The 142,202-nt window shown below is 43.6% G+C and overlaps 2 protein-coding genes and 1 long non-coding RNA gene across 5 annotated transcripts; 2 read left to right on the top strand and 1 right to left on the bottom strand.

The window, feature by feature from the left end:
- Positions 1-47,323: 47,323 nt before the first annotated feature.
- Positions 47,324-95,887, bottom strand: fhl3a (four and a half LIM domains 3a). 2 transcript variants are annotated; one of them, XM_055904015.1, is made up of 6 exons: positions 95,638-95,887; positions 55,093-55,277; positions 53,641-53,815; positions 48,499-48,668; positions 48,086-48,272; positions 47,324-47,739 (listed from the first exon to the last, which is right to left on the bottom strand). In XM_055904015.1, exons 1-6 carry the CDS (start codon positions 95,714-95,716, stop codon positions 47,582-47,584), a joined length of 954 nt encoding a protein of 317 aa, XP_055759990.1. In that variant the 5' UTR covers positions 95,717-95,887; the 3' UTR covers positions 47,324-47,581. The 2 variants fall into 2 exon arrangements, with proteins under 2 accessions (XP_055759990.1, XP_055759991.1); XM_055904016.1 differs by lacking the exon at positions 95,638-95,887 and adding an exon at positions 59,119-59,757.
- A 9,426-nt stretch (positions 95,888-105,313) lies between these two features.
- LOC129837796 (uncharacterized) lies at positions 105,314-106,524 on the top strand. 2 transcript variants are annotated; one of them, XR_008756758.1, is made up of 3 exons: positions 105,314-105,468; positions 105,992-106,060; positions 106,461-106,524. It is a non-coding gene; the product is annotated as an uncharacterized LOC129837796 (long non-coding RNA). The 2 variants fall into 2 exon arrangements; XR_008756757.1 differs by lacking the exon at positions 106,461-106,524 and having other exon boundaries at positions 105,992-106,440.
- Positions 106,525-106,536: 12 nt separating this feature from the next.
- On the top strand, positions 106,537-108,170 carry LOC129837570 (probable U3 small nucleolar RNA-associated protein 11). Its single transcript, XM_055903851.1, has 4 exons — positions 106,537-106,584; positions 106,897-106,991; positions 107,491-107,650; positions 107,860-108,170. The coding sequence occupies exons 1-4, from the start codon at positions 106,537-106,539 to the stop codon at positions 107,983-107,985; spliced, it is 429 nt and encodes a 142-aa protein (XP_055759826.1). The 3' UTR covers positions 107,986-108,170.
- Positions 108,171-142,202: the final 34,032 nt, after the last annotated feature.

Raw genomic sequence — 142,202 nt, 5'->3', positions numbered from 1 at the left:
GCAGTAAACATGGCAGACACACTAGCATGATCATTGTATATTTTACAGTAGTCAGTCTCTTCCTGTGTAATCAAATATTATTGTAGTCTTTCCGTTTCCATGTTTCCATTCCCTTTTTGTTCTCCCGTGGTCTCTCAGTGGTTTTTACTTGTCACACATACAGTAGTTGGCCTGTATATGCCATAGATATACAGTACGGTAGCCTACATTTATACCAATGATCTGTATTTGTGTACTAATAATTGACACACATATTAAGACTGCCTTTCACAGGCTCTTTAAATGTATAATGACAGCACCTGAGGAACTCAACATTCACGGCATATGTTTGTCATTGCTGTAGGAAGTGCACAAATCTCATGTGATGTCTCCATAAAAACTGAACCACAATGCACAAGCCCAAATTAAAATGACATAAATCTGACAACATTGCGCAGTCCCCTCAGTCAATCTCTCCGACCGCTCTATGATGTCTCCATTATGTCTCCATTATAATGTTGATCTCATTCAGTATCACAATAAGAGTAGAGCAACGGCAGGGATGGGCAACTGGCAGCCCACGGCCTGAGGATCAATTTCCCAGAATGTTTTACGGGAAATCAAGTCGAGTCTCAATTTACTGTTGAGAGTTAGAATAGTAAAATACACAAGGTGCAATTCCAAAATGTGGTTGTGCATCAGCAGTTTTTCTCTTATGTCAGTCACTGACAGTCACTCAATTAGTCTATGTCAGCTAAAATGTTTTAGATTTGTAAGTTACTCTAGACAGCTATCTAAACTTGTAATAATCATGGTGGAATTACCGATCGGGGGCCCCCACTGATTTTCTTAGTCACTTTCACTCAGATATATTAAAGACTGCAAACATTTCTCGCCGCCCCATGGCAAAATGAGTAGAATTGCATGAAATTGGTTGTAAAATTGCTAAATCTTTTCCGCATTATGGCTACATTTGTAGCATTGCAGCAAACTTGCTTAAAAACTGCAACATTTTCTCTACGGCCCAGGCAAAATGTGTAGAATTGCAGGAAAAAAAGTTCTGCTGTCAAGAGGGAGACCCCTAACAAAATTTCACTTTGGGCCCCCAAAAGGCTAGGACCAGCTCTGACTGCATGTGTGGATATGGATGTGGGTATGCAGCCCCTCATGATGATTTCAGATATTTTTTGTGGCCCCCACCCCCATCAAAGTTGCCCAAAACTGATATAAAGTATAATCATGCTGGGCTGTGTTGGTGGTACATTCAGTGCTGGGCCGTTAACATGGGCTGTATAAAATGGCTGTGAATGGCCAAATGGATACAATACTGTATTTCTTCCATTGAAGCATGGGAAAACTGCTTGAAATGTGGGGCAGGTTGGGGAATTTCGGTTAATCCAGGTGATGGCGGTTTGGAGCAACAGTATGGGAAGTCAGCTTCCGCGCTGCATGCCGCTGGGAGCGACGGGAGGCCATCTTGGGAGGTGGAACGGGAATGGCCCAGCTGGCGCAAGTGGGGCGGCAGTCTCCGAGCGCTGGGCCAAATGCTGGCGCCTGGGCAGGGGCTGTAAAAGCAGGGACAGAAATAAAAACTAATGATGTGTCATAGCCAGGGGGATGGGTCTACTCTGGTCTAATCTACCAGGACTTCGCCCTGTGCAACAAAAACAGCCGTTTCTCATTACAAGAGGGGAGGGCAGGGGAACGGTAGAGTTTAGACTGTAAATTACACTTTCATCCCTCTTCCTGACCATAAATTCTCAACTCCGGCTCCATGGGACTGAGCTCTCTATCACATTCAAGCTCCAACTCTCTTTTTTCATTCTCCCTCCCTCCGTCCTTTCCAGGGAGAGAAATTGATGGTAAGTCTCAAGAGCATATAGGTGCACTCGCTTTTCCAGGATCATAAACACTTGATCTCATTACTTTTGCTTAGCTTTTATGACACAGTCTCTGTGTGTGAAACCTCATCGCCACGTCTGTGCTTGCTCACTTTCCCTTGTTTGTACTGTACCTGTCACCCCTATTAGGCCCTGCTTGCCAAACCAATCCCCTGCAAATAATAGAGATGGGAATCCTTCCTGTTGTCATTTTCATCATTCACTGAAAAAATAGGCCCCGGAGCCATGGTTAGTTCCCATAGACTGAAGCAAGAGACCGGGGGCTTTTCTGAGCCACTGCCGCCCCCATCCCCCTGTCAGTGGGGGTGATCGGGGGGTTGGGGCCACATGAGGCCACTGCACTGCTAGAGTCACAGGCTCAGTCACAGCAGCAACTCCAACAGCGGTGCACTACATTAGGGTTTACACTGTTTTTACGAATTACCCATTGCTATTCTCCATTCAAAGCCTCTCCCAAAATCCAGTGGAGCTCACGGCTTCCATCCAGCTCTCCTAAGATGAACCCACTGAGACTTCCCCCCAGAGACTACACTGATCCATGGTTTCCATCTCTGGAGCACAGCAGTCTCTCTCTCTCATGGCTACAGATCTGAGAGGTAGACCAGTAGGGGCCAGTGGGAACATTCAAAGGGAGGCCTCGATTACTCCAAAAGATATAGTGGGAAATGTGTCAAGCCAGAAAGTGACTGACAGGCCACACTTTTGATCTTGAGATGGCCATCCATTGATAGGGAATCCACGCTATTGGAGCTGAGGGACAGTATCACAGAGAGAGCATAATGTCTGTGATCATTAAAGGCCATCAATGCCAATGCCTTAGCCCTACTCACAGCGCGTACTCTCATTGATTGAAGAAACTGACTGACAACATTACATAGTACACATATGTATCTGACGACAATTACAATTGAGACTGTAAGGCCAGTTGGCCTGTATTGTTGATGAGTCACTTATGCTAAGGGTTGAAGACTGAAAACCCCAAAGTCTTGAATACATCCTCGTTGCTTTATGTACTATACTGCCCCCCTTTGGGGTAAACCAATATCGCATCAATATTGATACAGTAACTACAGTAACTACAGGTAACTGCTAAAATAAAGGAAACACCAACATAAAGTGTCTTAATAGGGCCTTGAGCCATCATGGGCCAGAACAGCTCCAGTGCGCCTTGGCATAGGTTCTACAAGTGTCTGGAACTCTTTTGGAGGGATGCGACACCATTCTTCCATATGAAATTCCATAATTTGATGTTTTGGTGATGGTGGTGGAAAACGCTGCTTCAGAATCTCCCATAAATGTTCAATTTGCTTGAGATCTGACAACTGAGACACACACACACACTTTAAACCCTCTATGCCCCTTTGAGAGCCCCCTTTCAAAGTAATTGAGATCTCTTCTTCTACCCATGGTAGCCAAAAATAATGGCCAACTCCGCATTTTTATACATTAAACTATAGATGGTGGGCCAAAGCCTTAAAACGTGAAGTTGATCGTTCCCCATCGAGGGAGTAGCTGATTTTTTTGTATATGACAGTAAAACATTCTTACTATAAAATGTGTTGGCACCATCAATTCTTGCACATTTTTAAAATAAAAAGTGCATTTCAACACACGGCTGTTCAGGCAAATTTGCCGAACTACTAAACTTCAAACCAATCAAACTCCCGTACATACCCCTCGTGGGTATGATGAAGGCAGCCTATGGCCTGCTTCTATGTGCGATGTAAACACAGCCTCATGAAAACACCCAGCTGCAGTCTGATGAAGAGGAACAGATACAGCTGGCTAGATCCCAGCCTGAAATTAGATAAATATCTGTTTTCGAGTCCACTATAAATGTGCATCATGCAATACGAATTGTCTTGATCACATGAAGAGGTAACTCCATTGGCCATTTACCCAATTTATTGAAAGCTAGCCAATGTCACAGACTAGCCTAGCCAGCTACTGTAAATATCAGTTTGTGTTTCGTTAGCTACCTCTGTCAGTTAATTCAATTGTTGAATCATGTTTTGGCATGATTATATGTCTCATTTAAAGTAACTAGCTGCAGGCTTAAAGAAACATTCAATCATATACTTTACATGGAAACCCAATAAAGGCATGCAGATAGAAGGATGTGTGTGTGTCATGTGTGCAAGAATGAAGGTTTAAAAACAACAGCTGCAAATGCCTATTAGCCAATACATAGCCCACACATAAAACATAATACAATATTTTTCTAAAAACAGTTGTATAATGTGCTCTGCAATAAGATAACTAATCTGGTTTAGAAATCAAACTCTGGTTATCAAATAACAGCTGCCCAATACCATGGTGGACATGCATAATGTTGGATGCATTGGAAAATAAGGTATGGAGAATTATATAAACAGCAGTTGGGAAATAAATGTTTGAGCTTCAAATCCTAAATGTTCAGTGAGTGTGAGTATATTTAGGTGGTTTAAATGATTCACCTTCCTACAAACCTTCTAAAAGTTAGGTGCCAAAATCTCGCCAATGCATTCATTATTCTACAAACTATGACAGTGTGAGACATTTTTGTCCAGAATGTACGTTTAATGCATGTACTGTACATACGAATAAAAAACACCATCACAAATAGTTTCACCATTTATTGAGTACAGAGACAAATAGCAAAGGTGTTTCAGGCAATATTTGGAGTATCTACAGTACATTACATTTGTCATTTAGCAGACACTCTTATCCAGAGCGACTTACAGAAGAAACTAGGGTTGAAGAACTAGCGTTAAGTGCCTTGCTCGAGGACACGTCAACAGGTTTTTTTAACTAGTCGGCTCGGGATTCAAACAAGCAAACTTTAAGTTACTGGCCCAAAGCTCTTCAAAAAAAGATAAAGACAACAGATAAATGCATTTGTGGTCTCAATGTCCAAATAGAACGGCAGGGCTAGTTCAAACTGCAGGACTTGGTGAATAGATCATGGGAGACAATGCTCAAACAAGCACATGTATCTGTAGTGGGTGTTCTTCAACTATAAAATGCACTAGACTGTAAGACAAAATCCAGAAAAGACAACAGGCAAATGCGTACAATATGCGGTCCCAATGTCTAAATTATGATGGCAGGGCCAATTCAAACTGCAGTAGGATGGTTCTCCTCACAGGTGAGTGAATCAGTCCATGCTTGGTGAATTGAGTATCACAGTATGAGTCATAATACTCATGAAACCTAGCGGTAAAATCCGGAAATTGTTCCAACCGTTTTCCACCATTCATTTTTCCGTAGGGGATTTTAGAACTACTTCATATAAGGTCTGTGTTTCGTGTAGGCTTACCCTGGCGTGACATTTTGATAATTGCGCGAATCTCTCTCGGACAAGGTAACTTTCATCAATATTTGCCTGTAATTATCCCCTAAAAATGAAATGCTAATTCGCCGCCAATGTGGCTATAATACAGAACTACACATCCTGTCACAAGCTTTGACGTCGTCACTCAAAGCGCAGGGTGGGGAAAAACACATTTCTCCATGCAAACTCTCGACAAGTAGTTTATTAAAGCACTATATATATAAAGGCGGGACGAAGCCCAAAGCGCAAAATAATAAAGAACTCAGGAAATAGTAGGAGATTCTCTCTCATGACTACAGATCTGAGAGGTAGACCAGTAGGGGCCAGTGGGAACATTCAAAGGGAGGCCTCGATTACTCCGACCACGTACACAGCACCTAAAGTACAATAAATAACCGACAAATCCAAATGACAGAGGGAGTATATATACAGTGATAGAGTGGGGATTGGAACCAGGTGTGTGTAATGATGACGAGATAGTCCGGGGTTGATGAGGGAAGGGTGTTTGCCAGTATCAGGTTCGGCAGCAGCTACATAGAAGGCCGACGACGCCGGACGCCAGGGATGGACTGTTATAGGTCAATTTCTATTTTGCCCTGTTCATCAAAAGTGTTGGAAAAACTTGGCAATAATCAACTGACTGGCTTTCTTGGTGTCTATAGTATTCTATGGTATGCAATCTGGTTTACCCTCAGGTTATGGATGTCACTGCAACCTTAAAGGTCCTAAATAATGCCACCATTGCCCTTGATTCTAAGCAATGTTGTGCTGCTCTTTTTATTGACTTGGCCAAAGCTTTTGATACGGTAGACCATTTCATTCTTGTGGCCCTGCTAAGGAGTATTGGTGTCTCTGAGGGGCCTTTGGCCTGGTTTGCTAACTACCTCTCTCAAAGACTGCAGTGTATAAAGTGAGAACATCTGCTGTCTCAGCCGCTGCCTGTCACCAAGGGAGTACCCCAAGGCTCGATCCTAGGTTCCACGCTTTTCTCAATTTACATCAACAACATAGCTCAGGCAGTAGGAAGCTCTCTCATCAATTCATATGCAGATGATAAAGTCATACTCAGCTGGCCCCTCCCGGATTTTGTGTTAAATCAGTGTTGCTTCCTAAGTGGACAGTTTGATTTCACAGAAGTGTGATTGACTTGGAGTTACATTGTGTTGTTTAAGTGTTCCCTTTATTTTTTTGAGCAGTGTATATATATAGTACCAGTTAAAAGTTTGGATAGACCTACTCATTCAAGGGTTTTTCTTTATTTGTACTATTTTCTACATTGTAGAATAATAGTGGGACATCAAAACTATGAAATAGCACATATGGAATCATTTTAGTCAGCAAAAAAGTGTTAAACAAATCAAAATACATGTTATATTTTAGATTATTCAAGGTAGCCACCCTTTGTCTTGATGACAGCTTTGCACACTCTTGGCATTCTCTCAACCAGCTTCACCTGGAATGCTTTTCCAACAGTCTTGCAGGACTTCCCACATATGTTGAGCACTTGTTGGAAGCTTTTCCTTCACTCTGCGGTCCAACTCATCCCAAACCATCTCAATTGGGTTGAGGTCGGGTGATTGTGGAGGCCAGGTCATCTGATCCAGCACGCCATCACTCTCCTTCTTGGTCAAATAGCCCTTACACAGCCTGGAGGTGTGTTGGGTCATTGTCCTGTTGAAAAACAAATGATAGTCCCACTAAGCGCAAACCAGATGGGATGGTGTATTACTACAGAATGCTGTGGTAGCCATGCTGGTTAAGTGTGCCTTGAATTCTAAATAAATCACAGACAGTGTCACCAGCAAAGTACAACATACCATCACACCTCCTCCACCATGCTTCATGGTGATAACCACACATGCGGAGATCATCTGTTCACCTACTCTGCGTCTCACAAAGACACGGCGGTTGTAACCAAAAATCTCACATTTGGACTCATCAGACCAAAGGGCAGATTTCCACCGTTCTAATGTCCATTTCTCGTGTTTCTTGGCCCAAACAAGTCTCTTCTTATTATTGGTATCCTTTAGTAGAGGTTTCTTTGCAGCAATTCGACCATGAAGGCCTGATTCACACAGTCTCCTCTGAACAGATGATGTTGAGATGCGTCTGTTACTTGAACTCTGTAAAGCCTTTATTTGGGCTGCAATTTCTGAGGCTGGTAACTCTAATGAACTTATCGTCTGCAGCAGAGGTAACTCTGGGTCTTCCTTTCCTGTGGCGGTCCTCGTCATAGGTCTTGATGGTTTTTGCGACTACACTTGAAGAAACTTTCAAAGTTCTTGAAATGTTCTGTATTGAATGACCTTCATGTCTTAAAGTAATGATGGACTGTCATTTCTCTTTGCTTATTTGAGCTGTTCTTGCCATAATATGGACCTGGTCTTTTACCAAATAGGGCTATCTTCTGTATACCACTCCTACCTTGTCACAACACAACTAAAACACATTAAGAAGGAAAGTAATTTCACAAATTAACTTTTAACAAGGCACACTTGTTAATTGAAATGCATTTCAGGTGACTACCTCATGAAGCTGGTTGAGAGAATGCCAAGAGTGTGCAAAGCTGTCATCAAGGCAAAGGGTGGCTACTTTGAAGTGTCTCAAATATCAAATATATTTTGATTTGTTTAACACTTTTGTGGTTACTACATGATTCCATGTGTTATTTCATAGTTTTGTTGATTTCACTATTCTTCTACAATGTAGAAAATTGTAAAAATAAATAATAACCCTGGAATGAGTAGGTGTGTCCAAACTTTTGACTGGTATTGTGTGTATATATATATATATATGTGTGTGTGTATAGATGATGATGTGCAAGTAGAAATACTGTTGTGCAAAAGAGCAGAAAAGTAAATAAAAACAATATGGGGGATGAGGTAGGTAGATTGGGTGGGCTATTTACAGATGGGCTATGTACAGCTGCAGCGATCGGTAGCTGTTCAGATAGCTGATGTTTAAAGTTAGTTAGAGAAATATAAGTCTCCAGCTTCAGCGATTTTTGAAATTCGTTCCAGTCATTGGCAGCAGAGAACTGGAAGGAAAGGCGGCCAAAGGAGGTGTTGGCTTTGGGGATGACCAGTGAGATATACCTGCTGGAGCGCGTGCTATGGGTGGGTGTTGTTATCGTGACCAGTGAGCTGAGATAAGGCAGAGCTTTACCTAGCATAGACTTATAGATGACCTGGAGCCAGTGGGTCTGGCGACGAATATGTAGCGAAGGCCAGCCGACTAGAGCATACAGGTCGCAGTGGTGGGTGGTATAAGGGGCTTTGGTGACAAAACGGATGGCCCTGTGATAAACTGCATCCAGTTTGCTGAGTAGAGTGTTGGAAGCTATTTTGTAAATTACATCTCCGAAGTCGAGGATCGGTAGGATAGTCAGTTTTACGAGGGTATGTTTAGCGGCGTGAGTGAAGGAGGCTTTGTTGTGAAATAGGAAGCCGATTCTAGATTTAATTTTGGATTGGAGATGTTTAATATGAGTCTGGAAGGAGAGTTTACAGTCTAGCCAGACACCTAGGTATTTGTAGTTGTCCACATATTCTAAGTCAGATCTGTCCAGAGTAGTGATGCTAGTCGGGCGTGCGGGTGCGGTCAGCGAACGGTTGAAAAGCATGCATTTGGTTTTACTAGCATTTAAGAGCAGTTGCAGACCACGGGTGGCGTGTTGTATGGCATTGAAGCTCGTTTGGAGGTTAGTTAACACAGTGTCCAAAGAAGGGCCAGATGTATACAGAATGGTGTTGTCTGCGTAGAGGTGGATCAGGGAATCACCCGGAGCAAGAGCGACATCGTTGATATATACAGAGAAAAGAGTCGGCCCGAGAATTGAACCCTGTGGTACCCCCATAGAGACTGCCAGAGGTCCGGACAACAGGCCCTCCGATTTGACACACTGAACTCTGTCTGAGAAGTAGTTGGTGAACCAGGCGAGGCAGTCATTTGAGAATCCAAGGCTGTTGAGTCTGCCGAAAAGAATACGGTGATTGACAGAGGTTATGATATCATTTAGTTACTTGAGCGTGGCTGAGGTGCACCAGTGACCAGCTCGGAAACCGGATTGCACAGCGGAGAAGGTACGGTGGGATTCAAAATGGTCAGTGATCTGTTTATTAACTTGGCTTTTGAAGACTTTAGAAAGGCATGGCAGGATGGATATAGGTCTATAACAGTTTGGGTCTAGAGTGTCACCCCCTTTGAAGAGGGGGTTGACCGCGGCAGCTTTCCAATCTTTAGGGATCTTGGACGAAACGAAAGAGAGGTTGAACAGACTGCTAATAGGGGTTGCAACAATGGTGGCGGATAATTTTAGAAGGAGAGGGTCCAGATAGTCTAGCCCAGCTGATTTGTACGGGTCCTGGTTTTGCTGCAGCTCTTTCAGAACATCAGCTATCTGGATTTGGGTGAAGGAGAAGCTGGGGAGGCTTGGGCAAGTAGCTACGGGAGGTGCAGAGCTGTTGGCCGGGGTTGGGGTCTATGATCGTTATTCATTGTTCACTTATTTTTCAACATTGTCAGGTACGGGAAGGGATGACTGGGGCCTTCAGCAAGTAAGACATAGGATGTAATAAATAATTTGATCATCACAGATATACCTTCCCACTGTACACATGATAAAGTTAACTACGTTACTTAGTTGGCTGCTTTGAGCAAAACCTGTATGTAATATAACCTATTCTGGGAGCCTAGTGTGTGTGTGTATGAACTATGTGGAATATTTTTGGACCATTGGCTTCACTGAAAACAGGTACTGACAGGAGGAGCAATAGAAGTCTGTCGGAGGTCATCACACTGGATTGGGATAGTGATGGAAGCTTTGGTGGTCCACACAATGAAGAAGCAGGTGTCCCTCCCAGTGATGTGGAGCTGATCTTGGACCTGATGCCAGTAAGGATGGTAAGACCTTCAAGACCCTCCCTCCTTGATATAGAAATCCTTTGATTTCACTGCCTCTTCAGTGGTAAGGTCCCTTGCACCATATGGTCACTTGACCTCCACTGCTGCTATGGTGCCACCAGACCCAGGAACCCAGACTCCGTGACTCAAAGCTCTGACTCCTGCACATGTCTCACCCTGATCTGTTTCACCATCACACTGTGTATGGCTCACCTGCTTGTCTCTACCCCCCCCCCCCCCCCCCCCCCCCCTCCAGGTGTCGCCCATTTTCCCCTTTAGCTCCTGTGCATTTATACCTGTGTTTTCGGTTTGTCTGTTGCTAGTTTGTCTTGTCTCGTTCAAGCCTACCAGCATTTTCCCCGTGCTCCTTTCTCGTTAGTTCCTGTTTTCTAGTTCTCCCGGTTTTTGACCATTCTGCCTGCCCTGACCCCGAGCCTGCCTGCCGTTCTGTACCTTCGGACTCTGCCCTGGATTACTGACCTCTGCCTGCCTTTGACCTGTCGTTTGCCTGTCCCCTGTTATTTCGAACTGTTTGCATCTGGGTCTTATCCTGAAGTCTGATAGCACGTCCATCCCTTTAGCAATTTTGAATGCTTTGATGCCCTCCTCTTCATTATATATGCCCCACTTTACTGACAACACCCCATCCAATGACTGATCTGAGGACCCTTTTTGGCAGAGATGAAGTAATGCACTTGGCCCTAATCACTTCTCCAAAATTGCTGGCCGTCAGCCTCCCTCTGTGCTCTGTCCAACTGTTGCCTGCCATATAGCCTCCTGCTGTGCCAGGATGCCTGCATGCCCCAGGTGCCCTTGTTTTTTAACAATGTCCGGTACAGACAGGGATGGTAGCAGTTGTTCTGGCTCAGGTTCAAGGAGACATGCCATTCCACTGAACCTGCTCCGGAGATGGTTCCTTGGCCACTGAAGATCCTTCTCTGTGGGCTCTCGGGACAGAGGGTTGTAGTTGGCTTCCTCTACTCGCATTCCATATCCGTATGGCCAATATTGTGAACCACAGAAGTAGGCTGTATGGGTCCACGGAGTCATTTGCATGTGGAGGAGAGAATCCCCTGGTCACTTATAGAGAGACCTGCCAAGAGGAAGGATGTTAAGTGACACATGCCTTTCAATGCATGAAATTTTGAACACCTTGAAATGTATTTGTTGTAAGAAATGTGCTTTAGAAATCATGTTTGATTTGATTGCTGAAATTTCAGCTGTATGATATTTAATAAACTGTAATTTTCACACGAGGACAAAGTGCGGCGTTTCCATAAACTTTTTATTGATAATTTGGGATTTTATCACTTGACTTGACATATTAATCATATAGTGGGAAGGATCCTATAAATTAAGATTGTGTGAATGCATGTACCACTCCGAATAAATGAATACTGTGCCTTTGAAGACGTGTTTCTGATCATGTAACTACCATACAGGATGTCTAAACAAAGTCAATTGATTTTTAGATTCATTGTCATCATTGACAACATTCTAGAACTGAGTTATCGCTCATTCAGTGGCAATTTTAGGATGTAAATCTTGGTTCGGCAAACAAAAAAAAACACAGATTCCTTCCACTCATTGTTGAATTTGCGATTTCCAACTTGTGTAATGTTTATGTCCAATGAGCACCGATAAGTTTGATCTATAATTTATCTTCATTATTTCTCATCATATGACAAGGATCAAAAAGCATTTGCCAGTAGATTGTCGACTTCATTCATGAGGATGACTGCTAGCTTGCTGGATAAGATCAGTCCAATCAAAGCTACTGTAGATATAACGTGATTTGACGTCATTTTATCTGTGGCCAATGACCTTGAGCCTTCTTGGATGGGCACTTCTAATGTAACTCTCTGTCAGCACCCAAGAACCATGAATTTTCGAGCTCTACCCTTAGATTTGGCAGTGGCGTAATGCCCCCATGAGTGATAGAACACTGAACCAATCAGGGCGCAACTAGAGAACATTACCCAATCACGGCGCAACTAGAGAACATTACCAAACTCTACGCTCCTTATTTTCCGCTGGCTGCCCCACCACCACAGAAAGCACTAAGCTAGGCTGAAACACCTGCATTTTGGAGCTGCCTTAAGAAAGCAAATAAGAGACCAAGTTTGTAAGCGGCTTTATTAACTCAATTATTATTTATTTTTTACACAGTTTGCAAACTGATATGTGACACGCATTAATGTCAAAATAATATGCAAAAAAGGGCCTGCCCTGAATGACGAGCCGCCACTGCTCATCTAGGTCTGGTGTGTGGGGTAATCTGCTTAATGATTATGTAATTCATTCAGTGTCTCTTTCCTTGTAGAATGTTGACAGCGGTGTAGAACACATTTTATTGCTGAGAAATTCAAACTTAACTTAGTAGCTACAATTACTGACACGGGATAAACTATCCCTCATGCTGGCCCTGACCAACCCAGTAAATTGCCCCTCACTATAGCTGCATGAACAGACTTATAGTGGTCTCCCCTTTCAATGCTCTTATGCTCATCCTTGAAAAATGCCATTAGGTCTGAAATAGGCACCAATGTCGACATACTGTGCAAACAATTATCTAGGCTAAGTAATAACCTTATTTATTTTTTTATTTATTTTTGGGGGGGGGGGGGGGGGGGATCTACTGCTCTGCTAAGTAGCTAACTAAAGAGGAGCCAGTGGGTAGCTAAGACTGGGAAAGGGGACGAAAGAAGTTTATTCAGTTCATTTCAATACAGCACATGGATTCATCATGGATTGGACACAGGTCTCTGATCGCGCTGGTGAACGGTAGCTGACAGTGTCGGCTAGAGGTGACGTGCCGGAGCTTCCTACATGAATTTGTAGTCTTGCTGAGGTCTTCTCTGTTGCTAATTAGCATTTAGAATTATATTGAGTACATTGTTCAAATCAAATGTTATTTGTCACATGCGCCGAATACAGTGAAATGCTTACTTACAAGCCCTTAACCAACAATGCAGTTAAGAAAAAAAAGTAAGTAGAAAAATAGATAAGTAAAAATTAAAGAGCAGCAGTAAAATGACAGTAGCTAGGCTATAAACAGGGGGTACCGGTACAGAGTCATTGTTTGTGGGCACAGGTGGGTTGAGGTAATTGAGGTAATTTGTACATAGATAGAGTTAAAGTGACTATGCATAGATTACCAGAGAGTAGCAGCAGTGTAAAAGAGGGGTTGGGGGGATGCAAGTAGTCTGGATAGCCATTTGATTAGCTGTTCAGGATTCTTATGAGTTGAGGGTAGAAGCTGTTAAGAAGCCTTTTGGACCTAGACTTGGCACTCCGGTACCGCTTGCCATGCGGTAGCTGAGAGAACAATCTATAACTAGGGTGGCTGGAGTCTTGTACAATTTTCAGGGCCTTCCTCTGCCACTGCCTGGTATAGAGGTCCTGAATGGCAGGAAGCTTGGCCCCAGTGATGTACTAGGCCATACGCACTACCCTCTGTAGTGCCTTGAGGTCGGAGGCCGAGCAGTTGCCATACCAGGCAGTGATGCAACCAGTCAGGATGCTCTCAATGGTGCAGCTGTAGAACTTTTTGAGGATTTGAGGACCCATGATAAATCTTTTCAATCTCCTGTGGGGGAATAGGCTTTGTCACGCTCTCTTCACGACTGTGATGGTGTGTTTGGACCATGATAGTTTGTTGGTGATGTGGACACCAAGGAACTTGAAGCTCTCAACCTGCTCCACTACAGCACCATTGATGAGAATGAGGGTGTGCTCGGTCCTCCTTTTCCTGTAGTCCACAATTATCTCATTTGTCTTGATCACATTGAGGCAGAGGTTGTATATGTTACGTTATCAAGGGAAATATATTGATTAAAACTCACATTGTCCGAGAGAGAATAACATGGTTATCTAAGCCTTGCTATTGACATTGCCAACAAACTGAAATGTGTTCAGAATAAATATACACAAGATGTAAAAACCAGCTGCTCCCGCAACAGAGATCGATTATGGAATGGATGGAATGATGGAATGTTAATTGCTTAATTAACTCAGGAACCACACCTGTGTGGAAGCACCAGCTTTCAATATACTTCGTATCCCTCGTTTACTCGTTTTCTTTATTTTGGCAGTTACCTGTATATTGAAGAAGTAATGTTTGCCTCTGAATTAGGCATAGGAAACCCTATTATAGTAACAATATGATAGATAAATAATCTGTCTCCAAGTTAATTATAGGCAAGCAAGTTATATTCAGAAAAACTGACTAGAAAACACCCCCAATTGTATCACTTTGATGACCTGGCATAAATTATTGAAATTACACAGGCCTATAGCACCCCCTGTTGGTTGTCAACTGAATAATCAATTAATTGGTCCCGTGTGGCTCAGTTGGTAGAGCATGGCGCTTGCAACGCCAGGGTTGTGGGTTCATTCCCCACGGGGGGACCAGGATGAATATGTATGAACTTTCCAATTTGTAAGTCGCTCTGGATAAGAGCGTCTGCTAAATGACTTAAATGTAAATGTAAATGTAATTAATTGCACACAGAAGACTACATCACTGTGGCTTTGTTCATGTTTTGTGCTTTACAGTGGCATTAGCCCTATAGTTTCTCTGTACATTTTAATGCATAGGCCTTGGCATAATTGCAATAATTATACAAAACAAAACGTTGGCATGCATTGCCTAGAGTCGCCTACTGTAGGCCTATTATCTGCGCTATAGCCTTCCAGAGAGGAAGAGGCGAAGAAAGAGGTTTCACTCTTGCCAAAATCGTTCCAAAATAAGCCCAATGCGTTTCTATGGGCTTATTTTGGACCTATGCTTGTCACCTGCTCTTGGGACAACGACTCCCATTGTTAGGGTGGAGACATAAGCATCTCGTCATTACATACAGATCTCTGAGCCTACCCAATTCCCAGTGCTGCTGGTCTATAGGCTGCTGTACATAGGATCCATACTGTTGTGCTCCATGTGACTTTGCGTCAACACCCTGCAATATGGGGAAGAGAACGACGGAGGCCTCTAGTGGCCAAAAGGCCGTGTTCACAAGGGCATTGCAATTGAGGGCCCTTGGAGTCATGTCGGGGTTGTCAAGAGGGATCAGTCAATCGTGAAGAATAAAATAAAGAATTGAGATAAAAAAATCTATGAAAAATTGCATTTGTAATTTGCGTGCATTAATTATTGCCTAGATTCAAGCAGATCAAGTGTTAACTGGCATCAGCCTAGCTGATGTTTTGGGGGTGTCTACGTTTGCGCTATCAAATCAGTGAGCAGCAGCTCTTGTTCAAAACTAGAGCTCACATATTGTGGAGGATATTATGTACATGCGCACATGGTTTATAAATGAGCCCCTGCCCATCTGAGCAAAATGTCTTGGTCAAGGGGGTTGGGATTTCAAGGGGAAGCAGGAGAAACAAGCCAGCTTAAGGAGGGTTGCTGATGTTTATCAGATAATAAGAACAAAATGTAGTGTTTGCTATTATATGTTAGCTTTGCAAATACTATCTGAAAGATGGGGCGAAAGAAGTTGGAAGGTTCAGACGATATGCTCGAGGTTTAAGGCCGGCTGGCTACAATGGCTGAGAAAATAATATTTTAACTTTTTTTAAAGTTTTATAGTGTGAATATGGATAGTGAGGAAGAGAAAGTTGAGTTCTGAGGGAGGTGGGTGGGTGTGTGAGGGGTGTCAAGTACAAGTGGGGTGAGCAGTACTCCAGTAGCTCTGAAGGTGAATTGGATGATAGTGAGGATTAATTACTTAGGAAGGAAGGTGTGGCGAGTGCTACTGAGCCCGAGCCTCATAACGGTAGTCATGAGGCGGATGGTTCTGGTCCAGTGGGAGTGACATTTTTGGAGAAGGTAGACCCATTCCTTTTGGCTGATCCATATGTCGTTTCAGGATCTGGGAAAACGGAGTTGAGTGCTGTTGAATCTGTGAAGGTAACCCAAAGTGGATTTGTGATAATTTGCGACGCAGACAAGATGGTGAGCATAGTGAAACTGAAGAGTCACTGTCTGTTCTATTGAGTTTTGATGTTGAGTCTTTACCCGAAAAGGTAATGTTGGGATATATCAGTTATCCCTTACAGGCTTTTGTGCCGAACCCATTATAGTGTTTCAGGTACCAAGCTTATGGGCATGAGGCAGCGTCTGTAGGACAGAGGTTCATAGATGTGAGAAGTGCATGAGACAAAGGAATGTGTAGTATCGGTGAAAGAAGCAGTATGTGTTAATTGTAGGGGTGCCCATGTTGCTGGGGATCAGAGGTGTCCGGTGCAAGAGAGGCACGTTGAGGATTCCAGGGTTAAAGTGGTACAGAAGGTGTCATGTGAAAAAAGTAGAGTAAGATGGGATAATGGGGAGGGATCCTAAGAGGCACCTGGTGAATAATAGAATTGTGCCAGTACAAAGTTGTTGGCTTAGCGTTCATTGCTACAGTTATCAACCGTACTGCAGGTATGGAGCGTAAGTCACAGAAAATAGCTGTTATGGTACTTGGGTTTACGAAATTTTACTGCAGAAGAGTTACAGGGAGTGTTGAGAGGTGGTGTTCCATCCTCCCAGGCCATTGGCCTGGAGTAGGACCAGATAGGTTTAAAAATTGTAATAGGGTGGTGGGTTTTTAATGAGTGTAGGGTTACAAAACATAATGGATTTATACTCCAGTCTAGTTGGTGGCGGTAATGCAACATATGTTGGATGCCAACCGCCATTAAACCTCATCGAAGAAGAATCTGCGCAACACGCTTGAAATAACGACGACCTTGAACGTGCCCACATGTTGACACTGACATCACGGGGTAGAGAAGAAGGTCAGTGCAAAATCTAGACATGAGCGATTGAACTTTGTTCTCAAGGTATCCGTACCCCAAGGGTATTTATTACTAGCTTGTCACGGCTGTCTTCGGGTGAAAGAGAGGAGGACCAAAATGCAGCGTGATGATAATCCATATTTTAATAGGCTACTTATTAAACAACGAACAAAAACAACAAACTGACAGAAATAACCGAAGACGCTACAGTCCCGAACTAGTGAACACAGAACATATGAACACACGAACAGGAACAATCACCCACAAAACACACTACAAAACAGGCTACCTAAATATGGTTCCCAATCAGAGACAATGACTAACACCTGCCTCTGATTGAGAACCATATCAGGCCAAACAAGAAACCCCACATAGAAACAGAAAACATAGACTATACCCACCCAACTCACGTACTGACCAACTAAATAAAGACTAAACAAAGGAAAATAAGGTCAGAAACGTGACATAGCTACAGATTGTTACAAAATATGTGATTTAGTTAGATTTTTGGTATCTATTACTGGTTTGCCTATGCAAAATATCGGCAGAGATTTTTCAATTGACCTGGTTTTGGCGATACTATCTTCGTTCTCGAAAATGTCGTTGTCCAGTTGCAGGTGGTGAGTCTGAATTTAGCAAAAAGCTCCATTATTAATAAATAAATAAATCCATGATGTAATCCAACAAAGTGTATGCTGCAATCTTGTCTATTTAAATCTCTCATTGATTGAGACAAGTGTGTCCACCCCAAAGTGCCGCATGCGTGACAACACCTAACATCTTTGCTGAACTCCACTGGCTACATGTCAACTATAGGGTTGACTTTAAAATTCCCCTAGTGTTTCATAAGAGTAGATGTCCGTGGCCCTGCAGAAATCGAATTGGCATTAGAAAAAAATCTGCATAAAAAAACATCAGTTAACCCTCCTGTTGTGTTCGTTTCATGTTAATTAATTCTGTGTGCCCAGTCCAAAATGACCACCCCATTATAGCTGATTATAATTCCATAATAATACATATATTATCACCTAATGTTGTGTTAGATCTTTTTATCAAATTAAGTTCTTGTGAACATTACAAGTTTTGAATTTCTATTTGCTATTTATGGCCTGTAGGCCTCATTTACCTGAGCTCATACAACTCGTTTTTTCAGTAAAAAAAAACAATGTATGGATTATTTTTATTATAAAATACTCAGATGAAACATATTGTGCTATTTATCACACACTACTTTGGGTCAAAGTTTAACAAGGACTATCTCCTCCTCAAAGATATGATCAAGAGCCTCACATACAGTATATCGTTTGGTCATTGTGCTGCCACAGAATGAATTGTGAGCAAGGCCTCAAAAAAGCTTATACCAGAGCTGCAAGAAAAGTTCTATATATTATTGAAACAATGTTGTGATTGCTTGTGAGAATGCCAACAGGTGTGGTTCCTGTGGGGGAAAGATTATATTGGGGAAAGATTCCCTGGGGGTTGCCATGGAAGCCAAGAAGGGGAGTGAGGTGTGTGTGTGTGTGTGTGTGTGTGTGTGTGTGTGTGTGTGTGTGTGTGTGTGTGTGTGTGTGTGTGTGTGTGTGTGTGTGTGTGTGTGTGTGTGTGTGTGTGTGTGTGTGTGTGTGTGTGTGTGTGTGTGTGTGTGCTCAAACACACATGCATGTGGGAGTCTGGGAGAAGAAGGGTGTCCATCTGATGAATGGGCATGTGCCTGAACAAAATGTTATACACTAATTGTAGTCTCAACCATTCCTTTCTAATGACCGGTCATTTTTGATGACCGGGAACACCACAGGTGTACAAAAGTTAAATAAAACACCCAAAATGTAATGTAAATTATCAAAATGTATTTTGTGTGTTCAGATGCCCTGTGTGGACAAAGTCATGGAACCTTATGACAATCAGATTAAATAAAGTACATTTTCAGAGAGAATTGGCATTAGAAAAAAATCTGCATAAAAAAACATCAGTTAACCCTCCTGTTGTGTTCGTTTCATGTTAATTAATTCTGTGTGCCCAGTCCAAAATGACCACCCCATTATAGCTGATTATAATTCCATAATAATACATATATTATCACCTAATGTTGTGTTAGATCTTTTTATCAAATTAAGTTCTTGTGAACATTACAAGTTTTGAATTTCTATTTGCTATTTATGGCCTGTAGGCCTCATTTACCTGAGCTCATACAACTCGTTTTTTCAGTAAAAAAAAACAATGTATGGATTATTTTTATTATAAAATACTCAGATGAAACATATTGTGCTATTTATCACACACTACTTTGGGTCAAAGTTTAACAAGGACTATCTCCTCCTCAAAGATATGATCAAGAGCCTCACATACAGTATATCGTTTGGTCATTGTGCTGCCACAGAATGAATTGTGAGCAAGGCCTCAAAAAAGCTTATACCAGAGCTGCAAGAAAAGTTCTATATATTATTGAAACAATGTTGTGATTGCTTGTGAGAATGCCAACAGGTGTGGTTCCTGTGGGGGAAAGATTATATTGGGGAAAGATTCCCTGGGGGTTGCCATGGAAGCCAAGAAGGGGAGTGAGGTGTGTGTGTGTGTGTGTGTGTGTGTGTGTGTGTGTGTGTGTGTGTGTGTGTGTGTGTGTGTGTGTGTGTGTGTGTGTGTGTGTGTGTGTGTGTGTGTGTGTGTGTGTGTGTGTGTGTGTGTGTGTGTGTGTGTGTGTGTGTGCTCAAACACACATGCATGTGGGAGTCTGGGAGAAGAAGGGTGTCCATCTGATGAATGGGCATGTGCCTGAACAAAATGTTATACACTAATTGTAGTCTCAACCATTCCTTTCTAATGACCGGTCATTTTTGATGACCGGGAACACCACAGGTGTACAAAAGTTAAATAAAACACCCAAAATGTAATGTAAATTATCAAAATGTATTTTGTGTGTTCAGATGCCCTGTGTGGACAAAGTCATGGAACCTTATGACAATCAGATTAAATAAAGTACATTTTCAGAGAGAAAACTTGTAAATCGGTCCAATTCGACCAGAACACAGCAGGAGGGTTAAAGCTAGAGATATCTGTTTTTTGCATGGGCTGCGTCTTAATCCACTGCATCTGCTGATGTCGCCCTTCCGCATCTGCAGTGAAAGATGGCAGAGCTAGAGAGGTGTTTGTCAGATCAAGAGACATCCCGAAAATTGGTCTTCTCACAAAGATGTCTGTAACGCCGAACGGTTTGTCCTACAAAACTGTTTTGACCCATCTATAGTGGTGTAAAGTACTTACGTAAAAATACATTTATGTACTTAAGTAGTTTTTTTAAGTATCTGTATATTAATATTAATATTTTTGACAATTTTAACTTTTATTCCTGTCACGACTTCCGCCGAAGTCGGTCCCTCTCCTTGTTCGGGCGGCGTTTGGTGGTCGACGTCACCGGCCTTCTTGCCATCGCGATCCACTTTTCATTTTCCATTTGTTTTGTCTTTGTTTTACACACCTGGTTTCAATTCCACAATGACATGTTCATTATTTAACCCTCTGTTTTCCGCATGGTTTTTGTGCGTGATTGTTTGATGTATGTTCGGTCCGTTATTGTGGGCTCGGTATTACAACATGTTATTGGAATATTTGAGTAAAGTTACTTGTGTTTCTCATCTCTGCTGTCCTGCGCCTGACTCCTCTGCACCAGCTACACCCAGACCACTACAATTCCACTACATTCGTAAAGAATATGTACTTTTTACTCCCATACATTTTCCCTGATACCAAAAAGCACTCGTTACATTTCGAATGCTCAGGCAGGACAGAATTATGGTCCAAATCACACACCTATCAATATAACATGTCATCCCTACTACCTCTGATCACTAAACACAAATAATACGTTTGTAAATTATGTCTTAGTGTTGGAGTGTGCCCTTGTCTGTCCATAAATAAAATTAAATAATAATATTGTGCTGTCTGGTTTGCTTATTATAAGGAATTTGATGTATAGCATTTACTTTTTATTTCCAACTTTTACTCAAGTATGACAATTGAGTACTTTTCCCACCCCTGTACTTAAGTGCATTTAAAACCAGATACTTTTAGACTTTTACTCAAGTAGTATTTCTCTGGGTGACTTTTCTTTTACTTGAGTCATTTTCTATTAAGGTATCTTTACTTATACACATGACAATTGACTACTTTTTCCACCACTGCCCATCTATGGAACGATGAGACTCTACATGAACACGATGGTGTTCTCCAGATGGTGTTCACGATGGTGTTCTCCACAAGCTGGCACATCCGATCTGTCTAGCACGCACACACACTTTTACTATCTGTTTATCCGTGTACGAAGCTGTTATTCAATGTTTTTCTATGGGTTAATAGCAGTAAGATCAAATTCAATGTTTCATCAAATAATTGTTAGATTTTTTGGGGGATAGCTTAAGGGGTCCTAAAACTCAAAATCAAATAGCTAAATGATCCTTAGTATGACCATCTTAAAACAATTCCATATGTTAGCTTAGTAGATCCAAACCCCACAACAAAATAGGAAAAACCGCTAAATACAATAGTTGCTGACCAAATTGTCAGAGAGAAAAAAAAATCTATTTCAAAATGGCTTTTTATTCACTGATGGATATGCCAGTCGATGGGCTTAAACTTCAAAGGAAAATATTCTTCATAGGCTAATAAATCCTTGAAGTGCTTGGAAATTAGTGTCGTTGTGTTTCTATTTTTACTTCTGTAAAAGACTTGAGGTCCTCGTAAGGGACTTCAGCTAAGTGTACCCCGACTGGGCAAAATTGGCAAAGATTGTTTTGGTTATCCCCATATACAGTGTGCCCATCAAGAAGGGATTCTTTCTCCAAAACAGAGTCAAGATGGCCACAAGATCGCTCCTTCTTGAGGACAAAGTAATGTGGTCGATGCACATCACAAGCTGCTCTAAGGAGTTGGACAGTTTTGACTTCCCAACAGCAGTGACTCACTTTGAGCAGGCCAAGGTCCACTGCAAACACAAGTAAATTAGAGCCAAATTATTGTGTTTGTCAGGTCTGGTCCTAGCAGTTCTGCTGCCACCCTAGACAAGATGAACATATTTTGTCATGTATAGTACACTGAACAAAATATAAATGCAACATGCAACAATACAGGTATTCATCTGTTGGTCACAGATACCGTAAAAAAAAGGTAGGGGCGTGGACCAGAAAACCAGAGTATCTGGTGTGATCACTATTTGCCTCATTCAGTGCGACACATCTCCTTCGCATAGAGTTGAACAGACTGCTGATTGTGGCCTGTGGAATGTTGTCCCACTCCTATTCAAGTTGCTGGATATTGGCGGGAACTGGAACACACTGTCATACACGTCGATCCAGAGCATCCAAAAGATGCTCAATGGGTGACATGTCTGGTGAGTATGGAGGCCATGGAAGAACTGAGACATTTTCAGCTTCCAGGAATTGTGTACAGATTCTTGCGACATGCTGAAACATGAGATGGCGGTGAATGAATGGCACGACAATGGGCCTTAGGATGTCATTATGGTATCTCTGTGCATTCAATTTGCCATCAATAAAATGCAACTGTGTTCGTTGTCCGTAGCTTATGTCTGCCCATACCATAACCCCACTGCCACCATGGGGCACTCTGTTCACAACGTTGGCAGCAGCAAACCACTCGCCCGCAAGACGCCATACGCCATTCATCCGTGAAGAGCACACTTCTCCAGCATGCCAGTGGCCATCGGAGGTGAGCATTTGCCCACTGATGTTGGTTACGACGCCGAACTGCAAACTGCAGTCAGGTCAAGACCCTGGTAAGGTAGACGAGCATGTAGATGAGCTTCCCTGAAACGGTTTCTGACAGTTTGTGCTGAAATTCTTCAGCTGTCCAAACCCAGTTTCATCAGCTGTCCGGGTGGCTGGTCTCAGACGATCCCACAGGTGAAGAAACCTGATGTGGAGGTCCTGGGCTTGCGTGGCAACAGATCTGGTGGACATTCCTGCAGTCAGCATGCCAATTGCATGCTCCCTCAAAACTTGAGACATCTGTAGCATTGTGTTGTGTGACAAAACCGCACATTTTAGAGTGTCTTTTTATTGTCCCCAGCACAAGGTGCACTTGTGTAATGATCATGCTGTTTAATCAGCTGCTTGATATGCCACACCTGTCAGGTGGATGGATTATCTTGGCAAATGAGAAATGCTCACAAACGGAGATATAAACAAATTTGTCCACAAGATTTTAGAAAAATAAGCTTTTGAAACATGGGATCAACACTTTACATGTTGCGTTTATATTTTTGTTCAGTATATAAAGATTTGGAATGGATTGATAAACTAGAGTATAGTAATGGTGTGTATCATGCGCAATCGGTGCATTTCAGTTGAGCTAAGTCAGTAGCACTTGGAAACGAAACATCGAATTTTGGTCTCAGTCGAGCTCCTTAACGTATATATTTCCTTTGTACTTCCTCATTTTCACTGTTTGTTTGCCGTGCGCCCTTGGTAATAAAACAATTGACTTTATTCCAACGCATAAGATTTATCCGTTGATTTAGCATTGTTTTCTGTTGTCAGTCAGCTGTTTAGAGCGCTCATTGCTCTGTTTTTCAGGTGCGCTCGGTACTGGTGTTATCTGTGCCATCTGTGGCTCTCCGACATTTGCAACATTCTTTCAATATTTAAACGATCTCCAGGTGTTCCATAGTAATGAACGTGTCAGGAGTCGGGATGAGACAGACAGGCTGGCAGCATTTCTCAGCCAAGTCGAAATCATAAATCAGCATAATTTTTATGGATATATACAAAGACCTATCAATAGAAAACAGTGAGTGGAAACGCCAAGCGGATGCTTCACATCCGGTGAAATATCTGTCTCATTGTTCTGTCTGTGATATTACTGTATGGCTGTCAGGAAAGTCCTACTGTCATGAGTGTAAAGTTACAGTTAACCACTAGAGTGTCCCACACCACATGGAATCATTACAGTCACTACGAATTGTTACTCAATGGTTGCTACGATAAATGCTGGTAGACTTGAATTACACAGTATAAAGACATATTTGTGCAGAATATATATGACATACATTGTTCAGTGTATCATTGCTACAAACAGATTACATGGTCAGTAATGCAGAAATCACTTACCCTGGGTAGGCAGGGTAAGTGAATATAATAAAAAAATTTGTGAACCTTTTTGTTGTTCTGAGATTCATATTGATGACCATGCAACTGTATTTTCATTAACTAATGAGCTTTTTTCATGTCCATATCACCACCTGCTGTGCTTTTTGGTAGTCTAGTCCCTTCACCATTTCTACCCCTCATACAAGAAGGTAAACAGAACGGCAGAGGAAGATGCAGTATCAGTAGGATGCATCTTATTCTTTCCATCTGTGGAAGATCTGGTGTTGGCCCCCTGTTTAGCAACATGACAACACTGAGACTTGATCATACGTCAGGGTGACCTCTTTCCAGGTCACAATGTGATGGATTATTCTCTGTGTGTGACGACACCATCGCCCCGCCACACTCGCCCCTGTCATCATGAAGTACTTTGAGAGGCTGGTCATGGCCCACATCAAAGCCAGCACACTGGACCAAATCCAATTTGCCTACCACTCCAACAGATCCACGGAAGATTCCATTTCCATTGCTTTTCACACGGCCCTAACACATCTGGACAAGAGGAACACCTATGTGAGAATGCTATTCATTGACTACAGTTCAGCATTCACCACAAGCTCAGAGCAACTGGATCCTGGACTTCCAGACGGGCAGACCCACAGGCTGTGAGGATTGGCAACAACACCTCCTCCACACTGACTCTTAACACAGTGGCCCCCAGGGGTGAGTCCTAAGCCCTCTGCTGTATTCCCTGTTCACCCACGACAGCTTGGTTTTGCACGACACCAACTCTATCATCAAGTTTGCTGACGACACCACAGCTGTAGGCTGATAATCAACAACGATGAGCCAGCCTATAGGGAGAAGGTAAGTGAACTGGCATTGTGGTGCCAGGATGACAACCTCTCCCTCAACATCAGCAAAACAAAGGAGTTGATTTTTGACTTCAGGAAGCAGAGGAGGGAACACAGCCCAATCCACATCAACTGGACCGCAGTAGAGAGTCGGCAGTTTTAAGTTCCTCGGCATTACACAGATGAAGTGCTTGTCTAGCTCTCATTTACATACATTAGATCCTGCTAACAAGGGGATTTCACAGAGTCAACGGACTGAGTAACATTTAATTTAATCCTCCGTGTGTGACCACGATGTGTCACCTGGTTAGCGGTCAAATGTACCTACATTTTTATCTCCTTATACGGTATGTCCTAGAAACAAATGTACTGCTTCGATAAAAAGGGCTAAGTCAAACTCTTTCATTAATCCCATTTCTGACCCTTGTGGTGATCCGCTAAGTTTTGGTAGGATATTAAATCACTAAAAAGAAGCAGCCACACCTCTCTGCCCAATGAGGTTCTATTTAACTCCAGTACTATAAAAGGCTAAACTGAAATAACTGACTCATTCAACCAACATTATATTGCAGCAGGCCATTTATTTGAAAGGGGAAATAGCAGCAATAAGGACAACTCTGAAAAGACTTCATGACAGAAACACGTCTCTTATGCACCCCTGTTCAATCACAGACTTGCTTGCTACTGTAAATGGTGACCCATTGTTCTCTCTTCAGCAAGTCACAACTAGGGAAGTTCTGGACACTCTCTTTGTCATTGATGTTAAAAAGCCCAATGGGGCAGACTTGCTTGACCTGTGTCTTCTACGGCTTACTGCACCTCTGATTGTGGAGCCCTTGACACAACTTTTTTTCATCTGTCCATTCTATTGGGTATTGTTCCTAAGGTGTGGAAGTCGGCCCTTGTTTTGATCCGTAAAGGTGGTGATCCCTGTGATCTTAATAATTATCGCCCAATTTCAAAACTTTCAGGTCAAGTGAAAATATTAGAACTCTTGGTAAATTTTCAGCTGCGGTCCTTTTTAGAATATTTGTTTATTTATTCTGAACTCTCACCAGTCAGGCCTTTGGGCCAGGACACAGCACCATCTCAGCTGCTTCTCTAGTCATACATGACATAAAGTAGTTAAAAACACCAGCATTGCGCTGCCCTTTTATGTTGATCTGTAGAAAGTATTTGATACGGTTGATCGTACACTCTTGCTACGTAGGTCTAGACCAAGCAGCCTGCGTCTGGTTAAACAATGACCTATATGACAGAACTCAATGTATATCTGCTGATGGAGCTCAGTCTAATTTTCTTAACATAACCAAAGGAGTGCCACAAGGCTCAATACTAGGCCATTTACTGTTCACTTTTTACATGAATAATGTTGGTTTCCCTGAAAACCTCTAGATTTCTCGTAAAATTGATCCTAAAGACCTGCGTGCATATCTGTGCCTTGAGAGGAACCTAAATTGAGCTAGTCCCCCATTAAACGTATCTAGGTATTTGGGTTGACAATAAGCTGTACTTGAAAACACACATTAATAAGCTGACTAAAAAGTTACGAGTAAAGATTGGTTTGCAGTATAGAAACACATCCTGTCTCACTTTTGAAAATAGGAGGAAGACTGTTCAAGCAACACTCCTCCCAGTAAACGACTACTGCGACTCAATCTACATGCACGCGACAGCCTCTGTGCTAAAACCTATAGATTCAGTCTGCTACTCAGCTTTGTGCTTTATCACTGGTGATAATTTCTATATGCATCATTATTTCATGTAGTTCTGTTGGCTGGTAGTCTCTGACTACACAACATTGGCTATTATTTGTATGTACAGTAAAGCACTTCTCCAGAAACTCCCATACTACCTCACCTCACTTTTAAATTGAAAATCTAGCAACTATAAGACTCGCTCTCAAGACTGGTTAGTTCTAGAGGGTCTGCAGGTCTCCTCTGATTTAGGGAAATCTGCTTTCAGTTACTATGCTCCTCAGACTCCTACAGGTCACTCTAAAACTTGATTCTGTGGTCACAAAAGGTGAATTTAGGGATCTGATAAAAGAAAAATTAAAAAGTGTTTTCATTGATTGTATATATTTGTTTCTAATACCCTTTTGAATGTAACGTGGTTTATTTAATATGTTGTAACTGTAATTTTGTAATGATCATGCTTAAATTGTTGCTTATATTGCTTGAACTGTTCTTCTCAGGGCACCATTGGAAATGACACCCTGGTCTCAATGGGTTCCCCTGGTTAAATAAAGGTTATTAAAAATGTCTTAATTTGTGTCACAGGCACTCGAAGAAACACTGTTACTCTTGGACCTAATGTTCCTTCATGCCTCAAAAATGAGATATAGGTTGACTTATTCCAAATGTTGTTGTGTTACAGCCTGAATTCAACATGGATTGGACACCCATCTGCACACAATACCACATAAATGAAAACATGTTTTTTGAAATTTTTGCAAATGCATTGAAAATGAAACACAGACATATCTATTTAAATAAGTATTCACACCCCTGAGTCAATACATGTTAGAATCACCTTTGGCAGTGATTACGGCAGTGAGTCTTTCTGGGCACGTCTCTAAGAGCTTTGCACACCTGGAATGTGCAACATTTGCCCATTATTCTTTTCAAAAATCTTCAAGCTCTGTCAAATTGGTTGTTGATTATTGCCAGACAACAATCTTCCCTCAGGAACATTCAATGTTGTCTTGGTAAGCAACTCCAGTGTACATTTGGTGTTGTGTTTAGATTATTGTACTGCTGAAAGCTGAATTCATCTCCCAGTGTCTGGTGGAAAGCAGACTGAACCAGGTTTTCCTCTATGATTTTGCCTGTGCTTAGCTCTATTGCTTTTCTTTTTATCCTAAAAAACTCCCTAGTCCTTGCCAATGACAAACATACCCATAACATGATGTAGCCACCACCATGGTTGAAAATATAAAGAGTGGTACTCAATGATGTGTTAAATTTTCCCCAAACATAACACTTTGTACTCATGACATGTAGTTAATTTCTTTGCCACATTTTTGGCAATTTTACTTTAGTGTCTTATTGCAAACAGGATGCATGTTTAGAAATATTTTTTGTTCTGTACATGCTTCATTCTTTTCACTTTGCCATTTAGTTTAGTATTGTGGAGTAAATACAATGTTGTTGATCTATCCTCAGTTTTCTCCTATCACAGCCATTAATCTGTAACTGTTTTAAAGTCACTATTGGCCACACGGTGAAATCCCTGAGCGGTTTCCTTCCTCTCTGGCAACTGAGTTAGGAAGGACGCATGTATCTTTGTAGTGACTGTGTGTATTGAAACACCATCCAAAGTGTAATTAATAACTTCACCATGTTCAAAGGGATATTCAATATCTGCTTTTATCTTTTTTACCCATCTACCAATAGGTGCCCTTCTTTGCGAGACATTGAAGATCATCCCTGGTCTTTGTGGTTGAATCTGTGTTTGAAATTCACTGCACGACTGAGGAACCTCGACTGTGGGGTACAGTGATGAGGTAGTCATAAAACATTTTTAAACACTATTATTGCACACCATGCAACTTATTATGTGACTTGTTAAGCACATTTTTACTCCTGAACATATTTAGGCTCGCCATAACAAAGGGGTTGAATACTTATTCACTCGAGACATTTCAGCTTTTCATTTTGAATTAATTTGTAAGCATTTCTGAAAACATAACTGCACTTTGACATTATGGGGTAATGTGTGTGTAGGCCAGTGACACAGAATCTCAATTTAAGCCTTTTTCAATTCAGGCTGTAGCACAACAAAATATGGAAAACGTCAAAGGGTGTGAAGACCACAGACCAATCAAACACCCTCCCCAAAATTGTTTCAGGTTGATAATGTTTCATGTTCAAAGTCTCGCTGGCCTTAATTTGATGTACACATTTTTGTTGTTGAGGAAACTCAATACTGGAGAGATCAAAGACATTGTGGGTAAACTTGGGTCGTTGAAAAAAAGGGATTCGGTAGTAAAACAAGACAAGGAGCAAAGTTAGCTTTGTATGTGGCTAAAAACGCTAATACACAAGGAAATAAGGGTTCCTCAAGAGTTCATTGGAAAGGGTGATGTTTCTATGTGGAACCATAATGACACATAGAAACCCTTTGAGTCATACACTTTTTGAGTTCACAAAAGGGTTCTTTGCTCTTTTGGTGATAATTGAAATGTAGGGGAGGTGGCTCATTTGAATATTTGGGGGCATGGTTGGCTCATAGGTCTTTTTGTGCAATCGTGAGTGAGAGTGTCATTCCAGTTGATCAAATGTGTTGTGTTATGCCATTAAAATGATATATGACTATGGCCAAACAGTGATGGTGTCTTGTAAAAGACTTGCGTATGAACAGTTGACTAAATCAGTCAGTGGTTCTCAATTCTCTCGTCAGAGACCCCCAGCTGTCCAGAGGTAGTTCACTTGACTCAACTTGTCAATTAACACAATATTAACACCCCTATGGAATTTTAACAATATTATATAGCTGACCAGAATAAGAAACCCTGTACTGTTCTTCAAAATGATCTACAAATAACCTTTCAGATTGAGAAAGGTTCCTTATAGAACCATTCTCCATAAAGGTTCTATTAAGAACCATACAAAAGGGGTTATAACCTTAGCGGAACCATTTTTTCATGCTATATAGAACCTTCTTTTAATGGTTCTTTACAGAACCTTAGGAAAGGGGTCTTTATAGCACCATACAGGTTCCATTCAGAACCTTATGAGCATGGTTCTTTATTGAACCTTCAAAAAAGGGTTCTATAAAGCACCAAAAAGGGTTCCGCTATGGTTACAAGCCAAAGAACCCCTATCTGGTACTAATTAGACACATTTGTTTTTATTGTGTAGAGCATTTACTTGGAAAATCCTGCATACATAGCCTAGTCCCAGATCTGTTTGTGCGGTGTTGTCAACTTGCGTGACAATCACCATAGACGTTGCCAAGACAGTATAAACAGCTCGGAGACCAGGCTATTGCATACTTCGAAGTCTGCATAATGTATGAAATGCAGTGGGATGGGACGGTAACAAAGCAACACGTGTGAACAGTTACTCAAACAGTATTCAAACGTTCTGATGCCATTATCTAAAAGCTCCTATACTTGGTCTGTGAGTAATTTAAACAAATTGATTATGGAATCTGAGTATTTGTAATTGTTCCACCTTCTTCTCATATGTTAAACATTTGCATTCTTCAAGGATGATTTTACTTAATTACTTATTTTACATTGTGCTTTTTCCTTCGAATCTATAGTTCCCATATGCTTTCAGATCATGTGAGGTTTACTGGACCTTTTTGCAGTGACTCATTCCCATAAACATACAGTGGAGGATTAGTATGATAGGATCAGGGTGAATAGATGCCTCTATCTGGGGTTTTGGCTGTCTGGACCCAAGGCTGCATCCATCCGTCCCTGCCTCTGGAAAAACAAGGCCTAGTCTTCCCCACAGAGAGAACTCATTATGGGATAGTCTGTCTGTCTGTCTGTCTGTCTATCTGTCTGTCTGTCTGTCTGTCTGTCTGTCTGTCTGTCTGTCTGTCTGTCTGTCTGTCTGTCTGTCTGTCTGTCTGTCTGTCTGTCTGTCCGTCCGTCCGTCCGTCCGTCCGTCCGTCCGTCCGTCCGTCCGTCCGTCCGTCCGTCCGTCCGTCCGTCCGTCCGTCCGTCCGTCCGTCCGTCCGTCCGTCCGTCCGTCCGTCCGTCCGTCCGTCCGTCCGTCTGTCTGTCTGTCTGTCAATTAATATGACTGTGTTGTTTTGAGGACAATGCTACCACTCGGAATGTAGCCATTTACTGACACAACAAAGTGCCTCTGTCTGGAGGTTTGGATGTCTGTCTGTCTGTCTGTCTGTCTGTCTGTCTGTCAATTAATATGACTGTGTTGTTTTGAGGACAATGCTACCACTCGGAATGTAGCCATTTACTGACACAACAAAGTGCCTCTGTCTGGAGGTTTGGATGTCTGGACCCAAGGCTGCATCCATCCGTCCCTGCCTCTGGGAAAATAATGCCTAGTCTTCCCCACAGAGAGAACTCATTATGGGACAGTACGGAAGCTTCCCACACCACAGCCGAGGATCTGCAAGGAAGCCCAACTCCTTAACCTCAGACGGGAGTGAATGGAGAAGACGGGAGCTATCAACATCAGGCACGGCCGGGAGTGTCAGTTTGAGGCTAGGAAAGATTGTGTTTTTCTCCATACAATTATACATTGACTTACTGTAGCTCCCTTTTAATGTTTCTGGTAGCACTATTTTAATGTTTCTGGTAGCTCTATTTAAATGTATCTTGTAGCTCCATTTTTATGTTTCTGGTAGCTCCAATTTAATGTCTTTGGTGCTGCAGTACTAGTACTTGTACAGTATATCAAATCAGGACTGCATGTAGAGGTTTAATGAACCATGGAACTCCTATATTAGTACAGGTACCACCATGTTACAAAGCAGATAGTTAAGGATGTTGCTCCATTTGCGGCTCCATCCATGTATCAATGCTGGTACAGTACACAGACATGTTTGGTGTAGTTACAGACTCTACACTGTGCAACTAAGCCTCTTGTTCCAGTGTACATTAGCTTTGACTTGTCCTCCTATTGCTGTGGTAACAATTATGATTTCATAAACGGTACATAGTCTGGCAATACATAGACGTGTTTGGTGTAGTTACTGACTCACTATAAAACTTGTCCTCATATCTTTGGTAACAAACACAATTTCTTTGGTAACAAACATGCTGTTACTGGTCAGTGGTCGGTGAGGCATGGCTATACAGTTACTGGGAAGAAAGACCTATCGTCTGACACGTTGGGGTCGAGGCAAGTCTGCTAAAGACACCCAGGCTAACCCAAAACCTTGAGACAGGCCAGGGGAGAGCCTCTTTGGAATGATGAGTAAACCCTCGGAATGCGTTCCCTGTTTTTACACCCGTAACCGTCCCACTCCCGTACAGAGCACGTCTGGTGCCACGTTTCACTGAGGCAACACTCCTAAGTTAGCATGATCCTAGATCTGTTTGTGCTGCCTTGCCAACTTCTATGGTCATTGGCAAGACAGCACAAACAGATCTAGAATCAGGCTCCTCAAAGGTAATCTTTTTATGCTGTTTTGACTTTTTTTCATCTAAACTCTGGTGACAACACCCCACTGTGTCTCCCAGTCTCCTTTTGTCTCCCAGTAAGCATACAGTACAATTAAGTCACCATTGTGTAGAGGGCGACAACTATATAATCTTGCCCTTCCGCCAGATTGTACTAGCCAATTTCTAAATGGCTTGTTATTGTCTGACATTCACTCATTGAGGACAACACCAGTTCCAGTTCCTCTGTTTTGCACAGATCGTTGCTTTGTCACTGTCACTCAACCTTGCGTTTAATGTTTTTTGTTGCCGTTTTTTCAGACCTTTCAACCTTGCAACCGTGATGTAGTACAGTAGTAATGTTGTTCTAACACAGATTCTTAAAATCAAGCCCCCGCCCTACCTTAACCCAAATATCCCTCTCTCTCTCCTCTCTCTCTCAATTCAATTTAAGGGCTTTATTGGCATGGGAAACATATGTTAACATTGCCAAAGCAAGTGAAATAGATAATAAACAAAAGTTAAATAAACAATAAAAATGAACAGTAAACATTACACTCACAAAAGTTCAAAAAGAATCAAGACATTACAAATGTCATAATATGTGCAAATAGTACAAAAGGGAAAATAAATAAACATAAATATGGGTTGCCCTTTTCTTGTGGCAACAGTTCACAAATCTTGCTGCTGTGATTGCACACTGTGGTATTTCACCCAATAGATATGGGAGTTTACCAAAATTGGGTTTGTTTTCAAATTCTCTGTGTATTTGTGTAATCTGAGGAAAATATGTGTCTCTAATATGGTCATACATTTGGCAGGAGGTTAGGAAGTGCAGTTTCCACCTCATTTTGTGGGCAGTGTGCACATAGCCTGTCTTCTCTTGAGAGCCAGGTCTGCCTACGGTGGCCTTTCTCAATAGCAAGGCTATGCTCGCTGAGTTTGTGCATAGTCAAAGCTTTCCTTAAATTTGTGTCACTCACAGTGGTCAGGTATTATGCCACTGTGTACTCTCTGTTTAGGGCCAAATAGCATTCTAGTTTGCTCAGTTTTTTTGTTAATTCTTTCCAAAGTGTCAAGTAATTATCTTTTTGTTTTCTCATGATTTGGTTGGGTCTAATTGTGTTGCTGTCCTGGGGCTCTGTGGGGTCTGTCTGTGTTTGTGAACATAGTCCCAGTACCAGCTTGCTTAGGGGACTCTTCTCTAGGTTCATCTCTCTGTAGGTGATGGCTTTGTTATGGAAGGTTTGGGAATCGCTTCCTTTAGAGGGTTGTAGAATTGAATGGTAGTCTAACTTCTAGGTTAGACTACTGCAATGCTCTACTTTCCGGCTACCCGGATAAAGCACTAAATAAACTTCAGTTAGTGCTAAATACGGCTGCTAGAATCCTGACTAGAACCAAGAAATTTGATCATATTACTCCAGTGCTAGCTTCCCTACACTGGCTTCCTGTTAAGGCAAGGGCTGATTTCAAGGTTTTACTGTTAACCTATAAAGCGTTACATGGGCTTGCTCCTACCTATCTTTCCGAGTTGGTCCTGCCGTACATACCTACACGTACGCTACGGTCACAAGACGCAGGCCTCCTAATTGTCCCTAGAATTTCTAAGCAAACAGCTGGAGGCAGGGCTTTCTCCTATAGATCTCCATTTTTATGGAACGGTCTGCCTACCCATGTGAGAGACGCAGACTCGGTCTCAACCTTTAAGTCTTTACTGAAGACTTATCTCTTCAGTAGGTCATATGATTGAGTGTAGTCTGGCCCAGGAGTGTGAAGGTGAACAGAAAGGCTCTGGAGCAACGAACCACCCTTGCTGTCTCTGCCTGGCCGGTTCCCCTCTCTCCACTGGGATTCTCTGCCTCTAACCCTATTACAGGGGCTGAGTCACTGGCTTACTGGTGCTCTTTCATGCCGTCCCTAGGAGGGGTGCGTCACTTGAGTGGGTTGAGTTACTAAAGTGATCTTTCTGTCTGGGTTGGCGCCCCCCCTTGGTTTGTGCTGTGGTGGAGATCTTTGTGGGCTATACTCGGCCTTGTCTCAGGATTGTAAGTTGGTGGTTGAAGATATCCCTCTAGTGGTGCGGGGGCTGTGCTTTGGCAAAGTGGGTGGGGTTATATCCTTCCTGTTTGGCCCTGTCCGGGGGTATCATCGGATGGGGCCACAGTGTCTCCTGACTCCTCCTGTCTCAGCCTCCAGTATTTATGCTGCAGTAGTTTATGTGTCGGGGGGCTAGGCTCAGTTGGTTATATCTGGTGTACTTCTCATGTCTTATCCAGTGTCCTGTGTGAATTTAAGTATGCTCTCTCTAATTCTCTCCTTCTCTCTTTCTTTCTCTCTCTCGGAGAACCTGAGCCCTAGGACCATACGTCAGGACTACCGGGCATGATGACTCCTTGCTGTCCCCAGTCCACCTGGCCTTGCTGCTGTTCCAGTTTCAACTGTTCTGCCTGCGGTTATGGAACCCCTACCTGTCCCAGACCTGCTGCTTTCAACTCTTAATGATCGGCTATGAAAAGCCAACTGACATTTATTCCTGATTATTATTTGACCATGCTTGTCATTTATGAACATTTTGAAAATCTTGGCTCTCTCTAATTCTCTCCTTCTCTCTTTCTTTCTCTCTCTCGGAGGACCTGAGCCCTAGGACCATACGTCAGGACTACCGGGCATGATGACTCCTTGCTGTCCCCAGTCCACCTGGCCTTGCTGCTATTCCAGTTTCAACTGTTCTGCCTGCGGTTATGGAACCCCTACCTGTCCCAGACCTGCTGTTTTCAACTCTTAATGATCGGCTATGAAAAGCCAACTGACATTTATTCCTGATTATTATTTGACCATGCTTGTCACTTATGAACATTTTGAACATCTTGGCCATGTTCTGTTATAATCTCCACCCGGCACAGCCAGAAGAGGACTGGCCACCCCTCATAGCCTGGTTCCTCTCTATGTTTCTTCCTAGGTTTTGGCCTTTCTAGGGAGTTTTTGCTAGCCACCGTGCTTCTACACCTGCATTGCTTGCTGTTTGGGGTTTTAGGCTGGGTTTCTGTACAGCACTTCGAGATATTAGCTGATGTACGAAGGGCTATATAAAATAAACTTGATTTGATTTGATTTGAATGGCTCTTTTCTGGATTTTGATCATTAGCGGATATCGGCCTAATTCTGCTCTGCATGCATTATTTGGTGTTTTATATTGTACACAGAGGATATTTTTGTAGAATTCTGCATGCAGTCTCAATTTGGTGTTTATCCCATTTTGTGAATTATTGGTTGGTGAGTCATAAAGGGCAATGGGCTCTATAACTGATTCAAGTATTTTTTAGCCAGATCCTAATTGGTATGTTGAATGTTATGTTCCTTTTGATGACATAGAAGGCCCTTCTTGCCTTGTTTCTCAGCTCGTTCACAGCTTTGTGGAAGTTACCTGTGGCGCTGATGTTTAGGCCGAGGTATGTATAGTTTTGTGTGTGCTCTAGGGCAAAGGTGGCTAGATGAAATTTGTATTTATGGTCCTGGCAACTGGACCTTATTTGGAGATTTACTGTCAGAGCCCAGGTCTGACAGAATCTGTGCAGAAGATCTACAGTTGAAGTCGGAAGTTTACATACACCTTAGCAAAATACATTTAAACTCAGTTTTCACAATTCCTGACATTTAATCCTAGTAATCATTCCCTGTCTTAGGTCAGTTAGGATCACCACTTTATTTGAAGAATGTGATATATCAGAATAATGGTAGAGAGAATTATTTATTTCAGCTTTAATTTCTTTCATCACATTCCCAGTGGGTCAGAAGTTTACATATACTCAATTAGTATTTGGTAGCATTGCCTTTAAATTGTTTAACTTGGGTCAAATGTTTCGGGTAGCCTTCCACAAGCTTCCCACAATAAGTTGGGTGAATTTTGGCCCATTCCTCCTGACAGAGCTGGTGTAACTGAGTCAGGTTTGTAGGCCTCTTTGCTCGCACACGCTTTTTCAGTTCTGCCCACAAATTTTCTATAGGATTGAGGTCAGGGCTTTGTGATGGCCACTCCAATACCTTGACTTTGTTGTCCTTAAGCCATTTTGCCACAACTTTGGAAGTATGCTTGGGGTCATTGTCCATTTGGAAGACTCATTTGCAACCAAGCTTTAACTTCCTGACTAATGTCTTGAGATGTTGCTTCAATATATCCACATAATTTTCCAGCCTCATAATGCCATCTATTTTGTGAAGTGCACCAGTCCCTCCTGCAGCAAATCACCCCCACAACATGATGCTGCCACCCCCATGCGTCACGGTTGGGATGGTGTTCTTCGGCTTGTAAGCCTCCCCCTTTATCCTCCAAACATAACGATGGTCATTATGGCCAAACAGTTATATTTTTGTTTCATCAGACCAGAGGACATTTCTCCAAAAAGTATGATCTTTGTCCCCATTGTGCAGTTGCAAACCGTAGCCTGGCTTTTTTATGGAAGTTTTGGAGCAGTGGCTTCTTCCTTGCTGAGCGGCCTTTCAAGTTACGTCGATATAGGACTCGTTTTACTGTGGATATAGATACTTTTGTACCTGTTTCCTCCAGCATCTTCACAAGGTCCTTTGCTGTTGTTCTGGGATTGATTTGCACTTTTCGCACCAAAGTACGTTCATCTCTAGGAGACTTCAGATGGAATCAAAAATGATCACTAACAAACCCTGATTTATCATATTGTTTTTGGAAGAGGTAGTAAGAAGACAGCTTTGAGGTTTCTTCAAGACATCTTTTTGCGATCAAACAAAGTTTCTCTCATGTGTGCTCAGCTTTTCTCTTTAATATTCCTCATCTCAGTTGAACCAATACAGGTTATAATGCTATAATTGCAAAGTTATTATTTTATTGGTATTAACACTAGTAGCCTAGTGGTTACTTGGGCATCTCCGGCAAGGTCCACGCTTGGATTGCGTCCTACCTGACAGGTCGCTCCTACCAGGTGGCGTGGCGAGAATCTGTCTCCGCACCACGTGCTCTCACCACTGGTGTCCCCCAGGGCTCTGTTCTAGGCCCTCTCCTATTCTCGCTATACACCAAGTCACTTGGCTCTGTCATATCCTCACATGGTCTCTCCTATCATTGCTATGCAGACGACACACAATTAATCTTCTCCTTTCCCCCCTCTGATAACCAGGTGGTGAATCGCATCTCTGCATGTCTGGCAGACATATCAGTGTGGATGACGGATCACCACCTCAAGCTGAACCTCGGCAAGACGGAGCTGCTCTTCCTCCCGGGGAAGGACTGCCCGTTCCATGATCTCGCCATCACGGTTGACAACTCCATTGTGTCCTCCTCCCAGAGTGCTAAGAACCTTGGCGTGATCCTGGACAACACCCTGTCGTTCTCAACTAACATCAAGGCGGTGACCCGTTCCTATAGGTTCATGCTCTACAACATTCGCAGAGTACGACCCTGCCTCACGCAGGAAGCGGCGCAGGTCCTAATCCAGGCACTTGTCATCTCCCGTCTGGATTACTGCAACTCGCTGTTGGCTGGGCTCCCTGCCTGTGCCATTAAACCCCTACAACTCATCTAGAACGCCGCAGCCCGTCTGGTGTTCAACTTTCCCAAGTTCTCTCACGTCACCCCGCTCCTCCGCTCTCTCCACTGGCTTCCAGTTGAAGCTCGCATCCGCTACAAGACCATGGTGCTTGCCTACGGAGCTGTGAGGGGAACGGCACCTCCGTACCTTCAGGCTCTGATCAGGCCCTACACCCAAACAAGGGCACTGCGTTCATCCACCTCTGGCCTGCTCGCCTCCCTACCTCTGAGGAAGTACAGTTCCCGCTCAGCCCAGTCAAAACTGTTCGCTGCTCTGGCACCCCAATGGTGGAACAAACTCCCTCACGACGCCAGGTCAGCGGAGTCAATCACCACCTTCCGGAGACACCTGAAACCCCACCTCTTTAAGGAATACCTAGGATAGGATAAAGTAATCCTTCTAACCCCCCCCCCCCTTAAAAGAGTTAGATGCACTATTGTAAAGTGGTTGTTCCACTGGATATCATAAGGTGAATGCACCAATTTGTAAGTCGCTCTGGATAAGAGCGTCTGCTAAATGACTTAAATGTAAATGTAATGTTAGAGCATTGGGCCAGTAACCCGAAAGGTTGCTGGATCGAATCCCTGAGCTGAAAAGGTAAAAATATCTTGTTCTGCCCCTGAACAAGGCAGTTAACCCACTGTTCCCTGGTAGGTTGTCATTGTAAATAAGAATTTGTTCTTAACTGGCTTGCCTAGTTAAATAAAAACATAAAAACATAATCAAAAGTTGATAACACTGATGTTATCTTGTTTACTGGTATCTAAACAAGTAGTTGATGACATCATGGCATTGCAATGTCTATAGACATTTACTACAAACTTGTGTGAGCATTTGCTGACTCAAATGCTTGGGTGAAATGGCCCATCCCATTTGTTCTCATAGCTCTGTCTGTTTCTGGGTCAGGAATGGCAGGTGGCCTCAGTGCTGCCGGGGGACACAAGTGTGTCAGATCAGATGGTGATGGTGTCATCTCATCACATTCCATGGCCCTTCCCCTAGGCCCAGCATCAGGAGCAGCCATGGCATAATTTATGGCCTCTATTTTTATGGTTTGTTTCAGGGCACATTACAGACACATTTAGTAACACCATCTCAGTTACTAATCTTTAGGTGTGCTTGTCTAGACATTGCACAGACTTCACACAGGGCAAAGTGAGGAGTTACTACTGAGAAAAAGGCAGCTGTTTGAGTGGCTGGACAGATTGAGGTTTTCAGATTACATCATCGTCAGTCATCGAGTATCACAGGAGAAATTGACACTGGTACGGTGTCCATATTAGGACAACCACATGGATACTGTAGGCATCAACAGACTTCACTATTGACCAACTGGTCCATGAGCAATGAGAAGACAGTAGTTTATGATTGTCCTCCATTTTGGATTTTAGCAACTTGTTCAATGAACTTAGTTGGCTGTACTTTTTAATGGCCATGATCCCATTCCTTCCCCCACATGGCGTCTTGTTCACAGTGTCAATGTGTAGGCCTTAAAGGTTCATTTGTTGTCACAGCTAATAATACAGTGGCAGCACAAGCCAAACACTTAACCACTGTGCTTTGATCATTAGTACTGCCTCAAACAGCCAATGACCTCAGTCTTCTGTCTGTTAAATAGAGCAACGTTTTTGGCTTAGCAGTTTTGTAGCTAACAAGACTAATGGCTACAGGCTAATGGCATTACAGCAATCAGGCTTCTGTCTGCTTGGGGAAAGAAATATTGGTGGAAGTTATCTTTAAGAGCTAAACAAGAAATTACTGTCTGTATGTGTGAATTCTCGGAACAGACAAAATAAACAAAATGTCTTGACAAGACTGGTTTATCCGTCCTTGATCATGTCTGACTTGCGACTGTCTACCAGTAGACTAATTCTCCAATTCCAGTGTTATGTGCGAATGGTGTGATTTTCATCTCTGAAAATGTCCCCCTTCAAATGAGCCAAAATCATATGCAAAGATTGGCTGCTGTGTAGATGGTGATCTGTGTGTAATGTAATTCCTGTGTGACTTTAATTATGTCCCCTCCCTCCTCTTGAGTATAACACGCTTTGGTTCCTACTTTCTATTTTTTTTATCAGTCTTCCATGAAACCACCTGTTTCAACAATGCAGCAGCTTTAAAAGAAAAAGCTGTTTCATTCAATTTGCTGTTGGAAAACTGCCCTCAGAATCTCAAATGTGTCCAATGGATGATTCATCATGAGAGTGAGATAACGTGTCTAAGAGTCAGAACTATTGTTCTTCGACAGGTTTCTTAGTAGGGTAATGTTTTCGGCTTATCAAATCAACCTAACTGAATAACGACAATTGTGTTACCCAAGTGTTAAACTTACAACAAATCCAAATTGAGGGGGGGGGGGGGGGATCTCCTCAAATACTCATTCAATTTCAGTGGTTGAAACACTACAAGTATACTATGAAGTTTCACTATGTATTTGTATTTACATATGCATATTTATAAACTATTAATAAACAATGATTATTACACTATTCAACCAGTCATTTGGTTTTTCTGCCTCTGTTAACTGGTCTAGTAACCGGCAGTCTTGATCCTGTAGGTCTAGGATAATGAGAATGGGAACGGCCATGTGGGAACAACATGGAGCCTGTTATCACCCTATACAGCTGGCTTTATGGACTCCACTTCCTGTAAGGCCTGAGGATCACTGGAACTAGTGTAAAATCAGGCCTCCCTCCTACTTTTATGGACTTTATAATAACCTGTTATGCCCTTTATTGTCGGGAAAGGATTTTGTGCCACGTGCTGGAAGTGCGATGAGCATAATTATTAGTGGGATGAAACTCATATGTGCACCAGAGGTGCCTTAGCTGGAGATGTGGAGCAATAGACTGCCTTTGTGTAAACCCCCTAAAGTCGATTGACGCACCGGTGCATTGTATGTTTTTGCATTGTATGTGTCTCAATCCTTCAATGAAGGTATTTTGTGCCTACCCAAAAAAGGGGTTAATGTGTAAAAACCAAATAAATAAATAAACTTTTCCTGAGCTTTACTATATCTCCTAGATATACAGTAGGACAAGCACTTCAAAACCTTGTAGTGCTCCCCAGTGCTCTCTCCCTCTCCCTCTGTGTTTGTGTGGGCGGAGACAGAGCAGATCCCCACCAGCTGCAACCTGTTCCATAATCTAGACCTCTACAAATACTCAGTCCTACCACTTCCACACTGCCAGATCGTAATCTCTGTCCAGTCAGTCCATGTTTCTAGCCATTTGTTCCTGTTGTGCCTGTTTTCCCTTGCCTGACACTGTTTTCCTCTCCACTACAGTTCTGCCCGCTCTGACTCTGGTCCCTGTCTCCAGTCCGACTTCTTGACAGTCCTTCTACTCTGTCCTGGATTCCCCACTCTACGTTCCCTTGGATTCCCCTCTGGACCTGCTTACCCTGTCCCAACACCTCTTGCTCCACCCCCCCCCCCCCCCCCCCAGGTGTTTCAATAAATACCTTGGTTACCTCATCCCAGTCTCCCCATCTGAGTCTGCTCTTGGGTTCACCTGTTCCGCTCCGCTTGACACTCATAGCTAAATTATTAATGGTATGACCATATTAAATACATTCCATATGTTAGCTTAGTTCCCCCACCAAAGCTTAGAGTTTTAAGAAGAAAAAACTCTAGTTTGTTAAAATAAAATATTTTGGGGGAAATATTCTGGACATTGAGTCAGAGGCATCATATTATTTTCTTAACTGTCATTCCTTTCCCCACATCAGTGGAAATCAACCTGTGTATGTTAAGTCAGATACTGTAGCTAACGTCTTTTGTCAGAAACTAAGGACTTCTGAGTAGCGTGGATGCGTGTGAGAACTGACTTGTGAAGCCATTTTCTAATGGACATTATTAAGAAACTAAACCAAAGGTGCCCGATGGAGCCAAGTGAAAGCCCATACTATAGTTTATCATGCCTATGCAACATGAACTCATCAACTCACTGCATTATTAGATGTTTGTCCAGCTTTCTGGCCTGAGTTGTTTCCCAGGCATTTTTGCTGGGCAAGGATGATTCGGCTTGGAACTGAGAAAGGGATGGCAAACAAATTCAATGGAAGGGAGAGAGAGAGAGAGCGGGAGATTATGCATTTTTGTGCTCTTCCCAATTCCTGTTTGTGGTAGAAACCTTGAGAGAGTCTGTGATGTTCTCTCATTTGCCAGTTGTGGCTAGATACCAGACATTCATTGTGATTCAATTCCACAATTCTATTTCCAAGAAAACCTTCCTAATTGAACATAATCTAATGTTGGTAATAGGTGCGGTAAAGAAAGATGGCGATTGTTTGCCAGAGGATTGCATTTTCAAGTCGCAGGTGGGAAGCTTAGCCTTTACAGTATACAGATGCTAAACCTGAATTGTTTCATTGTGTCCTACTGTGAACCATCTAAAAACATCTGTAGACAATATTAGGAAGGCCAAGGTTGTTTGTAAGCATCTGGGTGGTTGCTAAATGGCAATAGTCTATTTTACTGTCTGTTTTGGATTTATTTGGATTTTATTTGCCCGGAAATTTAAATTGTCCACAACTATCTCAAGTTAGGATCCGGACACTTTTACAGTTTTTCAGCCCTACTTCAACTTGAGGCCCAGTGTGGGATACATTTGATGGTTTATCTTATAGCACCTGTGACATGGACTTTGGAGATGGTATATTTTAGCTTGAGAGACACTGCGTGAGACTCAACAGACAGTGTGTAGTCTTGGGCCACTAAGGGCTCTATTCAATCTGTTCCGCTGAAGCATTACAGATATCGCGATAGAAATGTGAAGGGAATTTCCAAATGAGCCGACATATCAAATCAAAGTGTATTGGTCACATACACATATTTAGCAGATGTTATTCTAGCTCCAACAGTGCAGTAGTGTCTAACAATTCACAACAACACACACAAATCTAAAGTAAAAGAATGGAATTAAGAAATATATAAATATTAGGACAAGCAATATCGGAGGGGCATTGACTAAAATACAGTAGAATACAGTATATACATATGAAATGAATAAAACAGTATGTAAACATTATTAGTGTTAAACTAGTGTTCCATTATTAAAGTGACCAGTGATTCCATGTCTATGTACATAGGGCAGCAGCCTCTAAGGTGCAGGGTTGGGTAACCGGGTGGTAGCCAGCTAGTGATGGCTGTTTAACAGTCTTAAGACGGAAGCTGTTTATAAGTCTCTCGGGCCCAGCTTTGATGCACCTGTACTGACCTCGCCTTCTGGATGATAGCGGGGTGAACAGGCAGTGGCTCGGGTGATTGCTGTCCTTGATGACAGGATGCTCTGCATCTGTAAACGTTTGTGAGGGTCTAAGGCAGGGGTGTCAAACTCATTCCACGGAGGGCCTAGTGTCTGCAGGTTTTTGTTTTTTCCTTTCAATAAAGCCCTAGACAACCAGGTGTGGGGAGTTCCTAACTAATTAGTGATGTTAATTCATCAATCAAGTACAAGGGAGGAGCGAAAACCCGCAGACACTCGGCCCCCCGTGGAATGAGTTTGACACCTGTGGTCTAAGGGGACAAGCTGAATTTCTTCAGCCTCCTGAGGTTGAAGAGGCGCTGTTGCGCCTTCTTCACAACACTGTCTGTGTGGGTGGACCATTTCAGATTGTCAGTGATGTGTACGCCGAGGAACTTCTCCACTGCGGTCCCGTCGATGTGGATAAGGGCGTGCTCCCTCTGCTGTCTCCTGAAGTCCACTATCAGCTCCTTCATTTTGTTGACGTTATTTTCCTGACACCACTCCGCCAGGGCCCTCACCTCCTCCTTGTAGGCTGTCTCGTCATTGTTGGTAATCAAGCCTACTACTGTTGTGTCATCTGCAAACTTGATGATTGAGTTGGAGGCATGCATGGCCATGCAGTCATGGGTGAACAGATAGTACAGGAGGGGGCTGAGCACGCATCCTTGTGGGGCCCATGTGTTGAGGATCAGCGTAGTGGAAGTGTTGTTTCCTACCTTCACCACCTGGGGGCAGGTGGTGGGCAGGTCAGGAAGTCCAGGACCCAGTTGCACAGGTCAGGGTTCAGACCCAGGGTCTCGAGCTTAATAATGAACTTGGAGGGTTCTATGGTGTTGAAGGCTGAGCTATAGTCAATGAACAGCGTTTTTACATAGGTATTCCTCTTGTGCAGATAGGATAGGGCAGTGTGCAGTGCAATTGCATTGTCTGTGGATTTATTGTGGCGGTGTGCAAATTGAAGTGGGTCTAGTGTATAAGACCTCCCTCTCAGCGCTATTTGTCTAGTTGAGGACCACTTTTCAGTCACTGCTGTTGGCTGACCAATCACTATAGAACAAGGTATACAATATACAAATACCACACTACTCTGAATCTTTCTTTATTCCCTGCTAGATTGTGTATTTTTTTAAATTCCATCCCAACCACTTTCAGTCAATACAAATATAGTCTAACTTCTTAGAGCCCCAGAGTCTTGTGTAGCCTATACCATGTTTAAGGTCAGCTTCTATATAAACAACTTCATCTCATGTCTGTTTGTGAGATGGCTCAGTCATATGGGCTTGCTCTGACCCCTCTGATCAGCCCTCACCTCACTACCCGAGTCATCTTCCCATAAATCTGAGGGGCCATGTGTGTGCAACTGGCCCCGAGTGAAAGTTACCATGGAGCAGCTCCAGATGTGCTCGTCCTCCCTCTTTCTCTCGCTCCCTCCAGTCCTCTTCCCCTCCCATGAGCAAAGTTTTCCATTTCCTTTTTTGGTGAAAAAATCTGAAAGGCGGGAGGAGGGAGAAAGACATTGAACCAATGCCCACAGGAGAGAGTATCTGGCGGTCTGTTTGTTATTGGCCTGTGTGCTTTATCAAGGCGATGAAATGGCCTACTCAGCATAAACACACATAGATACACACACACTGTCATAGCAAAGATGTGTAGTTCCTACACCCTTGTGTTATACACTGAATCAGGCTTAGAGGCTTCCAGTGGTTGGGTTACACTGAACCTCAGCCAACAAAGAAGTAGGAATCCGGACATATACTATACTGCCAGCAAAATATAATTTGAATTACATACATTGACTGTCTAAAGCTAGTTGCACAAACAAGTGCCGAACTGGATGACTTAGTGTATACAGTATAAGATCACTAGCACAACATCAACCCACACATTAGGGTAACTCTCAATCCCAATTTCAGCCTTTGCCCAACCCCTTCAAATAAAGACAAAAAATACATTCAGGTGAGAAGTTGAGTGGCGGGAATTGCACATAAATATTCATTTTTGGAGGTGGGTAAATGTAGTTGTACCTAATTCCAACACTTTTTCGCTAAAGCATACTTACCAGAAGTCCACTGGCACGTTCTGATAAATAAAACAATGTGTATCGGAAGTAGATATGGCTTTGGACAGTTAGCTTACATGTTAAGGTGCCGAGTTCCTGACATCTATTGCCACTTGCAGAGTAAGTTCATATCCCCCATTGGGCAAACAGAAAAATCTTTGAAATGTGGACTCACATTTATTGTAGTATTGTGCTGGAAAGAAAGTGCAATCATCACCTTGAAGATGGGCTCAATTCAATCCAACCTGCATTGCAGTATTTACACAGTATCTCTTTTTCCAATTGTCAAATTAACTCACAAATTGGTCTTGGGTACTTTATAAAAACCTACAACTACTACCCATCTCACAGGTATCCTTTCACTTTTGAGAATTAGAATTGTGTTGGCACGGGTTGAATATTGTAAATACAGGCCCATCTGGAATTAGAACTCACAATCATTGAACTATGAGCCAACTGTTAATTCGGACTGCGCCGCCAATCAGTTATAGCGGTTTGGGAAGAAATATAACTAGTTGACATGACCACCATTGTCATCTATTTCTTATGATGGATGTAGCTACAAATATAAACAATCCTCTTAGCCTACATGTTTTTTTATTTATTCGTAAAAGCACATACGTGTATGAAACAGTAAGCAAAAACGTTCAATTTGGTCATATGCGGAAATGTGCCTTACATCCTTTTGAATTTTGTGTAACGTCAGTAGTCTAGTCAGGGAGGCATCATGCAATATATTTGGCACACTCCACTTACCAAGACCATTGCTGTCACCTGCTTTTATATTAAGCTTTGTGGTGGTACAACCAGCTCATATAGAAGGGAGTGTATTTCATACCGAATACCTGTCTTGAGATGGTAGAGTTGAACCGCTAAGAGCAAAAAGCTAGATTTACTACTAAAAGACCAAAATATAACTTTTGCAACGAACTGTCAAAATTAAGACCAGAATTAAGGTGTTTCACTATAACTAAGTTTTAAACATCTGGTTTTTGATTAAACATGTTTAAAAAAAAAAAAAAGAAAGTTTCGATTAAGATTTTTTTTATAACATTTTATAAACAGGTCATACAAATTAACAGTATACATTTTCAACTGATTTGAATCAACTCTTCCATCACACAGATGGTGTGTTTCTCCATCTTTTTTAGAATCATAAAAAGCACATTTGCCAACTCTGACTTGCCAGCATCAAAGCTCAAAATAATGAAATTTTTCTATAAGTGACAATCTAAATAATATTAAAACAATCAACAGCAACAATCAATATACATTTTTAGGCAAACAAGTAATGTCCAGATTTGGGTTCAAATACTATTTTAGCATTTGCCTTAGACTGCCTGAAGTGCAAATGGGTGGGGTTTGCAGTTTTGCCACTATTCTATTGGTTCCATTGCGCCAGGCAAGCTCAATGAAGCCCAGCTAAAGTATTTGAAATTATTTCAAATAGTATTTGAACCCATGTCTGGTAATGACAAAGACATGCATACCACTTAGTTGATGAAATGCAGCTCAGCTTCTTTGGGACTAGCCCATTCATTATCAAACAACAGCGATAGTAACAGAAAGATTAAATACAAAAAGCGAAAAAAGGAAATATGCTTGATGAACAATATCATAGATAAGTGTCAACCTTATAAAAAAGTAACAATCGTTGTTAAAAAGGCCGAGTGGTTTAGGTGTTGCGCCATATATAAATGCTCGAGTTGCGTTTGTATGTTCACAGATTATGGGAGCGAGGGGAATATTTTAGCCATAGTGCAAATACATGACAGCATTTCGCTTATGTCTTAACTGACTTCACTGGTTTTCTCCAGCACCACCAAACCATCTTTCTTTTCACGTTCTCTCAATATCTATCTTTTTTTCCCCCATCTCTTGGACCTATTCTTTAGTATACTATAAATACATTAACTTTCTGGAGCAGTGTTTGACAACTGCAACATATTATTTTCTTCAAATAATCATGATATGGCTAGAGGGTAAGTAACAAGTAAAGCAAGACAGCAAATACTGCTTTGAAACCTAATTGACATAGGAGAAAAGTCATGTGCACAAAACTGCAATTATCAGCATTGAATCACTCAAACATACTTTACTCGCATAACATATTTACAGTGTCGTAAATATCAGTGTTCTGTAGCTGCTTTACAAAGTGTCGCTTTCATAGATTAGCGGTGATGCGTTCATACAAAAATCTAGCAAGTTTGCATAGCTGGAAGCATTTTTCATTTTCTTTGGTTTGATAATACATACTATATAAAGTAAGGCTTTTTTTTTTTAAAGGCACATAACCCTTTTTTCACATAGTCACGACTTACTGTGGAGAAGGAAAGCCTTGGAGTGGATCTCCCCTCTCTTGTCTAGATAGCAGCTACATCAAAATAGTAGGATTTCGAACAGTGTTCGATGGACAATTTGCATGTTGGTCAATGTTATCCTCACATATTAAAATGCTATAGCCTCTAATACAGAACATTGAAGTAGCGATAGTGGAATTAAATTCTTCAGTGAATTCAGATCCATGCCATTTTTCTCTGTGCTTCAGTAGCCTGATGCTTAGCTCTGGTATTTGACAGCAAGCGGCAGAAAGCACTGGGGGAGGATGAGGGATTGAGCTGTGGTCTAGTGAGCAAGGTGTGTGTGTGTGTGTGTGTGTATGACCTGAGAGGCAGTCTGTGGGTCTGTGTTAACAACCTTGGCAGTGATAAGGGGGGCCCTGGGGTTGACCTAGGCGGGCGTGTGTGAGGAGAGGGCCGATACGGTGTGTGTGTGTGTGTGTGTGTGTGTGGTCTATAGATTGCTGTTGGTGTTGCAGTCGCGACACAGGATCTGGTCTCCATTGGGGAAGAAGCCCGCCCCCACCAGAGAGACGGAGCACTCTGTGCAGGTGAAGCAGGGCTGGTGCCACTGGCGCTCCTCAAACGAGATGTACTTCCCTCCGCCGAAACCTAGACAAGACAGGAAGGTGTTATTTTAGACATTTAAATAGTTATTTAACAAACAGCAAGTAGCCACTGAGGTCTCCTCCCATACATAAACATGTGTAATCAATGGCCGCGTTCCAGATGATCTGCAATGCAGTAGCCACGAGTAAAAATAACCAATGATTGAATGCCATGTTATCCATCCTTTTTGAGATTTGGTGCGTGACTGCTATGTAGAGGCAGCCTGGAACATGGCCAACAGTTACTCAGTAAATCTGCATCCTCAGAAAAAAATACATGTCTGTAGCAGCCTTTCTCAACTGTCCCCTGCTCCTGGGTCATAATAGCTGTCTATGACCTTTGACCCTACCTGTGATAGGCTTGCTGCAGGCCTCACACTTCTTGGAGTATAGGCTGCCGAAGCACTTGAGGCAGTAGGGGTTGTCTTCGCGCGAGGTGAAGTGCTGCCCTGCCAGCTGCACCTTGCAGCCCGCACACACAAAGCACTCCTTGTGCCACGGCTCATCCCGATACGTCACGCCCCCTTTAGCCAGGGCCTGGAGGGAAGAGAGGGTCAAAGGTCATCATAGTTAGTCAAAGACCACAAGTCAAAATGATATAATAGAATACACTCAAAAATACCGAATGGATACCCTCTGTTAAGGCTTTTTCCACACAACTCCTTATCCCCTTTGGTTCCCAGAATCAGGAAATAAGGAATAAGCAAGGACATAATTCTGCCGAATAAAAAAAAGGGAATTTAGGGAAAATTTCCACACAGACCTTTTTGCAGCGGGTGCAGCGCGGGGCGAACTTATCCTCATAGCAGGACACGCAGTAGTGTTCATCCTTGTCTGGGATGAAGGACTTGGAGCCGATGGGCTGCTCACAGCTGTGGCAGATGAAACAGCCCTCGTGCCATGTGGAGCCACCATACTCCAACTTCCTCGTGCCTGGGAGTGTAGAGATAGAGAGATAGGAGAGAAAAATGAAGTGAGAAAGAAGGAGATATTTATCAACAGGACAATATTGAAGTAAAAAGCATTACAAAAATCAAAGAGAAGGTCCAAGTCAGAAGATGCATGGCAGTTGACAGCGATAATAGCAACAGAATGTCCCACTGTTGAAGAAATATTCTGTTGAAGGGAAAATTGAGTGAGAACAAAAAGAAAAAGCCCTGTCAAGAGTGCACAACACTTCCCCGCCTGGCTGAATATCCCTGGCTACCGACATTACTGTAGCTTAATCCAGACCTGGGTTCAAATACTTTTTGAAACAATGTCAAATACTTAAAGCTGTGCTTGATTGAATTTGCCTGTTGCAATGGAACCAATAGAAAAGTCAGAAATGTGCAAACCCCGCCCACCTGGTACTCCAGGCAGGCTAAAGCAAATGCTTAAAGTATTTGAAAGATTTCAAATAGTATTTGAACCCAGGTCTTGTTCTATCAGATCCATCTAAGTGACCTAGTGCTTCTGAGGATTCCAGGATTCCATTCAAATGGCTTAGGGGGTTTTCTTGAGGTGATTTAAGTTTGGTTTGGAGTTCTAAGGAAAATGACACCTGAGCTTTACCAAGTGAAGCCAATAGGGCAAAACTCCACCCTAGACAAGAAACCACTGGTGACCGCACAACATCAGAATAATAGGTAACACTTTATTTGGATATTCCCAACTTCTAAGTACAGTAAATGGTTTGTAGATGTTCAGTAGATGTTCAATAACTGTCAACATTTCAACAAACTATCCACTAACACTAACCTTTAGCCTAACCATTATTCTAACCCTAGATGCTAAAGATACTTTGTTGATAGTATGACCATCTGTAGATCTACAGTACCAGTCAAAAGTTTGGACACACCTGCTCATTCAAGGGTTTTTCTTTATTTTGACTATTTTCGACACTGTAGAATAATAGTGAAGACATCAAAACTATGAAATAACACATATGGAATCATGTAGTAACCAAAAAAGTGTTAACCAAATCAAAATATATGGAACACTTTTCCAACAGTCTTGAAGGAGTTCCCACATATGCTGAGCACTTGTTGGCTGCTTTTCCTTCACTTTGCGGTCCAACTGATCCCAAACCATCTCAATTGGGTTGAAGTCGGGTGATTGTGGAGGCCAGGTCGGAGGCCAGGTCATCTGATGCAGCACTCCATCTTGGTCAAATAGCCCTTACACAGCCTGGAGGTGTGTTGGGTCATTGTCCTGTGGAAAAACAAATGATAGTCCCACTAAGCGCAAACCAGATGGGATGGCGTATCACTGCAGAATGCTGTGGTAGTCATGCTGGTTAAGTTTGCCTTGAATTCTAATTAAAATCACTGACAGTGTCACCAGCAAAGCACCATCACACCTCCTCCCCCATGGTGGGAACCACACATCCGGAGATCATCTGTACATCTACTCTGCGTCTCACAAAAGACACGGCGGTTAGAACCAAAAATCTCAAATTTGGATTTATGAGACCAAAGGACAGATTTCCACCAGTCTAATGTCCATTTCTCAAGCAGGTCTCTTTTTCTTATTGGTATCCTTTAGTAGTGTAGTGGCTTCTTTGCAGCAATTTGACCATGAAGGCCTGATTCACAGGCCTCTGAACAGTTGATGTTGAGTTGTGTCTGTTACTTGAACTCTGAAGCATTTATTTGGGCTGCAATTTCTGAGGCTGGAAACTCTGATGAACCTTTCCTCTGCAGCAGAGGTAACTCTGGGTCTTCCTTTCCTGTGGCGGTCCTCAGAGCCAGTTTCATCATAGCGCTTGATGGTTTTTGTAACTGCATTTGAAGAAAGTTCTTAAAATTTTACAGATTGACTGACCTTCATGTCTTAACGTAATGATGGACTGTCATTTCTCTTTGCTTATTTGAGCACTTTTTTGGTTACTACATGATTCCATGTGTTATTTCATAGTTTTGATGTCTTCACTATTATTCTACAATGTAGAAAATAGTACAAATAAAGAAAAACCCTTGAATGAGTAGGTGTGTCCAACTTTTGACTGGTACTTTTGACTGGTATTGGACTATCCAAATCAAATTGTATGTCACATGCGCCGAATACAACAGGTGTACTTGTGCTGACTTAATGCTGACTTACAAGACCTTAACCAACAATGCAGATAAGAAAAATACCTAAGAAATAAAAGTAACAAATAATTAAAGAGTAAAATAACAATCGCAAGGCTATATACAGGGGGTACCGATACAGAGCCAATGTGCGAGGGCACCGGTTAATCAAGGTAATACAGTTGAAGTTGGAAGTTTACATACACATTAGCCAAATAATTTAAACTCAGTTTTTCACAATTCCTGAAATGTAATCCTCGTAAAAATTTGGTAGCATTGCTTTAAAAATTGTTTAACTTGGGTCAAACGTTTCGGGTAGCCTTCCACAAGCTTCCCACAATAAGATGGGTGAATTTTGGCCCATTCCTCCTGACAGAGTTGGTCTAAGTGAATCAGGTTTGTAGGCCTCCTTGCACGCACACACCTTCAGTTCTGCCCACACATTTTCTATGGGATTGATGTCAGGGCTTTGTGATGGCCACTCCAATACCTTTACTTTGTTGTCCTTAAGCCATTTTGCCACAACTTTAGTAGTATGCTTGGGGTCATTGTCCATTTGGAAGACCCGGTTTTGGAGCAGTGGCTTCTTCCTTGCTGAGCGGCCTTTCAGATTATGTCGATATAGGACTCGTTTTACTGTGGATAGAGATACTTTTGTACCCGTTTCCTCCAGCATCTTCACAAGGTCCTTTGCTGTTGTTCAAGGATTGATTTGCACTTTTCGCATCAATGTACGTTCATCTCTAGGAGACAGAATGCGTCTCCTTCCTGAGCGGTATGATGGCTGCGTGGTCCCATGGTGTTTATACTTGCGTACTATTGTTTGTACAGATGAACGTCATACCTTCATAAATGTCTCCCAAGGATGAACCAGACTTGTGGAGGTCTACAATCTTTTTTCTGAGGTCTTAGCTGATTTCTTTTGATTTTCCCATGATGTCAAGCAGAGAGGCAGTGAGTTTGAAGGTAGGCCTTGAAATACATCCACAGGTACACCTCCAAGTGACTCAAATGATGTCCATTAGCCTATCAAAAGCTTCTAAAACCATGACATGATTTTCTGAAATTTTCCAAGCGGTTTAAAGGCACAGTCAACTTAGCGTATGTAAACTTCTGACCCACTGGAAATGTGATACAGTGAATTATGAGAGAAATAATCTGTCTGTAAACAATTGTTGGAAAAATTACTTGTGTCATGCACAAAGTAGATGTCTTAACCGACTTGCCAAAACTATAGTTTGTTAACAAGAAATGTGTGGAATGGTTGAAATATGAGTTAATGACTCCAACCTAAGTGTATCTAAACTTCCAACTTCAACAGTATGTACATGTAGGTAGAGTTATTAAAGTGACTGTTATTTATGCAGAGTAGCAGCAGCGGGGGGGGGGGGGGGGGGGGGGGGGGCAATGCAAATAGTCTGGGTAGCCATTTGACTAGATGTTCAGGAGTCTTATGGCTTGGGGATAGAAGCTGTTTAGAAACCTCTTGGACCTGGACTTGGAGCTCCGGTACCGCTTGCCGTGCGGTAACAGAGAGAACAGTCTATGACTAGGGTGGCTGGATTCTGACAATTTTTACAAATATACATAGACTGTCGCCCCGTCGCCCCTGCCGACACAGTGTATAACCCACCCAGCTGTATGTTATTCATGTCGCCATTCAGCCACGACTCGATGAAACATAACATATTACAGTCGTTAATGTCCCGTTGGTAGGATGTACGTGCTTTTAGTTCAGCCACTTTATTATCCAGCGATTGTACGTTGGCCAATAGTACCGATGGCAAAGGCAGATTAGCCACCCGTCGCCCGGATCCTCACAAGGCACCCCGATCTCCTTCTGCGAAACCTCCGTCTCTTTCTCCTGCGAATGACGGGGATGAGGGCCTGTTCGGCTGTCTGGAGTAAATCCCTCTCGTCCGATTCATTAAAGAAAAATTATTCGTCCAAATAAGGTGGGACCAAATAATATTACACTATACCCAACCTGGTTGGCACTAAAACATGTCATTATTTTCCAGGCTCTGGAAACGTGATAGATTTGTCTTTGCCATCATTACTGAACGAGGGTTCTCGGATATACAACACCATCAATGCATACTGAATACAGTAATTGGAATTTTTGTCTAAACTAAAAGAGAAGTAACCACAACAATAACAACAAAAGACCACCTCCACCACACTCTTCCTGGAATCATTTGCTGTTTTACGACTTTTCGTTTTGGCTGATAGATACAGCGGTGCTGAAAAAGTTTACGGGCTTATCTCGTTATCGTCAGACACTTGGCCGCTCTCCAAGGCACGGGGATTTGGCTCAGAGACAGCAAGTAAGGAAAACTGGCAATTACTCCGTCACATTCTGCCCCGGCCGCGCTGACTCGCTAACTCTTTATTCTCTCGCTCTCTTCTTTGTCTCTCTGACATTTGCTCTTTCTTTCTCTGGCTAGGTGCAAATGTTTTGTTGTCAAAGATTTTTCTCTAGATCTCAAGCTTTACGACAAAGTCTCTGTGCTTTTCATGTTCAGTAGCCTATATCTTCAGACCATCTTAAACACCCAGCTGCAGAAATGATGAACAATGCCTGGGTGACGCAAGGACAACATTTCCAAGGATATGGGGGAGATCATGATTAGTCTTGTGTCGCGTAGTGTAGCCTATGTTAAATATAGGAGTGAGTGTGTTCATGTCACTGGAGGCTGGTGTCACTTTAAAAATCGGAGGACGGGCTCATTGTAATGCCTGGAAAGGAATGAATGGAAAAGTTCCATTCCATTACACCCACAATGAGAAATTTCTCCTTCCACCAGCCTCCAGTGTTACATGCATAGTGTTTCCATGCCTCCCCCCAGTACCTGGCATGACAGTCTTGTCACAGGCCACACACTTGGAGGAGAACTCGTTGCAGTAGCAGTCGTTGCACAGCAGCGCCTCCTCCTGGCTGGTGAAGGGCTCGTCCGCCAGCGAGCGGTCACAGCGGAAGCAACGGAAACAGTGCTCGTGGTAGTGCCGGTCCTCGTAGAACAGCTCCTGGAGATACAAGGGCAACAGTCGAGATCATAAAGCTACCATCCACAACCGTTGTGCCATTGAGCAAGCCACCTAACTCCTAAACTGCACTGGTTACCGTCGCAAGATTGACAATAAAGGACTATTCTATTCTTCCATCCAAGACAATTTATAGACACAAATTCCTAGGACTTCCTGGAAAGGAGTGTACAGTAATGTAGGCCACACAATGTAATGGATGTTATTGGCTACACATGTACATTGAATACAATTGCATTGGTGACCCTGTTGGTGACCTGTTTCAAATGACCAGTGAACTACTGTGACCTCAATGATCAAGTATTGTAAATTATCTGAAAAGAGTGCATTATACATCTAATTTAAAGTGTTTCCGGATCTGTAATGAAAAGGTCATCCTGACCTTGCAAGTACCTGGAGAACTCAAGCCAACACTGGGGTTTCTGGTTATGAACAGAGGGAATAGGGGAGAGGTGATAGGTAAGAGAGGAGACGGGAAGGAGGATAGAGGGGCGAGAGAGAGAATGTGTGAGTGTATGTGTGAGTGTGTGGGTGTGTGTGTGAGAGAGAGAGAGAATGTGTGAGTGTATGTGTGTGTGTGAGAGAGAGAGAGAATGTGTGTGTGTGTGTGTGTGTGTGTGTGTGTGTGTGTGTGTGTGTGTGTGTGTGTGTGTGTGTGTGTGTGTGAGAGAGAGAGAGAGTTCCAGACAGGGAAGAGCAACAGTTTGTGTGGTCGAAGACAAAACACAGGCTTTACTATCCGTTTGCTGCTTTTGAGGGTGTCGATGATAACTCATTGGCCTCCTGTGTGTGTGTGTGTGTGTGTGTGTGTGTGTGTGTGTGTGTGTATGCTAGCCAAGCACGCAACCTCATTGCTTATCCCACCGCATCCACTCCCTCTTCTTACTGTAGCAAATTATCAACTTCACGTGTTTGTGTTTTCCATTAAGGAAATATTAAAACTGCATTCATTGTGGGGAACAAGGAGACATTTTCCTCACACAACATTTCATGGTCTGACACGGCATGGCTGGCTAGTTGAGCTTGGTTGGAAACCATCTGTAATGGCATGTTAAATTTGCCTAAACCTTGCCCTGCCACATTCAGACCATGAAAGACAACTGCCTCATTTAGCATCCAGAATGCATAATTATCGAGATACGACCCCTAACTACCACTCATTACCATGTAACAACAGTTTGCAGTGTTGAAATGACTCAACTAGAATTGCATGCCCTAATGAACATGACCCACTAGTGGAGCCAAAATGAAAGTCTTACCCGGGCGTCATGGCCGATTAGCTCCTTGCACTCGTCGCAGGTGTTGGCGAACAGGCTGTCGTAACAGGGGATGCAGTAGGGGTTGTCCCCCTCTCCCCCGTCTGCCTGGATGTACTTGCGTCCGTACAGGGACTCCTTGCAGTTGTCGCAGTCAAACCGGTCACTCATTGTGACTTGTTCCATCCCTGCAACAGAAAAGCAGGGTCGGCATGAACATGAGCCTTTAAATGAACCCTTAGTGCTAGGGAAGGCGAGCGGCAAGGAGGCAGGGAGAGGGGGACATGCAGGGTGGAGAGAGGGAGTTGGAGAAAGGGGAGACCGTACCCATCAGTGAACTTAATGTTAACGGTGTCATTTGCAAGCATTTTTCTGGCTGTTTGTCATTCGTTTCACTTTCTACTGTTCACCTTTAACCGAACTGAAGTTGAACTAAACTTTAACACTCAATGGAGAGAGAGAGACAGAGAGAAAGAGGAGACAGAGAGAGACAGGGAGAGAAACATTCATGAGGTAGTTCAAAATGGCTATTAACTTTTTTTTGCTGTGTGATGAAAGCGAGATGCACTCACACAGAGACAGACAACGGAGTTGCAGAGTTATTACTCTGGGCTTTGCTTGCACTCCTCCGTAACACTATCAACCCCTCTGAATCTACGGTCTGTGAGATTAAAGGAATGAAACGGTAGATGCATATATTTATGTTGGGAAGAAATGGAGATCTGTGTGGACCACCAATCGAGACAGCGGTAAAGACCGACTACCCTCATGTCAAACTCATCACAGTCGACACTTGTGAAAACACAAATCCAGGATAGGCCGGCCTGCCTGCCCACAAAAAAAGGGTGGACACCCTTTCAAATGAGTGGATACAGCTATTTCAGCCACACCTGTTGCTGACAGGTGTATACAATCGAGCATACAGACATGCAATCTCCATAGACAAACATTGGCAGTGGAATGGCCTTACTGGGCCTCCCGAGTGGCGCAGCGGTCAAAGTCACTACAGACCCGGGTTCGATCCCAGGCTGTGTCACAACCATCCGTGACCGGGAGTCCCATAGGGCGGCGCACAATTGGTCCAGTGTCGTCCGGGTTAGGGGAGGGTTTGGCCGGGGGGACTTTACTTGGCTCATCGCGCCCTAGCGACTCCTTGTGGCAGGCGGGGCTGACTTCGGAAGCTCGTAGCTTCACTCGGTTGCACTCACTCCCGACTTACAAACTATCTCTGGAAGCAACGTCCTTACAATAACTTTTTGGTCGGGAGCTTGAAATGGGTTTTCATGACCGAGCAGCCGCACACAAGCCCAAAATCACCATGCACAATGCCAAGCGTCGGCTGGAGTGGTGTAAAGCTCGCCGCCATTGGCGCAGTGGAAACGCGTTCTCTGGAGTGATGAATCATGCTTCACCATCTGTCAGTCCGACGAACAAATCTGGTTTGGCGGATGCCAGGAGAACGCTACCGACTCCATGCATAGTGCCAACTGTAAAAGGTTGGTGGAGGAGGAATAATGGTCTGTGGCTATTTTTCATGGTTCGGGCTAGGCCCCTTAGTTCCAGTGAAGGGACATCTTAATGCTACAGCATACAATGACATTCTAGACGATTCTGTGCTTCCAACTTAATAGCAACAAACGATGGGGAACAACTCCATATTAATGCCCATAATTTTGGAATGAGATGTTCGACGAGCAGGTATCCACATACTATTGGTGATGTAGTGTATATTCCCTAACATATACTGTAATGTTATATTTATACTTTCAGTTTTTACAGGAACAGCAGTTTGATGGCATACTAGATCTTAGCTGAAGTACAGAATAAAGTGCACAATAATATTGTTTGCGCATTATGGCAATGGTATCTGGTTGCCAAAACACTACAGCGTCGCTGAAGGAAAACCCTGTGGTAAGTGATACAGCACTCTGGCAAAGCAAGCAGCCGGGTATCCATTTACAACCGCCCAGAAATAATAATAATGTCTGATAAAATAATGAATCAAGACTTTAGGAGGTCTAGTGCTGCCTGTCCACACACACTGCAATCACCATAACACATGATACTGGATCAAAGACAACATCAGACCTAAACCGTTTCAGCTCTCGGTAAGGGGCAATTCCACTGTTCAAGTAAATGTGTTTGTGGAAATTGTTAAAAGTAGTCCTTGTGCATAGAGTTGCAAGATTTGTTGTTCTTTGCAATCATTGGTTTTTGATTGACATACATTTTAAAATAACCAACAGTCTGTTGATGTGGAATTGCCCTGAGACAAAGGCTGTTAAACGAGTCGGGTGATGGAGTCGAGACAAAAAATGTATTCACCTGCTCCTAATGTTCATAAATAACCCACTGATGTGTTCTCTCTGAAATGACACCCCTTTACCCATTTTGGAGAGGCACTTTCAACCCCCTCTCCTCCCCCTTCAATAAACAGAACCATAAATTAGGGAGCGTTACTGTTGGGGAGTCCTGCTGTCTCTGGTTCACATCACAAGCCAACCACATCTCTACAACTAATGAGGCAACTGATACCTTTCCCCCGAGGACCTGAGAGACTCAACCATTATTCACTTCATAGTCATTAAAAACTTGGGGCTCGCATCACTGACAACCACCTTGGATAAACCGAACACGGTTGATTGGATGGAATTTGATCTTGCAACCCCACGGTTCAATACTTTCTTCAGCGTGCCAAAGTAAAATGTTAGCTAGCTTCATGCCAATGACTTATGACACAAGTCTAAGATGTCGTCTGCACCATCAAACCAAAACATAATCTGCCGCACCAGGTATGCGCTAGCCTTGCTTTCCAAACAGGCGAACGAGACCAGGCATGTGCATACTCATATGGTACTGAAAGTATAGGTTAGCCTGTATTCTGACATCATCCTTCATCTAAAATAAATGGAGGATCTGTTAATTGCCCTTTCCCTGTTCATTTGTATCAGTAGCTTGCAAACAAGTCATTCAAAGTATGGCCAGAAAGCACTTATGTTTGATGTAAGCACTAGTTCTGTGAAGGCTGGACCAATACTGCGTCGGAGATGTCTAAACAACCAAGGATACAAGCTTTCGGTACCTGGAATGGATCATCCAGGGCATTCTGGAGCCCACTTGTTTCCCCCTTGCATGGCCCATCCAGGCAGCTTTGGCCCAACATCCAAGCCACAAGTCTATTTATGGCCCCTGGGGAGACGAGGGCTTGAGCTACAATAACCCGCCTGCCAGCAATCAGTTAAGATTAGGTAGCAGCCAGTGGCTCCAAACTACGGATGGGAACTTTACACTTGTCGATATTCCATAGCCCGATACATAAATACATATTATGTTAGGACAGAACGGGTTGTTTTGACTTTACGTCTTGTAGTATTGAAACGCAAGAGTAACAATCCGTGAGGGGCGAGCGGACTGCCCTGACGGGTAAATGAACTCCGGATGCCACAGGACCCGGCTCTCACAGCGAGAGAGCATGACGTCAGTGTATGACCCTGGGGCTCCACAAGTGATTGAATCCAGAAACCAAAGCAAGACAACCCCCCCTTTCAATCACCACCACCCCCTAAAAAGATGGTGAGGGGGCTGCTGTTTACGCAGACGGGGAGGGGGGTGGAAGGTTGTAGGGGGTGGAAGTGGTACTCAGTGAACTACAATCTAGACTATTTCTCACAGTGTATCCCGGATTCCCGGAAGGAGTCCATATTCTCTGTGCTTGGGGCGCAGTGACTAAGAAAAAACACTTTCTGCTCATAACATTCCCAAACACTAGAGTAGTGACAGAGTCCCCTGACAGAGACTTCTAGGAAAACACTACGTCCCCCAGCAAGGACAACAATTATGCTTATGCTATCATATCTTACAGTAAGGTTACTTATACTCCACTAGTAATACATTCTGGTATATTACATACAATCCCTTTTGCAACTGCCTGAAAGACATTTAGCTCAATGGAAACACATCCAGATGCTGCAAATGCTATATACTGTAGGTAAAATGGAGTGGCTTCTCACAACTGCATTTTCCTCTGACTTTCTTAACTCTTTCAAGGCCGTTGTTTGGAGTTGAAGTCTCTCATTCTCAGCCAGAACCTCCGGTGAGATAGCTAGAGAACGTCAAGGTCGGTCTAGTCTAGTCATCACAACCCCCCCGATAGACGAATTGGTGGGCTGATTGAAGACCCAACATAGAGAGGTTAATGCGTAGAGATAGAATCACATTTCATTGCTAGGGTTCTCTCTATGCATAGAGATAAAGCAATCTGCCTCTATTGTTTTATCTCTATGCGTCTATGCAAGTTGTTCACTCATTGCTGCCACCTCAGTCAGCACTATATGCCGTTTGATCAGGCTCTGACTCAGGATGTGCGCCAGAGATGGGTTAGTTAGGGTTCCCTCACACCAACCCAAGTCCTCGGTCCGGTTTCACTGACAGCCCGCTAATCCCCTGCCCAAACTTTGCTCGCGCTTCGGTTCACTCCAAAACCAACCGGCCGTTGCACTTCGCGCTGGGAACAGTCCCTAGCACTCTTCCCCTGTCCCAACGCCCAATGAGAGTATCCGCTTGTAAAACGTCTGTTTGGCTACGGTCAGAGTTGCCAGACAAAGCAGTAGACAGTGTGCTACATCAACAGATGAGAGAGAGACGGTCCCCGGCTGTCGAGGAGACTGTAGCGAGTTCCACAAAGTATGCTACACAAGCAAATGATGACATAACCATCTAATGTTTCACAATTATAAAAACACTGGCATACCATTGATGAGACAAGTTGTTGTAAAAGAAAATGTTATGGGGAGCATGAGCAGAGAAAGTTATTCTAAAAGGATTACAAAGTGTGGATATAAGGGTGATATTTACGAGACAACCAAATAAACCAAGTGCATTACAGGCCTACGTATAGCCGGAGTGCACACCACTAACATGTGTGAATCTTATGGGGAAAACATCTATGTCTCAGGAGCTGAAAAATGTGACTATATATCTACTCTACTTGTGCCATTTCTCGACATTTCATCTATAATCATGTGTTGAGAATTAGTCTGTCGGAGGGGATCAGAGTGTCGGTGAGTAAGCGTTGGGCTGCTGGAGCTGAGCCGGTGTAAACATGGCAAGGAGAGCCCTTGACGTACTAGTCAGCGACGTCGCCCTGTGTACTTTGCCCAACAGGTGGTCTGTGTAGAGTTCAAGCTCTTGCTTGTCTGTGTGTACTCTATGATTAAGCACAAACATATACACACACGGACAGGCACACACCCACGAGACAGTCCTCACACACATACGTCAACCACAATCGATGCTGCTGTATCTTTGAGTCTCCTTTCCAAAAGTGTGGAAAGGAGACTCAAACAAGGTCAACAAAACCTTGCTATTATTACCTACTACAACTGTTTTAACTTCGACAAGAATGTGTGCTCCCGGTTTCAAAATGCCTCTTCTATTTTACTGACTGGGAATGAGACGGGTTGTTGTTGTTCCTTTTCAAGGACATATACGAAGGACATGAATGGCCTTAAATGGACATCTTAAAGTGTGAGAAAAGAAAAAGGATAGACTACCAGAACATGGGGAGTGGTTGCGCGTTAGACATGAGCTAACCAACGGTCTCCTTAGGGATATTACCTCTCTAACCACTCAGCGCTCTGCAGTAGGTCAGGCAAGTCTGATGCGCACGGACTACTTCCGTACAGTCTATGGCCACTCCTCAGTTCGTCTGAGTCTATCCAATAATTCTCCTACATCACAACATCTCAAAGACATGGAGGAGTAGAGGGGTGAACAAAGATGGCTTCCTATTGCAGCCCAAAGGAATATAGTTTACACATTGAACTAACCATTGGTGTATATAAAAACATCAATGTATATACACTACATTACCAAAAGTATGTGGACACCTGCTCCTCAAACATCTCATTCTAAAATCATGAGCATTAAATATGGAGTTGGTCCCCCTTTGCTGTTATAACAGCCGACACTCTTCTGGGAAGGCTTTCCACTAGCTGGTGAAACATTGCTGCGGGGACTTGCTTCAATTCAGCCACAAGAGCATTAGAGAGGTCGGGCAATAAGGCCTGGCTCGCAGTCGGCGTTCCAGTTCATCCCAAAGGTGTTCGATGGGGTTGAGGTCAGGGCTCTGTGCAGGCCAGTCAAGTTCTTCCACACCGATGTCGACAAACCATTTCTGTATGGACCTCATTTTTTACACAGGGTCATGCTGAAACAGGACTCTTCCCCAAACTGTTGCCACAAAGTTGGAAGCACAGAATCGTCTAGAATGTCATTGTATGCTGTAGGGTTAAGATTTCCCTTCACTGGAACTAAGGGGCCTAGCCCGAACCATGAAAAACAGCCTCAGACAATTATTCCTCCTTCACCAAACTTTAGTTGGCACTACGCATTCGGGCAGGCAGCGTTCTCCTGGTATCCAGCAAACCAAGATTTGTCCGACGGACTGCCAGATGATGAAGCGGACTGCCAGAGAACGCATTTCCACTGCTCCAGAGTACAATGGAGGCAAGCTTTACACCACTCCAGCCGACACTTGGCATTGCGCATGGTGATCTTAGGCTTGTGTGCGGCTGCTCGGCCATGCTGAATTTATCAAATCCACTCATTTGAAGGGGTGTCCGCATCATTTTGGTCATGTAGTGTATCAGTTAATATTAACCTGCTTAGTATTTTTCAAATTAAACATGACAATTGTTGCATTAGCTAAACTGGCTAGAACGGGGAATATGAGAGGGACAGAGACAAAAGGCAAAGACAGAGTGAGGAGAAATTAAGAAGAAACCAATTGGAATAGATAGAAAGAGCAAAGAAGTGGGTGACATTTAGAGGGAAATCCAATCTTGGCGTGGGATCTGAAACCTATGAAACGTCATAAATCAGAGCAGAGGAAAAGTGAAACGTTGGGTTTGGATAAACACATACCACCACATTGTGTTCCTCAGTTCTACCGTCTGGATGTCTTCCAGACAGAGTAAAGTTCCTTGGCTGGCTTTGAGACGGGTAGAAAATACAGCGCTGGACACTTCACTATATCATTTAAGGCCCGGTTGAGCATATCGAGAAAAGTTCATTTGTGTCACAGCCCAATTGCAATATGGCCATTTCAGAACTTTGCCAAAATGGTGAACCTCTCCCGGTCTTATTTACTCAATGCATCATGCCGTGTCAGCTAGATAAGACTTTCCATTTGGTGACGAATGCTAAATGTCAATGGCGTGAATTACACAATATTCTAATGGTCCAGAACCTGTTTGTGCTAGACTGTCATTAGGATTACTATCCCTTTACTCATAAACTGGAATGCAAGGCAAGGTCAGAGTCCTTTGGGATTTAAACACTTGATAATTCTCAAGGACTACACTCTCCATAGAGAAAACTATGAGGCCAAGATGACTGGACATTTGCCTAGCCACTTCGGTTAACATCAGGACATCAACGGGCTGTCAGGTTCAACTGCCTTTTTAGGCTTTTGGGAACAGAATGATCTAGCTACTTACTGTAAGTCGTGCCTTCAGAAAGTATTCACGTCCCATTACTTTTTCCACGTTGTGTTACAGTCTGATTTAAAGATTCATTAAAAAACTGACATGTCTTGGGTCAATAAGTATTCAACCCCCGTTATGGCAAGGCTAAATAAGTTCAGGAGTAAAAATGTGCTTAACAAGTCAGATAATAAGATGCATGGACTCACTGTGTGCAATGACAGTGTTTAACAAGATTTTGAATGGCTACCTCATCTCTGTATCCCACACATACAGATAATTGTAAGGTCCCTCAGTCGAGCAGTGGATTTCAAAACACACATTCAACCACAAAGACCAGGTAGGTTTTCCAATGCCTCGCAAAGAAGGACACCTATTGGTAGATGGTTAAAATAAAAAAAAGCGAACATTGAATATCACTTTGAGCATGGTAAAGTTATTACACTTTGGATGGTGTATCAATACGCCCAATCACAACAAAGGTACAGGTGACTTTCCTAACTCAGCTTTCGGAGAGGAAGGAAACAGCTCAGGGATTTCACTATGAGGCCAATGGTGACTTTAAAACAGTTACAGATTAATGGCTGTGGTAGGAAAAAAACGAGGATGGATCAACAACATTGTAGTTACTCCACAATCCTAACCTAATTGACAGTGAAAAGAAGAAAGCCTGTACATTAAAAAATATATATATATTCCAAAGCAATCAACATTTGTATTCAGGACAAAAAGTTATTGGATTTGCCCCAAACATACAACACATTAGAGAGTACCACTCTCCCTATTTTACTATAGTGGTGGCTGCATCATGTCATGGGTATGTTTGTAACCATTAAGGACTGGGAAGTTTCAGAATAAACGGAATGGAGCTAAGCACAGGCAAAATCCTAGAGGAAAACCTGGTTCCGTCTGCTTTCCACCAGACACTGGGATATGAATTCCCCTTGGAGATTAATTCACAATGAACTTAAACACAAGGCCAAATCTACACTGGCGTTGCTTACCAAGACAGTAAATGTTCTTGAGTGGCTGAGTTACAGTTTTGACTTAAATCTACTTGAAAATCTATGGCAAGACCTGAAAATGGTTATCTAGCCATGATCAACAACCAATTTGACAGAGCTTGAAGAATTGATATTTTTTACTTTAAATAAAAATTAAAGGGGAAATGTTGCACAATCCAGGTGTGAAAGCTTTGAGACTTATCCAAAGGTGCATCTACAAAAGTCTTGATTCAGCGGTGTGAATACTTACGCAAATTAGATTATGTATTTCCTTTTCCAAAAATGTGCAAAATAAAATCTAAAACAGGTTCTCACTGTCATTATGGTGTATTGTGTGTAAATTGGTGAGAAAAAAAAAACTATTTAATCAATTTTGAATTTAGGCTGTAACAACAAAATGCGGAATAAGTCAAGGGGTGCGAATACTTTCTGAAGCCACTGTAACTCGGCCTATGCAAGTCGGTTGACAAGAGAGACTAGAGGCACAATGAGGCAACAGTCAAACTAGGGGATACATTTCATGTGCAACATCTGTTTGTACTTTTTAGTTGTGAACTGCTCTCGCTGGCATTCGCTGTATCAGATAAAGACACTACAGTAACTATGAGGAAAGGGGTGAGCCAATGAAGTCCGAGGAAGCAGAGGAAATTGCTCATGAAAACGAGATAACACCATGCTTACAAACAGTCACTATAACAACCCAATGTACAGACACAGACCACAAAGATGCTTTCTGCTTCTAACTGACGAATGACGATCCACGTGGGGATGACACAGAACCTAGCTAGGTGCTTTCCAATAGTACCCAACATCAAAAAACAAGGAGGACAAAGTCACTCTTCATGATTACAATGCCTTTATTGAGGTGGCAAGTTCAATGGAACAATATCTTAAACTGATGCGTTTCGGTAGGTCAAACCTTCGTCAAACCAACATTTCCTTAACCTCTCTGGGATAGGTGGGACATTAGCGTACCACCTGGCCAAAATCCAGTGAAAATGCAGAGCGCCAAATTCAAATAAATTACTAAATAATTTATTCAAATAAATCACACATGCAATACACCAAATGAAAAGCTACACTTGTTATGAATCCAGACAACGTGTCAGATTTCAAAAAGGCTTTACGGCGAAAGCAAACAATGCTATTATCTGAGGGAAGCACCCCAGCAAACAAACACAATCATATTTCAACCCTCCAGGCACGACACAAAACGCAGAAATAAAGATATAATTCACGCCTTACCTTTGACGAGCTTCTTCTTTTGGCACTCCAATATGTCTCAAACATCACAAATGGTCCTTTTGTTCGATTAATTCCATCGATATATATCCAAAATGTCAATTTATTTGGCGAGTTTGATCCAGACAAACACCGGTTCCAACTCGCGCAACATGACTACAGAATTTCTCATAAAAGTTACCTGTAAGCTTTGTCCAAAAATTTCAAAGTACTTTCCGAATACAACTTTACATTTTTTTTTTACGTAAATAATCGATTAAATTTAAGACGGGATATACTGTGTTCAATACCGGAGGAAAACAATGTGTAGCGTGCTTTTCAGGTCACGCACCTCTAATAAAGAGTACACTTCCCTCTACCCTCGTTCTGAACAGTGCTACTTCTTAAATTTCTCAAAGGAAAAACTCAACCAATTTCTAAAGACTGTTGACATCCAGTGGAAGCGATAGGAACTGCAAGAAGGTCCCTTAGAAATCTGGATTCCCAATGAAAACTCATTGAAAAGAGAGTGACCTCAAAAGAAAAAAATCTGAATGGTTTGTCCTCGGGGTTTTGCCTGCCAAATAAGTTCTGTTATACTCACAGACATGATTCAAACAGTTTGAGAAACTTCAGAGTGTTTTCTATCCAATAATATGCATATCTTAGCTTCTGGGCCTGAGTAGCAGGCAGTTTACTTTGGACATGCTTTTCATCCGGACGTGAAAATACTGCCCCCTATCCCAAAGAAGTTTCCTTAAGTGTGTTTGGAACAGGCCAACTCCGCCCCAGCACTCCATAGCTTCCACGGGTCGGGATGCTTGCATAGCCATTGCGCAATCTGTGGCCACCTCTGTTTACGCTTTCAGCCTCGGAGTGGAGCCACAGATCGGACGCCGTTGGTAAACAAACGGAGGCTCCAGCAACTCTTCTACATCTTTTCTCCCCCACTTTCAGACGAGAACAACCTGGCCCACCCACCAACATCATTATTCCTCACACATTTCATGAGGCCATCGCTATTCTCTGTGATCCCTAAAATAACACCACCGAGAAGCTTTGTCTCTACTTACTATTTTTCATACTATCAAGCAGACTCAAGCCATACTGTGCTGGCTCAGATATTTTCTTCTTCTCATATCATCCTTTCCACATGGTTACAGCAACTACGCTGGAAGCGTAAACAGGCAGACCCAGTACAGCTCAGCTTAGCTCAGTAGCAAGAAAGGGGTACACTGTTCCTATGCGGAGGGTTTGACTTCACCAAAAGAGGGCTGGGCAGAGGACCAGACACAGGAGGCCTAACCGGTCATTGTCCCTGAGCATTTAAACACAGCCTGGTGTGGTGGTGGGAGGACACCGAGGGCTCCAATGAGGGAGAGTGTCGTAAACATAAAGGAGGCCAAATGAGTACCTGTGGCAGGGCCTTTGTAACTTGTCTCTTCTCTTAGCTTTTAATGAGCGAGCAGGTGGAGAGGAGAGATGTGATTTAGAGATTTAAAGAGAGGCAGAGGAAACCCAGGAAAAGACAAGCCTATGTGGGACACAAACCTCCGCTAGAACGTTAGCAGGGTTTACTTTGCGCAGTGAGTAGACGGATATATGCTTACTGGCCACGAAGGGAAAAATGGGGCATAACATTGAACTGGAGTTTCATGGTGATTTAAAGCATCTTATGGAGAATGTCTGTAAACCACAGGAAAGGAGGTAACGCAGCCCTCATCAGTAATTGCTGTAGGCCTATTACTGACTTCTGTAAATGCCAAAAAGTACATTGTGGTTTTATCACATTCTTACTTGCCAAAAGAGGACATGCTCATTGTGAGGAAAGAATGAATAGCTACTCTCAGAAGTAAAGCAGTCCGAAATGCAACTTTCATATATCCCCCTCCGCGAACTGTCTATCCAAGCTTACCATAACGCTCCCCCAACACCAAACAATAATATAAAAATTATTCTAAATCCTACGGTACTTTTTCAACCAACCATGAAGGACAGCTTTAGATTCTGGAAAATGTATCTGGATGTATTTTTATATCACTGTGTGTATGGTCAAAAGACTACATTTTTGGACCACATTTGTCTTCCTTTGAAGAGAAAGAAAGAAACGCTGCCATACGTTACAATTTCACATCTGGTTTGGATTCAGGGAAGTATGCAGTCAACTCCACCACGCCAAAGGAGGTTTTGGATAGTCACTGCCTGGAGAATGCAGGAAGGTCTTTCTTTACTTTCTCTGCAGCACTGGTATTTGCCGGTAAATGTTAAGAGGGCAGAGGAAAAGACGGAGAGAGCGAGAGGTACAGTAAGTGACAAAGACAGGTAGCAAGCGAGGAAATATATCGGCCTAGATCTGAGTGGGAAAAACTAGTTGATGGAAAGATAATGACAAGACTGTCAGCATTGCAAGGGGAATACAGGAAGTGAAAGAATGCAGAGACTAAAGAGCTGAGAGAAAAGGCTATATAGAGATACTTTTCAACAAAAGGATAAAAAGCTAGTCATGCATATGAAGTTATAAACAAGAGAAAAGACTTAAGGCGATAGAGAGAGAAATGTCGGAAAAAAGGAGCAAGCATGTAGTTCTCGGTTAGGGCCCTAGTGGACATTGGTAGGGAGTGTGTTATATGGAGTGGGGTGAAACTGTTCAGAAGCCACTTTATGACTGTATGAGAAGGTGGAGTATATTATTTCTCCTTGAACAAACAAACAAAAATGGCCCTGATTCCCAGGAGTGTCCTTGCTCCCCCGTTTCCGACTGACCAGCAGCAACGTGCAGATGTATTACCAAACATGGCCATCCCATCATTCTCGTCAGTGTCCTGTCCTACCCCTGGCTGGGCTGCCTGTCATCATCTGCACTCCAATCCAGGGGATAGGCCAGGACCTCTCATCTCTTTGAAAGGAGAACCATACAGACACTGGCAGAGTGAGGGGAGGGGTTGGCTCAATATCATCCTCTGAGGCGTCATTGGAGCAAGGTGGAAATGCAGACGTGAAGATACCATGGGAAGTCGATTGTTTGAATATCTGTCGAAGGCTGTAGTTATTTTTTGTGTGGCAAATTTCATTAATGCTTGCAACAGAACAAAAACACACCGCCCTAGCTTGATCCTTGAAAAAGTATTGTATTTCTCCCACCTAAAGGAGAATTGCGCTACTAGAGCATTAGGACCAGAATATTTAGTTACAGTAGGTCAGTACACTCTGGCTCCCTTATAGAGCGATTCAGCAGCAGGTCAGCCTAGCTGGTCTCTGGAGAGGATGGTGTTTGCACATATCTTCAGAAGGGGAAACGGAGGGAGTCCTCCTATGCAATATCTTCACTGGCGTGGTGACAATTTCATCTCTGCCGGTGTTTTACATCTCGACCTCCCTCCCCGCTCCCCTCGTTTGTACCTACAGCCAGACACAACAACCTCCCCAGTCACCAGACACAAGGTTGTCATGTCTGGAGCCAGAAACAAAACACAAAATCTGTCAGATATTTTTGAACTGTGGCGCCTTATTGACACTTAGAAATTGTGATTTTCTAATTTGGAGGTGAGTGATCCAGTCGTAGAAATGGATTCAGTCACACATGTTCTGCTGTAGTACAGGCGTCTTCCAACAGGTAAAACGCTGGTAGCTCGCAGCCCACCTATCATTAGCTCGCCAAACAATTCTGAAAGTGCATGTGTTCCAGAGCAAACTGTTCTAAACAAAATCTCACAAGTATCAGACACCTCAAGCTCTAACCAATCAAATCCACATTGACATCATCCCACTCCTAGTTAGCCAGAATTGGCTTAAAAAGCCAAACGTAACACAATATCTGCAAATTAAGTTCCATCAATATTGACCCTGTATGTCTGTGTGCTGTGCACGTTTGTCTCTTATTCACTTCCTGTAACCAGTTTGTGATAATGAGAACTGTCTTCTGGGTAGAAAAATACTTACCAAAACCTTCTCAATTAAATGTTAACTGCAAAGTAGGCTTACCTGGCAGAATAATATAATGATTATTTATATTAAATCGGGTGGGACTTTGATTTAAAAACTCTGTCATGATATATGCAGTGGTGTAAAGTACTTAAGTAAAAATACAGTACTACTTAAGTTCATTTTTGGGGTAACTGCACTTTACCATTTACATTTGCCTACTTTTACTTCACTACATGCCTAAAGAAAATGTACTTTTTATTCCATACATTTTCCTTGACACGCAAAAGTACTTGTTACATTTTGAATGCTTAACAGGACAGGAAACTGGTCCAATTCACACACTTATCAAGAGAACATCCCTGGTCATCTCAACTGCCTTTGATCTGGCAGACTCACTGAACCCAAATGCTTCGTTTGTAAATTGTCTGAGTATTGAAGTGTGCCCCTGGCTATCTGTAAAAAAATAAATAAAAATTCAACCTGACAATTGTGACGTCTGGTTTGCTTAAAATAAAGTATTTGAAATTATTTATAGTTTTGATACTGAAGTATATTGAAAACCAAATACTTTTAGACTTCTACTCAAGTAGTATTTTACTGGGTGACTTTCACTTTTACTTGAGTCATTTAAGGCATCTTTACTTTTTTTCAAGTATGACAAATTGGGTACGTTTCCCACCACTGGATATATGCAGCAGTAAAAACATCCCTAGACCAGCACATTCCTCTTTCACAAAACGCACAATTGAAAGGGGTCTTACACAAAAAAAACTTTAAAAAAAAAATGCAATTTAAGCATTGACATGGACATAGAACATCCAATGTCATTGTTTTCTCTATGAAAACTTATAATTGAGTGAATAACTGAGAAAAATTCCAAACCAGGAAAAATAAAAATGGAGAAAAACAGAATGTGAAATGACAAAATACTGCCTATTTGAAAGCTAGAAAATAATTAATGAGCTGCTTGCAACATGCGTCATAATTTAAAAGTAGCTAGAAAATGTTGGAGACCCCTGCTGTAGTAGGACTGGTCTCGAGGCTGAGATAGGACACCGGGAACTTGATATACAGAACAAAAGCATTTCTCAGAGCCCGGTCCATCATGCAGAGACAGTGGTGAAAGATCCATGATGCCTCTTATCCTTCCTTTCCAGAGCAGTGGATTTCCTTTCGTCTGTAACGGACAATGCAAATTCCATCCTTCCTGGTTTCTAGGGATCTGACCTGAATGACACTTCACATTCTGTATTTGCTTACCAAAATGGTAATCTGTGTAGTTCCCTTAACCTTTGACACAAAATTGGCTAGTCAAATGCTACACAGACCATTTAGCATGACAGAGTAAGCACAATGGTCATGAATACATCAGCAAGTTGATTTGACATCATCCCCTACCTCCTTTTATAGGTCCATGGCTATTTCCAACCCACAGGAACCAAAAACCAAGGCTAGACCATGCGGCACAGAGCCAAAATGGCTCCTGTAAACTGGCCATTCCCAGGTGGTCGCCTGATTCTGCCGACTCAACACAGTTAGCGAGGGCATCAAGGAGCTGGTGTAGAGTTTCAGAGCCCGCACAGTCAGCAATTTGAGCACCCTTTGATGGCGACGCGCAATTGCTGTTCGCCACAACTGCAAGCAATTATTCCTCTCACACACATGGCCACTCATGATTGCTATGGTGGCACCTGATCCTTGGGTTAAGATGCCAGATTTTTGGTCAATGTGGCAATGGTCTCTTTCCCTATTTCTCGCTCTCTCTATTTCAAACCTACATAGGGACTATCTGGAGGCTTTGTGGATTGCAGGTATAGGCATCTGAGACATGTCCTATTAGAAGTGTTGCATATCGGTCCTAGTAAGTATATTTGTATTGAGTACCAAAGTTGACCCCATCTACCCTAGCTATGTTCTCTGCAACTCACAAGAGTAAATTGCTGTCATCAAAAACCATCCCTTTCTCTCTCTCGCTCCACAACCTTGAAAAGATAGGTTTATTTGTGGGGAAAAAACTATCATGTACGTCCAGAAAATGCTGAGGGAACCTGCCAAATGGGAAACGACTGGGATGAATCACCGTTAAAAGTAATTTCCAGTAATATGCAGAGGTCCTTTTTTTCTTCACAGAGTAAGGTCTCCTTGGAGATGTGTAAACAGTACCCTCATTCCCTGGCACTATAAAACATTTGGCAGTGAAGTGTTCCCTTGCTTCTTGTCCTCCAGGAGTTCACTGAGGGCAGCAACCAGCCTTCTGAAGGTGATGCGAAATATGTTGACTCTCTCACTCAATGTAGTGCATGATACATTTTTTCACTGAATGAGTAGGCACATGCTCGTAGATTAACTATTTCACTCTCAGGGGATACTGTTCATGACTTGTGGGCTGGCTTCATTACTTTTGCCCCGAAAAAAACAGATGTCTTTGGCGGAGGAGCTGGATCTGAGGTGCCCAAAATAAAATGAATATAGAAAACTGATGCAACGCTAGAAAAGTTGGCCAAAAGCCTCCAGAACCTGAGGATCAGGTCAATCCAAGTCTGTACAGTAAGGGACCGTATAACAGAAGCATATTAAAAGCAGTGTACTAAAGATCTACTGTACAAAAATAGAATAATAGACCTAATAACTGGGTGTGATAATGGTGGTGGAGCGACAGGCAGGCAGACAGGCATTTCTATGTCGAGAGTCCCATTCCCTACCTCTCAAATTTACATTTTCCACTCATAAAAACGTAATGACCATTTCTTTCATTCTGGTATTTGTAGGAGAGGCCAGAAGTGGGTTCCTTTCCTGCTGTACAGCGACCCCTATGACTTGCATGGGGTCAACGACAATGCGGGGGCCAGTTGCTCCTTCCTGTCCCCCCAAACAGAGATCGCTCTGGGATATCTCACAGATCCCATCCCAGTACACAGTACACACGAATACTATATGTGCACACAAACACAAAGAAAAACAGACATGTACTGTATAAACACGCCTGACACAGAGACAAGCAACTAGACAAAGAAACACACACAGGCCACTGTCCACACAAACATATACAGCACATGCAAAAGTTCACACACACACAATTTCTTTACCCTGAAAAGCTAAATGGGAAGATAGAGGGCTCAAAGACAAAAATACAAATCGGGGGACAATGGGTGACTTGTGCAGGAAGACCAGACACGGCGAGCAGCTGCATACACACACCAGCAGTTTGTTTAAACTGAGTCCCAAATGGCAACCTATTCTCTATAGTGCACTATTTTTGACAAGGGCACATACGGCTCTGGTCAAACGTAGGGCACTATATATAGGGAACTGGGATGAAAACAAAGTCTCTTTTTTTTGGGACTTCCCATTGAGTGTAATTACTGCTCATATTCACAATTCCAACTCTTCCACTCATAAATGAACCCGATAAGATCAAACAACTTGATTTAGGAAATGAGCTCTAAAAACAAAGTGGGCAGATCCTGGTCAGTCATCAAAGCACACTGAGTGGATAACCAGTCCAGACAGAGTGGACCAGACAGGGATAAGAGGCACTCGGGTTTAATAGGCATAATCCTGCCAAATTACCCTCCTCACTGGAGGAGACCAATATAAGAGACCAATGAAAGATGTGCTCATTCAAACACTGATTTCACTGAAGCTGTCATAACAGGGGAAAGTGACAACTTTTATACACACCGGCCATGAAAAGAAAAATCATATATATATTAAAAAAAAAAAAATTCAGCATTAGGCCACTAGGGAATAATGACACAAAATTTACACAACCACAGTTACTAAACATCCTTCCAGAGTCCGGCATGAGGGAAGAAAGAGGAAAGACTGCTGGCTTGTGCCGAAACACGCCTCTGACGCAATTTTACGATCCCCAGCAGACCCATCAAAAAAGGACCACCTCCTTTCTCCTCTCCCCCCCCTTCTCTCGTTTTCTTTGACCTTCACATAGGACCCGAGAGAAGAGAATGTCACGTGTCTGTTGGAGAAGACTGCGTTGCTCATTTTAGCGTCAGAGGTCAAATGCATGCTGATGAATTGCCACAAAATCAGGAAGTGGTGTGAGTGGTGCAGTGAGTGGTGCAGCCAGTGGGGGTCAGCGACCCGCGGGTCATTTTTTCCCATCTCTGTATCGTGGGGATAATTCCCCGGCTCTCACACACACCGGCTGGAATGAGCACACTTCAAAAGGTGTCCATAAATCAATCTGCCATTCCAAGGACTCCACCCCGTTCCCCTCTGCTACCCTTCCCCTTACCTCTCCATCTCTCTGCCCTTCTCCAACCTGAGAACCTGGACCACGTTCATAGTTGTGCATGAAAGATGGTAGCTCATGGGCCCAGAGATGAAACTCCTTATTCTATGTCTATAAAAGGTGCAATATCTGCTGGACTTTGCAATGAAGGCACATTCTCCATGCTCATTCACTCTGGTCCCGCCCTTCTTCTGCCTCCACTGCTGAGGAAAATAGTAGTAGCCAGGTCAAGGGCAGGTCATTGCTTCCTTGACATATAAGATATTTGGGGAGTGGCAGGTTGTTATAAGTAGATGCTCAGTAGACACATTTTAATCATCATAATCATCATTATCAAAAATAGCAGATATACCTTGGTGGCGAATGGACAGGGAGTTTTTCTTGGACTTGACTATTTTAGTGTTCAATAGCGCTTGAAGGAGAGCGCAATCTAAGAAATCCGGTTCCGACTTTACCAGAGGAGAGCCACAATCCGTCACGCTCTTATCTCGCTGTGTCACATGGGACCTCTTTATCATGCAGCCATGCAAAACACTATTCGTCTTCTCCGCCTAATTCACTGCAAAGTGATAAACTGCAAAGTCCACCCAGCACTTTGGTTAAATAAAGAGACAACGTAAGCAAGCACAGGTGTTTCGGTAAACACAGATAGTGGAGTTGAATTATGTCGAGTCCCAATCAGACACGTCTTATCTCTCTCAATCTATCATCCACAATCTCCCCGCTCTTTCTCAACTCCCTCTTTTACTCTGGCCCTATACATGTCTCTTCTTTAGGAGACGGTAGGCTATAGGAAACAGTATAGGCGAAACCTCAAGACTAGGACTTAAGAACAGAGTAGGAAGTAGTGTTGACATGAGACCAGAATTTTTACTTCGATACCAATACCAGGTTGGTATCACGATACTCGATAATGACAATATTTGATATCAAAAACGATACAACGGCAAAAAACAAGACGTATTACCTAAAGTCACAGAATTGCACTTGATCCAGACAGATCTTTTTAGTTCAATGTCATTACATTTGAAGAAAATGTTTGAATTTTGAATGTATGCATTTTAATGAATCAATTATACAATCAATTTGACTTTCTTTTTACCAATCCAACTACGGTATTGATTTATTCGTATGGTAAATCTACTGATAAACAGGGTAAATCAAGATGTAACCTAGGCCTATTCACAATACCGGTGAATGCATATTCAATAGAAGTGTGTGCATGCATTGTGTTATTGAGCTTGTATTGACTGATTTCATGGGGCTACAGATGAAAAGCAGTTTCCTTTCCATTTGGGACATAGTTTATTATACGGATCAACAACATTTGCATAGAAGAAGCAGTATCTTATTTTATAAAAGTGAGTGCTTATTCACACACAGTCAGTTCAAGAATTTAGCAAAGATGATCTTGACTGGGAGAGATGTGTCAGGGGAGACGAAGGGAATTAATAAAGTTTTTGGTGACTATCAGCTTTAGATTTCAACAATATGTTTTTATTATTTCGTTATGTTTTGAGGTACTACAGTAGTGTATTGATGTTAGCGTCAGCTGTGAGCTAGCAAGGAAAGTTAGCCTACAAAGCTGGAAGCTACCGATATCTTTCATTTTAAAGTGTTCTAGCCTGTAATGAACTTTTTTTGCGAACAGTAATTAACAGTTTCAACATTTCTATATGCCGTGTTGCATTATTCAAGTGTGCTAATTTCTGGGCAGCCTAAGTGTGGAGCTAACATGATGTAGCCAAGACTCCCAGTAAGTGCAGTGGTTCCTCAGGACAGGCTAGAGCTAGCAATGAGTAGTGGAGCAGGAACGGTGCGCTCGCTCTTTAAAGGGACATCGGCTGCACTGTAGGACAGACTTGATCCTCTCCCAGTCAGTAGACGACGTGAGATTTCACAGAAGTACCGAAAGTAACAAGTTCTAGTACCGAACCGTTTTTCATGTTCTAGTACGAAAAAGTACCGAAGTTTCGGTATACCGTGCAACACTAGTAGGAACAGGAAAATGACTTTAGCAGTGAGACGTGAAAATACAGAAACCTGGCAGACAGACTGAAAGTGTGTAGTCAAAGGCACCAGGTTCAGTCACTTCTCTGACTAAACCTGGCATCTCCATCGATCAACTAAAATTACATGTTTGTCACACAAGGTGTAAATTAACGAGATCTACTGCACAGCCCTGATTAGTGGGCTGCTAACTTGCACAGCATCACAGTCAACCACAGATGGTGACATAAAAGGGCACCCCACGGCACTCGACAGTAAACACCATTCAATCTGGCTAAACTGTAAAGGTTAAAAAGCTGGTACACACACACACAAAACACAAGAATGTGTAGGAGCACACATATACAGCATACACAAATTATCTCTGTGTTCAACAGAGAAGTATGACGTGGTCTGACCTATGATCCTTATCATCTATATGCCGACTTAAGAAGACCGAAAGCCCTCTAACGTCATAGTGCCACTGGGCACAGAAGTCAGTTCAACGTCTAGCTTTGATTTTACATTTGGTTGAGTTGTAAACTTTTGTGAATTCAACAAAGTGTCACCATGTCATTGGATTTAGATTTATTTAATGGGTGAAAGAAGATGAAACGCCCTTACGTTGATGACTTTTTTCAAATCCAATCACTTTTCCATGTTGATTCAACGAAATCACATTGATGTTTTGGGGGTTGAAATGTGGAAACAACGTTGATTCAACCAGTTCTGACCAATGGGGTGCCACTGTTTTCGGCCATCACCAAATGTTAATACAGTTTCCATCTACCAGCTTCTTCAAGAAAGAAGGCGAGGGGATGAGGGCAGCCAAGGGGGGTTGAAATATTTTCGGGGTTTAGTCATGGTGTTGGTGTCATTGGCCCTATGCTGTACTGCTTTCCAAGCAGTCTGGCGCTCTCCCGTTCTACTCATTGATTTAATTTCCTTTGCACTTGCTTTGGATGTGGTTCTGTTTGATGCCTACGTCTCCTACTCCCCTTAAAGTGCAAAAATGACTAACGCATGTCAAAAAGTAGAGAACAAACAACTAATAATGTTTGCCAGACTTTGCTCGAGAGGAATGGGTGAATGCTTTGAGAATGTACAGCTTTACCTCTCTACTCTCCACTGAGACGAAGTCAATCTGGCAACCCCCATTAAATTAGTCTGAATGGAGATGGCAACGTGCATGGATGGTTACCTAGCCCCCGGCTCTACACCTTTTGAGGATACCTGAACAGTGCAAAGCAGCGATTATATTCCAGCCCACACCAATGGAGTATTATAGCAACATTAGTATTTTTAATATCCTAAGCATTGTATTGAAACTGATTCAAGAATACTGCCTATATAGGTGTAATAATCCTAAACAGGAATACTGGGAAACTATAGATTTCACTCTGACCAAAGGTCCTCTAAACCTTTCCGTTCAGGGTCACGGTCAAAGTCAGTGGTCATGTTTAGGGATAGGGTTCCATCTGCAGTAAGGGGCAGCTTGGTGTTTGATGGTCAGGGGCATGGGAGTGATGTCATCATGAACATAGACTCCAACAGATTCTGTTTCGATGGATGTCACATTCCCCTTCAAATGAAGACATCGCCCCAAAGATACCCTCCAACGCTGTTCCCTCTCGAATGAAGTCACAAAAAGATGTCTTGATCGACGGGAGCAAGACACTTAGAAAAGTCCTGCTCAGAGAACCAGAAAGTCTGGACATTACTCTGCACCTAACGGGCCTGGAAACCTCAAAGAAAATGTGCACAACAGCAGACGCAACAACATCAACAGAACCTCCATGGCAATTAGACCCTCCATGGCTCCCAGGTCTGGGTCCCATCTGTGCTGCTAAACGTGTTAGATGTTCTGGTCTCTGCTCTGGAATGAGTTACAATGAAAAAATATATATATTTGTAGTTGTTCCAACTACACGGAACATAAATATAAAACACAACATGTAAAGTGTTGGTCCCATGTTTTATGAGTTAAAATATAATGTCCCACAAATTTTCCAGACACACAAAAACCTTCTCTCAACTTGGTGCAAAAATGTGTTTACATCCCTGTTAGTGAGCATTTGATCTTTTTTCAAGATAATCCATCCACCTGAGAGGTGTGGCATATCAAGAAGCTGATTAAACAGCATGATCATTACACAGGTGCACCTAGTGCTGGAGACAATAAAAGGCCCCTCTAAAATGTTTAGTTTTGTCACAACGTGCCACAGATGTCTCAAGTTGAGGGAGCGTGCAATTGACATGCTGACTGCAGGAATGTCATCCAGAGAATTTAATTTCTCTACCATAAGCCACCTCCAACATTGTTTGAGAATTTGGCAGTCTGTCCAACCGGCTTCACAACCGCAGAACACGTGTAACTACGCCAGCCCAGGACCACCTGCGAGGGGTAAATATTTGTCTGTAGTAAAGCCCAAATTCTGATTGGCTGGGCCTTGCTCCCCAGTGGGTCTGCCTAGCTTCCATGGCTGCATCCCTGTCCAGTCATGTGAAATTCATAGATTAGGACCTAATGAATTTATTTCAATTGATTGATTTCCTAATATGAGCTGAAACACAGGAAAATCGTTGAAATTGTTGCATGTTGCGTTTATATTTTTGTTAAGTATAATCATTATTAAGTAACTGGTTCCACAGACTTTTTAGTTAAGATGCCCAAATAATAGGTGAATGAACACGAAGTTGAGCAAACACATTTAATGTTGACAGAATTTTTGCCTGACTTCTCAAATTGTTGCCAAGTTTGGGCCAACTAAAAAGGTTAAGTTCAGCTAACACGAATAGAAAAGTAAAAAAGGCTGTAAAGTAAAAAAGGCTGTTACTTAATAATAATTAGTTGAAATTAGATTTTTTTTTACACAGTGTATATTCAACTATCCACAAACATCCTGGGCTTAATCCACCCTTTGGTTCTGCGAGCCATATCAAACAAACAGATTACGCTCTTTGGAGTACATTAGTCCTATGATCGCAGAGCCGACTGTTTGACAAAAGACCTTAAAAGTAAAAGGTAAACAGTTTAATCAAGTGTGTCTGATAAAATTACAATGTTCTCTTCCGCTCTGTTGAATTAAAAAGGTGGACGCCGCTAAATTACGTCGCCATGTGCAGCACTGCAGATAGAGATGAGAGAGATGCAAGACTTGCAGAAATGTACCCACTACGCTGTTTATTTTCTGCATCTACGTCATATTACTGAGTCTACCTTTAACATGCAGAAAAAAGGGAGTGGAATTTCTCCGGCCTAGTGCCTAACACAAACCATTACAAGCGAGAGTCAATAGCATTAGTATGGACTGAACACCAACTAAACAGTAGGGACTTGCAGTAATCTCAGATTAAGCCATGCTGTGACAGGCCACTGACAGATGTGCCTTCGAGCATTAACAGTGTTCCTCTTGGGCCACTCATCTCTCCATCTCTCTGCAGCCCTTCATTCAAGATCCCTGGCAGTGGCTCGCCATTGCTCGTCCTGTCGTAAATCACCCCAGTCTTCTTCTCCTCATCAACCAGGAGCTGGTGTTCTTTTATAGCCAAGCCAAGGACACTTTCTCCCATTTATGGCTCCTGCAAGTACAAGGCATTGTGATGGGAACAGCCCCCCCCCCCCAACCCTACTCTGCCTTTGACTCTTGCACATTAGCGCTAACATGTACCCATGGTGCTGCCAAGTAAACACTCCCCTATGTTTATGTTGGACTTGGGCAACCTATCATATCCACTTCGATTTATGGTCCACGGAGTGACATACGCTCACACCTTTAGCGGAATGTGTGAATGTGGCAGGTCGGTCTGGCCTGTCTAAGCCTGCCTCCTCTGAAGAGAGAACTCGACTGTCTATTTAACCACGGAGATGGGAAGAGAAAAAGGGAGCGCGGGAGAAAAGGAGAGAGGCGGCTACTGAAGATACCCGGATAAGGAGTCACATTCTTGATGGCCCACCAGTTCCATCATGCGGAGCAGGGATTTGCCTGTGTTTACTTAAAGAGGGGAACACGCTCACTCGCAGCTGTGCTCCAAATAAACAAATAGCCATACGAATTTAACAGAGGAGAAAATGCATATCTAATCTGTACAAGTAACATTCATGCAAGACGGGTCCGTCCAGGGTCGGCTAGGGTGAGCCAATCCATAACTTGGGTTGAGGAATGTACGCACATACACACAGCCCCTTCAGAAAACATGATGTGCTGAGTAACAACTTATGGTACAGGGTTCAGTATCTGAACAAAAGGGGTCCACATACATCCAAACACACACACAAATTCAAGGAAATGCGCACGCACACACACACCACCGATTATTCCACATCTGTGACGATGTCACAGTCATTTGGTTTCATTTCTCGCAGATGTGGTGGGAGGCTAGGCTCATTAAGTGTTGGGAAGCAATCAAGACTAATACACCAGCCTTGGCACTTAGCTCAGTGTGTGTGTGCGCGAGTGCTGAGGCAAGGTGGGTAGCCGAGCCATATAAAGACAAAGCCACTGCAGTGGTGTTGATGGCATGTTGGAACAAACAAGGATTGCAGGCAAATTGCTACGCTAGGACATCACTGTTAGAGAAAGTCTTGTGCGCATGCTGTTGCGGAAAGATGTCAGGCCCTCTAATGCTCTCTGGTTGTATCGTTAGCAATAGTGCTGGGCCTTGTTCAGGGCTGTTGAGAATCACTCTGTGGTGGGGATCATAGCAAGCCACAATGCCTCAAAATGATGGCCAATTAGGAGTGAGAGCAACCCAAAAACAGAGAAGACAAAATCCATGACACTCCAGATGAACAATGACTTCTGTCACATACATTATGGGAGGTGTAAATCTAGCCGAGAGTAGGATTACTGAAAGATGACAAGAGATACATGCTTATCACGGGTGGGTGATCCTTCAGGACAGTCTGTCCCACAGATGTGTTTTTTTGGCAGCCACCTTCAAGTTCACAGAGCAGAAGCGTCTTGGTCTTGAAAGACGCTGTACATAACCCATGTATTATTACCACTAGAAGAAGGCAAACAGAAAAAGGTTTGGGCTGATGCGTTTGATCGATCAATGGATTTCTGGATAAAACTTCACCCTTCTTCCTCATCGTTATTCATTTCATTGTTATCAGACAGTAGGTTTCTGGTAGGTCACGGTCCTCGAAATAAATGCTTTGGGAGTTGCCAAAGTAACTGGGGACAGCTACGGAAGGGCTGTTTAAGTTACTGTATGGCGAATATTTCTGTATGACATATACACTCCCACTTCAATGGAGGACATAGGGCTGCTGAGTGAACAGTAGCAAAGAGGCCTCTTCACACAGTGTCTTTCTCAGGTTTGTTGCAAGACAAAATCACTCACCCTACCACGCTGTATAAATTATTATTGGACTACATTACACCCCCCCCAAGTGCCTCTGTTAATCATATAGGTCTATCCTATGATTTAATGATTAGCCACATCCCAATGTAACCATTACTGTATGTATGAAATTCATAATACACATCACTCGTCTCAAAACCGCTGCAATTTGTCCTCAAACTTGCAATGTGTGCCTTGTGCACTTTTACACGGCTTGATGTGACTTGCTTGTTGGTTTTGGAGGCATGTTTGCTGGAGCAAAATATATATATATATATTTATGGCATCCATTTATTCAAAAACGGGAAGTAAGAGTGATGTTTATAACTGACTAGGCACTGTGGTGTGGCTGCCAGTGTTCTAGGGCGCATTATCTAACAGTGTTGCAAGTTTAGGCGAGGGGGATAGTCATGCATGCCAAACGATGAAATCAACCATCAGACTGCCTAAGCCAGACTGAACGCTGTCCTCACTTTGTTTCACAACAGTTCAACTGAGATGGCAGGTTACCTCACTAGACGTGCCATTAAAATGATGAACCATTTCTAACAGGATAACATTAAATCACGAGGGAGGGTGTTGATACTAACTAGACAGTCCATCTCACGTCATGACTAGGGCCATGTGTTTTGCACAGTCATGTGATATGGCCAGATGTATTATTTATTTTTTATCATCAAACTGTCCTCTTTATGTCAGATGGTCCAGCATCATCCTCTGCCAATTGCTTTCATTTGTCGAATTCTTATTTTTGACTCAGGCTTAAAAATACAGGATAAAATCTTGCTATGTCACATGATTGTTTTGTGCAGGAGGGGACTAATTATGATTACATGCCTTTCAATATCTCAATAGCTATACTTCTCATAGTCTTGCAGTAGACAACATCCTCCTACTGGAGGCCTGGGCGCAGCCAGGGATCCAGTCATGGCTGACTCACAAGAGCTGGATACATGACTGGGGGGGGGGGGGGGGTGATGACTCGATAGGAATAGTGTACCTAAACATCTGCTTCGTCACGAGAACTATGGGGCTGTAGCTGACGTCATGCAGTTCCAACCGCAGCTATGAGAGTGGACAGGGCTTTCTCACTAAATGTTATTGGAATAGACAAACTCTTTAACAACATGCATTGACAAGATCGGGTAGAGATGACGGATTATGTGATGTCATAGGAGGGACAAAATAAACATTTATGATAGAAAGAGGTGAGGGGAGAAGTGAACAACATATGGAAGAGAACGACATATGGCATAAATAACCTTTATACCAGAGAGAGAGAGAGAGAGAGAGAGACGAGACAGAGGAGAAGAGACAGCAGAACAGGGAGCACCTACGCTGCCTCCCGCAGAGGGTCAAACTCTCAGGATCGTATTTCAGTCATTTACCAACATAGCAGCCACTGGAGGAAGCCGTGCCCCCTCACAATAACACTGCAGCACCTGGACACCCACCCCCACAGGAAACATGAGGTCACCCCCCCCCCCCCCCCCCCCTCCCCATTCACAGACAGGCCAAACACACTCCAGCTGCCTGCCACGGAGCCCCACACTCAATTGAAGGGTGCCTGGTTAGTAGCTAGTCTGGCTACCAGAGGAAGGCAGGAGGAAGAGGGTAATTGGGGGTTGAGGATATAGGATACAGAAAGAAAAGCCTGCTTTGGAGGTCCATTTCAGGACCACTTGTGTGCTCAATACCTTTATTATGTTCTTTTTTTCCTGTAACACTAGTGTTCATATTGCCTGGGTAGCTTAACCAATATTTCACATACCACAATAACAATTCCCCTTAGAGTGTTTGAGAGTCAGCAAATAGACAGCAAGCAGACCGCAAAAAGTAACAGCTACTGGAACCTTCCTCAACAGAGTTGGAGAAAGAGGGAATGAAAGGTGTGCAGTGTCAAACCTGTCACTACAATTCAACATTCCAGTCTTTAGCAACCTGCAAGCACTTGACTGTGGATTGTCCGTCATCATTGTACTATGGGCTAGAAACCGTCAGCCCCCATAACCCACCCACCAGCAATTCACTACACCCGCAATAACATCTGCAAAATGTGTATGTGACCAATACATTTGATTACAAGTCATTATGGTCCCCCTGAAGTTTAAACATGGCACCACTCCAAAACAAAGCACTACTAACCTTCAGCAAAACAGAGACCTCCAAAGAATGTGACCGCGGTCACTTAAATTCCAGAGAGAAAAGAAGAGGCAAAACACATTATATACTCCATAAGCTGGGTCAAGGCAGGAATGCCAGACACTACATATTGTATAAAGGATGTTGGCTTTTATTGCCCTCTGAAAAAAAGTCACTGTAAAACCAACAGACTGGCCTTGTTGGCACAGCAGGACACTACAGATCACACAGCTCTTCATAGGAGGAAGTTGAGTTGATTATTTATTCAACCTTAATTTAACTAGGCATGTCAGTCAAGAACAAATTCTTATTTATAATCACGGCCTAGGAACAGTGGATTAACTGCCTTGTTCATGGAGCAGAACGACAGATGTTTACCTCGTCAGCTCGGGGATTCGATCCAGCAACCTTTCGGTTACTGGCCCAACACTAACCACTAGGCTACCTGCCACCCCAGTTGTGGTGTACAAGTGAGAGGAAGAGCTGTTTTATTTCAAAGTTGACGGCGGTACATGGCTTTGAGCTGAACTACCACTGTCCATATAGGGTCAGAAATGATTGACACCCTTGATAAAAGATGAGCAATATATTTCTAAAATAAATATTTCAAATAATGAGCTATATTGTATGCAAATGATATTTTATTTTACATGAATAAAATAGCTCAGAGAAAGAGATTTTGTTTAACAAGTAATATTTTTTTTAAATCAAAATGATTGACACTGACATTGATTAGTGATGTGCAGTTCGCAAACAATTCATTATTTTTGAATGACTTAATACGCATTCCTTCGGCTCAGTGGCTCAGGGGCCGTGCTCCGACCAACAGCTGTCTGTCATACATGTGCGGAGGCAAAAATATCATCGCATAAAGAAGAAAATACATGGGCCTCCGAGTGTCGCGACAGACCCGGGTTCGATCCCAGGCTGTGTCACAACCGGCCGTGACCGAGTCCAATGGGGCGGCGCACAATTGGCCTAGCGTCGTCTGGGTTAGGGGAGGGTTTGGCCGGGGGGGACTTTACTTGGCTCATCGTGCTCTAGCAACTCCTTGTGGCGGGCCGGGTACCTGCAGGCTGACTTCAGTCATCAGTTGAACAGTGTTTCCTCCGACACATTGGTGCAGCTGGCTTCCGGGTTAAGCGGGCGCATGTTAAGAAGCCCAGTTTGGCAGGTCATGTTTCGGAGGACACATGACTCGACCTTTGCCTCTCCCAAGCCTGTTGGGGAGCTGCAGTGAGGAGAGAAGATCATAATTGGATCGCAACTGGATATCCCGAAATAGGGGAGAAAGAGGGATGAAATACACAAAATATATATATTTATAAAACTGATCATTGATTGCATGGTTCAAAAATGTATGTAATTTATTTATTATTGAATGTTATGATGGACACAGATTTGCAGAACCAAAACATACACACAGTCTTTGCGCAACAAATTCAAACTCGAGAACGAATCGTTGGGGTGCTGCAGTTCGCGAACGATATGGTGCCAATCACCCTGACGGCAGTCAAGCAATGCATTCTGCCAAGAGGTGTTCAAATGCATCAATAAATGATCTTATTTGTATGGCTAGCAATCAACAAATGTAAGTGCACTTTAAACAATGTCAAAAATGACAGCTCCAATATGCCCCTTATGATGAATGACATGTGAACGAGAGGCTTGCAGAATCATGACTCTTTCGAGTTTTCAGTTCATCGTTCACCGGTAGGGGGTCCTACATGTCTGGGCATTACTGACTCAAATTAACAAAATGAGTCAAAATATGTTATTTTGCCTGAAGGAGTCGAAAAGATCAGAGTCAGTAAAAAGAGACAAACTTCCAATCACTACTAAAGATTCTTATAAATAAAGTAGTCAAAAGTTTTGTATTTGGTCCCATTTTCCTAGCATGCAATGATTACATCAAGCTTGTGACTACAAACTTGGTTCTTTTACAAATGATTTCGGGCCCAAGAGAAATGAATGGTAAATCATGTATTGTGTTATTTTGGAGTTTCAAATCTTATACCTGATTCCGTTAGTTTTCCAACACAAATTCTTAGTTTTTCCCCCCTCAGGTTTCTGTTTTCCCCTGCTTTTTCAGGTTTGGATGTTCTAAGTCCACAACCATACTTAAACCACATCAGGAGACCAGTTTTGAGGTCTGGAAAAATCTAAGACACTTTCATTTGTGGGTGTAGTTACCCTTTAATTTAACTGTGCACCATCCCGAGACCATTTGGTTAGTGATGTTACTGTAACGCTCATGATGCGATTGCAGATTTTGCAAAAAAAAAAAAAATGGCCACTGGATTGATAAAAACAATCATATCATTCTGCCAGGTAAGCATAGGCGACTTTGTAGTTAACATTTATTTGAGACGGTTTTTGGGAACCTTTCCATCTACCAGAAGAGGTTGTCTTACATTAGCATCATCGCTAATGGCTACACAAAGTGGTAGACAAATGCGCAAATTCAGACAGGGGGATTCCTGTGCCGTTGCTGCTTCAGAAAGTTTACGGGAAAATATGAATCACTGATGCATTTTGTTCATGTCTTGTGATAATCTTTGGCATATTAATGAATTTTCTAATACGTTCATTTAATACACTTAGTTGATATCCTATGTTCAATAAATGTTTTAATATTGTTGAATTGCATTCTGTAATTCCGTCCGCGTTCTCCGCAGCACTGAATTAATAAGGCCCTAGAGAGGGTCAAAGATCATATCCCGTTATTGATAACGGTGAGAGGTAAGCATGTCTTGGGGGTATAATCTGTGACCCTCTGTCTTTCATAAGTGACAATGTGATGCTACGGAAAAACGAAGAGCAGCAATGTCGAAAGTAATCTAATTCCCATCCAATCTAATTTCATAAATCAAATGTAATTTAATATAGATCAACGAGTACTATTATTTCTATCCGTGTTTATGAAACAAGCTTTGTATTTGATCTATTAAATCTAAGGTTTTTGCATAAGATTTAGTGGTAAGACACTTACTTCCATCCTTGTTTATGAATCAATAGCTTATTTTCTTATTTAAAATCATTTATGAGATCTTTTATGAAGACATACAATACAATACCAAAAGGTATGTGGACACATGCTCTTCAAACATCTCATTCCAAAACCATGGGCATTAATATGGAGCTGGCCCCCCTTTTGCTGCTATTACAGCCTCCACTCTTCTGGGAAGGCTTTCCACTAGATGTTGTAACATTGCTGGGGGGACGTGCTTCCATTCAACCTTAAGATCATTAGTGAGGTTGGGCAGTGATGTTGGGCGATTAGGCCTGGCTCGCAGTCAGCATTCCAATTCATCCCAAAGTTTAGGTCAGGGCTCTGTGCAGGCCAGTCAAGTTCTTCCACACCAATCTCGACAAACCATTTCTGTATTGTCATGCTGAAACCGGAAAGGGCCTTCCCCAAACTGTTGCCACAAAGTTGGAAGCACAGAATCATCTAGAATGTCATTGTATGCTGTCGTCTTAAGATTTCCCTTTATTGTAACTAAGCGGCCAAGCCCGAACCATGAAAAACAGCCTCAGACCATTACTCCTCTCCCACTTAACTTTACAGTTGGCACTATGCATTGGGGCAGGTAGCGTTCTTCTGGCAGATGGTGATGCGTGATTCATCACTCCAGAGAAAGCGTTTCCACAGCTCCTGAGTCCAATGGCGGCGAGCTTTACACCACTCCAGCTGACACTTGGCATTGAGCATGGTGATTTTAGGCTAGTGTGCGGCTGCTCGACCATGGAAACCCATTTCACGAAGCTCCCGACGAACAGTTATTGTGCTGATGTTGCTTCCAGAGGCAGTGTGGAACTCTGTAGTGAGTGTTACAACTGAGGACAGGGAATTCTTATGCATTAAGCGATTCAGCACTCGGTGGTCGCGTTCTGTGAGCTTGTATGGCCTACCACTTCGCGGCTGAGCCGTTGTTGCTCCTAGACGTTTCCACTTCACAATAACAGCACTTACAGTTGACTGGGGCAGCTCTAGCAGGGCAGAAATTAGACGAACTGAAATTAGACGAACTGCCCCCTTTTTCTTTTTTTTGAAAAGGGGGCATTCAACAACAGCGCCACGTTGAAAGTCAATGAGCTCTACAGTAAGGCCATTCTACTGTCAATGTTTGTCTATGGATATTTCATGGCTGTGTGCTCGATTTTATACACCTGTCAGCAATGGGTGTGGCTGAAATAGCCGAATCCACTAATTTGAAGGGGTGTCCACATACTTTTGTATATACACTGCTCAAAAAAATAAAGGTAACACTAAAATAACACATCCTAGATCTGAATGAATGAAATATTCTTATTAAATACTTTTTTCTTTACATAGTTGAATGTGCTGACAACAAAATCACACAAAAATTATCAATGGAAATCAAATGTATCAACCCATGGAGGTCTGGATTTGGAGTCACACTCAAAATTAAAGTGGAAAACCACACTACAGGCTGAACCAACTTTGATGTAATGTCCTTAAAACAAGTCAAAATGAGGCTCAGTAGTGTATGTGGCCTCCATGTGCCCGTATGACCTCCCTACAACGCCTGGGCATGCTCCTGATCTCCTGAGGGATCTCCTCCCAGACCTGGACTAAAGCATCCGCCAACTCCTGGACAGTCTGTGGTGCAACGTGGCGTTGGTGGATGGAGCGAGACATGATGTCCCAGATGTGCTCAATTGGATTCAGGTCTGGGGAACGAGGGTACGTTTGGCAGCATGAGTGACATCGGTACCCCAGGTAATCTTAGGTTTCATTACATACAGTCGGGAGGAACTACTGAATATACGATTAACGTCAACTCATCATCGTTCCTATCAGGAATATGACTTTCCCGAAACGGATCCAGTGTTTTGCCTTCCACCCAATACAATGGATCTGATCCCAGCCGGCGACCCTGTGCGACGCCGAAAAAGGGGCAAACGAGGCGGTCTCGTGGTCAGGCTTCGGAGACGGGCACATCGCGCTCCACTTCCTAGCATACTACTCGCCAATGTCCAGTCTCTTGACAATAAGGTTGATGAAATCCGAGCACGGGTAGCATTCCAGAGAGACATCAGGGATTGCAACGTGCTCTGCTTCACGGAAACATGGCTAACTCAAGAGACGCTAACGGAGTCGGTGCAGCCAGCTGGTTTCTTCATGCATCGCGCCGACAGAAACAAACATCTTTCTGGTAAGAAGAGGGGCGGGGGGGTATGCCTTATGATTAACGAGACGTGGTGTGATCATCATAACAACACACAGGAACTCAAGTCATTCTGTTCACCTGATCTAGAACTCCTCACAATCAAATGTCGACCGCATTATCTACCAAGGGAATTCTCTTCAATCATAATCACAGCCGTATATATTCCCCCCCAAGCAGACACATCGATGGCCCTGAACGAACTTTATCTGACTCTTTGTAAACTGGAAACCACACACCCTGAGGCTGCATTCATCGTAGCTGGGGATTTTAACAAGGCTAATCTAAAAACAAAACTCCCTAAATTCTATCAGCATATCGATTGTGCTACCAGGGCTGGAAAAACCCTAGATCATTGTTATACTAATTTCCGCGACGCATATAAGGCCCTCCCCCGCCCCCCTTTCGGAAAAGCTGACCACGACTCCATTTTGTTGATTCCAGCCTACAAACAGAAACTCAAACAAGCTCCCGCGCTCAGGTCTGTTCAACGCTGGTCCGACCAATCTGAATCCACGCTTCAAGACTGCTTCGATCACGCGGATTGGAATATGTTCCGCATCGCGTCCAACAACAATATTGACGAATATGCTGATTCGGTGAGCGAGTTCATTAGGAAGTGCATTGACGATGTCGTACCCACAGCAACGATTAAAACATTCCCAAACCAGAAACCGTGGATTGACGGCAGCATTCGCGTGAAACTGAAAGCGCGAACCACTGCTTTTAACCAGGGCAAGGTGACCGGAAGCATGACCGAATACAAACAGTGTAGCTATTCTCTCCGCAAGGCAATCAAACAGGCTAAGTCCCAGTACAGAGACAAAATCGAGTCGCAATTCAACAGCTCAGACACAAGAGGTATGTGGCAGGGTCTACAGTCAATCACGGATTACAAAAAGAAAACCAGCCCCGTCGCGGACCAGGATGTCTTGCTCCCAGACAGGCTAAACAACTTTTTTGCCCGCTTTGAGGACAATACAGTGCCACTGACACGGCCCCCTACCAAAACCTGCGGGCTCTCCTTCACTGCAGCCGAGGTGAGTAAAACATTTAAACGTGTTAACCCTCGCAAGGCTGCAGGCCCAGACGGCATTCCCAGCCGCGTCCTCAGAGCATGCGCAGACCAGCTGGCTGGTGTGTTTACGGACATATTCAATCAATCCTTATCCCAGTCTGCTGTTCCCACATGCTTCAAGAGGGCCACCATTGTTCCTGTTCCCAAGAAAGCTAAGGTAACTGAGCTAAACGACTACCGCCCCGTAGCACTCACTTCCGTCATCATGAAGTGCTTTGAGAGACTAGTCAAGGACCATATCACCTCCACCCTACCGGACACCCTAGACCCACTCCAATTTGCTTACCGACCCAATAGGTCCACAGACGACGCAATCGCAACCACACTGCACACTGCCCTAACCCATCTGGACAAGAGGAATACCCATGTGAGAATGCTGTTCATCGATTACAGCTCAGCATTCAACACCATAGTACCCTCCAAACTCGTCATCAAGCTCGAGACCCTGGGTCTCGACCCCGCCCTGTGCAACTGGGTCCTGGACTTCCTGACGGGCCGCCCCCAGGTGGTGAGGGTAGGTAACAACATCTCCACCCCGCTGATCCTCAACACTGGGGCCCCACAAGGGTGCGTTCTGAGCCCTCTCCTGTACTCCCTGTTCACCCACGACTGCGTGGCCATGCACGCCTCCAACTCAATCATCAAGTTTGCGGATGACACTACAGTGGTAGGCTTGATTACCAACAACGACGAGACGGCCTACAGGGAGGAGGTGAGGGCCCTCGGAGTGTGGTGTCAGGAAAATAACCTCACACTCAACGTCAACAAAACAAAGGAGATGATTGTGGACTTCAGGAAACAGCAGAGGGAGCACCCCCCTATCCACATCGACGGGTCAGTAGTGGAGAAGGTGGAAAGTTTTAAGTTCCTCGGTGTACACATCACGGACAAACTGAATTGGTCCACCCACACAGACAGCGTTGTGAAGAAGGCGCAGCAGCGCCTCTTCAACCTCAGGAGGCTGAAGAAATTCGGCTTGTCACCAAAAGCACTCACAAACTTCTACAGATGCACAATCGAGAGCATCCTGTCGGGCTGTATCACCGCCTGGTACGGCAACTGCTCCGCCCACAACCGTAAGGCTCTCCAGAGGGTAGTGAGGTCTGCAGAACGCATCACAGGGGGCAAACTACCTGCCCTCCAGGACACCTACACCACCCGATGTCACAGGAAGGCCATAAAGATCATCAAGGACAACAACCACCCAAGCCACTGCCTGTTCACCCCGCTATCATCCAGAAGGCGAGGTCAGTACAGGTGCATCAAAGCAGGGACCGAGAGACTGAAAAACAGCTTCTATCTCAAGGCCATCAGACTGTTAAACAGCCACCACTAACATTTAGCGGCCGCTGCCAACATACTGACTCAACTCCAGCCACTTTAAAAATGGGAATTGATGGAAATTATGTAAAAATGTACCACTAGCCACTTTAAACAATGCCACTTAATATAATGTTTACATACCCTACATTACCCATCTCATATGTATATACTGTACTCTATATCATCTACTGCATCTTGCCATCTTTATGTAATACATGTACCACTAGCCACTTTAAACTATGCCACTTTATGTTTACATACCCTACAGTACTCATCTCATATGTATATACCGTACTCTATACCATCTACTGCATCTGCCATGCCGTTCTGTACCACCACTCATTCATATATCTTTATGTACATATTCTTTATCCCTTTACACTTGTGTGTGTGTGTGTAAGGTAGTAGTTGTGGAATTGTTAGGTTAGATTACTTGTTGGTTATTACTGCATTGTCGGAACTAGAAGCACAAGCATTTCGCTACACTCGCATTAACATCTGCTAACCATGTGTATGTGACTAATAAAATTTGATTTGATTTGATTTGAAAGAGGCTTTGTTGCGAAATAGGAAGCAGATTCTAGATTTCATTTTGAATTGGAGATGCTTAATGTGAGTCTGGAAAGAGTTTACAATCTAACCTGACACCTAGGTATTTGTAGTTGTCCACATATTCTAACTCAGAACCGTCCAGAGTAGTGATGCTAATTGGGCGGGAGGATGCGGGTAGAAATCGGTTGAAGAGCATGCACTTAGTTTTACTAGTATTTACAAGAGCTTGGAGGCCACGGAAGGAGTGTTGTATGGCATTGAAGCTCATTTGGAGGTTTGTTAGCAGTGTCCAAAGAAGGGCCAGATGTATACAGAATGGTGTCATCTGTGTAGAGGTGGATCAGAGAATCACCAGCAGCAAGAGCGACATCATTGATATATACAGAGAAAGGAGTCGGCCCGAGAATTGAACCTTGTGGCACCCCCATAGAGACCGCCAGAGGTCCGGACAACAGGGCCTCCGATTTGACACACTGAACTCTGTCTGAGAAGTAGTTGGTGACCCAGGCGAGGCAGTCATTTGAGAAGCTAAGGCTATTGAGTCTGCCGATAAGAATGCGGTGAATGACAGAGTTGAAATCCTTGGCCAGGTCGATGAAGACTGTTGCACAGTACTGTCTTTTATCGATGGCGGTTATGATATCGTTTAGGACCTTGAGTGTGGCTGAGGTGCACCCATGACCAGCTCAGAAACCAGATTGCATAGTGGAGAAGGTACGGTGGGATTTGAAATGGTCGGTGATCTGTTTGTTAACTTGGCTTTCGAAGATTTTAGAAAGGCAGGGCAGGATGGATATAGGTGTATAACAGTTTGGGTCTAGAGTGTCTCCCCCTTTGAAGAGGGGGATGACCATGGCAGCTTTCCAATCTTTGGGGATCTCAGACGATACGAAAGAGGTTGAACAGGCTAGTAACAGGAGTTGCAACAATTTCGGCAGATCATTTTCGAAAGAGAGGGTCTAGATTGTCTAGCCCTGCTGATTTGTAGGGATCCAGGTTTTGCAGTTCTTTCAGAACATCAGCTGTCTGGATTTGCGTGAAGGAGAAGCGGCGGAGGGGGGCTTGGGCAAGTTGCTGCGGGGGGTGCTGAGATGTTGGCCGGGGTAGGGGTAGCCAGGTGGAAAGCCTGGCCAGCCGTAGAAAAATGCTTTTTGAAATGATCGATTATCGTAGATTTATTGGTGGTGACAGTGTTTCCTAGCCTCAGTACAGTGGGCAGCTGGGAGGAGGTGCTCTTATTCTCCATGGACTTTACAGCGTCCCAAACCTTTTTGGACTATATCTGTTCTTAGTTCTGCATTTTTTTGAATGGGGCATGCTTATTTAAGATGGCGAGGAAAGCACTTTTAAAGAGCAACCAGGCATCCACTACTGAAGGGATGAGGTCAATATCCTTCCAGGATACCCGGGCCAATATAAAACAAACTTAGGGAGGAGGCTTCTAATGTTAAAAGCCTTGGTTTCATGCATGTTACGGTTACAGAAGTCAACTAATGAGAGCACCTGGGGAATGGGAGTGGTGCTGTGGGCTGCAGGGCCTGGGTTAACCTCTACATCACCAGAGGAACAGGGGAGGAGTAGGATAAGGGCACGGCTAAAGGCTATAAGAACTGGTTGTCTAGTGCGTTCGGAAGAGAGAGTAATAGGAGCAGATTTCTGAGCACGGGAGAATAAATTCAAGGCATAATGTACAGACAAGGGTATGGTAGGATGTGAGTACAGTGGAGGTAAACATAGGCATTGAGAGATGAGAGGTTTTGTCTCTAGAGGCACCATTTAAGCCAGGTGAGGTCACCGCATGTGTGGGGGGTGAAACAAAAGGGCTAGCTAAGGCATATTGAGCAGGGCTGGAGGCTCTACAGTGAAATAAGACAATAATTTCTAACCAAAACAGCAATAGACAAGGCATATTGACATTAGGGAGAGGCATGTGTAGCCGAGTGATCATAGGGTCCAGTGAGTAGCTAGGTGAGCTGGAGACAGGGCGATTCCGACAGCTAGCGTGCCGGGGCTAGCAAATGGGCCTCAGGGGTACATCACAACGGAAGAGCCTGTTGAAACCCTCTCGGACGGTTACGTCGGCAGACCAGTCGTGATGGATTGGCAGGGCTCCATGTCGGCAGTAAAAGGGTCGAGGCCAATTTGAAAAATAGGTATTATAGCCCAATAATTGGCTGATGGACCTCTTCGGCTAGCCCGGAGATGGGCCTAGCTCGAGGCTAGCTCCAGCCTAACTGGTGCTTGCTTCGGGACAGAGACGTTAGCCAGGAGTAGCCACACGGACAGCAGTTAGCTAGCTGCGATGATCCGGTGTAAAGGTTCAGAGCTTGAGGTAGGAATCCGGAGATGTGGTAGAGAAAAAGCAGTCCAATATGCTCTGGGTTGATATCGCGCTGAGCAGACTGGCAGGAATTGACCGGGCTGAGGCTGGCTGATGTCCGAGTTTATGGTGATGACAGCTAGCAGTGGCTAATTTACTAGCTTGTAAGCTGGCTAGCTTCTGATGGGGGTTCCGGTTCTAAAGTGTAAAAAATAGCAGATCCGTACCACGTTGGGTGAGGCGGGTTGCAGAAGAGTATGTTCAATCCATAGATGGATATTGAGAATAAAAATATATGAAATATATACGAAGAAAACGATATATACATGGGACAAGACAAAACAGACGTCCGACTGCTACGCCATCTTGGAACCTAGCCATTAGCCATCCAGGTATACTTATGTTGGTGAGTCATCTTATTTGAATGACATTGTTTCATATGTTATTAACAAAGTGTGCTCCACTTGAAGTAGAAATTGAAAATACAATTATTACTTGAAACAAACTACAGGAAGTGGGTTAACTGCTAAACAACTGCAATAATGGTTGCTTTGTTTGTCAACAGTCTTGTGGCTAATGTAGTCTTTTGAGTGTAGAAAAACAGGGACCTCTAAAGATGTCCCAGGTGGGGCAGGAGGCATGCAAGGGAGAACCAACTGCGCAGGCACCTTACCTAGTCAGTCTGGAACTCACAGTAAGCCTGGTAACACAGCTATTTTAAGGGTATGATTTATCTTCCAGTGACCACATCTTCCCACTCTCGCCCAATGTAACATGTGTGAAACGGCAACAGATGAGACAGCAACATGACTAGGGATGCAAAATTCCCAGGTCTTCCTGCTTATTCCATACTGATGCCAGAAGTTTTCTAACCAGGATTTCAGGAAAACCAGGGAATTTGTGGAAAGTTCAACCCTAAATATGGCTAGCATTTACAGTACTATGCAACTATGAAAATTCACACAACTCATAATACAGCAACATAGACATACCCATCCCAAACACATGGCCTCATCCCATTCCCTCTTGCCACTGAGAACTGCTCAGCCTTGGGGACTGACCACCGAGTCAATGAGGAGGGAACTGCTCAGCCTTGGGGACTGACCACTGAGTCAATGAGGAGGGAACTGCTCAGCCTTGGGGACTGACCACCGAGTCAATGAGGGAACTGCTCAGCTACCTACCTGCATCAGTGCCAGGATGCCCCAGGCTTGCCAGTCTTGATGACAGCCTTAAGGTTCGACATGGAGCACGAAAGCCAGGGAAAACAGAGGGAATAGTGGTGATAAGTATTCCATGGCTTTGTCTCAAATGGCACCCTATTCCCTACATAGTGCGCTACATTTGACCAGAGTCATATGGGCCCTAAGTGCTGCATTTTTATAGGGAATCAGAGGAGATTGGTGTCACGTTAATTGGGGAGGACAGGCTCGTGGTAATGGCTGGAGCGGAATCAGTAGAATGGGATCAAACATGGTTTCCAGGCGTTTGATGCCATTCCATTTGCACCGTTCCGGCCATTACTATGAGCCGTCCTCCCCTCGGCACCCTCCACTGTAGGGAATATGGTTCAATTTGGGATGCAACCCATCTGTGGGCACTGGACAGGCCAGCACTCCCTATGACAAGAATAGTCCTTTTCCCCTGCAATCGTTCCCTCTGTTCTCCACTCATGGCTCCCTCTGTCTTCAGTCCCAGTTATTGCTGTGTGTAATTACTGAAGGTGAGTAATTACTGAAGGCAAGAATTTTCATATTCCCTCAGTGCAACTGGAGCATGTTCAGGGACACTAAAGTCTAGAGAACATCCAATTATCTCAGCACTTCTATACGCTTGTATAGAAGACATGGTGAAATACTGAGTAAGACATAATAATAATGTATAGACATTAAGAGCTCTCCAACCAACTGAAACTTGGAGAAATCCACAAATGAAGAGATATAGACTACTAGGTCACCTTTCCTACTATACTTATAAAGGAGATACTTGGAGTCGTTTAGATGGGAGCTATTGACCGGTTGTTGCTTTAGAAATGTGAAAAGTAGAAATTTCATATTGACATTGACATATCATTAGTCAAAAGATCCCATTCTATAAGGCTCTTATGCTTGACATGTGAAAACAAATGCTTACATGCTGTTATGGCATTACTTAATAACTCCCTTTGTTGCATTGCCCAGCAGAAAGTTAACATTTAAGTATAGTCTAGTCTCAATTTCCAGGTGTTCTCAGGTTACTTAGTGCCATTAGTATAATATGGACAAAACTGCTACAAAGTAGGCTATTTCTAAATTGTCTAATGAGCCTTTCTTCCTGTCCTGACATGGATTATACGCATTACTGTATCTATCATTCATTCATTCATTCAGAATCCGGGAGCACTGCTGAACTTATTTTCATTAGCAACACCTTGCAAATGAATAGTTCAAAACTGTAAAGTTCAAATTAGAAGTTAAAAGTATTTACTTCAATAAATGCACATTAGGCCTACATTACTGACGTCAGGCTAAAATGCGTAATGAATGGGATTCAAAAAGAGCACAAACGAATGATTAAAAAGAAAGAATGCACATGGATGCATTGATGAAAACCAAAGAAGAAACGTGTGTGTAGGCCTACTCTAGATTTTACGTAGGCCTACCCAAGAACAGTGGCGATACGATGGCGAAAAGTTTGCAATTCATTCTTGAAGGTAGAATGGGTGATTGCGCTTACCCGACGTTATATCTGCTGTTGAATGCACCTTTGCGACTTGACAATCGAAGCCCACCTCTCGCGCTGTGTCACCAGACATTCAAATGATGAGAATTGCAGCCGGTCTACCAGTCGCTACTCCAGTGGCAGATTATTATACTGTACAACTTTTCCCGTTCCTTTTTCACTGCAGCCTACTCAGACCTCTAACTGTACAATGCTGAAGAGTGACAGAGTTCACCGGCTCTACTGTCTATGAGGAAGTTAGTGGTGAGTCACAAGACCCCGCCCTGATATTGGAGAAAAATCTCCTCCTTCGGACTGTGCTGCGCTTTGGTCATGTACTGTGGGCCAAGGATGGGAAACTTGCGGCCCTCCTTTTGTAGGCCCGCGATGAACCCCCCCCCCCCCCCCCCCCCCCCAAAAAAAGTCAAGGTCTCAATTTACTGTTGAGAGTAAGAATAGTAGAATACACAAGGTGCAATTCCTAAATTTGGTTATGCCTCAGCAGTTTTTCTATTGTTATGTCAGTCACTGACAGTCACTCAAGTAGCCCATGTCAGCTAACATTTTTTATGATTGGTAGTTAGTCTAGACAGCTCTCCAAACTTGTATTAATAATGGTTGAATTACTGACCAGAATCCCCATTGATCTGCTTAGTCACTCTCACTCAGATATATTAAATGTGGGTACACAGAGCCACTGCTGCCCCTCCTGATAAATTCAGATGTTTTGTGGCCCCCAAATCAAATCAAATGTATTTATATAGCCCTTCTTACATCAGCTGATATCTCAAAGTGCTGTACAGAAACCCAGCCTAAAACCCCAAATAGCAGGCAATGCAGATGTAGAAGCACGGTGGCTAGGAAAAACTCCCTAGAAACGCCAAAACCTAGGAAGAAACCTAGAGAGGAACCAGGCTATGAGGGGTGGCCAGTCCTCTTCTGGTTGTGCCGGGTGGAGATTATAACAGAACATGGCCAAGATGTTCAAATGTTCATAAATGACCAGCATGGTCAAATAATAATAATCACAGTAGTTGTCGAGGGTGCAGCAAGTCAGCACCTCAGGAGTAAATGTCAGTTGGCTTTTCATAGCCGATCATTAAGAGTATCTCTACCGCTCCTGCTGTCTCTAGAGAGTTGAAAACAGCAGGTCTGGGACAGATAGCACGTCCGGTGAACAGGTCAGGGTTCCATAGCCGCAGGCAGAACAGTTGAAACTGGAGCAGCAGCACGGCCAAATGGACTGGGGACAGCAAGGAGTCATCGTGCCAGGTAGTCCTGAGGCATGGTCCTAGGGCTCAGGTCCTCCGAGAGAGAGAAAGAAAGAGGGAATTAGAGAGACCATACTTAAATTCACACAGGACACCGGATAAGACAGGAGAAGTACACCAGATATAACAAACTGACCCTAGCCCCCCGACACATAAACTACTGCAGCATAAATACTGGAGGCTGAGACAGGAGGGGTCAGGAGACACTGTGGCCCCATCCGATGATACCCCCGGACAGGGCCAAACAGGAAGGATATAACCCCACCCACTTTGCCAAAGCACAGCCCCCACACCACTAGAGGGATATCTTCAACCACCAACTTACCATCCTGAGACAAGGCCGAGTATAGCCCACAAAGATCTCCGAAACGGCACAACCCAAGGGGGGGGGGGGGGGCGCCAACCCAGACAGGAAGATCACGTCAGTGACTCAACCCACTCAAGTGAGCATCAAGGTTGCCCAACCATTATGTAGGCCATATTATAGTAGCCCTTCCTCAGTGGGGCCTACTCCCCCAGTTTACATCAAATTTGAACTCCAGACTGTTTGCTCCAATGTCACCTGACACTACATGAATAGACATGTAGTGTTGATGGATTTGCCTATATTTGCATACATATATTATTTAGGCAACTATTGAGTGAAGAAGTTGATTGACAGTGATAAAGTTGTTTTTGCTGATAACAAAGTATATTCACACCTTATATAGATGCAAGTTCTCACAAAAATAACTTAATGGAAATAAAGGCTACAGCTGATATCATTATTTTGCTAGACACACATGACAGGTAGGTGGGGATAACAGACAACAGGTAGAACTAGGTTATTAAACACAACACTGACATACAAACCTGCACAACAATATGGACAGTAAGCCTACTACTGTATAGTGTTGTGTTATGGACTTGAATTGCCATAGCGTAGAGTTCATCCAATGTTGTCAACAAGTGCATAATAGGCCCTCCGGGATTGGTATTGCTTTCATATCCTTTGGTCATTCTTTCATTGCGTTTTTTTGTTGTTGTAAGTTTATTGATAGATTTTACACGTGTTAAACTGAAACCTATATGTGTGGATGTATTTGTGTGACCAGTATCAGTACTTTCTCTTATTTTCCCAAAACTGCACAGTTGTTCTTTCTCTTAACTCAGGCATGATCTATCCGGCGCACTTTGCCCCAATATGGGTAATTATCTCACTTCCTGTTTCGCTTCGTCTTCTGTTCTCCTCTTTTTTCCATTTGTCACATCTTGACTATATGAGTCAACAAGAGGGAGCGTTCTGAATAGAAATGTCAACAGCTGTATGTCCTTGGAGTAGCAATTAAATACTCACCTAAGATCTGGGCCGGTATGCAAAACGTGTCTCTGAGTAGAAGTGCTGATCTAGGATCAGTTTGGCCATTTAGATAATAATGAATAAGATTATAAGGAAATGAAGGTACCTGATCCTAGATCAGCACTTCTATAAGCTTTTTTTATACACTCCCTGGAGTAGTGGAGAGGTTAATCCAAGTGTTTCATCAGCAGGCTGTGCTGAGCCTGTAGAACATGATGTTGACACATGCATCACCCTACACCATGGTATTGTTCTGGTCTGAACAGGTGTGTTTTGATCGTCACATTTTATTTAGACTACACGGAGACAAGTGCCTAGGCTAGCTCTAGCAGATCACCATTTCATGTGCTTCTGCACTCAGCCCAAACCCTCTTTACATAACTAGGCATGAGTGCCAACTGGTTGCCAACAGTACCAGTTCACTGAGGACTTGGTCAAGAAAAAGATGGATGTGATAAAATAAATCAATGTTTTCAAATATTAATAAAAAAAGGAATGAGGAAATAGTTTTGAGCACTGCTTTGATTATTCTTAAAAGCAACTTTAAAAAGAAAGGGTTTTGAGTGCTGCCTCGAAATCATCAATGTACATAAATGGAAAACAAGATTGTGTAGTTGGGAAAAGTAACTGGGTGGATATGGTCTTGACATTGAAGCAAGAGTGTGTATGATTGTGGACTACAGGAAAAAGAGGACCGAGCATGCCCCCATTCTCATCGACGGGGCTGCAGTGGAGCAGGTTGAGAGCTTCAAGTTCCTTGGTGTCCACATCCCCAACAAACTAACATGGTCCAAGCACACCATGACAGTTGTGAAGTGGGAACGACAAAACCTATTCCCGCTCAGGAGACTGAAAAGATTTGGCATGGGTCCTCAGATCCGCAAAAGGTTCCACAGCTGCACCATCGAGAGCATCCTGACTGGTTGCATCACTGCCTGGTATGGCAACTGCTCAGCCTCCGACCGCAAGGCACTACAGAGGGTAGTGTGAACGGCCCAGTACATCACTGGGGCCAAGCTTCCTGCTATCCAGGACCTCTATACCAGGTGGTGTCAGAGGAAGGCCCTGAAAATTGTCAAAGACTCCAGCCACCCTAGTCATAGACTGTTCTCTCAGCTACCACACGGCAAGCGCCAAGTCTGGGTCCAAGAGGCTTCTAAACAGCTTCTACCCCCCAACCCATAAGACTTCTGAACATCTAGTCAAATGTCAACCCAGACTATTCACATTGCCTCCCCTTCCTCCCCTCTCCACACCACTGCCACTCTCTGTTGTCATCTATGCATAGTCACTTTAATTAACTCTACCTACATGTAGATACTACCTCAACTAACCGGTGCCCCCACACATTGACTCTGTACCGGCACCCCCCTGTATATATTGTTATTTTTTACTGCTCCTCTTTAATTACTTGTTACTTTTATCTCTTATTCTTATCCGTATTTGTTTGGAACTGCACTGTCGGTTAGGGGCTCGTAAGCATTTCACTGTAAAGTCTATACAAAGTCTATACAATTTTCTATACAATACAATACTAATACAATTTGATTTGATTTGGATTATGTTACTGTTAGATTCAGTGTAATGTATTTAATGTGGTAAAGAAGACACGTATGTGATGTACACCATATTAGAAATCCTATTCATATTTTGCAACCTGCATCATGGGTTGCAAAACCTTATGGAAAGAACTATTGTGCCTCATTTCTTATAAGGATGAGGGTTGACGAACAAGGATTCTTCACATGTTTCCTAAGACATGTGAGACTCATCAGTCTTCACGGTTCAAAGGCAAGACAATTGGAAGAGTGTGGTCTCTGATACTGTCAGGACCTCTCAACACCTCACTCCCCTAATTATAAATGCTTATTTTACACACCGAAGTGGAAGCTTGTCAGTCCTGCACAACAAATTAGAGAATAGAAGCCGCTCTATTCACACAGGGAAAAAGTGATCTTCTTCCTAGAGATGTTGAGATCCATATTATACCCCAACACAGAACAACTCTCTGTCTCAATTTTGGAAAACAAGCACAGAGGTTAATTGAAGCCCTATGACTCTAGAGATATAATTTCCTGATGGGCGGGGGTTACCAGTGCTGATGGGGAAAATATGGAGTAAGTTGGCAATCGGAGGTTGGCATTTATCTCAGGTACCACCAATTGTACAGCCATTGTGCCCTTGAGCAAGGCATTATCCCCCAAACTGCTCCAGGGGTGTTGCTTTGCGGCTGACCCTGTTCTGCACCCAGCCTGTCGTGTTTGTGTGTGTGTGGGGTGTCGGGTTGAGAACCGTCACAGAAAAAATAACACGAGTGCCAATTTTCCAGTACTGTCAGGACACATTTTGACCTTTGATGTAGAGTTAGAGTTTTAGATTCAATTTAGAATCAGATTTAGATGCGGTTCGAAATGCCGACCTGGTATGACCTGTTATGAGTTCAGCCAGGTGACTGTCATGTAATGTGCCAAACAAAACGTCACAAAAAAATTAAATGTTAATTTCTGAAGGGTGTTGTCTCATCTGCCAAGAGAGTTAGCCATAATGGGTCACCATAGGCTAGAGTAGCTATCTATACGCCACATCTAAGACCACATATATTTGACCACGTCAAAGAAGTGGTGGTTGCTTGTCCAAACGCAATATCCAATTGGTTGCTTGTCCAAAAATTAAATGTAGGGCTATGCATAAGTAGAAGACAATAAGAAAACCCCAGGCCTAGAGCTCACAGCAGCTTGAGCTGAAGCCTGAGATGAACTGTCTTAACCTCAGGATTGCAGACATATTTTGGAGACTTACAGCATCCACCACCCACTCTACCTCACTCTGAGGCTCCATAATAAAACAGGTAATCCACTAATATAGACCACAACCTCAAGCAGAGAAATTAAGCAGCAGACTTAACAGTTAATTGTAGACGATTTACGTGTTATAGGAATTTTGTGGTCGGAGAGTGAGGGTGGGAATCACGTTCAGGGGTGCACTCACTGTTGCTGGCTCTCGAGGAACAGAGGGGGAGACGGGGAGAAAAGACAGGAAGAATGCTACGTCTCGCACTATATGTCTTAGAGGCTGGGTCTCCTCATAGAAACTTAATGTAATTGCACTGGGAAAATACTGTGGTCTTGGTTGGGGGACTAAAATGTTTTAACTCCTAACCTGGTCCCAGATCTGTTTGGGTTGTTTGCCAAATTCTATGGTCATTGGCGTGACAATGGAGCCCGCAAGACAGCACAAACAGATCTGGGACCACACTGAGGAACTCTTTTCAAGGACCTTTCTGACGGGGTCGGCCTGCTGTAAAAAAGGCCCTGCAATGGTCAGGGCCAGCGGAGACAGGACCAGAGTCCTGAACTCAGCCACTGTCCAGCATGCTTATGTCACTGCTGTTATTTTTACAGGGTCATATTAAAAATCAAACAGGACATAGATCTGCCACCATAAGGGTATTCCGAAATCCCTGACCGTTGGCGAATGCTCTTGTCCTCCCACTCTAGGATCGACATGTTATGACTCACAATCTTCATTCTACTATTTAGCCCTTACAATAAGTGCTGATTAGTCCGAATCTACGCAGACATTATTTAACCCGTAAATCCTGAAGTGCTGTCTGTGTTTTGGTAATTAGACTCATGTTAGTGGGCTAGTATATCACAGTGGCCCCGAGGCGGACCCCGAACAGTAGGGTCATTAGAGATGAAAATGAAAAACAAGTGGGTGACATAATGTGGAAACACTGAACCAATTCAGAGGTTTCTTCATCACCCGCAGAATATTCTGCTCGCTGGGCAAATCTTACACATATTAAACACATTCTTTGTGGTCATTGGGAACAGAGCACAGAGAGTGCGACCCAGAAAAAAAATGGTTTGTGGAATAGTGCAATATCCCTCTTCCTTCTTGAGCTTTTTCCACAGCATTCCCAAAGCGAGAGTTTACGTGAGATTAGGGATTAGGGACCTGGTGCCACTGTGGCTTTGCCTGGTCTCTCCTTGGATTATTGTATCAGGAAGTGGAGCAAGAGAGAGCGGTGTTCCCCAAGGAGGTGTTGTGACCCCCTTATCCTCTCCATGGAATACTGTGGCCATGAAACCACGTCACTGAGGAGAAGAGCATGCTTTCGATGCATGTGACAGTATATGGAATGTATGAAAAATAACTATTTTTGTCCTAGAGAGATGGGGAGTGTGTAATTTCCGACATGGTTCTGGTTCATGCACTGTGGCCCCACATGTTTTGACATAAAGTACCAGTCAAAAGTTTGGACAAACCTACTCATTCAAGGGTTTTTCTTTATTTGTACTATTTTCTACATGGAAGAATAATAGTGAAGACATCAAAACTATCAAATAACACATATGGAATCATGTAGTAACAAAAAAAGGGTTAAAAAAATCAAAATATATTTTACATTTGAGATTCTTCAAAGTAGCCACCCTTTGCTTTAATGACAGCTTTGCACATTCTTGGCATTCTCTCAACCGGCTTCATGAGGTAGTCACCTGGAATGCATTTCAATTAACAGGTGTGCCTTGTTAAACGTTAATTTGCGGAATTTCTTTTGAGCCAATCACTGGTGTTATGACAAGGTAGGGGTAATATACAGAAGATAGCCCTATTTGGTAAAAGACCAAGTCCATATTACAGCAAGAACAGCTCAAATAAGCAAAGAAAAACGACAGTCCATCATTACTTTAGGACATGAAAGTCAGTCAATCCGGAAAAGGACCACCACAGGAAAGGAAGACCCAGAGTTACCTCTGCTGCAGAAGATAAGTTCATTAGAGTTAACTGCACCTCAGATTGCAGCCCAAATAAATGCTTCACAGAGTTCAAGTAACAGACACATCTCAAAATCAACTGTTCAGAGGAGACTGCGTAAATCAGGCCTTCATGGTTGAATTTCTGCAAAGAAATCATTACTAAAATACAACTATCAAGAAGAGACTTGTTTGGGCCAAGAGACACGAGCAATTGACATTAAACCAGTGGAAATCTGTCCTTTGGTCTGATGAGTCCAAATTTGATGATGACCTGCATGTGTGGTTCCCACCATGATGCATGGAGGAGGAGGTGCAATGGTGTGGGGGTGCTTTGCTGGTGACACTGTCAGTGATTTATTTAGAATTCAAGGCATACTTAACCAGCATGGCTACCACAGCATTCTGCAGCGATACGCCATCCCATCTGGTTTGCGCTTAGTGGGACTATCATTTGTTTTTTTACAGGACAATGACCCAACACACCTCCAGGATGTGTAAGGACTACTTGACCAAGAAGGAGAATGATGGTGCTGCATCAGATGACCTGGCCTCCACAATCACCCAACCTCAACCCAATTGAGATTGTTTAAGATGAGTTGGACCACAGAGTGAAGGAAAGGCAGCCAACAAGTGCTCAGCATATGTGGGATCTCCTTCAAGAGTGTTGGAAAAGCATTCCTCATGAAGCTGGTTGAGAGAATGCCAAGAGTGTGCAAAGATGTCAGTACTATTAATCCACAATGTAGGAAATAGTACAAATAAAGAAAAAACACTTGAATGAGTAGGTGTGGCCAAACTTTTGACTGATACTGTATATTACCTATTTTCCCATGTTTCCCACATTATAAACGGAAACATGGCCAGGGGAACGTGAGAGTAAAAATGGGAGGAGACAGATCTACTCAGGTGTCCATCAACAAAGGCATTTGTCACTGAGGTTATTTGAAACCATTGATTTGGATATGAATCATAATGTGGGTCTGGACCCCAGCAGGAAACATAAAGAACTCATGTTGGAAAAACACAAACATATTATATGTTAGTGTTAAACAACTTCTTTGGCAAAGGCAGGCCTTCATTACAGTGACCAAAGTAATTTGGAGCATCAAAACTGCGGCCAAGACATATAAACTGACTAGTGCAGTGATCTGGGTTTGTTATGGAGCTCTTCCTTGTTCCAAGCCTGGCATTGTGCAGCATGAAACAGAACAGACCAGACAGGACAATCCCAGTGTTGGATGCTTAAAAAGTCCATATAAAGCTAATGTGGTGATGTGTGCTTAGTGTCTCTGTAGCAGGATGTTGGCATCTGCCTTGGTCTGCTTGAAGAAAGATTGCCAAAGTTTATATTTTAAAGCCACAGTCAAACATTTGATGTAAAACTTTCAACACAATAAAACTTTAAGGATTTACTGGGCTGAATGGCTTATTTGGTTGTCTTATCCCTGATTTTTATTTGATTATCCTCACATCAACAGAAGTTAAAGCTACTTTTTAAATTCACCCTGAAAATTGACATTAATAACAATATACACGCATAATAGCATTATAATATATATTTTAAGCCCCTCAGTTTAGTGTGCATATTCTGCTGAATACTAGAAAGTAGGCCTTAGGACCAAGGGGTTAGTTATATCATCTTTGTTAGGACATTCAACATCAGAAAGGTGACACTTACAGGAGCCTGACTCATCATCATACCCAAATACCTATCACATAGTACCTTCAACATCAGGGCAGGAGTGCCTGGGTAATTGTCAAAATGTGTGCAACATTGTCACCTGCTGTTTAATTGCGAATATTGCAACAACCACATCTGATAATGTCAACAAAAGTTTGATGTTGTGTATTTTGTTGATATGAATAATGACACTAACGGAAATTCTAAACATATATTAATATTCCGTCATCACTAATTTCACCCACCATAACATCAAGAGAGCTCACCATGATATCATTGGGTTGATTTGTGCTACATATGGTAGCCGGCGGAGAGAAGAAATAGCGAATCTTCTTAACTGAAAAGTGAAGTAGCGCTTCCTGTATACTCACGTGTTTTATGAAGGAAGCATTTTGAGGCATTTGCATCTTGGCTTTGTAGTAGCCAGACAGTTGATTGATTTTTTACTTTGAAAATTGTCAATATGTCATCGTTTAGAAAGGCATTGAAGTCCCAACAAAAAAATCACAAAGAAAGATCCCAGGTAAGGATGAGATAGTTGTTACGTTAGCTTTCCATGAAGCAATGCTATTGTTTGTTTAGCTACCAATGTGTAAAGTATTGACTGGTGTGATTGGTGGTTGTTGACATGTAGCATTATGCTGCTAACGACAATGTGCATTTGGTTCCTGTTGCCTACTGTAATAACTAACGTTAACTAACTAATAATCTGTTTCATTTTGTGCCACAGCCTGGTTTTCGAAAACATCTGGGACATCTTGAAAAGAAGAAAGATTACAAACTTCGTGCAGAGTAAGTCAATCTAATTCATGGATATTCTATTAACACTTATTCACGGGTGGGTATAATTTGTGTAACGTTCCAACAGGAATCTGTTCCAAAAACGTTGTAAAGTACAAGGATGCTAACAAACAACGCATACAAAGTAGCACGATCAATTCACCTAGCTAACTAGCTGCCGAATAGGCATCAACTCACCACGTAGCTTATTCTTAATGTTTGTCCATAGGCTACCAGAGTGAGGACAGAAATTTTTCGGAATAAACGTGGTGAGTGAAAAAATATATGAAATAGCCCGCTCCCTACCCGGTATCTTATTCGGCCGCTATACAACTTTATATGTGTTGTTTGTTGGCAACTTTGTTATTTACAAAGTTTTTGGAACAGAGTCCTGTTGGAAAGTTACACAAATTATACCCACCCCATATTCACTTTTGCTGAACTGTCACATGTGCTACACAGCTAACTATGTGTGGTCCATGTACAGATGTGATTTGGTTGCTGATCTTATACCCTTTTGTTTGGATATTTTCAGTGACTACCACAAGAAACAGAACACCCTTGCTGCTTTGTGTAAAAAAGCCTTGGACAAGAACCCTGATGAGTAAGTCATCACTCAGGGGATGTTACTTAGCCTGGCCCCAGGTCTGTGCTGTCTTGTCAACTCCTCTGGTCATTGTCAAGCCAAACACAATGGAGTAAGACCGCACAGGTCTGGGACCAGGTTATACAAGAGTAGCCAGGTCCCAGATCTTTTTGTGCACTTGCCAACTCTATTGCTTATTGTCAAGCGTGATAATCAGTTGGCATGATGGCACAAACAGACTGACACTCGGGCTAATACAATAGCTAGCCTATATATGGTCATTTCATGTTTGACTGTTTTACCATGTCCATATTTCATCCTTGCTTCCATCCAAAACGTGATTTATTAATGGTTGTGCCATTTCTGCAGTCTGATAATAAAATCCCCTCTCATCTCTGGTCCTCTTGTGTTCTGAAAGGATGGAGTGCATGTGTCGAATAAGGCTAAAGGAACAGAAGAGGAGAATACAGAGGAACAGAGGAAGGTGATGAGGAATGCAGGATATCAGATATGTGGAGATGAACAGAGTGGCTGAGGGCAAGGTAAGAGCTCACTGGTGCCTTGTAAACTGGAATAAACGGTTCCTTATGTTCTTGAATGACCTCATTTCCTTTTAGCTGTATGAATAGATAAATTAATGGCCTGTGAATATGTACAGTGTGAAATTGTGAGGGAATCTATGCCAGTCAGCACCATTTAAGAGCCTATGAAAAGCAATTGAACAACAATTGATCCCGTGGGGTGCAACATGCAGACTGTGGCTTTCTTGTACTCACTCAGTTCAGTCACTGAAGTTGTCAATGGTGGTATACAGTGGTGAAAGTGCCGGCTTAAGTGTTTTGAATTGCCTTCAGAACATTGAGAGGTTGAAATCGGAACTCCATCTCCTGGACGCTGACGGCAAACAGGAAAACGGGCACACCTTCGACGTGGACTCGAAGCAAAAAAGGTAGAGGAATACATTAATACAAACACCAAAGTATATGCACACTGCGCAGTGTTATTTTGTAGTATTGCATTGGATATGTCATACAGAAGGCCATTAACTCCCACTTTTGTCATGCATACAGACATTCTTCTTGTACACCAAGGTATTAGGGCCCATATTCATAAAGCGTCTAAGAATAGGAGAGCCGATCTAGGATCAGGTCCCCCTGTCCTTGTAATGTAATTCATTACAATGTAAAAAGCCAAACTGATCCTAGATCAGCACTCTCAATCTGAGACGCTTTATGAATAGTTAAAGGAAAAATGTCTGATCCAGCGGCTGTATCTCTGCCTGCTTGAATGGCAAATAGCTCAGATACACATGAAAACATGAAATGACCTTGGGAATCGATATAACATCTCACAGAGATGCACAAATATGATAGAACATTCAAAGTGGGTGAATCTTTCTTTTAACTGAAGATTGTTTTTAACGACCATCTGAAACTGACAGAGCCCTGATTTCTCCTGGTTTTGTGTTCCACCACAGTAGCAGACTTTGACTTGGCCAGCCACTTGGATACAGCTCCTGAGCTGGTGGACAGAGTGTACAACCGGCCCACCCTCCATACGCTGGAGAGCAACACCATCCAGGGTGCCGTGGAGCCTCTCAGTATAAAGGTCAGTCAGGACTGTCCCTCAGCAATGGGTACATTCGTTTTAGCTCACCCAGGGCACCGGGGTGGGTAGAGTTTGCACATTTTAGACCATTCCAGTCTTTCATTCAAGGCCTTTGTTAGCATAAATGATGATGGTGTGGTTATTCAACTCCCTACAGAGTATTTCTCTGTTACATGTATTGATGTTTTTGTTTGTTTTCCTCTCTGCAGAAGTTGGCCAGACAGAGGAAGCACCAGTATAAGATCTTGTCCCAGCGGATTGACCGGGAGAAGAAGATGTTTGTCATTGGCCAGAAGATCCAGACCCGCAAAGACCTACACGTGAGTAGGGGATGACTGCAAGCCGTAGAAGCTTAATGATTCGTAATGCTTAAGACGGTGGTTGGGAAGACATGGATTTTGTATCGATGGGGTATTTCTAAGCGTGTCACATGTTAGCAAAGCCAAAGGTACATTTCCTCCCTCTGGTGGACAAGTTGTGCTTAATTCTAGGCTTTTCAATTGGGTTCTGTTCTAATTCATCCAATTCTATCCACTGTCCCAAAGGGGGCATCTACTTCTAGAAAGAACAGCCTGCTTGTTAACTATAGAGGAGGTTTCTTTGATCCTCGTTGTGCTTGTGTGTCTCCCCCAGAATACGGTGACACACTAAACAATAGAATGTTCAACAGTATTACCATCTCTATGGTGTCTCCTCTCTGTCCAGGATAAGAACGTGAAGGTGAGCAAAGAGACGGTCAATGCCTCTGCCGTCTACAAGTTTGAAGCTAAGAGGAAGCGATGAGAAACCTCTTTGAACAGGAAACGCATCATCAACCAGACATTTCTGTGGCCTGTTATACAATCACCATTCGGTCTCCATCGGACAGTGGTCCCGTGTGGCTCAGTTGGTAGAGCATTTGTAAGTCGCTCTGGATAAGAGCGTCTGCTAAATGACTTAAATGTAAAAATGTAAATGTAATGGGAACTTTGGTTTTCCTATTGCAATTCATGTGGATATGGACTAGTGAAATGGTCAGGGAATAACCTCTCAATTGTTGTTGGAGACATAGATTGATCTCTATGGTTGCAGCAATTAGTTTTTGTACATATTTATCAAAGGATATAAGTTTTATTGTATGAATAAATTGTTTTGAGACAAATTTCTAAGCCTCAATATTGTATATGTCTATGCCAAATGTCTTTTTTTTAGGTTCATATGAGTATTTATCAATCTCATGCTGTTCAGTTATACTACCAGTAGATGGCACTAGTGTACTTCATCAATGTACAGGTAACTGCCAAAATAATGGAAACACTTGAGTAAATATAAAGGATACGAAGTATATGGAAAGCTGGTGCTTTCACACAGGTGTGGTTCCTGATTTTATTGAGCAATTAACATCCCATCATTCTTAAGGTCATGTATAAAAATACTCGGCACGCCATTATTCTGGGCATTATTTTGGCTACCATGGCTATGCCGCCATGCACAAGTGGTCACTGAATGGTTTGAAGAACATGAACACTATGTAACCCATATGCCATGGCCGTCTGTCACCCGTTCTCAACCCAGTTGAACACTTATGGGAGATTCTGGAGCGGCGCCTGAGACGGTGCTCTACATCACCAAAACACAAAATTATAGAAATTCTTGTTGAAGAATGGTGTCGCATCCCTCCAATAGAATTCCAGGCACTTGTAGAATCTATGACGAGGTGTGCTGAAGCTGTTCTGGAGCATGGTATCCCAACGCCCTATTAAGACACTTTATTTTGGTGTTTCCTTTATTTTGGCAGAGGGTCTAGATGGAAGATTTGAAGTAAGTACAGTTGTGCTTAACTTGCTCTCGCCGCTCAGGACTGCTCAATTCAAGAACGTTATAGTGTAGTTAGTATTTTCTTTGCGTCGTTTAAAGACCAATTATGATCTACATAACATAAGACTAATCAGAATTGACATTGATATACAGTACCAGTCAAAAGTTTGGACGCACTTAATCATTCCAGGGTTTTTCTTTATTTTTTAAAATGTACTACATTGTAGAATAATAGTGAAGACATAACTATAAAATAACACATGGAATCATGTAGTAACCAAAAAAGTGTTAAACAAATCAAAATATATTTTAGGTTCTTCAAAGTAGCCGCCCTTTGCCTTGATGACAGCTTTGCACACTTGACATTCTCTCAACCAGCTTCATGAGGTAGTCACCTGGAATGCATTTCAATTAACAGGTGTGCCTTGTTAATTTGTGGAATTTCTTTCCTTAATGCGTTTGAGTCAATCAGTTGTGTTGTGACAAGGTAGGGGTGGTATACAGAAGATGGCACTATTTGGAAAAAGACCAAGTCCATGTTATGGTAAGAACAGATCTAATAGGCAAAGAGAAATGACAGTCCATCATTACTTTAAGACATGAAGATCAGTCAAGTTTATTCAAGTGCAGTCTTAAAAACCATCAAGCGCTATGATGAAACTGGCTCTCATGAGGACAGCCACAGGAATGGAAAACCCAGAGTTACCTCTGCTGCAGAGGATAAGTTCATTAGAGTTACCAGCCTCAGAAATTCCAGCCCAAATAAATGCTTCACAGAGTTCAAGTAACAGACACATCTCAACATCAACTGTTCAGAGGAGACTGCGTGCACCAGGCCTTCATGGTTGAATTGATGCAAAGAAACCCCTACGAAGATACACCAATAAGAAGAAGAGACTTGCTTGGGCCAAGAAACACAAGCAATGGATATTAGACCGGTGTAAATCCAAATTTGAGATTTTTGGTTCAAACCGCCGTCTCTTTGTGAGATGCAGAGTAGGTGAAAGGATGATCTCCGCATGTGTGGAGGTGCTTTGCTGGTGACACTGTCAGTGATTTATTTAGAATTCAAGGCACACTTAACCAGCATGGCTACCACAACATTCTGCAGCGATACGCCATCCCATCTCCTTTGAGCTTAGTGGGACTATCATTTGTTTTTCAATAGGACAATGAGCCAACATACCTCCAGGCTGTGTAAGGGCTATTTGACCAAGAAGGAGAGTGATGGAGTACTGCATTAGATGACCTGGCCTCCACAATCACCCGACCTCAACCCAACTGAGATGGTTTGGGATGAGTTGGACCGCAGAGTAAAGGAAAAGCAGCCAACAAGTGCTCAGCATATGTGGGATCTCCTTCAAGACTGTTGGAAAAGCATTCCAGGGGGAAGTTGGTTGAGAGAATGCCAAGAGTGCAAAGCTGTCATCAAGGCAAAGGGTGGCTACTTTGAAGAATCTCAAATATAAATTTTATTTGGGCTTTGACTAGGCCATTCCAAGACATTTAAATGTTTCCCCTTAAACCACTCGAGTGTTGCTTTAGCAGTATGCTTAGGGTCATTGTCCTGCTGGAAGGTGAACCTCCGTCCCAGTCTCAAATCTCTGGAAGACTGAAACCGGTTTCCCTCAAGAATTTCCCTGTATTTAGCGCCATCCATCATTCTTTCAATTCTGACCAGTTTCCCAGTCCCTGCCGATGGGGAAAAACATCCCCACAGCACGATTCTTCCACCACCATGCTTCACTGTGGGGATGGTGTTCTCGGGGTGATGTGAGATGTGAGATGTTGGGTTTGCGCCAGACATAGCATTTTCCTTGAGACTAAAATTTAGCTTTTTGGTCATCATCTGACATCTGACCAGAGTACCTTCTTCCATATGTTTGGGGAGTCTCCCACATGCCTTTTGGCAAACACCAAACGTGTTTGCTTATTTTTTTCTTTAAGCAATAGCTTTTTTCTGGCCACTCTTCCGTAAAGCCCAGCTCTGTGGAGTGTACAGCTTAAAGTGGTCCTATGGACAGATACTCCAATCTCCGCTGCGGAGCTTTGCAGCTCCTTCAGGGTTGTCTTTGGCCTCTTTGTTATCTTTCTGATTAATGCCCTCCTTGCCTGGTCTGTGAGTTTTGGTGGGCGGCCCTCTCTTGGCAGGTTTGTTGTGGTGCCATATTCTTTCCATTTTTTTAATAATGGATTTAATGGTGCTCTGTGGGATGTTCAAAGTTTTGGATATTTTTTTATAACCCAACCCTGATCTGTACTTCTCCACAACTTTGTCCCTGGCCTGTTTGGTGATCTCCTTGGTCTTCATGGTGCCCCTTGCTTGATGGTGTTGCATACTCTGGGGCCTTTCAGAACAGGTGTGTATATACTGAGATCATGTGACACTTAGATTGCACACAGGTGGACTTTATTTAACTAATTATGTGACATCTGAAGGTAATTAGTTGCACCAGATCTTATTTAGGGGCTTCATAGCAAAGGGGGTGAATATATATGCACGCATCACTTTTTTCTGTTTTTTAATAAAAAAATTGAAACAAGTTCTTTTTTAAAATTTCACTTCACCAATTTTGACTATTTTGTCTATGTCCATTACATGAAATCCAAAATATAAATCCATTTAAATTACAGGTTGTAATGCAACAAAATAGGAAAAACGCGAAGGGGGATGAATACTTTTGCAAGGCACTGTAGGTGTGTCCAAACGTTTGACTGGTCCAGTTTTTATAGCTGCCATTATACCTGTGAAAAGTTTTCCTCTTTTCACTTTTTTTGCATAATTTGGACACTGAATGTTCAGATCTTCAACCAAAACCTCATATTAGAGAAAGGGAACCTGAGTGAATAAATAACACAATGTTAATAATGAGTTTTTTTTATTTAATTAACAAAGTTATGCAACACCCAAAAAATGAATTGCCCCTTTACACTTCAACTCCACTATAAGCGTTGCTTTGCCATCAGTTTGGTGTCAATGTGACGTTCTACCTGCTACACAGAGCATGTTGTTTCGAAAGCAGAGAGGAGCAGAGGGGAAGAACCTCTTTATTCTATTTTCCCTTACTCTACTGCACCATATTCATCGATTTATGCGTAAGTACAATAGCTTTGTTAGTTTTTCATAAATATTCATTCAAATGTTGCTAGTGGTTGTACTAAATCATCCTCTAATTTCACAAGTTGCTTTTTACATTGTGAACCTAGCTAGTCAATGTAGCTAGCTACAGTGCCTTCAGAAAGTATTCACACACTTTTTCCACATTTTGTTGTTTTACAGCCTGAATTTAAAATGATTGAATGTAGACCCTTCGTCACTGACTTACACACAATAAACCCCATAATGTCAAATTGGAGTTATGTTTATAAAATATTTCACAAATTAATAAAAAATGTAAAGGGGAAATGAATTGAGTCAATAAGTATTCAACCCCTTTGTTATGGCAACCCTAAATAGGAGTAATCATTTGCATAACAAGTCACATAATAAGTTGCATGGACTCACATGGTGTTTAACATCATTTTTGAATTTCTACCTGATCTCTGTACGCCCACACATATAATTATCTGTAAGGTCCTTCACTCGAGCAGAGAATTTCTAACACAGATTCAACAACAAAGATTTTCCGACGCCTCATTAAAGAAGGGCACCTATTGGTAGATGGGTAAAAAAAAAAAAGCAGACATTGCCTATCCCTTTGAGCATGAAGTTATTAATTCCACTTTGGATGGTGTATTAATACACCCAGTCACTACAAAATTACAGTTGTCCTTCCTAACTCAGTTGCTAGAGAGGAAGAAAACCCCTCCGGGATTTTACAGTGTGGCCAATGGTGGCTTTAGCTTGGAGGCTGCCATTGGATGTGACACAACGCGAGCACAACATGGGCAGTGAAGCAGCTTTTATTGATTTCAATGGAAGCATTTCCTCAATGTCTGACAGCTGGTGACAACGCCAGACACCCGATGGCTAAAGTGTAGCAGGGCCTTTAGTCTCAATAACTGGTTGAGACCAAAAGGCCCCTGAACCGCTTCAACCCCCAAGCCATAACATTGCTGAACAGTAAATCAAATGGCTGCCCGGACTATTTGTGTTGACTCTCTTGTACCGGCTCTATGCATACTTACAAATACTACACTGACACTCACACACACACACATAGAATACACACGCTCACACATACAAAACACACACACATGCTTATTTATGCCACTCAGACACACTTTCACACTTCACATGCCCTGCTGCTATTCTGTTTATTATCTAACCTGATTGCCTAGTCACTTTTAACCCTACTGTTACGAACCGGCTCGTAGCCCGTAACGAAGAGGGAGACAATGCGGAGATAATGAAATGACAAACAGTTTTATTAAATAAAGTCAACTATATGCAAGTAACAATGGTGTGTGTGTGTAGTCAGTATTGTAAGTGAGTGGATGTTTGCATAGATGGTGATAATGAGGGGTGTTGAGGCGTGCCAAAACAAATGAACGGCAAGAATTGCCGCAGTGAAAAAACAACAGTGTGTCTGCGTGGAGAGAGTTTTCTCAATGTAGGTGGGAAAGGTGTACTTAACCCCGGGACGAACCCGAGCCCAGGTGTGTTCCATTTCGCTGACGAACCCTCCCGGCGCCGCCCACCGACATCCTGTGAAGGGAAACGAGCAAAGAGAAAGAATTCAGCATGAAGTGGGAGGGTCGTCACACTACCTACATGAACATATTACCTCATTTACTGTACCTCAACTACCTCGTACCCCTGCACATTGACTCGGTACCGGTAGTCCCTGTATATAGTCTCGTTATTGTTATTTTATTGTGTTTGAATTTCCTTTTACATTTTTTGCAAACGTAACTGCGTTGTTGGGAAAGGGCTCGTAAGTAAGCATTTCACAGTAAAATCTACACCTGTTGTATTCGGATCATGTGACAAATAAAAAATGTGAGTTGATCAGTTTCTCACATCCCTGTGGAGGAATTTTGGTCCGCTCTTCAATGCAGAACTGCTTTAACTGAACTTTGACTAGGCCATTCCAGAACATGAAATGTGTTGCTCTTCAGACATTCTGATATAGACTTGCTCTGATGTAGACCTGCATTCCACAGTAAAAAACTAAAAAAACACAAGCAAGTCTACATGAAAATTGCTGAAAAGTAACACATTTAAAGTTCTGGAATGGCCTAGTCAAAATCCAGACCTAAACTTGATTGCGATGTTGTGGCAGGACCTGAAACGTACTGTTGATGCTCAAAAATCCACAAATGTCACTGAGTTAAAGGAAAAAAGGGTATGGAAGAGTGGGCAAAAATTCCTCCGCAGTGATGTGAGAGACTGATCGACAACCACAGGAAGCGTTTGGTTGCAGTCACTGGCACAACCAGTTATTGAGTGTAAGCGGTCAATTTTTCACGCATTGGGTGTTGCGTAACTTTGTTTATTAAATAAATGTAAAAAAGTATTCATATGTTGTGTTATTTGTTGACTCAGGTACCCCCCCTTCACCCTCATTACAGCCTGAATTTGTCAGGGCATGGACTACAAGATATCGAAAGCATTCCACAGGGATCCTGGCCCATGTTGGTTAATCATTCTTGATACACACGGGAAACTGTTGAGTGTAAAATATAAAAACAGCAGCGTTGCAGTTCTTGACACAAACCAGTGCGCCTGGCACCTACTATCATACGTATGGCCCTTAGATATTTTGTCTTGCCCATTCACCTTCTGAATGGCACACATACACAATCCATGTCTCCAGGCTTAAAAATAATTATTGAACCTGTCTCCCCTTCATCTACACCGATTGAAGTGGATTTAATAAGTGACATCAATAAGGGATCATAGCTTTCGCCAGGATTAATCTGGTCTGTCTATGTCATGGAAAGAGCTGGTCTTCTTAATGTTTTGTACACTCAGTGTACATTTTGAAAGTTGTAAACACACGTTCTGAAGGAAAGTTTCCATAATCAGATTTAACCTGCCAATTACTCGGCTCTGTCTACTCAACTCAATATAAACTCAACCTCCTTTAATCTCATTACCGGGTTCACATATTTGTCCTCTCATTTGTTTTTGATGTCCAACAACTTTGGTCTGGGAGCAGGTGAGAACTGTACCCACAGCTGTCTTCAAGGTGAAAGTCACAAGAGTCACGGCCTTACTGTATCAAGAATTCAAATCGACTCAAAGGAAAACATCCCACTCTATAAATGGATCAATTTAGATGAATTGCTTGAAACTGAGTCAGATTGTGTGTGTTTGAGAGAGAGCCGATCGGTCTGTGTGTGTGTTCGAGCTCTCTCACAAACAGAAGATTGCAGGCCCTGAGCCCAGATCACTCTGAGTCAGGCTTGATTGATCACTGTGGTGGCAGCAGCTTCATAAACAGGCCCCATCCATCAGCTTCTCCTGGGACCCACGGGAGGACGGAGGGAGCCCTGCACAAATGTCACCGGGCCTGGGGGGGGCGGAGGACCGAGCTTGGGTCTGGCTGTTGCGGTGCTGACCAGAGCAAAGGTGAGATGGCTGTTAAGGAGAGGCCAAAAAGAAATGGGGAGTGATGTTTTAGGTTAGGCCTCACACGAAGCAATTCCAATTATTTTGACTGAGGCTGGCTTAAGATGGACACCATAGCCTTAACACAACTCAACATTGTCTTAATATGGACACCATAGCCTTAAAACAACTCAACATAGTCTTAATATGGACATCATAGCCTTAACACAACTCAACATAGTCAAAGAGGTCAAACTTTTCACCTGTTTCTACACAGCCAGAGGTATCAAAATAAAAGAAGACCGATGGAATATTTTGGTCCCTCAAATACTAAATAAGAAGTGTTGCCTTCTGGCTAGATTTGGAATTCAAATTTTCATGAGCAATATTCAATAATATTCAAGATTATCGAAATAAGTCACGATGATGTAGCGCACTTTGACCCACGCACGCACACACAGCCACAGAGCTACTTAACATGAATCCTTGTGTGGCATTTCAATATTGACCCTCTGTGCATGAGTCCTGTTCTACCCGGTGGCGGTGTGACTGATGTCCCTCCCCCCTCCCTCCCTCTTGCTCTCTCTCTCCCTGCTCACTCTCCCTTTATTGGTCTCTTCCTCTCCCTCCTCTCTCTTTTCCTCCCTACTCCATCCCTATCTCCTCCCTCTCACCCTACACCTTTCTCTCTGCGTCACATGACCAGAGGAGTGTGCGTTCGTCAGGACCTTCAGGACCAGGGGCGGTGAGGGTGGTGGTAGGAGGGGGCGGCATGGGCCACAGCGGTCACACCGCTGTGTGCGCAGTTCCGGGACCCCTCTGTCCCTCTGTCCGGCCGCAACAGACAGTCCACTGTTTCCCCCTGAAGCCCGCCTTTCATTCAGCCAGAGCCTGGAGAGGGTAGGCCGGGGTGGGTTGGTGGGGTAGGGGGGGGGGGGGGGGCGGGGGGTGGAGGGTGATCCTCTGATTTTAAAGATATTGACGTAGCATTCCTCTTCCTCTGCATTGTTTGGTAGTTTGAGCTCTTTTTGCCGACATGCACAGGGCATCCTGTGTGCCCCCCACTCTGATACCCTGGAGGTTTGTTAAGGTCTTGCGTGTCACCAGTTATAGGAGGGGGTGAGGAATGGGGCAGGGCGGGGGTGCGCCCTGTGTCATTTACACAGCTGCAGGGCATGACACTGACTCTGAACTGTTTGAGGAACATGAACGTGCAGCCTGGTTAAGAGGAAGAGCAACACAACAAGTCTCTATTCACAGCTCTATATAACGTTGTTTCTGGTGTATTGTAGTTCAATATGTTTCTATGTAGACCTACTGTATACCAGTTTAATATATTTGTATGTAGGCCTACTGTATACCAGTTTAATATGTTTGTATGTAGGCCTACTGTATACCAGTTTAATATGTTTGTATGTAGGCCTACTGTATACCAGTTTAATATGTCTGTATGTACTGTAGGCCTACTGTATACTAGTTTAATATGTTTGTATGTACTGTAGGCCTACTGTATACCAGTTTAATAGGTTTCTATGTGGTCTACTGTATACCAGTTTAATATGTTTGTATGTACTGTAGGCCTACTGTATACCAGTTTAATAGGTTTCTATGTAGGCCTACTGTATACCAGTTTAATATGTTTGTATATAGACCTACTGTATACCAGTTTAATAGGTTTCTATGTGGCCTACTGTATACCAGTTTAACATGTTTGTGTGTGGCCTACTGTATACCAGTTTAATATGTTTGTATGTAGGCCTACTGTATACCAGTTTAATATGTTTGTATATAGACCTACTGTATACCAGTTTAATAGGTTTCTATGTGGCCTACTGTATACCAGTTTAATATGTTTGTATGTAGACCTACTGTATACCAGTTTAACATGTTTGTGTGTGGCCTACTGTATACCAGTTTAATATGTGTGCATATAGACCTACTGTATATCAGTTTTAATTGTGTGTATATAGGCCTACTGTATACCAGTTTAACATGTTTGTATGTAAGCCTACTGTATACCAGTTTAACATGTTTGTAAGTAGGCCTACTGTATACCAGTTTAATACGTTTGTATATAGGCCTACTGTATACCAGTTTAATATGTTTGTATATAGACCTACTGTATACCAGTTTAACATGTTTGTGTGTGGCCTACTGTATACCAGTTTAATATGTGTGCATATAGACCTACTGTATATCAGTTTTAATTGTGTGTATATAGGCCTACTGTATACCAGTTTAACATGTTTGTATGTAAGCCTACTGTATACCAGTTTAACATGTTTGTATGTAGGCCTACTGTATACCAGTTTAATATGTTTGTATGTAGGCCTACTGTATACCAGTTTAACATGTTTGTATGTAGGCCTACTGTATACCAGTTTAACATGTTTGTATGTAGGCCTACTGTATACCAGTTTAATATGTTTGTATGTAGGCCTACTGTATACCAGTTTAACATGTTTGTATGTAGGCCTACTGTATACCAGTTTAATATGTTTGTATGTAGGCCTACTGTATACCAGTTTAATATGTTTGTATGTAGGCCTACTGTATACCAGTTTAACATGTTTGTATGTAGGCCTACTGTATACCAGTTTAATATGTTTGTATGTGACCTACTGCTATAAACTGGGTGGTTTGAGCCGTGAATGCTGATTGGCTGACAGCTGTGGTATATCATACTGCATCTATTGATTTCACATGACTGGGCAGGGGCCCACACAATTGACAGCCAGGCCCAGCCAATCAGAATGAGCTTTTCCCCACAAAAGTCTTTATTACACACAGAAATACTCCTCAGCACCCCCTCCGCAGACGATCCCGCCGGTGAAGGAGCCGGATATGGAGGTCCTAGGCTGGCGTGGTTACACGGGGTTTGTGGTTGTGAGGCCGGTTGAAAGTACTGCCAAATTCCCTAAAACGACATTGGGAGTCAGCTTATGGTAGAGAAATTAACATTCAATTCGCTGGCAACAGCTCTGGTGGACATTCCTGCTGTCAGCATGCCAATTGCACACTCCCTTAAAACCGTGGTATTGTGTTGTGTGACAAAACTGCACATTTTAAAGTGTAATGACCATGCTGTATCTTGACACAAGGCGAGACCCAGATGCAGACACAGGAGGCAGAGGGTTGGAGTGTTTAATAATCCAAAAGGAGTAGGCAAGAGAATGGTCGTGGACAGGCAAAAGTTCAAAACCAGATCAGAGTCCAGGAGGTACAGCGTGGGAGAAAGGCTCAGGGTCAAGGCAGGCAGAATGGTCAGGCAGGCGGGTACAAAGTCCAGAACAGGCAAGGGTCAAAACCAGGAGGACTAGAAAAAGGAGAATAGCAAAGGCAGGAATACAGGAAAAACTGCTGGTTGACTTGGAACATACAAGAAAAACTGGCACAGAGAGACAGGAAACACAGGGATAAATACACTGGCACAGAGAGACAGGAAACACAGGGATAAATACACTGGTACAGAGAGACAGGAAACACAGGGATAAATACACTGGTACAGAGAGACAGGAAACACAGGGATAAATACACTGGTACAGAGAGACAGGAAACACAGGGATAAATACACTGGTACAGAGAGACAGGAAACACAGGGATAAATACACTGGTACAGAGAGACAGGAAACACAGGGATAAATACACTGGTACAGGGAGACAGGAAACACAGGGATAAATAGACTGGTACAGAGAGACAGGAAACACAGGGATAAATACACTGGTACAGAGAGGCAGGAAACACAGGGATAAATACACTGGTACAGAGAGACAGGAAACACAGGGATAAATACACTGGTACAGAGAGACAGGAAACACAGGGATACATACACTGGTACAGACAGACAGGAAACACAGGGATAAATACACTGGTCCAGAGAGACAGGAAACACAGGGATAAATACGCTGGTACAGAGAGACAGGAAACACAGGGATAAATACACTGGTACACAGAGACAGGAAACACAGGGATAAATACACTGGTACAGAGAGGCAGGAAACACAGGGATAAATACACTGGTTCAGAGAGACAGGAAACACAGGGATAAATACACTGGTACAGGGAGACAGGAAACACTGGTACAGAGAGGCAGGAAACACAGGGATAAATACACTGGTACAGAGAGACAGGAAACACAGGGATAAATACACTGGGGGAAAAAAGTGACACCTGGAGGGGTTGGAGACAATAACGAGGACAGGTGAAACTGATCAGGGTGTGACAGCTGTTTAATCAGCTTTTTGATATGCCACACCTGTCAGGTGGATGGATTATCTTGGCAAAGGAGAAATGCTCCCTAACAGAGGTGTACAAATGTGTGCACATGAAACCAACACTTTACATGTTGCACTTATATTTTTGATCAGTGTAGTAGTCCCAAGCAACCCTCATGGCCTGCGTTGAGTTTTTATTTTATTTATTTATTTAACCTTTATTTAACTAGGCAAGTCAGTTAAGAACAAATTCTTATTTACAACGACCACTCGGGAGCCCATGACTAGCAGTTGATCCCTGCAGGGCCCAACACTCTACCACTCCACTGGAGTTTCTACCTGCTCAGCTCTGCTCTGGCTCAAAGACAGCCTTCATGGGAGGAGAGGTTAAGGATGGTTAAGGATAGCGCTAATCGATCCTCCAATTACACTGGAGAGGCTGATAGGGAGGAGGAGAGAGCGAGAGACAGAAAAAGGAGAGAAGAAAGAGTTAGCCTGGGGTTGAGGAGAGAGACGGGGGGGGGGTGAAGAATGGAATGGAGAGAGGATAGTATCTAGCTAGGCTTTATCGTTAAATCTCTTCCCTTTAACTTGAGTTTGGTGTCACTGTGTGTTTGAAGTAGTGGATACTGGAAAGACAGAGGGGGGCGGGCGGAGGATGGCACTCAGGATGGCTTCGTGCCAGAGGGAAGACGTCTGAAGGAAAATCTTTTACAACCCTGACAGTGTTGTGTGCCTGCTCACATGCATGTGTGTGTGTGTGTGTGTGTGTTAGGAGGTGGGGATCACAGATCCCCCTTTAAATTGCCTCTAATGAGCCACGGGGCTGGCTGGCGAGAGGTACTCGAATTGATTAAATTTGCATGGGAGCCTAAATCACGATAGGGGTCTCATCCCCACCCCCCCCCGCCAGCGCCCCATCAGACCTACAGGGGGTACGCTGCGGGTGAGGGGACAGGATGGGCCGGGGGGAGCAATGTACAGCGGGAGGGAGGAGGGGGGGTATAGAACTGGGCATGGAGAGCACCCATCTGCCCGTGTATCAGACCATCATTCTCCTGTGACGTGGGGCGCGTGCCTCAGGGACGTGTTCATTACGTTTTAACTACCGGATCTGTCCTTGTCTACCGGCTCCCCTGTGTCATTGTCTGTCTGGGTGTCTGTCTCAGAGAGAGAGCATCAACACCCCAGAGAGCGAGAGAGTTGTCAGGGGTACAGAGACATATACTCAGGCCTCCTTACCAGGGTCCTGGAGAAGCATCAAGGTCTAGTTGTTTTTTGTTTTCCACTTCCTAACTGAGTCTCCTTTCTCCCCCCCTATCCTCTCATTTATATCATGATCTGACATGACATGATCTAATCTCTTTCTTTCTCTCAGTTTGTGTGTGTACGTGTTTGCGGTAATGTGTAACCGTGTGTGTGTGTGCAGGGCATTACGACACCGTGGCACGGGTGTGATTGCTGTAATCAGATCTCTGTTTTAATCAGTGTGTTCGTCAGTGTCCTGATGAGTGGCGAGCCGAGCCGCTGATTGTAATGTGATGCCTCGGAGGTCTCTGACGACATCGCAACGATTCCAAAGACGTCCACCACGCACCAAGGCTCACTACATGATATGATAATCATATCGTACTGTCTCTCTCTCTCTCTCTCTCTCTCTCTCTCTCTCTCTCTCTCTCTCTCTCTCTCTCTCTCTCTCTCTCTCTCTCTCTCTCTCTCTCTCTCCTTTCTTTCTCTCTCTCACTCTCTCACTCTCTCACTCTCTGTCTCTCTCACTCTCTGTCTCTCTCTCACCAAACACCAATATGGGAATGCTTCTGTCCCAATGGACATGAATGCACCAACAGATAACATCACACCATGGGTCTATGAATATTAAGAGTACTGGGGGTAGGGACAGATTGGGAGGGTGGGATGTGTGTGTATGGGGAGGGAGGGGGGGTCTTGGTGGGACGATCCCCCGTGGTTTATGTCCCTGTCTCGTCCCAGGCGGCGGGGTTGTCTCAGTCTTAAATAGACAACGCTTATTCCCCCTATCTCTCTCTCTCTCTCTCTCTCTCTCTCTCTCTCTCTCTCTCTCTCTCTCTCTCTCTCTCTCTCTCTCTCTCTCTCTCTCTCTCTCTCTCTTTTTATGAGAAAGATGCAAGCGCTAACGCTATTATGGCTGCCTCATCAGCCAAGTCCCTACAAGGGCTGTTACAAATTAATTAACCTAATTAGAGGCTGTGATTGCGGGCGTGATTATGGGGGGTGTAGGGGTAGGGGGTACAGTGGGGTAGGGGATGGGGGCGCGCTGGCAGCAAGGGCCCAGGCTGTAATGAGCCGGGAGGTGTGGGAGAGGAGCCAAGGAAGGCGATCTGCATCGGTAATGAGAAACAATGCTAGCTAGCTTCTAGAAACACTTCCTCTCTCTCTGTCTTCTACTCTCTCCTCTCTGTCGCTGTGTATGTGTAATGCTCTCTCCCGCCTTCCTCTCCCTACTTCTCGCTCTCTGTTATCCTCTATTCTCTCTGTGTGCCTGTAATGCTCTCCCTCTCTCTCTCCCGGCACCTCTCACCTCATTTCCTCTCACTCTACTTCTGTCTGCTTCCACTACACTCATCCTCCCTCTGTTTCATCTCCCCCTTCCTCACAAATCCCCCGTCTTTACTTTCCCTCTGTCTCTCTCCAGCTCCTGTCTTATACCTCTTCTTCTTTACCCCTGCCCCCTTATTCTTTCCCTCTCTTAACTTTGCTTCCACCCTCATGGTAGTGAGTATTTGTTTGTCTTTAGTTCACTCTGACTTCTTCTAATTGCGTATTCTCCCTTAGTTTCAGTACCACACCTCTGTGTTGTTTTTTTTGTACTTAGTTATACTATAGTGCAGGAGTTCCCAAAATGTTCCTCTCTCTTCCAGTATTGGGGAAAATCCCATGCACCCCCATGCGCACACGCCAGTCTATTTCTATGGGCACAAGCACTGTTCATGACACAAACTGTTCACATCCCTCTGGATGGTGGTGAGAATTTTGCAGGTTTAAAGCTTATTTCCTACACATTTTGTCATGGGTTGCAAAGAAAATGTTGCCGTTTTAAAGCACATTTTCTTGCAATTATATACATTTTGACATGTCTAATGTGCATTCATGTGATATTTGAGTGACAAAGAAATTACAGCAATATCTATGGGCTAAAAAAATAATAATTTAAAAACATTAGCTGACATGGGCTAGTTAATCTGGAGTTATACATAGCTCTCTAAGGTATGCAATGACTAACATGACAAGAGGAACTGACGATGCACTAACCAATTTCGAAATTGCACCTTGCGCATTCTACTATTACAACTTTCAACACTAAGTTTAAAGCCGGGGTGAGTTCCTTTAAAAGAAGCGCTGCTGTAGTGTACATTTCACCGCTTCACTCGCCCCTCCTCTGGTTTATGTTGATGCTGTAGTATTAATCTGGTCCACAGGGTACAATGGTGCTTATCTTTAAGTTCAAAATACTCTTAGTGAAAAAACGTGCAGGTGGACGCAAACACACACACATTCAAACAGCACATGCACGTACACACATACATGAGAGGGAGAGCACAATATTTAAATGTCCTTCTTATTTGTATTGGAAACAGAACAAAGATATTCTTGAGACCGAAGCAAAATTAAATTTTCTTGCATGCATCAGCAATTCTAATGTCTCTAATGAGTTGGAGTAGAAGAGACCGGAAGCGGTATCTGTACATGAAAACCAACAGAAAGTTCCTCAGAAGTGCAGTTGGTTGTGTTCCTAGTCGCCCTCCTGTAAGACTCAGATTGTTGCCAGCGTTTGTCCAATGTCCCCTTGATTGCAATGTCACCTTTGAATATTGTCATTGTCACCCATATCTGTGCCTCGGCGGAACACAAGGCAGTTGTGGTGGCATTTGATTTCCAGATTGCTTCTCCTCTCTCTCAGTATCTCAGCCTCTCTCTCTCTTTTCCTTCTCAGGATCTCGGTGTTTGTCTCTCTCTCTCTCTCCCTCACCCTTTTCTCTCTCTTTCTTTCCCTCTTACTCGCTCTCTCACGTTCTCCCACCCACCCACCCACCCCACCACCCACCCACTCTCCCTCCCCTGTCTCTCTCTCTCTTTCCACTCTCTCTTTCTCTCTCTCTCTCTCTCTCTCTCTCTCTCTCTCTCTCTCTCTCTCTCTCTCTCTCTCTCTCTCTCTCTCTCTCTCTCTCTCTCTCTCTCTCTCTCTCTCTCTCTCTCTCTCTCTCTCTTTCTCTCTCTCTCTCTCTCTCTCTCTCTTTCTCTCTCTCTCTCTCTCTCTCTCTCTCTCTTTTTCTCTCTCTCTCTCTCTCTCTCTCTCTCTCTCTCTCTCTCTCTCTCTCTCTCTCTCTCTCTCTCTCTCTGTATCAGTTCCAGGGATGTGATTAGGATGGGAAACCACTAGGCTAGCAGACGAGCGGAGATATGGAGGCATGCCGTGTGCATATCACCTTTTTAATCTGAAGCTTGAGGTAGAGGGCCCTTCTGTTTTCCTCTCAGATGAGTTCTGCATTGTAAATGGTTGCAAGGCTTTTCATCACAAATCTATAGGGAAATAAAAAGCAAGGAATAAAATGCACTGAGATGTATTGGAAATGATGTGAATAGGCCAAGGTTAATGTTGGCTAACAACACAGTAATTGTAACTCTGTTTAGAAAACAGCAACCTCATGTAAACTTCATTATTGTAACCCCATGTTCTGTTTGCACTTTGCAGTTACATCGCCAGGTACTGGTTCCGTTAGATTTGCATTGGTTCCCCGTGTGGGCGGATTTTGCTCACTTTAGGCCATTCCATTGTTTCTAAAGTGAAATCTCCACCCACCCGGGCCACCGGGCGTTGCAAAACGAACGTGCCCATTGTAGCCTACATGATACTTAAAACAAGCCAGTTGCACAGATGAATGAATCTATACTGAACAAAATATAAACGCAGCATGTAAAGAGTTGGTCCCAGTTTTCATGGGCTGAAATAAAAGATCCCGGACATTTTCCATACGCTCAGAAGTGTTTCTGTCTCTAATGAACCCTCATTCTGATTGGCTGGACCTGGCTCCCCAGTGGCTGGACCTGGCTCCCCAGTGGCTGGACCTGGCTCCCCAGTGGCTGGACCTGGCTCCCCAGTGGCTGGACCTGGCTCCCCAGTGGCTGGACCTGGCTCCCCAGTGGCTGGACCTGGCTCCCCAGTGGCTGGACCTGGCTCCCCAGTGGCTGGACCTGGCTCCCCAGTGGCTGGACCTGGCTCCCCAGTGGGTGGACCTGGCTCCCCAGTGGGTGGACCTGGCTCCCCGGTGGCTGGACCTGGCTCCCCGGTGGCTGGACCTGGCTCCCCGGTGGGTGGACCTGGCTCCCCGGTGGGTGGACCTGGCTCCCCGGTGGCTGGACCTGGCTCCCCGGTGGCTGGACCTGGCTCCCCAGTGGCTGGACCTGGCTCCCCAGTGGCTGGACCTGGCTCCCCAGTGGCTGGACCTGGCTCCCCAGTGGGTGGACCTGGCTCCCAAGTGGCTGGACCTGGCTCCCCAGTGGCTGGACCTGGCTCCCCAGTGGCTGGACCTGGCTCCCCAGTGGGTGGACCTGGCTCCCCAGTGGGTGGACCTGGCTCCCCAGTGGCTGGACCTGGCTCCCCAGTGGGTGGACCTGGCTCCCAAGTGGGTGGGCCTTTGCCCTCCCAGGCCCACCCATGGATGCGTCCCTGTCCAGTCATGTGAAATCCATAGATTAGGGCCTAATGAATTTATTTCAATTTCCTTCTATGAACTGAAACTCAGAAAAATCTTTGAAATTGTTTCATGTTGCGTTTATTCTTTTGTTCGGTGTGGTTACAAACTACCCAAGTTCATTATGTCCAAATTCTGAAAAGCCTCCAAGGTAGACAGCTACACTTGAAAATCCTCTCCTCTAGTTTAGATGAGAAACGACCATTCAAGTGTCTGTGCGTTTGTGTGTGTGTATGTACGTGTCTGCGAGAGTGTGTGTGTGTGTGTGTGTGTGTGTGTGCGTGCAACTCGGGCGATAGCTATGTCTTTGAGAAGCCCCTGTCTCTCTCTCTCTCTCCCGGCTCCTTTAATAAAACACAAGCTCTCTGATAAGCACCAGGGCTGTCAGAGGGGAAGGTAAATACGGCACTTAAGGATTCTTCTCTCATTTGGCGGTCACACTTACGCTTTAATTATAGCGCCGGCGATACCCCGACAATGAGCCGATGCTATCAGGGGGCCACGACGGCAGGCACAGCTTTGGGGAGATGAAGGCCCGAGATCAGGCCTCCTCCGACCACTGTGTGTGTGCCTGTGTATGTGTGTCTCTGTCTTTATTGTGTGTGTGTGTCTCAGTGTGTGTGTGTGTGCGTATAGCAGGGCTCACTACGTTGCTCTCGGAGCTAAACAGCTGTAGCGAGGCTGCTATCAGATATTTATAAGAGGCTCATGAATATGGATGGGCAGCGAGATGGGACTGATGTTTGTCCTCTAACAGGGGATGAAAGGAGAATGCGCTCTCCTCCCAGAAGGACCCAGTCAGGGCCGCTCCGAGAGGAGGAGAGGATGGGGGAGGTTGGGGTGGAGAACGGTGTGTGTGTCAGCAGGGGGGGCTGGGGGGGTGTTCTATCACACAAACAGGACAAGCCTCCCAATTGTAAACACTATATTTTTATTCTAGGAGAAATTGTTTGATGCTTTTGTCATTGTCAGTTGTGTATCTTCAGGTATAGTTCAGCCGGAAGATGTAAAACAAGGCTTGAAGTGAAGTAGGTATCCTTACTATAATCATCTTAGTATCTAAAGTCCCATTCCTAGGCCGCGTCCCAAATGGCACCATATTCCCTACATAGTGCACTATGGGCCCAGGTCAAAATGAGTGCACTACAAAGGTGCCATTTAGGACACAGCCCCATTCTTTCTAGAACAGAGACCCAACCACTCCACCGTACCTCCTGATATACTACTCTATTGATGTCATCTGCCACATGCCTGGGAGAAAAGTGCTTCCTTTGCTGTAATATAACCCCTATGTGCGCTATGTCACAAAACAGCACCTTTTTTTACCATGAGTTGATAAAATGTTTGTTGTTGATAGAATGTGTGTGACAGAGGCATGGTCTGCAGCAGTTTTCAGAGTTTTGATGTGACTCTTTTCCAATTTAGGAAACAGACATTCTTGTCCAACCCCAGCAAACAGTGAAGGTTCCTACAATGCTTGGTAACGTTCAGAAGAGGTCCCAATTTGGTTGATGTTAGCATGACAGTGTTCCATAAATGTGATCAACTTTAGTTAAAGGACATGCCATAATGGTTATAACAATGTTTGGAGATGATTTCCCTATCATCTTTGTTTTTGACATTTCTAGAATGTGTTAACGAAGATCCCTGGGAATCTCTCGGGGAAATGTTTTGAATAGCCGTCATTTTAACCTTCTTATAACGTCTCTACACTAACGTTCAGGAAATGCAGATGTGCGGTGACCAGAAATTCTAGCTGGGAACTGACCTGAGTGGACGTGACTGAGGTCACAGTACTCGTCAAGAGGATTGTGAAAGCAAAGCAGTGTGTAGGCAGCACTGTACCTTTCACTGCTAATCATAGAGTCATCCATCAGGGTTAATTGATGGGCGCTAAGCAACCTTAACTTGAATTACCATAATGGGCCAGGTTTTAATATGGTTAATAGGGTGGCATGACCTTGCCCATTCACTCAGCAGGCAGGTACACACAATAAAGGATCTCAGCCATATAAAGTGGTTGTATTTAAAGAGAGAAGGAGGAATGACCATCAGAGGCTAACCCTGATGAGTTCACATACTTATGTATCTGAAAAGGGACAGGATATTTTTTTTCTGGGAACGTTCAGTAAAAAGGGATCCAAAAAATTATAAATCAAACCACCTGGTGATGGTTGCAGAAAACAAAAGAGCATTTTGTCTTTATTTTTTTTTATGGGCAAAAAAAATAAGGACAAAATGGCACGTTATAGGCAGCAACAGATCTTTGACCAGGTAACCTTTTGCATACCTTTCCTCTGACCGCCGTGGCGTAGGAGGCAGAGCTCCGTGGGCACCGGCACTGGGAAGGACGTCAATGTGGGCGCAAAGCGGTCCAACGGGGCGGGGGTTTGGGGGGGCAGTATTTGAAAAATGCGCCCGGACGAGATCGGCTGGGTTAACATTTTGGTTTTCTCTATTCCTTTGTGGAGTGGACAAATGATCCCAGGAGCTGGACAATAATGTTTTTATGGGACCCAAAATTTTGTGACTCAAGAGGTCCATTGTGGGAGGGTTAATGGGTAACACGTGGCCACGCTTGAACTCCGGTAGCCCTGTGGCGGGTCTAGGCCCAGAGGGGAGGAGAGAGCAGGGAGTCACCCTCAGAGAGTTGCCCTCTCCAACAAGCCGCTACTTTGTTTGCGGTGGACAAGGGCCACTCAGAGACTCAATTACCAAGAGGAGCCGGGGCCCGTGCCAGTAAACTGGCCCCGGCCGGAGTGGAGAGAGAGATAATGTTTCCCTCTAATCTACACTGGTCCGCCTACGCCCAGGACCCAGCCAAGGAACAATGGCCCCTCAAAACAAGACTTATTTTTTTCTCTCTCTTTTTCAATCTCTTTGAACACGCTGCACTTTTACGTCTTGAAATCTCCTGTTGTTCTATTTTTCAGTTTTTCCTCCATGTCTGTACAGTGCTGGGGTGGTGTTGATGCACTGTGTCTGTCTGTGAGGAAAAGAGAATGGAGCGCTCTGCAGTCTGGCTGTCCTCCTCTCACTACCAGGTGCTTGCCAGTGGAGATGGCTACATCTGAGGTGCCTGACCCAAGGAAAGACTATATCTTTAAACTTGTCAGTCATTTTAGAATTCATGTCTGTACATGACTGATCTTCCTAATTTCTCTGGATTCCTCTCCGCTTTCTCTTGTCTGGTGTTTTCACCTGCCATCTGAGAGAGTTGACCTATGACCACTTAAATGGAAATAGTTACCACAATGTTTGACCTGGGGTAGATCTGTCACCCTTGAACTGTTGGGTTAGTGTGTGCGCAAGTGTAAATATTAGGATAGTGTGACAGATGTTTAATGGGAGTAGCCTTTTTGTCCTATCCTCCTGTCTCTTCTTCGTTTTATGGTCATATGGTGGATGTAGGCTACCGTTGGGGGGAATATTGAGGATGGTTGGGTGTGGAGTGAGGATAAAGGGGTGTAAACCACGGGAGGGCCTGCTTAACATCCCCTGAGTGAAGGCGTATGCCTGCTGTTAACAAGGGGAGGACCGCTAAGACAGCTAATCAGTATATCAATCATACAATGACCAATTCAAATCAATTACGGCACGGTTTCCCTTCTCCCTCTTTCTCTGTTGCTTTATTTCAATGGTTCAGCTATTTCTCATTGTAAAAGCACCGAGAAGAAAGGAAAATCGCAGCCTTTCGAATCCATCTTGTGTGCGTTTTCTCCTTTCTATAAGGATCTATTATTTAAGAAATAGGCCAATCAATCAATCAACCGTTTTTGATTAACCATCCATTTAAGGTGTTGAATCCCCATATTGAGGAAATTAGGTGTTACAATGGAACTACAAAAGACAGGGAGAGCAGAAAAGGAAGGGGAATAATGAGAAGCTAGTGTCAAAGAGACGAGAGAGAGAGAGTGAACGGAAGATAAAGTGAGAGAGAAGTAGAGAGTGTGAGGGTGCATTGTTTTCAGTCTGCGCGCATCGGCTCGTCTATTCGACCATCTTGAATTCCACCCATTCAAGTGGCTGCTGTGCGTAGGCCAGGCCTCCGACGCGTTTCCCCGCCGCGCTCACAACAGCAGCCATTCATGAGCCACTGCTGTGGGACATCTCCCCCCGAATGCTCGTCACCTCAGTCACACACACGCACACACACACACACACATGGGTGGATGCACATGCATGCACGCAAGCACCACACGCCCAGGCACACACACATACACACACTCACTCACACACTCTCTTTCACACTGTCTCTCTCTCTCTTACACACACACACACTCTCTCTCTCTCTCTCTCTCTCTCTCTGAGACACACACAAACAGTCTAACCTCTTTCCCTCCACCCAGATGCCAGGAGAATCAGAGGCAAAGAATCAGAAGGGCATCAGTGATGGCTGTTGTCTACGCACGCCCATGTGTGGTTTTGCGTGAATGGGACAGAGGGGGGAGAAAGGGTGGGTGGGGAGGTCTCTGGGACTAAGGGGTCTTAGGACTAAGTGCTGACGGGGTATTGCATAGTTTTGGGTGAATCGTGATGGCGGGGCGAGGAGTGGCGGAGCTAAGGTTTTGGTCTGGACTGAGGCATTCCACTCTCACTTGTGACAGCTTGTTGACGTGGGTGGCCTAGGTGACCTCTGAACCCTAAGATTGAGGACGTCATGTGTGCCCATTGTCCTGCGGGCACTGTATCAATTTAACACATCTACCCAGCATGGGCCCAATGTAGAGTATTATTCAAATACTCACAACATTCTAACTAATTAGTCATATGTCACCTAAGTGACAAAAAACTAATATGGAAAGGGACATATAACGAATATGTCTGTTTACATGACATATAACCGCAATGGTTAAACATCACTATTATGACATATTTTAATGAGACCATGTTGCACATTCACACACATTCCCCTGAGTTTCAAGGTTTTCATTTGTTTGACCAAACATTGACTTCAAAGCTCTCATTTCAACATTATCTCATGTATAACAGAAACATTCATGAGAGATGAACTTCAATTCCCCTTCACAATATTCTGAAGCTGGCCCTTCTGGTGACATTTCACACCAGTCGGACGGCACACCGGGGTCTGCCGGATAACCAACCAACGCCGAGTAGGAGAGCAACCATCACTGTTATTGTTAGTGGTAATGCCATGCACTTGCATTGTTGTTTTCCTGCAATCAACACATACATATGTAATAAAGGGGAGAGGGCTTGGGGAAAGTAAGGTCTTCGTCTCTGGGAACACCAACTCAGAACAGCTTGAGTGCTTTCAAAACATAACACTCCTTTTGCAGAACCGAATTCAGTCATGAACAAACACAAGTGCGCACCCAAACCCAACAGCAGACATGTAACATCCTGCCGACTATGCCAAATGTAATCGAGTAAACGAGTGACAGGCTAATCATCGAATAGAAATGCTTCTGAAATTAAACATGCAAATCCTCACACCTGTGACATGTGTACTCCCTTTAGCTCTTTCTAAAAGGCGTTCTCGTCTTCTTACTACTTTGAGCATCGCGATTGGTCTCTTCTGGGGTTTTCTGGCGTTTTGTATTATTCTGATTGGTTAATAACCAGAGGGCTTTCAAAATGGTGTCCTCATATTTTGACCATTGTGATTGGCTTCTGCTGGGGTTTTCCCAACATTTGATCACTGTATTCTGATTGGTTAATTCGGGCCAATAAACACCAATCTGTTGAGAGTGCTGGCATTTTGGAGGAGGAGTGATGGATGTAGGTGGGAGAGATGACACGAGGTGAAAGGTCAGTCGGAATGACTGCAGCTATGGGAGAATGAGTGGAGGAGAGAGGGAGAGGGGGACCATCGATGGCCGTGTCAGGGGTGAGTGATAACCATGGTCTTTTCAACACTGAGGGGGCGGGTCAGAGGCTGTGATGGATGGGGCTGGGACCCGCCTCGGACCCCCTCTCCCTGTCCCAGTGTCTGGGGTGGGGGAGTGGGGATGGAGGCCTAAGGGGTGGTGATGTCTAGCCCCTCATTAGACACACACTGTCTGATTTCACCTTCTAGGGAAAACAGCTGGCTAGGCTGGATGACAGGCTGGAAGAACGTGAGAGAGGGACAGGGACACAATACCACAGTAAAGGCTCATTTGTACCCCACGCAAGTCCCTTTATTTAAACAGTGTGCAAGCAGTCCTGCTCACATACTAGTGCACTTTATTGCATTGCTGGCTCTCGGGTGGAAAGTAATTCAAATTCTATTACAATCATCGTATTAAATCACAAAACAGAGTGTTTTGAAGTGTGTCTGATGGAGCTATATGTTGGAGCTCTGGGCCTGTATTCACATAGTGTTTCAGAGTGTGAATCTTGGATTAGGTACCCACTGTCCATATAGTCACATTTATGATCTAAAAGGAAAAACTGATCCTAGATCTGCACTCCTTCTCTGAGGTGCTTTGTGAATACGGGCTCTGCTCTTGGTGGCCACGTCTGTGTTCCTCTGTTTAAAAGCTCTTTGGACTCTGCTTCAGGCCCAGGGAGGCCCTATCGAGCCAACACCCAGTAGAGAAGCAAGGAGAAGAGGGAGTAACCTGCCTTGTGTCTTAACTTAACCTTCAAACACTGGGGCGCCCGCTCACACAGAGAGAGATAGGTGGAGAGAAAAACTGAGAGAGAGCGGATAGAGCGAATCAATGCGCCAGAAACAAAGGCTTCTATGAAATAACGTGAGGCCTTCACGAACCCAAGCCCACTAATTGATGGCTGGAGGGAGTGGGAGAGACAGAGGGAGCTATATAAAAGCCACCAGATTCCCCCCATACTACACACACAGACAATGTACACACGCTGGCTATCTCAGGAGGCACCCGTTGAGAAACCCTACTGCCTTCTATCTCTTATTTCCTTGGTCCTATCCTCCCTCTGGTCCTGTTTCCACAACCTGCACACTTCCCTGCATGCACCTTGCGCACACACACACACACACACACACACACACACACACACACACACACACACACACACACACACACACACACACACACACACACACACACACACACACACACACACACACACACACACACACACACACACACACACGCACGCATGCACAACCATATTCCCACACATATAGCCAACATATTGAATGGAAAGGCCCAATTTGCAGTGTTGTCACCCACATGATAATGGCTGCACCGATCGAGGGCCTAGGGACACCATTTAATTGCTGTGACCATGCGTACCAAAGAGGTGTCACACCAATTAATTATCTTTGTGACGGCCTGTCCTGTCCGAACCCTACTCCCCCTGGCTGGGCTGTCCCACTGGGAAAGAGGTAGGGGGGGGCGGAGAATTGGGTCGTCCCATTGGGACAGAGGTGGGGAAAGAGTGGGTGGGGAGACATGTAAAGATCCCCCAACAATGGGTACCAAATCCAGACCCGTCTTATTCATACCACCCTTACCATCCCCCAACTTCGCCGTCTCACCTTTTGTCTCTTGACACCGGCTTATGACAACAAGCTCACAGCACGGAACACATTACAACACCATGATAACGCTTTCATAAAATGTTCATACATGTTCATGATGCTCAGTTCAAATCATAATGAATCTCGGCTAAATAACAATACAATTGACCAGAAAGCGTCATATACATAGAAAAGAACAGCATTAGATAATACATACACAGTGCATTCGGAAAGTATTCAGACCCCTTGACTTTTTCCACATTTTGATATGTTACAGCCTTATTCTAAAATGGATTACATTAAAAAAAAAAAATCTTCATACACAATTTCGGCTAATTCATTGAATTTAAAACACTGAAATATCACATTTACATAGGTACAGTTGAAGTCGGAAGTTTACATACACTTAGGTTGGAGTCATTAAAACTTGTTTTTCAACCACTCCACAAATTTCTTGTTTAACAAACTTTAGTTTTGGCCTGTCGGTTAGGACATCTACTTCGTGCATGACACAAGTAATTTTCCCAACAATTTTTTGCAGACAGATTATTTCTCTCATAATTCACTGTATCACATTTCCAGTGGGTCTGAAGTTTACATACACTAAGTTGACTGTGCCTTTAAACAGCTTGGAAAATTCCAGAAATGATGTCATGGCTTTAGAAGCTTCTGACATCATTTGAGTCAATTGGAGATGTACATGTGGATGTATTTCAAGGCATACCTTCCAACTCAGTGCCTCTTTGCTTGACGTCATGGGGAAATCAAAAGAAATCAGCCATGACCTCAGAAAGAAAATTGTAGACCTCCACAAGTCTGGTTCATCCTTACTACGGTTTGCAACTGCACATGGGGACAAAGATCATAACTTTTGGAGAAATGTCCTCTGGTCTGATGAAACAAAAATAGAACTGTTTGGTCATAATGACCATCATTATGTTTGGAGGAAAAAGGGGGATGCTTGCAAGCCGAAGAACACCATCCCAACCGTAAAGCATGGGCTTGGCAGCATCATGTTGTGGGGGTGCTTTGCTGCAGGAGGGACTGGTGCACTTCACAAAATATATGGCATCATGAGAAGTAAAATGATGTGGATATATTGAAGCAACATCTCAAGACATTAGTCAGGAAGTTAAAGCATGGTCGCAAATGGCTCTTCCAAATGGACAATGACCACAAGCATTCTTCCAAAGTTGTGGCAAAATCGTTAAAGAACAACAAAGTCACGGTATTGAAGTGGCCATCACAAAGCACTGACCTCAATCCTATAGAATATTTGTGGGCAGAACTGAAAAAGCGTGTGCGAGCAAGGAGGCATACAAACCTGACTCAGTTACACCAGCTCTGCCAGGAGGAATGGGCCGAAATTCACCCAACTTATTGTGGGAAGCTTGTGGAAGGCTACCCAAAATGTTTGAATTACTTTTCAAACGTTGTTTGAAATGTTTGGACCAAGTTTATATATCCATGTGTCATGCACAAAGTAGATGTCCTAACCGACTTGCCAAAACTATAGTTTGTTAACAAGAAATTGGTGGAGTGGTTGAAAAACAAGTTGTAATGACTCCAACCTAAGTGTATGTAAACTTCCGACTTCAACTGTAAATATACAAAATATAAATATTCCAAAACATGCATATGCAACAAGGCACTAATGTAATACTGCAAAAGAAACACAGCAAAGGAATACACTTTTTGGCATAAATGCAAAACCAACACAACACATCATTGAGTAACTGCCTCTTTATTTTCAAGCCTGGTGGTGGCTGCATTATGGTATGGGTATGCTTAACATCGGCAAATACTGGGGAGTTTTTAAGGATAAAAAGATAAAAAAGAAACGTGATTGAGCACAGGTGTCACACCCTGGCCTTAGTATTCTTTGTTTTCTTTATTATTTTAGTTAGGTCAGGGTGTGACATGGGGAATGTATGTGTTTTAATAGAGTAGATGGGTTTGTGTTTAATATAGGTGTCTAGCTGTGTCTATGGTTGCCTGAATGGTTCTCAATCAGAGACAGATGTCATTAATTGTCTCTGATTGGGAGCCATATTTAAGGCAGCCATAGGCACTAGGTTAATGTGGGTAATTGTCTATGTTGTACGTTTGTAGCTTGTGTGTGCACTTACGTCTTTAGCTTCACGATCGTTTTGGTTTCAGTTTGTTAAAGTGTTCGTTGCGTGTTTTTCCTTTTCTCTAAAATAAAAGAGAATGTATTTTGCACACGCTGCGCCTTGGTCCACTCTCTCTCAGCAAGACGATCGTGACAACAGGCAAAGTCCTAGAGAAAATCCTGCTTCAGTCTGCTATACAACAGTCACTGGGAGATAAATTGCCCTTTCAGCAGGGCAATAACCTACAACACAAGGCCAAATCTACACTGGAGTTGCTTACCAAGAAGACAGTGAATATTCCTGAGTGGCCAAGTTACAGTTTTGACTTAAATCTGCTTGAAAATCTATGGCAAGACCTGAAAACTGGTGTAGCGCCATGATCCCCAACATCTTGACAAAGCTTGAAGAATTTTGAAAATAATAATTGGCAAATATTGTACAATCCAGATGTGCAAAGCTCTTATAGACTTACCCAAGAAGACTAATTGATGGCAAAAGTGTTTTTAACATCTATTGACTCAGGGAGCTGAATACTTATGCAACAACTATATTTTAGTTCTAAATGTTTTATTGCCTCCCGAGTGGCGCAGCGATCTAAGGCGTCACTACAGATCCAGTTTTGATCTTGGGCTGTGTCGCAGCCGGCCGCGACTGAGAGACCCATGAGGCGACGCTCAATTGGCCCAGCGTTACCCGGGTTAGGGGAGGGTCTGGCTGGCTGGGATGTCCTTGTCCCATCGCGCTCTAGCGACTCCTGTGGCGGACCGGTCCCCAGTTGTACGATGTTTCCTCCGACACATTGGTGCGGCTGGTTTCCGGGTTAAGCGAGCAGTGCGGCTTGGCAGGGTCGTGTTATGGAGGACGCATGTCTCTCGACCTTCGCCTTTGAATCCCACTTTGTAACACAAAATATATATATATATATGAGTTTTAATCCCACTTTGTAACACAATAGAATGTGAAGAAATCTGAATGCTTTTGCAAAGCACTGTAGTTCCTACTGGGTCATCTCTTAATGCCACAATGCAGGGAGCAGCAGGTGAACGGAGGGAGGGGGGGGGGGAGAGACAGAGAGGGAGGGGAGAAAGGGGGAGAATGAGAGAAGGGTAAGAGGGGAAGAGAGTGGGATGGGCACTGGTAACAGCTGAGTCACTGGAGTGGATCGGTCACATGTGCTGCTTTTTGGGGTGGAGGGGTGGAAGAAAGGATGGGTGGAGGGATTGTTGGAGAGGGGGCGGCATCTGGCCAACGTGCAGACAGACGAGTACTCAGGTGGTGAGGCGCCTCAAGCCCTGGAGGAGGTGAGAGGAGCGAGGGGACCAGATAGAGGAACAGATAGGGTCCCAACAATGGACCGTTAGATCCACAACCAGACAGATAGGGTGTCATAACAATGGACCCTTAGCATCGTGATCAGACGACAGATAATTCAAGACACATTAAAAACCTTGTCTGTCTGTCTCTAAACCTCCCTCTCCAGGTTAGTCTGGCTAACTTCCCCCTGCCTCCATGCTGTCTGCTGTAGAGGTAACTTAAGCTCCAAGAAATGAAGAGTCATGAATAAAGAGGATGTGTCACGTAGGGAACACCAATGAGGCGGGGCGCCTTCGCCACCTGACCTTTGTCTTATTTAAAAATCAAAAAGGTGCCACCACTGGGCCTTGGGGTGGGTGTGTGTCGGGGCCTGGCGGGGGCGTCTGGGTCCCTGATCCATGGGCCGCCGCTGACCCCTGACCCCAGGGGGCCGTGAAGGGGGAGTCCCACGAGCGGTGGCTCTGAATGTCACCCCCCTCCATCCCCTCACCCTCCCCGGGCGTCAGACACTCACAGGCCCTGTAATGATTTATGGGTCGGGGTGCGATTGACGCGCGGCCCTCACGAGCAGCCCTGGGGAACCCCCTAAATGGTAGTTTTGACACCGCTGAAAGCCGAGGTTAAAGGTGATCAATAACAGGGCACTGGAGGAGAGGAAAAAGGGAGGGATAGAGAGAGAGAGGAGGAGGAGGAGGAGGACTGGAGCCTTTTTAATTGGGCTTTCCTCATTACGAGGAGAAGAAGAGGCCATCTCCTCTTTTGTATTATGTCCCTATGCCTCGAGGATATGAGTAGTGCTTTTAAAGGGAAGGTTTTGTCCTTGTGGTTAGAGGTGACCTTGTGATGGTGATGCTTTTAGTAATGGTAAAACAGCTGATTCCAGAACAGGGAATTCCTCTCTGTGTTTGTGCATTGTTTCTGGGATATATTCTGTCCATCCTCATACTTGACCTCCAAAGCTGTATGATGCCTCCCTGTTTCAGGTCTCTGTCTCAGTTCACCCCTTGCTACTACCTAAGACCTTCCCTGTTCTTCTCCAAAGCCTTAGTGTCTATTTGGGCTTTGGCGTTTTCATCATCATCAGTTTTCATAAGTGTCTTGAACTCTGAATATTTATGAGCCCAACTCTCTCCATATTCATATAGTTCCTTCTTTACCTCTCTATCTTTTTCTCTCTTTCTGTCTGTCTGCGCTTCTGTTGTCCATGTGTCTGTCTCTGTGTCCTGAACATGCACCTGTGGAACGATCGTTAAAACACTAACAGCTTAGAGACGGTAGGCAATTAAGGTCACAGTTATGAAAACTTAGGACACTAAAGAGGCCTTTCTACTGACTCTGAAAAACACCAAAAGAAAGATGCCCAGGGTCCCTGCTTATCTGCGTGAACGTGCCTTAGGCATGCTGCAAGGAGGCATGAGGACTGCAGATGTGGCCAGGGCAATAAATTGCATTGTCCGTACTGTGAGACGCCTAAGACAGCACTACAGGGAGACAGGACGGACAGCTGATCGTCCTCGCAGTGGCAGACCACGTGTAACAACACCTGCACAGAATCGGTACATCCAAAAATCACGTCTGGGACCTGTTGGATCGGAGGGTGAGGGCTAGGGCCATTCCCCCTAGAAATATCCGGGAACATGTAGTTGCCTTGGTGGAAGAGTTTTTCACAATTCCTGACATTTAATCCTAGTAAAGATTCCCTGTCTTAGGTCAGTTAGGATCACCATTTTATTTTAAGAATGTGAAATGTCAGAATAATAGTAGAGAGAATGATTTATTTCAGCTTTTATTTCTTTCATGACATTCCCAGTGGGTCAGAAGTTTACATACACTCAATTAGTATTTGGTAGCATTGCCTTGAAATTGTTTAACTTGAGTCAAACGTTTTGGGTAGCCTCCACAAGCTTCCCACAATAAGTTGGGTGAATTTCGGCCCATTCCTCCTGACAGAGCTGGTGTAACTGAGTCAGGTTTGTAGGCCTCCTTGCTCTCACATGCTTTTTCAGTTCTGCCCACACATTTTCTATAGAATTGAGGTCAGGGCTTTGTGATGGCCACTCCAATACCTTGACTTTGTTGTCCTTAAGCCATTTTGCCACAACTTTGGAAGTATGCTTGGGGTCATTGTCCATTTGGAAGACCCATTTGCGACCAAGCTTTAACTTCCTGACTGATGACTTGAGATGGTGCTTCAATATATCCACATAATTTTACCTCTCATGATGCCATCTATTTTGTGAAGTGCACCAGTCCCTCCTGCAGCAAAGCACCCCCACAACATGATGCTGCCACCCCCGTGCTTTACGGTTGGGATGGTGTTCTTCGGCTTGCAAGCATCCCCCTTTTCCTCCAAACATAACGATGGTCATTATGGCCAAACAGTTCTATTTTTGTTTCATCAGACCAGAGGACATTTAAAAAAAAAAGTACAATCTTTGTCCCCATGTGCACTTCTTCCTTATTCTTACAGATCCAGTTGTAGCTATAGGGCGTGCTACTACACTGCCCTACAAATGGAAAGTGCAGGAACTACGTAAAATATTGAACTGCAAAATCTGACTTCAAAGTCTGTTTCTGTCCAGACAGAGAGCAATATTTAGTACTTTATGATTTATTCTGATTGTCTGGCTTGTTCTTGTGTCAGGAAACGAAATTCCACTTTAATCAGATATTACACCTGGACCTTACAACAGATCAAATATTTAGGACCGAATTTGCAGTTAGTGCACTTTGCCTTTGTAGGGCAGGACAGTACTACTATTCACCAAACATCAAGCTGAATTAGTCAAAATGGTGGCTTTGAATGCTTCAAACATTCCTCTAGTTGTGAATCTCTTCTTGTATCTACAGTATAGCCTGCAGGCTATAGGAGGGTTGGTAATAGCTGTGACCTCTCATTTCAATTGTTTCTCACACTGAAAGACAGCTCAGCGGTTGAAAGGGACCCCTCACAGTCATGAAGCCAGGATACCGTCTTCTCTTCTTCTTCAATACCCAGTGAAGATCAAAAGAGAGATGGGAGGTAGGGGGGGAGAGGAACTTTTTAAACCTGCACTTATACCCCTCTCTCTATAGATCTATACCTTGGGAGTCTGCATGAAGGATGAACCATATAGCTACAGGCCAACAGAGGCTGGTGACTTGAAAAATTGAGGAGGATGGGAGACCAATGGTTTAGGCATGGACCACACGGAGACAGCAAAGGGTGTTTCAAAAATCATCAAAGACAAATTATTTTAACCTAAAACATTTAATGAAGGCATTTATAGTCAAATATTATGGGGAATGGGAATGAGAGGACTACTTATACAGTGTTGGGAAGCGATCACAGCAGTGATGTGGTGTTCAGAGGCTTGGCGTCAGTGGAGGACAGTGGTTGAGGTGTTCAGAGGCTTGGCGTCAGTGGAGGACAGTGGTTGAGGTGTTCAGAGGCTTGGCGTCAGTGGAGGACAGTGGTTGAGGTGTTCAGAGGCTTGGCGTCAGTGGAGGACAGTGGTTGAGGTGTTCAGAGGCTTGGCGTCAGTGGAGGACAGTGGTTGAGGTGTTCAGAGGCTTGGCGTCAGTGGAGGACAGTGGTTGAGGTGTTCAGAGGCTTGGCGTCAGTGGAGGACAGTGGTTGAGGTGTTCAGAGGCTTGGCGTCAGTGGAGGACAGTGGTTGAGGTTTTCGGAGGCTCAACTCTTCCACTGAGGGCAGAACAGGATTTGACTGGGAAGACAAAAAACAACAACACAACACAGTTAGAAAAAAGTGCTAAGAATGGGTCAGTCCAAGCAAGGATTTAAATCACATTGATGTGTAATAATGTGATTGTGTTTGTGTATGTGGTTGACTCTACGTGCATTAATGAGAGAAAATTGACAGGGCCACGTGGCTTGGAGAGGAAACGTTCAATGCGCCAGCGGATGACAGAACACATGAGACATGGCTTCAGTTCATGTCAGGAGAGAGTTGACACTGGTAACGTGAGTGGAGTGGTCATCGCCTCTTAATCAGGGAACAGGATGGGGACTTAGACGTAAATACAAAATAGCAGAGACGTTCTATTACATTAGAGTCATCCTCGGTTTCTGCAACACGTTTCTCCATGAAGTTACACTCACACTCGCATCTTGCCTACTTGACACGTCAAAGCATCCCAAGAAAACTTTCCTGAATTAAAGCCCTGATCATTCACATACCTCACGGCAACTGACAACTGCAAGCGGCAGCTGATTTCTGTGCATTCACCCATTTGGCATGCGAACAAATGCACTGGATGATGGATGATGAGATGGAAGCTTATGGATGACGCGATGGCAGCTATCAAATCATTCTGAATTGATTTCGATATCCCAGAGACGATAGTAGAAAATTCCATGTGTTCAACAAGTAAAGCATCGTAACGTACAATTACCTCTGCAATCTCCTTGTAGTTGCTAGCAGAATGTTCCCACTCATCATGCCCCCTAAAAGACAACTCTTACATGTCCAAAAATGCAGTAGCGTCGATAAGCCACTTGAGAACATCCCTGTTTCTTCTTACCTTCTGGTTGTGTTGCGCAGTTTGAATTCACAGAACTTTGTCCAACACAGGATCGATGCAGCTCTTTCCCAGAAGCTTCAATCTGATCTGAGCAATTAAAGGGGTCTTCAACAAAAAATCCACTACATTGTCGTTAGCGTTAACTAGCCATTCTGGCGGATAAAACGGCACTCTGGTAGCTAGCTATAAATAAATTGAATAAATGGACACAAAAATAAAGTTAGAAAACCAAGAAAACAATATACAGTGCATTCGGCAAGTATTCGCACCGCTTGACTTTTTCCACATTTTGTTACATTACAGCCTTGGATTACATTCTTATTACATTTATCCATCTACACACAATACCCCATAATGACAAAGCAAAAACAGGTTTTTATACATTTTTGCAAATGTATAAAAAAAATGAAATATTACATTTACATAAGTATTCAGACCCTTTACTCAGTACTTTGTCGAAGCACCTTTGGCATCTTTTTTGGCAGCTTCTTGGGTATGACGCTACAAGCTTGGCTCACCTGTATTTTGGGAGTTTCTCCCATTCCTCTCTGCAGATCTCTCTCCAGAAATGTTGGGTTCATGTCCGGGCTCTGGCGGGCCACTTAAGGACATTCAGAGACTTGTCCCGAGGGTCCTGTTGGAAGTTGAACCTTCGCCCCAGTCTGAGGTCATGAGCGCTCTGGAGCAGGTTTTCATCAAGGATCTCTCTGTACTTTGCTCCGTTCATCTTTCCCTTGATCCTGACTAGTCTCCCAATCACCTGCCACTAAAAACAACCCCACAGCATGATGCTGCGACCACCATGCTTCACCATAGGGATGGTGCCAGGTTTCGCCCAGACGTGACTCTCGGCATTCTGGCCAAAAAGTTCAATCTTGGTTTCATCAGACCAGAGAGTCTTGTTTCTCATGGTCAG

Source organism: Salvelinus fontinalis, chromosome 38, assembly GCF_029448725.1.
Source record: "Salvelinus fontinalis isolate EN_2023a chromosome 38, ASM2944872v1, whole genome shotgun sequence".
Classification (NCBI taxonomy): domain Eukaryota; kingdom Metazoa; phylum Chordata; class Actinopteri; order Salmoniformes; family Salmonidae; genus Salvelinus; species Salvelinus fontinalis.
This window is presented reverse-complemented; position numbering and strand designations above follow the sequence as displayed.

Excerpts from the sequence above, each read along its gene's own strand:
- fhl3a (XM_055904015.1), bottom strand. The coding sequence starts at position 95,716 with ATGTCTGGTGACACAGCGCGAGAGGTGGGCTTCGATTGTCAAGTCGCA. Across the intron at positions 53,816-55,092 it reads TAATCGGCCATGACGCCCGG|GAGCTGTTCTACGAGGACCG; the intron begins GTAAGACTTTCA and ends TTGTATCTCCAG. Across the intron at positions 47,740-48,085 it reads CTGCAGCAAGCCTATCACAG|GTTTCGGCGGAGGGAAGTAC; the intron begins GTAGGGTCAAAG and ends TGTCTTGTCTAG.
- LOC129837570 (XM_055903851.1), top strand. The coding sequence starts at position 106,537 with ATGCAGGATATCAGATATGTGGAGATGAACAGAGTGGCTGAGGGCAAG. Across the intron at positions 106,585-106,896 it reads ACAGAGTGGCTGAGGGCAAG|AACATTGAGAGGTTGAAATC; the intron begins GTAAGAGCTCAC and ends AATTGCCTTCAG. Across the intron at positions 107,651-107,859 it reads TGGAGCCTCTCAGTATAAAG|AAGTTGGCCAGACAGAGGAA; the intron begins GTCAGTCAGGAC and ends TCCTCTCTGCAG.